Here is a 144179-nt window from a genome sequence, read left to right on the forward strand (position 1 = left end):
CCCCAGCTATCACATATAGAAGAGCTACCTCTATAAAAGATACTTTAGTACAAAGTGAGTATAAAGGCCCTAATAGAGGGGATCCATGTCAACAAAAAGGCACATTTCCTTGTGGTAAATGTGATCAATGCAAAGTGATAGTCAGATGCAAAACAACCACACTCCCCAATGGTGAAATCTTTCAACCCAGACATTTTGTGAATTGTAAAACTAGGGGGGTTGTGTATTTGATGCGTTGCGAATGTAAGGCCTTCTATGTCGGGAAGACCAAGCAAGAACTAGGAAAACGCATCAATAAGCATATGCAGAGTCTCAATATTGGAGACCTTTATCTACCACTTGGTAGGCACATGGCAATTGCGCACAAATACAGGACCCCCAAGGTAACCTTTTATGCCCTTGAAAGGGTACATATACCGGCCAGGGGGGGTGATTGGAACAAGCAGCTACTCCAGCGGGAAATGCGCTGGATTGCTAAGCTTGCGGCAACCACCCCCCCTGGCCTAAATGAGGCGGAAAGCTACAGGCCTTTTTTAGAGGGATTTTCCTCGGGGAAAACAGACTGAGGGTCCCCATTCTCTATGTCCCCCTTTTCTTGTGGAGTATACTCCACCTCTCATAGAAATCTGGGTAACTTTCTCATTTATATCTCAGATACCTTCTCCTTTTTCAAACTAGGACCATTACAACATTGTATACCCTCCCCCTCTTCTCCCTCCCCCCATCGTGATTATGTGACAGTATAAAGATACTAAACTTTATGAGATATCATATCTCTGAGTGGGTCATAAAATTATCAACACTATAATATACCAATATATCCCAAATAGGATATACATTTAAATTGTCTAAATTAAACATGTGATGCATTCTGCGATTAACATTTTTTCCCTTCTGTCACAGGCCAACTGTGGGTGGGTCTACAACTACAGACCCGGTCTGGGTCTCTTCTGTGCAAAATCCCCCATACTGGGGAATTTTTGCCCTTCTTGCCCCCCTTCTCCTGTGCACCAGGGGTTTCCCTTTTCCCTCCTGATGAACCTCCCCCTTCTAGATTCTGCTATCTCTTTTTCTTCCCACTGTGTAGGCATACCAGCTAACTTGTATCCCTGTCCATGTAATTGACACCAACATGGCTTTTGTATCATTCTTTTTCTCTTTCCCCTCGGGGGGCTCCCCTGCAAATGAGAGCCCGGCACGGGTGAGACATCTCCTATGGGGACCATCAATAGGCCCCTAACATCTGGAGAAACGAGCGTTCTCGGGATGTTAACAGTTGGTTGCAATGCTCCATATGTTTCATCCTGAAACCCCTGGATAATTTTCTCCAGGGGATATACGCATTACCCGTGCCTGGGGCGTTATCTTTTACAGATTTCCCCTTTTCAAAACAAGTGTCCATTAGCAGTCTCCATATACAATATAAAGAGGCATTATTTATCCTAATTACAAACTTTACTTTAATTTTATTTAAAAATCAAATTCAACTAAAATTATCCCCCCTTTATGTATCCACTGCATGACTATACCGCTATAATTTAGGCAGACATGCAGTGGAGTCTATTAGAGAGAAGGGCGGATATTACGTCACCGCCTGTCCAGCGGAATTATCTCCGGGCACTTCAGGCGGAAATGACACACATCGGAGCCCCTGATCTGGGCGGATGTGATGTCACCGCCAGTCCGAGGAACTTCCGGTGGCAAAAGACGGATATGACGTAACCACCTACAGAGTTCCCGCGGGAATCACCACGAGACTCTCGGACACTTGGGTATTTAAGGGGACGCCGAGAGCCAGAACGGAGAGCTATCTCTCCGATGCAACACAGGACGTCTATCGCTCTGATATCCATACAGAACAGTGAGTACTCTGGAGGAGACCTGTATAACTTTTTTCTTAACCACTATGGCAACTTACTAAAAGAGGGTTTTATTTTCTCCTTATGTTACTATCAGGATCCATAGGACGAGTAACTTTAGATTACATCCTACATCTCATGGGATGATACGCCGCTGTCTCCATTGGATACGGTGACGACAGGCTTCAATCTGAACGGTATAATCTTTATAGGTGGAATACCTATTTATAACTAATATTAAGATATGTAAAATGTATACCTATATAGGCATATTATCCCTGTCCTATACCTTTCAGGCAAGGATCTATATTCCCATTGGGAAGATACAGGTTTCCCCAAAACCCTTGCCTCAACTTACCCTTGGAGACTGATGGGATACCCCACACCCTCCAATAAATTAGTGAGGTAAGAGTTACTACATTCGAATTACTAAATATACTATATACGTTATCTTGATTCACCAAAGCTGAAAAGACACATCTTCTTCTCCCCTAATAGGATCCTATTGTAATAAATCTGAGAGATATATACATCGGAAAATAATAATATTTCTTTGGGAAAAATCTGTTTTCTCCTTTTTCCCTATTTTTCCTGGTTTCGTTTTCTTTTTCTTTTCCCCTTTTTTATATGTCTACACGAAAATCATCATAACAGGTGAATTTACATGAATATTTTCTGTAACAATGTTTATATATATACTTACATCAATCCAGGATCTCTGACAGTTATAAATATACTCGCTGTTTCAGATACAGAATAAATCTTTATACCTGACAGAGTTTTTACCCCCCGAAGGGGAACCCTATTGGGCTCTACTGTTTTGCAGGTATGTTCTTTAACACAAGGGGTCTCTTTATCTTCCCCCTCCCCCTCCCCTTCCCCTTCCCCCTTTCCTTTCCCCTCCCTCTTTTTTCTTTTTTCTTTTTTCCTTTTTTCCCCCCTTAATCTTTGGGAGTAGGTTTCCTCTCTAGGAGTATCCTGGATTAGCAACAGGCTTTCCAGGGCTTTTTTAGGGCAACATGTGGTCGCAGATGCAAATAATACTTTTTTCATGTACAAAAAACCTTTCATTGTAAAATGCCTATGTATATTCTGTTTCTTGGAATTTATATTCAATTATGTATTTCAGGAACATATGCAGATTCCCTGAGGAAGATTTATGTACTAAACAAACAGTTTGAAACGCGTTGGACTCTGCTATGTACCTATAACTGTATTGTATCATTCATGCTTTTTTCGAGTCTATGATTACAAATATGTACAGTTTATGATGATTATTTGTTACAACTACACCTTTACAAAATAAATTTTATATTTATTACACGTAAAAAATTTCTCTTAAGAGAGCCTTTACTGTTACCCTTAAAGTCCCACAAACCTAAGGGGGTTTCTTTTTCAATTTATGACGGGATTATGGTAACCATTTACCTGGTAGCTATCTACATTATTCTATAGCCTTATTATAGGCTTACCTGTAGGTAAAAGTGTCAAAAAGCGGGATACTACCGCTTTAATGGGTTGGGGTCCTTTCACATGGGCTTTCCACCCGACAGACTTCATTTTGCTCAGCGTGGATCGATCTGCCGATCCCGACTGAGCAGGCGAATGACAGCTCCATCTCCGCTTAATTTGCAGAGACGAAGCTGTCAGATCCCCGCTGTCCTCTATGGGAGATCGGATGAAAACGGACCGCCTTTCCGTTTTCATCCGATCCTCCAGATGGATGGAAAATAGGGTTTCCATCGGTCTGGATTTAATGGACAGGATCGGATCAGAGAGGAGTGGGTGTAAGCGGAGATGTCACCGCTGACATCTGCCGCTCCATAGGGGTGCATGGAGCATCCGATGAGGTCCGCCTGAAAAATTGGCAGGGACCGGATCGGAAAGCCCGTGTGAAAGGCGCGTTAATCTAGGTGGGTTAGGCTATTGGGAATTCATCTGTGTGGCTACACTAGGGATGGACCAAACACCCCCCCCCTCCCCCGTTTCGGTTCTCACCACAACATCTCGCACAGGGAAAAAGTTCTAGCGAACATGCGAACTCTATTAAAGTCTATGGGACATAAACATGAAAAATCAAAAGTCCTCATTTTAAAGGCTTTTATGCAAGTTATGGCCATTAAAAGTGTATGGGGACCTGGGTACTGCCTTGAGGGATATGAATCAATGCAAAAAAGTTTTTTTTTTAAATTATCGTTTTTAAAGAAGCAGCGATTTTAATAATGCTTAAAGTGAAACAAAAAAAAAATGAAAAATTAACTTAAATATTGCGCCTGAGGGGTCCTCTTAATGTGCCTGTAAAGTGGTGCATCTGTACAATGTATGGAGCCTGCTGCAGCAATACTGACATTTCGAAAGGAAAAAATTTCATTTAAACTTGCTTGCTGCTGTAATGTATTTTTGGCTCCCGACAAAACAGGAAAAAAAAAGAAGAAAAAATTATAAAAAAAAAAAAAAAAAGGCATGGGGTCCCCCCCAAAATCCATACCAGACCCTTAGCCAACCATGCAGCCTGGCAGGTCAAGAAAGGGGAGTAGAGTGAGCGCCCCCCCCCCCCAACCATACCAGGCCACATGCCCTAAACATGGGTGGGGGGTGAGTGCTTTAGGGCAGGGGGGCTCTGCCCCCCCCCCCCCACCCCAAGGCACCTTGTCCCCATGTTAATGGGTCTGAGGGTAGGGGGCTTGTCGGACTCTGGAAGCCCCAGAAGCTAGCCCCCCCCATGTGAAATGGGTATCCGGTACATGTACATCGTACCCCTACCCATTCACCAAAAAAAAGTGTAATAAAGTAAAAGCCACAGAACACAGTTTTTGACAAGTCCTTTTTTTAAAAAGAAAAAAAAAAAGATAGTATTCCTTGATGTAAATCCATCGTCAATTACAACGCTCGCCAGACCCGAAAAATATCAAAAAAATTCAAAAACACTTCGCTGAGAGGCCTGGTATAGATTGTAGGGGGGATCCCACACCTTTTTTTTAAAGATATTCTGTCATAGGGTTCCCCTTATTAAATTAAAAACAGAGCACACCCTCCCCCCCCCCCTCCACTCCTGCCCAGATTAATTTTCAGCTTTCAGTGTTCATTGGCGTCTATGGGAAATATTGGTCAGCTTGACATGGCACTGCTCCCGAACTGTAAGTGACAGGAACACCAAATTTGGGGAGCACTGAGAGGGGACCCAGGACTACAACCTATCTATACATTTTAAAAGTGGGGTATGCCTGAACACTACACTGACTGCAGTGGCGTAACTAGAACCTTCAGGGCCCCGATGCAAGAAACCATAAAGGGCCCCCCGGACGGGGCCCTTCCCTCTCAGCCTGGTGGCGGAATGCCAGGGCCGGTCGCAAGTGCAATGTTTGTGTGGTAGTTCTGCCATTGGTGTCAGTCGTTTTTTATTTTAATTAAATTTTTCTAGAATTTGCTTAAGGGCTCTTTCACACGGTCCGCCTCTGTAGGTGGATCCGTGCTGCTCAGCGGGGATCGATCCGCTGATCCCCGCTGAGCCGGCGGATGACAGCTCAGTCTCCGCTTGCAGTGCAGAGAGGGAGGTGTCACAGCTCCCGCTGCTCTCTATGGGGGATCGGATGAGAGCGGACCGCCTGTCCGCTCTCATCCGATCCGATCCCTGAACGGATGGAAAAATAGGGTTTCCATCCGTCCAGATTTCACGGACAGGATCGGATACGGATGGCAGCGGGTGTCAGCGGAGGTGTCTCCCCTGACATCCGCTGCCCCATAGAGCTGGATGGAGGATCCGATCAGATCCGCCTAAAAAACTGACAGGCGGATCTGATCGGATCGCCCGTGTGAAAGAGCCCTTATTCTTTTTTTTTTTTACAATATGGATGGTAGGAAGATGACAGGGGGATGAAGATGACAGGGGGTGGGATGGTGGGAAGGTGACAGTGGGGATGAAGATGACAGGGGTGGGATGGTAGGAAGATGACAGTGGGGATGAAGATGACGGGGTGGGATGGTAAGAAGATGACAGTGGGTGGGATGGTAGGAAGATGACAGGGGGTGGGATGGTAGGAAGATGACAGTGGGTGGGATGGTAGGAAGATGACAGGGGGTGGGATGGTAGGAAGATGACAGTGGGGATGAAGATGACAGGGGGTGGGATGGTAGGAAGATGACAGGGGTGGGATGGTAGGAAGATGATAGGGGGTGGGATGGTAGGAAGATGACAGGGGGTGGGATGGTAGGAAGATGACAGTGAGGATGAAGATGACAGGGGGTGGGATGGTAGGAAGATGACAGGGGGTGGGATGGTAGGAAGATGACAGGGGTGGGATGGTAGGAAGATGACAGTGGGTGGGATGGTAGGAAGATGACAGTGGGGATGAAGATGACAGGAGTGGGATGGTAGGAAGATGACAGTGGGTGGGATGGTAGGAAGATGACAGTGGGTGGGATGGTAGGAAGATGACAGTGGGGATGAAGATGACAGGAGTGGGATGGTAGGAAGATGACAGTGGGTGGGATGGTAGATGACAGGGGTGGGATGGTAGGAATTTTACATACACCCCCCCCCCCAGCTTTACACACCTCTCCATCTCCATACACCCCCCCCCCAGCTTCACACACCCCTCCATCTCCATACAACCCCCCCCCTGCTTCACACACCCCTCCATCTCCATACACACCCCCCCTAGCACCATACACCCCCCCCCCTGCAAGTTAGTACAGTATTATATATTAGTTATAATCATCACAGACCTCAGATCAGAGCGATGTTGCAAAGTGGAGAGAGCTGGTCCCGCCTCCTCTCCTCCGTGTACTGTACAGGAAACACACAGGAAGGGGGAGGGGCGGGTTCAGTGCTCGCTCTGCTCTCAGCACTTACACACAGGCAGCTGGGGAGAGAGATCAGCTGCCGTGTGTGTTTGTGTAACTCCCTGAGGAATGGGGAGCTCCGGTCTCAGCTGCGCTTGCCACTCGCCTCTCTATACATACAGGGGGCCCTCTCAGGCCCCCTGCAGCATGGGGCCCGGTCGCCATGGCGACCCCTGCGACCCCTGTACGTCCGCCCCTGACTGACTTCACTAAACTAACTCAACTCACTATCCACTAACTACCTGCCTAACCTCTATTTTCACACGCTATACACGGCTGTTATGTAAGCAGCAGCTTTATATAGTTTGGGGGGTTGACTTTGCCCCTGAGCCATGACTGGCTGAAGGCACCCTGCCTTTGGCCAATCTTGGCTCTGACAGGAAATTGTGCTGTGACTGGCCAAACCATACAGGTTAGGTGCATGCTTTGGCCAATCACAAAGACTTGATGCACTGCAATCACAAATTGCAAATGCAATTCAGTGAACACGTAAACACCCGATGTTCGAGTTGAACGTACGTTCGACTCAAACATAAAACCCATCCTTAGGCTTCACCTGTTCCTGTTGGTATTTAGGTAACAGTGTGTTCATTGCATACTTACATACAGCTTGAGGAAGAGCAGGGATGCTTGAAACTGTACAATCGCTTTGTTCACTATATTTTGTATGACAACTTGATATGAAGTAAAAAACATTTGCATTTGGAGTTCATGTCCCTTTGTTCTTCAACCCCTGAAAAACAACTCCACACCATAACCCCCCTCCACCAAATGATTTAGACCAGTACACAAAGCAAGGACCATAAAGACATGGATGAGCGAGTTTGGGGTGAAGGAACTGCACAGAATCCTGACCTCAGCCCGATAGAACACCTTTGGGATAAATTAGAGCAGAGCAGAGGCGTAACTAGAACCTTCAGGGCCCTGGTGCAAGAAACCATGAAGGGCCCCTCTGACCACCGGGGCAACCCAGCCCCATGCGTCACCCCTGTACACCTGGATAGGAGGGATGGCATATAGAGAAACTCCTGCAGCGGAGAGGGGTTGGGATCCTCTATATGCTGCCCCTACTATCCAGGTGTACAGGGGTGAGGCATGGACCCCCTGGAGCATGGGATTGAAATGAGTCACAGGGGTGGTGGTAGTGATGGGGGGATGGAATGGGATCAGTGGCAGCGGTGGTGGGGGGATGAGATCAGTGGCAGCGGTGGTGGGGGGGGGTGAGATCAGTGGCAGCAGTGGTGGGGGGGATGAGATCAGTGGCAGCGGTGGTGGGGGGGATGAGATCAGTGGCAGCGGTGGTGGGGGGGATGAGATCAGTGGCAGCGATGGTGGGGGGGATGAGATCAGTGGCAGCGGTGGTGGGATGAGTGGCAGCAGTGGTGGGATGGGATGAGTGGCAGCGGTGGTAGGATGGAATGAGTGGCAAAGGTGGTGGGATGGAATGAGTGGCAAAGGTGGTGGGATGGAATGAGTAGCAGCGGTGGTGGGGGGGATGAGATCAGTGGCAGCGGTGGCGGGGGGGATGAAATCAGTGGCAGCGGTGATGGGATGAGTGGCAGCAGTGGTGGGATGGGATGAGTGGCAGCGGTGGTGTGATGGAATAAGTGGCAAAGGTGGTGTGATGGAATGAGTGGCAGCGGTGGTGGGATGGAATGAGTGTCAGCGGTGGTGGGATGGAATGAGTGGCAGCGGTGATGGGATGGGATAAGTGGCAGCGGTGGTGGGATGGGATAAGTGTTAGCGATAGTGCGATGGGATGAGTGGCAGCAGTGATAGGATGGGATGAGTGGCAGCGGTGGTGGGATGGGATGGGATAAGTGGCAGCATAGTGGGATGGGATGGGATTTGATACAATATATACTTCTGATATGTCTTGGTCAGACTGGTATTATTTATGCTTGTCATTATGTGTTTTTTACATGAATCAATATTGTAACCATCTGTTGTATTTTAATAAATTGATATTTTTTATACTCCTATGTTTTGCAATCAGATCTATTCTCATGCCTCATTCAAAGTCCCAACCTTTCTCTTTTGATTCTATATACAGGGATGGAGATACAACAGGTCGTTGTAACCTCATTTAAAGTCCCAAACCCCCCCCCCCCATGATACATGTTTTAGGGATAGAGGCATTTGACTTATTCTGTTTGCACCCTGTTACTCTTTTGATGTCCTATGACATCCAGGGCGCTGCCCCTATTGTACTTTTGGGTCAGCAATCAGTATCTTCATTTTTATTAAGTTTAATCATGTATCATAACACATTATTTCTCTGTCAGTTATGGCAAACAATCTCTGTCACTTTATTTTGTTTTTGGCCCTCCTGACCATGTAGGGATGGATGGTCGGCCCCTTGCCTCTTCCCGGGAACTGCGATGCTCTCCGTCGGCTCTCAGCTCATCTCTCCCTCCTTCCTCTCTGTGACGGATGGGGCAGATCTGGGCGGGGAGCGGCCGCAGCGCATCGGCGCCACGGCCCACACGTGCCGGACATGACGTCACCGCAGTGGTGACGCATCACCGGCACGCTGATTTTTTCATCTGCATTCATATATGGGGGAGTTTGGCGCCATATGCCTGTTGCCTTTTGACAGGATCGGTGCACACTCCCTTCTTTGAATTGCCTCGTGACGCTGGGAGAAGCTTTTGTGCTTGTTTGAGGGGGTATACATGTTGCTCTCCATCTGGTGATCGCCACTTGCCATTTTTTGGTTACACACAGGCTTTTAACTCTACTCCTATTTCCATTCATTTACCTAAGGTAATTTTTCAGTACAATAATCTTTTACTCACCTTATGGTTATTATTTTTTATGCTTCTTCATTCTTTTCACTTTTCACCGCAGTGAGATATTTGGGTTGTTGCTCACCCTCTTGTTCACTACCACTTTATTCCTTTTCACTCTTTCCTTCAAACTTTGTCCTCCTTGATACACCTGTAGTCACCTCGGGGTTCTTTCTTTCCCCCTCACCATTGTTTCACATTCCTGTCCACTCAGCCTGGCATCACTATATACTTATCTTTCTGGGCAATTCTGGTACCAAGTCCTTACCTTACTATGCATGGCACCCAGCTACTATATCAATTTCCATGATATTTATACTCTTTACTATATGAACATACTTATTATATCATCATATATATTCATAGGAACCATATTGGACTTCTAGCTGAGGCTGTGGCTTTTCCTCTTTGAGATGCTTTCCCTTTTACACCTCTGCCCTCTCACTCCACATGCACATGGCAATGCTCCCTCAGTTCCCGGGCTAGACGGTCTCCAAGGCCCTCCTCCACAAGTCCCCTTTTGGCTACCATTTGTACCATCCTGTAAGTTTATTTATCCATCATGACAGACATCGCCCTGTTAGGGCTATGACATTTTTAGACACTTGTCACATTTTTTGACATTCATATTTATTATTATTTTTCTTGCTAGACAAATCGATTGCTTCTGCTCCTGAAGAGTGTAGAAACACGAAACGCGTAGAGCATAACAGGATGCAATCCTTATGTAACCATTTTATATGTGTCTGTCTATAATATGACTGTACTTCATTTTTTGATACAATATATACTTCTGATATGTCTTGGTCAGACTGGTATTATTTATGCTTGTCATTATGTGTTTTTTACATGAATCAATATTGTAACCATCTGTTGTATTTTAATAAATTTATATTTTTTATACTCCTATGTTTTGCAATCAGATCTATTCTCATGCCTCATTCAAAGTCCCAACCTTTCTCTTGGGATGGGATGAGTGGCAGCATAGTGGGATGGGATGGGATGAGTGGCAGCAGTGGTGGTGGGATAGGATGGGATGGGATGGGTGGAAGCAGTGGTGGTGGTGGTAGGATGGGGTGAGTAGTAGTGGTGGTGGTGGGGGTAGGATGAGTGGAAGTGGTGGTGGTGAAGGGGGTGGGATCAGTGGCAGTGGTGGTGGTGAAGAGGGTGGGATCAGTGGCGGTGGTGGTGGTGAAGAGGGTGGGATCAGTGGCAGCGGTAGTGGTGGTAAGGGGGGTGGAATTAGTGGCAGCTGAGGTGGGATGGGATGAATAGCAGTGGTGGTGGTGAAGGGGATGGGAGGAGTGGATGCAGTGGTGGTGAAGAGGGTGGGATCCGTGGCAGTGGTGGTGGTGAGGGGGGATGATCAGTGGCAGCGGTGGTGGTGAGGGGAGTGGGATCAATGGCAGCAGTGGTGGTGAAGGGAGTGGGATCAGTGGCAGTGGTTGTGGTGGTGAGGGGGGTGGGATCAGTGACAGCGGTGGTGGTGAAGGGAGTGGGATCAGTGGCAGTGGTGTTGGTGGTGAGCGGGGTGGGATCAGTGGCAGCGGTGGTGGTGAAGGGAGTGGGAGCAGTGGCAGTGGTGGTGGTAAAGGGAGTGGGATCAGTGGCAGTGTTGGTGAGGAGTTGGGATCAGTGGCAGCAATGGTGATGAAGGGAGTGGGATCAGTGGCAGTGGTGGTGGTGAAGGGAGAGGGATCAGTGGCAGCGGTGTTGGTGGTCAGGGGGGTGGGATTAGTGACAGTAGTGGCGGTGAAGAGAGGGGGTGGGTTAAGTGGCAGCGGTGGTGGTGAGGGGGGTGGGATTAGTGGCAGTGGTGGTGGTGAGGGGAGTGATTAGTGACAGTAGTGGCGGTGAAGAGACGGGGTGGGATCAGTGGCAGCGGTGGTGATGAGGGGGGTGGGATTAGTGGCAGCGGTGGTGGTTAGGGGGTTGGTGGCAGTGGGGGGTGGGATTAGTGGCAGCGGTGGTGGTGAGGGGGGTGATTGGCAGCAGTAGTGGTGGTGTTGAGGGGGGTGGGATCAGTGGCAGTGAGGGGGGGTGGGATTAATGGCAGCAGTGGTGGTGAGGGGGGTGGCACCAGTGGCAGTGGATTAGATCTGAGTTGGGGGGGGGGGTGATTAGTAAGAGGCAGAGGTGGTGGAGGATGGGATCCGTTGCACTGACATTTGATCATCGATTCCCCTTCAGTGCTCATGTACCGGATCCAGAGATGCCTGTGTGTCATGGGTCTCTTGCAGAGGGGAGAGCTCCTTACATAGTTTGTGAGGTTAAAAAAAAGACATCAGTGCATCCAGTTCAACCTATGATGTGTGTGTGTGTTTGCTGTTAACTTAACATTGTATACCCCTGTATGTTGTACATTGTATACCCCTGTATGTTGTACATTGTATACCCCTGTATGTTGTACATTGTATACCCCTGTATGTTGTACATTGTATACCCCTGTATGTTGTGGTCTTTAAGGTGCCCATCTAATAGTTTTTTGAAACTATCGATGCTCCCTGCTGATACGACTGCTTGTGGAAGCGTATTCCACATCCTTACTGCTCTGACAGTGAAGAACCCCTTACATATTTTAAGGTTAAACCCTTTTTTCTCTAGTTTTAGTGAGTGGCCACGTGTCTTATTGTATTCCCTTTCTCTAAAAAGTTTGTTCCTTATGCTAGGGTCATCACTAGTACAGTATTTGTACATTGGTATCATTTCCCCCTCAAGCGTCTCTTCTCCAGAGAGAATTTCAGTGCTTGTAGTCTTTCCTCATAGCTGATGTCCTCCATTTCCCTAATTATTTTTGTTGCCCTTCTCTGGACTCTCTCCGGTTCCAGCACATCCTTCCTGAGGACCGGTGCCCAGAACTGGACAGCATACTCCAGATGTGGCCGGACCAGAGTCTTGTAGAGTGGGAGAATAATCTCTTTATTTCTGGAGTAAATCCCCTTTTTTTTATACATGCCACAATTTTGTTGGTTTTGCTTGCAGCAGCTTGGCATTGCATGCCACTGCCAAGCCTGTTGTCTACCAGTACCCCCAGGTCCTTTTCCATCTTAGATTTGTGTGTCTGACGCCGAAGTGCATTACTTTACATTTTTCAACATTAAACCTCATCTGCCATGTAGTTGCCCACCCCATTATTTTGTTCAGGTCCGCTTGTAAGGTTTCCACATCCTGCATAGAAGATATTGGCATGCTGAGTTTAGTATCCTCCACAAATACCGAGATTGTGCTGGAAATCCCCTCCTATAGATCATTTATGAATAAATTAAACAGGGTTGGTCCCAGGACAGAACCTTGGGGGACCCCACTATCCACACCCGCCCAATCCGAGTACTCCCCATTAATCACCACCCTCTGGACTCTCCCCTGGAGCCAGTTCTCTATCCAGGTACTCACCCTATGGTCCATACCTACATTCCTTAGTTTGTACAGTAAGCGTTTGTGGGGAACGGTGTCAAAGGCCTTTGCAAAGTCCAGATACACCACATCCACAGGCTTTCCTTTATCTAGGTGGCAGCTCACTTCATCGTAGAAGGGTAATAGATTGGTCTGGCAAGAACAATTTTTCATGAATCCATGCAGATTACTACTTATAATACCATTTTCATTACTAAAGTCTTGTAACATCCCCTCCAAAATCTTGCAGACTACTGATGTTAGGCTGACTGGCCTATAGTCACCCGGGATATATCTCGCCCCTTTTTTAAATATTGGTACCACGTTGGCTTTTTTCCCATCAGCTGGCACCATACCCGTCTGTAGACTATCCTTAAAGATCAAGAATAATGGTCTGGCAATCACCTGGCTGAGCTCTTTTAGAACCCTCGGGTGCAAGCCATCCGGTCCCGGTGATTTATTTATGTTAAGTTTCTCTAGTTTAGTTTTAAGTCTATCTTCTGTTAGCCATGGTGGTATTTCCTGAGGTGTGTTATTTAGTTCGGCCTTACAAGCTAGGTTCGTGTAGCCCCCCGATTCTTTTGTGAAGACTGAAGAGAAGAAATTATTTAACACATTCGTCTTCTCTCTGTCCTCTGTGGCCGGATTTCCTTTGTCGTCTTTTAGGGGGCCAATGTGTTCTGGCCTCGCTTTCTTACTATTTATATACTTAAAGAATTTCATGGGGTTTTTCTTACTCTCTTCCGCTATATGTTTCTTGTGTTCTATTTTAACCGCCTTGATTTCACCCTTACATATCTTATTACACTCTTTGTAATGCTTGAATGCTGCCAATGACTCCTCAGCCTTGTATTTTTTGAAGGCCTTTTCTTTAGTATTGATATGCATTTTATATTGGGAGTTTAGCCACCCAGGGTTTAGTTTTGCTCTTTTAAATGTATTTCCTTTTGGAATGCACTGGCCAATCCCTTTGTTTAGTATGCTCTTGAAGTACTCCCATTTTTCCTCCGTGTTCCTTGTTCCCAGGGTTCTATCCCATTTGATATTTTCTTGCAAAGAGCACAGTTTTGGGAAATTGTCTCTTTTGAAATACAGTGTCCTTATATTACCCTTGTGTTTCCTATTACTATAATTAATACTGAAACGAATTGACCTATGGTCACTGTTTCCTAAGTTGCCCCGTATTTCTATACCTATGAGTAGGTCTGTATTGTTGGTAATCAGTAGGTCTAGTACCGCATTGTTTCTTGTCAGTGCATTCACCTTCTGACCCATAAAATTGTCCTGCAAAACATTTAGGAACTGCCAAGCCTTGGCTGAATGCGCGGTTCCTTCTGCCCAATCTATATCTAAATAATTAAAGACCCCCATTATAATGACATTTCCCATCCTTGCTGCCAATCCAATCTGTGAAAGGAGGTCCGCCCCCCCTTCCTCCCTCTGTTTGGGGGGCCTATAGCATACGCCCAATATTACTTTCCCCATAGTGCCTTCCCTTTGAAGTTCTACCCATAGGGATTCTGCCTCGTCCATAGCTCCATTATTAATATCATCCCTCATATTTACCTGTACACTGTTCTTAATATACCCCTCCCCCTGTTTTACCTTCTCTATCTCTGCGATTAAGGGAATACCCCTAAATGGTCGCCAGCCAATCATGAGAGCTGTCGAACCAAGTCTCAGTAATCCTCACAAAATCTAAGTACTCCTCATACATCAGCAGCTCCAGCTCTCCCATCTTGATGACCAGGCTTCGGGCATTGGTATACAAACCTCTTAACTTTGACCGGATGCGTATATCCTCATTTGATGTTCTTTATATGCTGTTCTTGTGATTTTCCCCCATACCCAACTTGGATTTAGGAACTCTGAACACCCTTCCGCTAATGTCCCCATTTGTGCCCTCTGAATCTTGCTCCCCGCTGGCTAATTCTACATCTGTACCCCCCCCCCCCCACTACCTAGTATAAAAGCCCCTCTAACTTTTTGGCCATACTCTCACCCAGTACGTTGGCACGGTGCAATCCGTCCCTACTAAAGAGCCGGTGGCCGACTGAGAAGTCGGCCCAGTTCTCCAGGAACCCGAAACCCTCCTTACTACACCAGCTCCTCAGCCACTTGTTAACTTCCCTAATCTCCCGATGCCTCTCTAGTGTGGCTCGAGGTACAGGTACTACCTTGGAGGTCCTAGTACTCAACTTAGCCCCTAAGTCCCTGAAATCGTTTAGGACTCTCCATCTCCCTCTGCCTATGTCATTGGTACCCACGTGTACCATGACAGCTGGGTCTTCCCCAGCCCCACCCAGTAATCTTTCCACCCGATCCGTGATGTGCTGAACCCGAGCGCCCGGTAAACAACAGACTGTTCGGCACTCACAGTCTTTGTGACAGATTGCACTGTCTGTCCTTCTAATGATTGAGTCCCCTACCACCAGCACCTGTCTTTACTTTCCCTTTCTCCTGCCCTCACTGGAGGAGTTCTTCCCCTGGCAGCTAGGGGCGTTGTTCTGCTCCAGCAATGCTGGTCCCTCACTGGTTTCCCCTACACCACGCAACAGGGCGTATTTATTGGGGTGCTCAAGCCCAGGATCAGCCTCCTTGTCTTGTTCCCTTCTACCCCTCCTAACTGTCACCCATCTACTCTGCTCTGGTGCTTGCACCCCTATATCTCTACCCTCCTCTGTGCAGGCCCCCGGCCTGCACCTGTCGGGTACGATCCCAGCTCTCCTTCAGTATGGAGAGTCTTCTCAGTGCTGCCAGTTGCTTCCCTAGATTCAAGACCTGAGCTTCCAGGGAAGCAATGTGCTTACATTTTGTGCAGCTGTATTCGCCCTCAATCACATGATAGAAGAATGTATACATGCTACAAGATGTACACCGAATCGCATCTCCCCACCCGCCGGGCATTGTACCGACTAATCTAATCTAATGGGGATTCAGTAATTTAAGTCTGTCTTGTGTGGCTGTTTTCTAGCTTCCCAACTCTACTTTCTTACCCTCAAGTACTCCGCGACCCTCACAGATACTCCCAGACACTCAGGTACACTCAGGTACTCCCAGACACTCAGGTACTCCCAGGTACTCCCAGACACTCAGTTACTCACAGGTACTCACAGGCACTCAGGTGCTAATAGGTACTCCCAGACACTCAGGTACTAATAGGTACTCCCAGACACTCAGGTACTAATAGGTACTCACAGATACTCCGGTACTAATAGGTACTCACAGATACTCAGATACTAATAGGTACTCACAGACACTCAGGTACTAATAGGTACTCACAGACACTCCGGTACTAATAGGTACTCACAGATACTCCGGTACTAATAGGTACTCACAGATACTCTGATACTAATAGGTACTCACAGACACTCAGGTACTAATAGGTACTCACAGATACTCAGGTACTCCCAGACACTCAGATACTAATAGGTACTCACAGATACTCAGGTACTAATAGGTACTCACAGATACTCAGATACTAATAGGTACTCACAGACACTCAGGTACTAATAGGTACTCACAGACCCTCAGGTACTAATAGGTACTCACGTACTACTCTACTACTCTACATCCTCAGTCAGTGTTCAATCACAGTCACCAGTCTTACTTACCAAGTGTGTGTCCCTTTAAGCCTGACACTTGCAGTGCCTGACAGCAAATCCTCCCTCAGACATCAGTCAGTCTTCTTTTCTGCTCCCGCCTCTGTCACTTCCTGATCAGCCTCCCCTCAGCTCCTCTTCGCTGCTCTCTCTCTCTGTCCGGGGGGGGGGGTTTACTCGCCTCGCACCGACCGCTCCTGCAAGGGGGGGGGCTACCACAACGCTCGCCACCCGCACGCCACCCTCTCTTTCTTCTGGGGGGGGTTCTCGCACCGCTTGCCGCTGCTCTTCTCTTGAGGGGGGGTTTTACTCGCACACACTCACACCTTCGCTCCTCACACATGCACGCCATGTCAGCCTCTGATCCCCCGCTCAGTTCCCGCGCTCTGCTCCGGTCCACAGCACCACCTGCCGACAGCACAGCACCTCCCACTTTCAGCTGATTGGTGTCAGCTGGTCAGCTGACTCTGTCAGTGTCCACCTCCGCACATAGTTTGACTTCTCTCTCTCTTCAGAGAGCATGGGCGGGGCGGTCTCCCCCCCATGGCTGCAGCATGGTGGCCAAGACATACAGCAGTTTTACAGGACAGGTTCCACTCAGAACAGGCCTCGCCATGGTCGACCAAAGAAGTTGAGTGCATGGGCTCAGAGTCATATCCAGAGGTTGTCTTTGGGAAATAGACGTATGAGTGCTGCCAGCATTGCTGCAGAGGTTGAGGGGGTGGGGGATCAGCTTGTCAACACTCAGACCATACGCCGCACACTACATTGAATTGTTCTGCATGGCTGTCATCCCAGAAGGAAGCCTCTTCTAAAGATGATGCACAAGAAAGCCCTCAAACAGTTTGCTGAAGACAAGCAGACTAAGGACATGGATTACTGGAACCATGTCCTGTGGTCTGATGAGACCAAGATAAACATATTTGGTTCAGATGGTGTCAAGCGTGTGTTGTGGCAACCAGGTGAGGAGTACAAAGACAAGTGTGTCTTCCTACAGTCAAGCATGGTGGTGGGAGTGTCATGGTTGGTCTGGGGCTGCATGAGTGCTGCCGGCACTGGGGAGCTACAGTTCATTGAGGGAACCATGAATGACAACATGTACTGTGACATACTGAAGCAGAGCATGATCCCCTCCCTTCAGAGACTGGGCTGCAGGGCAGTATTCCAACATGATAATGACCCCAAACACCTCCAAGACAACCACTGCCTTGCTAAAGAAGCTGAGGGTAAAGGTGATGGACTGGCCAAGCATGTCTCCAGACCTAAACTCTATTGAGCATCTGTGGGGCATCCTCAAACGAAAGGTGGAGGAGCACAAGGTCTCTAACATCCACCAGCTCTGTGATGTCATCATGGAGGAGTGGAAGAGGACTCCAGTGGCAAACTGTGAAGCTCTGGTGAACTCCATGCACAAAAGGGTTAAGCCAGTGCAGGAAAATAATGGTGGCCACACTAAATTTTGACACTTTGTGCCCAATTTGGACTTTTTAACTTAAGGGTGTATTTACTTTTGTTGATAGTAGTTTAGACATTAATGGCTGTGTGTTGAGTTATTTTGAGGGGACAGCAAATTTACACTGTTATACAAGCTGTACACTCACTACTTTACATTGTAGCAAAGTGTCATTTCTTCAGATAAAATAAAATATTTACAAAAATGTGAGGGGTGTACTTACTTTTGTGAGATACTGTATATAATGTTTGGGGTTCTAGGTCATTTTCTAGCAACAAATCACAGATGTTTCCATATATTAGAAGGTAAGTGTAATATAAGTGAAATATACCGATCCATGCCCCTAGGGACAGAGTATGGAGACTGAATGCCTCCCTGCTGACAGATAGCGTTAGAGCTGCGGACATTCAGTCCACTTTGACGGAATACTTTACACTTAACTCTACCCCTGATACCTCAGCCCTCACCCAATGGGCAGTGCATAAGTGCGTCATCAGGGGCAAATTTATGGCACTCTCTTCTGCACTCAGAAAACAAAAGGAAGCCCTCATTTCCGATCTCCTGACACAACTACGAGCCCTTGAAATTGCTCATAAACAAACACTGGGGAAAAACACACTGACCAAACTCACCGAAACCCGTGAAAAACTTAAAGAAGAACTAGACAAAAGAACCAAACATAGCTTCCTGCTGTCGCAAAAACTATTTTATGAACACGCTAACAAAAGCGGTCGCAGCTTTCCTCGCAGCCTCAGTCAATGGTTTTGGGATGGGATTGACTGAGGCTGCGAGGAAAGCTGGCTGCAGGCTGACTGGCTCCTGTTCTGTAACAAAGGAGGAGAAGTGGAAGTGGATGCGCAAGCGGACCCATATTTACAGTGAAAGGCGTACAGAGGAAATTATCCTGGTGTCAAGGCTTATTTGCAATACTGTTGAGGCTCTTAAATATTGGCGTTGCGGTGAGTAGCGAACCAAGAGGGGCACTTTTTCACCTTGGAGCACTTTATTGTATAACCGGCACCGGAGCACCTTATTTTTGATCACCTAAGGGTTATCATTTCATATTTTTTATGGACTTTAGCACGATTTCACAGCTCTTTATAATCATATATGTATTTTAGCACCGAAATATTGCTATTTTCACAATATCTAATATATAGTTGTTTTCAAAAAATTGTTTAACAAAATTTAATATTCACATATTTTACTTTAGAGTGTCACATATTTTACCTAGGAGAAACCTAGTGTTATTTATTTATTTATACAATTTTAAGGGCTAGCGCTGCTTTAAATTTGTGTAGTATATCATTCCTAAGATTTTCTTAGTGTCGCAGCAGCTGCTCATTTATAGTCATACTATTTCTTTGCACTGAATTTATACACCATTTGGTCACTTGGAGATTTATAATTTAGGTATTTTTATTCCATAAGCGCGGGTATAAATTAGTTTTTTCACATTTGGCACATATTCCTCCTTATCCAACTTAAAAATTAATTTTTCAAAATCCTTTGCCCTAAATGTCACCCTACCGCCGAACGAAGTGAAACACTGCCAAGAGAACTTTTGGTTCACTTGGAAGTCGGATTCGATCACGTATCTAGGAATCAAAATTCCATCCAATCTACAACAGTTATACGACTGCAACTTCCCCCCAATCCTCACTAACATAAAGAAAGACCTACAAGCTTGGACCAAATTGACATTTTCATGGTTTGGTAGGGCAATCCTGAAAATGAGCATTCTGCCACGCCTACTTTATGCTTTACAAACGATACCCATTTCACTCCCCCTGACCTTCTTTCAGTCTTATAAACAACTAAGCACCGCGTTCCTATGGAATGGCAAACAGCCACGCATAACTTTCGATCATCTAACACTGCCTAAAAATAAGGGCGGGATTGGACTCCCAGACTTACATACCTATTATACTGCTTGCCACCTTTCCCGAGTAGTTGACTGGAATGTGCACGGACCCCACAAGGACTGGGTGATCATTGAGGGGGGATACACCACGCTAGACTTACACTCCTTACCCTGGCTATTGGACACTCACGTTCCCCAAACATTGAAAAGCCACCCTCTCATTGGTTCAACTATTCAGATCTTTAAACATGCCTGCAAAACATGGGACATTTCCGCAGTGCCGGGGCCAATGACCCCGGTCCGGTTGAACCCTGATTTCCCTCCGGGTATGCACCGCCAATATCTAGCACACTATGCCCTTGACCAAAATGCGCATCCTTCACTTCTATGAGGGAGATTCCATAATCCCTGCCCCTTCCATCGCTACACGCATGGAAAAACCTCCCATACCCAAATGGCCTTGTCTTCTACTCCACCGATACTTGGGCTATGCAACCCGTAAACACCCCTGTACGACACCCCCCACTCCTTTTGATAACCTCTGTTTGCAGGAAGGCCCACTCCGTAGAATTATATCCGCAACTCACTCCCTCTTGCTCGAGAAACTCGGCCAGCAAAAGGACAAACGCTGTGAGCTGTGGGAAAAAGACCTCTCTCTATCGCTCTCAGAACGAATGGGAACAAATTTTTACGATCAATCACAAATGCTCTTTAAATGTGTATACTCAAGAAAGCAGTTACAAAATTGTCTCCCGCTGGTACCGCACCCCGCAGCTCTTGCACAAGCTTTTTCCCTCGACTCCACAGACTTGCTGGAGATGTTTATCGGAAACTGGGACACTACTCCACATCCTGTGGTCCTGCCCAAACCAATCTTCTTTCTGGCAGGAAGTTCATAGGATCATTAAACAGGTGACTACGGATGATTTGGCCTTTACTCCGGCCCAATTTTTTCTCCAGCACTCCCCTGTCTCATGTAACACGTATACCAAATCTCTCACGGTGCACATGATAAACGCGGCCAGGCAATGCATTCCAGTACTCTGGAATTCCACGCAGTCCCCCTCAATTAAGCAGTGGCTTAAACGCCTCAAGGGAATAGCCGAAATTGAAGAACTTATTCACGTTGCGAAGGATTCCCCTACTAAATTTTACAAAACGTGGGCATGCTGGATTCACTACACGTCTACAGCGGAATACGCTCGCTTATGCCAATAAGAGTCTTTCAACTTGGATCAATCCTGAAGTCTGTCTCAATTATGTGACAAGATCTCCCTTGTGGGGGATTACTTCTGCTTTTGGCCAGGCTACCTCCACCCCCCCCCCTTTTTTTTTTTCTCTTCTTTTTTATTTTCCCTCCTTTTTCCTTTCCTCCCCCTCTTACCCCCCTCTCCCTAGTGCCTCCTTGCCCCACCCATTTATGCACGGTGCCTAAGGGCCGTCTGGCGGGTCCGGACGATGTGCACCCTCAGCCCAAACTTCATACCCGAACTGTGTTTACCAATATGCAGACAATTCCCTCTCTCCCGTTCTTGGATGCTACGCATACGGGATATCGGAATACTTTAGGACCTGTTCTGTTATACCACAATCAACCTGTCTGCATTTTCCCGGACCTACATGGAGCCTTTTCACTACTAAATCGCTCCTCTGTTCAGACATAATATAGTTTGTCTGTTACAGGTTCTTTTCCCCGCACTGGGGGTTAAGGCTCCGAGGGTCTTTGGCTGGTTGAGGTTTTATAGCTAATGCCCGTCTATATCTCAGGTCAATACTGTATAATACTTTTCTATTGCTGGTTAGTTGTCAATTGTTGGATCCTTTCCTAAGCTTGTACTTTGTACTTACCTAATGTTGCTGACTTATTTGTCTGTTATGCACTTAAAATTCAATAAAAACTGTTTAAAAAAATAAATAAAAAAATAAGTGAAATATAAGTGTAAGATTTGGTCGGTAAGCAGTAAGAGGATACATTGTAACGCATTTCTAGCTCCAATCTAACAGTTATTGGAAAATAAACCGACCCATTGCAGAAATTTTCGGTTCTCCTTTTCATATATTAATAAAAATTTTGCCTCCGGATAGAACACGGGACTAAGAATCTGAGATTGCGTCTGGCAAGGAGGTAAAGGATGTTGCAGGATTGGAAAGGTTGTGCAAGGAATTGAATTTGGCAGGTTTTAGATCTGTTGCAATTCCTGGCAGGCTGAGGATGTGGAAATCTCAGCTGGCATCTTATAATAATGTAGTCACATCTTCCAGGAAGGGGAAGAGACGGGGACACTATAAAGGGGAGATCACAGGGACATTCACCATACACCATCCTCCCAGGGAAGATGAAGATCTGGCAGTGTGTGCTATGGCTCTGTGCAATCACATTGGAGGTGGCTCACTCTCAGGATCATAAAGAACGGATCAGAGAAGCCCTGGATCTCTACAACCAGAGAGAGGATGGAGAGTTCCTCTTTAAACTCCTGGTAGAGCTCCCTGAACCCCTCCTGGAGGTAAAGTATGGATGGTTTATAATAGACCCGAATATTTCATAGACAGACCAGAGCAGGCTGAGACAAAGCAGAAATCAGCCAATTACCGGAGCATCTCATAAAATTAGAATATCATCAAAAAATGAATTTATTTCAGTAATTCAATTCAAAAAGTGAAACTCCTATATTTTATATAGATGCGTTACACACAGAGTGATAGATTTCATGCATTTCTTTCTTTTAACTTTGATGATTATGGCTTCCAGCGAGTGACACCCCAAAATTCAGGATCTCAGAAAATTAGAATATTACATAAGACCAATAAAAAAAAATGTTGGCTTAGTGAAAAGTCTGTCCATGTACAGTATAGGGGGAGAAGTCTGTCCATGTACAGTATAGGGGGAGAAGTCTGTCCATGTACAGTATAGGAGGAGAAGTCTGTCCATGTACAGTATAGGGGGAGAAGTCTGTCCATGTACAGTATAGGAGGAGAAGTCTGTCCATGTACAGTATAGGAGAAGTCTGTCCATGTACAGTATAGGATGAGAAGTCTGTCCATGTACAGTATAGGAGGAGAAGTCTGTCCATGTACAGTATAGGGGGAGAAGTCTGTCCATGAACAGTATAGGAGGAGAAGTCTGTCCATGTACAGTATAGGATGAGAAGTCTGTCCATGTACAGTATAGGGGGAGAAGTCTGTCCATGTACAGTATAGGATGAGAAGTCTGTCCATGTACAGTATAGGATGAGAAGTCTGTCCATGTACAGTATAGGGGGAGAAGTCTGTCCATGTACAGTATAGGAGAAGTCTGTCCATGTACAGTATAGGGTGAGAAGTCTGTCCATGTACAGTATAGGGGGAGAAGTCTGTCCATGTACAGTATAGGATGAGAAGTCTGTCCATGTACAGTATAGGGGGAGAAGTCTGTCCATGTACAGTATAGGATGGGAAGTCTGTCCATGTACAGTATAGGGGGAGAAGTCTGTCCATGTACAGTATAGGAGGAGAAGTCTGTCCATGTACAGTATAGGATGAGAAGTCTGTCCATGTACAGTATAGGGGGAGAAGTCTGTCCATGTACAGTATAGGATGGGAAGTCTGTCCATGTACAGTATAGGGGGAGAAGTCTGTCCATGTACAGTATAGGATGAGAAGTCTGTCCATGTACAGTATAGGGGGAGAAGTCTGTCCATGTACAGTATAGGATGAGAAGTCTGTCCATGTACAGTATAGGGGGAGAAGTCTGTCCATGTACAGTATAGGATGAGAAGTCTGTCCATGTACAGTATAGGATGAGAAGTCTGTCCATGAACAGTATAGGGGGAGAAGTCTGTCCATGTACAGTATAGGATGGGAAGTCTGTCCATGTACAGTATAGGATGAGAAGTCTGTCCATGTACAGTATAGGGGGAGAAGTCTGTCCATGTACAGTATAGGGGGAGAAGTCTGTCCATGTACAGTATAGGATGAGAAGTCTGTCCGTGTACAGTATAGGGGGAGAAGTCTGTCCATGTACAGTATAGGGGGAGAAGTCTGTCCATGTACAGTATAGGGGGAGAAGTCTGTCCATGTACAGTATAGGATGAGAAGTCTGTCCGTGTACAGTATAGGGGGAGAAGTCTGTCCATGTACAGTATAGGGGGAGAAGTCTGTCCATGTACAGTATAGGATGAGAAGTCTGTCCATGTACAGTATAGGATGAGAAGTCTGTCCATGTACAGTATAGGGGGAGAAGTCTGTCCATGTACAGTATAGGAGGAGAAGTCTGTCCATGTACAGTATAGGGGGAGAAGTCTGTCCATGTACAGTATAGGAGAAGTCTGTCCATGTACAGTATAGGAGGAGAAGTCTGTCCATGTACAGTATAGGATGAGAAGTCTGTCCATGTACAGTATAGGATGAGAAGTCTGTCCATGTACAGTATAGGGGGAGAAGTCTGTCCATGTACAGTATAGGAGGAGAAGTCTGTCCATGTACAGTATAGGAGGAGAAGTCTGTCCATGTACAGTATAGGGGGAGAAGTCTGTCCATGTACAGTATAGGGGGAGAAGTCTGTCCATGTACAGTATAGGATGAGAAGTCTGTCCATGTACAGTATAGGGGGAGAAGTCTGTCCATGTACAGTATAGGAGGAGAAGTCTGTCCATGTACAGTATAGGATGAGAAGTCTGTCCATGTACAGTATAGGATGAGAAGTCTGTCCATGTACAGTATAGGGGGAGAAGTCTGTCCATGTACAGTATAGGATGAGAAGTCTGTCCGTGTACAGTATAGGAGGAGAAGTCTGTCCATGTACAGTATAGGGGGAGAAGTCTGTCCATGTACAGTATAGGATGAGAAGTCTGTCCATGTACAGTATAGGGGGAGAAGTCTGTCCATGTACAGTATAGGGGGAGAAGTCTGTCCATGTACAGTATAGGGGGAGAAGTCTGTCCATGTACAGTATAGGAGGAGAAGTCTGTCCATGTACAGTATAGGGGGAGAAGTCTGTCCATGTACAGTATAGGAGGAGAAGTCTGTCCATGTACAGTATAGGAGAAGTCTGTCCATGTACAGTATAGGATGAGAAGTCTGTCCATGTACAGTATAGGAGGAGAAGTCTGTCCATGTACAGTATAGGAGAAGTCTGTCCATGTACAGTATAGGAGGAGAAGTCTGTCCATGTACAGTATAGGAGGAGAAGTCTGTCCATGTACAGTATAGGGGGAGAAGTCTGTCCATGAACAGTATAGGAGGAGAAGTCTGTCCATGTACAGTATAGGATGAGAAGTCTGTCCATGTACAGTATAGGGGGAGAAGTCTGTCCATGTACAGTATAGGATGAGAAGTCTGTCCATGTACAGTATAGGATGAGAAGTCTGTCCATGTACAGTATAGGGGGAGAAGTCTGTCCATGTACAGTATAGGGGGAGAAGTCTGTCCATGTACAGTATAGGGGGAGAAGTCTGTCCATGTACAGTATAGGATGAGAAGTCTGTCCATGTACAGTATAGGGGGAGAAGTCTGTCCATGTACAGTATAGGATGGGAAGTCTGTCCATGTACAGTATAGGGGGAGAAGTCTGTCCATGTACAGTATAGGAGGAGAAGTCTGTCCATGTACAGTATAGGATGAGAAGTCTGTCCATGTACAGTATAGGGGGAGAAGTCTGTCCATGTACAGTATAGGATGGGAAGTCTGTCCATGTACAGTATAGGGGGAGAAGTCTGTCCATGTACAGTATAGGATGAGAAGTCTGTCCATGTACAGTATAGGGGGAGAAGTCTGTCCATGTACAGTATAGGATGAGAAGTCTGTCCATGTACAGTATAGGGGGAGAAGTCTGTCCATGTACAGTATAGGATGAGAAGTCTGTCCATGTACAGTATAGGATGAGAAGTCTGTCCATGAACAGTATAGGGGGAGAAGTCTGTCCATGTACAGTATAGGATGGGAAGTCTGTCCATGTACAGTATAGGATGAGAAGTCTGTCCATGTACAGTATAGGGGGAGAAGTCTGTCCATGTACAGTATAGGGGGAGAAGTCTGTCCATGTACAGTATAGGATGAGAAGTCTGTCCGTGTACAGTATAGGGGGAGAAGTCTGTCCATGTACAGTATAGGGGGAGAAGTCTGTCCATGTACAGTATAGGGGGAGAAGTCTGTCCATGTACAGTATAGGATGAGAAGTCTGTCCATGTACAGTATAGGGGGAGAAGTCTGTCCATGTACAGTATAGGGGGAGAAGTCTGTCCATGTACAGTATAGGATGAGAAGTCTGTCCGTGTACAGTATAGGGGGAGAAGTCTGTCCATGTACAGTATAGGGGGAGAAGTCTGTCCATGTACAGTATAGGATGAGAAGTCTGTCCATGTACAGTATAGGATGAGAAGTCTGTCCATGTACAGTATAGGGGGAGAAGTCTGTCCATGTACAGTATAGGAGGAGAAGTCTGTCCATGTACAGTATAGGGGGAGAAGTCTGTCCATGTACAGTATAGGAGAAGTCTGTCCATGTACAGTATAGGAGGAGAAGTCTGTCCATGTACAGTATAGGATGAGAAGTCTGTCCATGTACAGTATAGGATGAGAAGTCTGTCCATGTACAGTATAGGGGGAGAAGTCTGTCCATGTACAGTATAGGAGGAGAAGTCTGTCCATGTACAGTATAGGAGGAGAAGTCTGTCCATGTACAGTATAGGGGGAGAAGTCTGTCCATGTACAGTATAGGGGGAGAAGTCTGTCCATGTACAGTATAGGATGAGAAGTCTGTCCATGTACAGTATAGGGGGAGAAGTCTGTCCATGTACAGTATAGGAGGAGAAGTCTGTCCATGTACAGTATAGGATGAGAAGTCTGTCCATGTACAGTATAGGATGAGAAGTCTGTCCATGTACAGTATAGGGGGAGAAGTCTGTCCATGTACAGTATAGGATGAGAAGTCTGTCCGTGTACAGTATAGGAGGAGAAGTCTGTCCATGTACAGTATAGGGGGAGAAGTCTGTCCATGTACAGTATAGGATGAGAAGTCTGTCCATGTACAGTATAGGGGGAGAAGTCTGTCCATGTACAGTATAGGAGGAGAAGTCTGTCCATGTACAGTATAGGATGAGAAGTCTGTCCATGTACAGTATAGGGGGAGAAGTCTGTCCATGTACAGTATAGGAGGAGAAGTCTGTCCATGTACAGTATAGAGGGAGAAGTCTGTCCATGTACAGTATAGGAGAAGTCTGTCCATGTACAGTATAGGAGGAGAAGTCTGTCCATGTACAGTATAGGAGAAGTCTGTCCATGTACAGTATAGGGGGAGAAGTCTGTCCATGTACAGTATAGGGGGAGAAGTCTGTCCGTGTACAGTATAGGGGGAGAAGTCTGTCCATGTACAGTATAGGGGGAGAAGTCTGTCCATGTACAGTATAGGATGAGAAGTCTGTCCATGTACAGTATAGGGGGAGAAGTCTGTCCATGTACAGTATAGGATGAGAAGTCTGTCCATGTACAGTATAGGATGAGAAGTCTGTCCATGTACAGTATAGGGGGAGAAGTCTGTCCATGTACAGTATAGGAGGAGAAGTCTGTCCATGTACAGTATAGGGGGAGAAGTCTGTCCATGTACAGTATAGGATGAGAAGTCTGTCCATGTACAGTATAGGGGGAGAAGTCTGTCCATGTACAGTATAGGAGGAGAAGTCTGTCCATGTACAGTATAGAGGGAGAAGTCTGTCCATGTACAGTATAGGAGAAGTCTGTCCATGTACAGTATAGGGGGAGAAGTCTGTCCATGTACAGTATAGGAGGAGAAGTCTGTCCATGTACAGTATAGGGGGAGAAGTCTGTCCATGTACAGTATAGGATGAGAAGTCTGTCCATGTACAGTATAGGGGGAGAAGTCTGTCCATGTACAGTATAGGAGGAGAAGTCTGTCCATGTACAGTATAGGAGGAGAAGTCTGTCCATGTACAGTATAGGGGGAGAAGTCTGTCCATGTACAGTATAGGGGGAGAAGTCTGTCCATGTACAGTATAGGATGAGAAGTCTGTCCATGTACAGTATAGGGGGAGAAGTCTGTCCATGTACAGTATAGGAGGAGAAGTCTGTCCATGTACAGTATAGGGGGAGAAGTCTGTCCATGTACAGTATAAGGGGAGAAGTCTGTCCATGTACAGTATAGGATGAGAAGTCTGTCCATGTACAGTATAGGGGGAGAAGTCTGTCCATGTACAGTATAGGGGGAGAAGTCTGTCCATGTACAGTATAGGGGGAGAAGTCTGTCCATGTACAGTATAGGATGAGAAGTCTGTCCATGTACAGTATAGGAGGAGAAGTCTGTCCATGTACAGTATAGGGGGAGAAGTCTGTCCATGTACAGTATAGGATGAGAAGTCTGTCCATGTACAGTATAGGGGGAGAAGTCTGTCCATGTACAGTATAGGATGGGAAGTCTGTCCATGTACAGTATAGGGGGAGAAGTCTGTCCATGTACAGTATAGGAGGAGAAGTCTGTCCATGTACAGTATAGGGGGAGAAGTCTGTCCATGTACAGTATAGGGGGAGAAGTCTGTCCATGTACAGTATAGGATGCACTCAATACTTGGTCGGGGCTCCTTTGCATGAATTACTGCAATAATGTGGCGTGGCATGGAGGCGATCAGCCTGTGGCACTGCTGAGGTGTTATGGAAGCCCAGGTTGCTTTGATAGCTCCTCTGCATTGTTGGGTCTGGTGTCTCTCATCTTCCTCTTGACAATACCCCACAGATTCTCTATGGGGTTTAGGTCAGGCAAGTTTGCTGACCAATAAAGCACAATGATCCCGTGATCATGTGACCAGGTATTGGTAGTTTTGGCAGTGTGGGCGGTGCCAAGTCCTTCTGGAAAATGAAATCAGCATCTCCATAAAGCTGGTCAGCAGAGGGAAGCATGAAGCAGTGTTAACCACTTAAGGACCAAGCCCATTTCTGATACATGTTAAAATCAGTATTTTTTCCTAGAAAACTACTTAGAACCCCAAACATTATATATATATATTTTTAGCAAAGACTCGAAATAAGAATAAAACGGCAAACGTTGTAATATTTTTTTGTCATGCAGTATTTGCGCAGCAGTCTTCCAAACGCCATTTTTTGGGAAAAATTACATTTCACTGCATTTAAAAAACTAAACAGTAAAGTTAGCCCATTTTTTTGTATATTGTGAAAGATGATGTCACGCCGAGTGAATAGATACCCAACATGTTACGGTTTAAAATTTTGCACACCTGCAGAATGGCGACAAACTACGGCCAATAAAAATCTACATAGACGACGCTTTAAAAAAGTTTAACGGTTACCAGTTTAGAGTTACAGAATATTTTTATTGCTCACGCTCTGGCGATCGCGGCGATACCTCACATGTGTGGTTTGAACTAAGTCGACAAAAATACGACTTAAGCTGGCCATACATGGGTCGAATTCTTTCCAAAATCTGAAATTTTGTGCTTTTTGTGATTCGATGGTGCCACCATTGATTTCAAAATTCGACCAACCAAGCCTTCAATTTCACCTCATACTGCTACAGAAATGGATTTTCATGGCTGGAAATCTTCTTTTCTTTGCAGGAATTTTATTTTCTTGCACTCATGCTTCATTTCTTTTTCAGTTATATTTTGCGCACGATTCTCTCATCATTGATTAGAAAATCGTTTGTTTTTTAGAAAAATTTACAACATTCCCGGACACACAAAAACGATGACTGCACAAAAATCGGCCGTTGTTGCGGCCCACTAATGGTGCGAAATTCGAACGAAAATTCTTAGATAAGATTTGCGAAACAAAATTATTTTGAAATTCGACCCATGTATGGCCAGCCTAAGGCCCCTTTAACACTTGTGCGACTTGTCCTGCGACTTGGGGCTGCAAAGTCGCATGACAAGTCATACTCCATCATTTCCAATGAGTACCATTTATATCTGTGCAACTTCAAGTCGTAACGACTTCAAAATAGTCCCTGCACTACTTTGAGCTGATTGTAATGCGTTTTGAGGTCCAAAGATATAGGCATTGCTTTAAGTCCTGTCAAAATTATGGCAAAATTGTAGTAAAATCACGGCAATAAAACTGGGGAAAAATCGCATGACTTTTAGGTCCCATAAGAGTGAAAGGGCCCTTAAACTAAAATAATTCAGATGACTAAAATAGGACTAAGGCCCCTTTCAAACTTGTGCGACCTAAAAGTCTTGTGATTTTGAAGCAATTTTTTTACCGCGATTTTGACTGGACTTGAAGCAATGCCTATGTCTATGGACCTCAAAATGTATCAAAATCAGACCAAAGTAGTGCAGCGACCACTTTGAAGTCTTTGCAGCTTGGTTACACAGATATGAATGGTACTCATTGGAAATCATGGAGCACGACTTGTCATGCGACTTTGCAGCCCGAAAATCACAGGACAAGTCTCACAAGTGTGAAAGGGGCCTAAAACCAAAATTACATTTTGGTCAAAAGACTGACTAAAACTAAATCGAAAATTTACATCAAAATGAACGCTCCTCTGTTGGCCATTTCTAAATCAGCAACATAATTCCATCCAGAGCCGGTAATAATAGCACCAGGGGCGTAACTACAGGGGTTGCAGGGGTTTCAATTGTAACCAGGCCCCATGCTCCAGGCCCTGTGCGGCTCCCCTGTACACCTGGATAGGAGGGGCGGCGGGGGCAGCATGTAGAGAAATCACTGTCCTCCTTTTTCCTCCTGTAGCTGCAGGAGGAAAATGGAGGAGATTGGTTCCTCTGTATGCTGCCCCCTCCGCCCCTCCTATCCAGTTCACTTGTGTTCTGCTGTCTCTGGGCCCCTGTGTGCTCCCCTGGTCCCCCCCCCCCCCCAAACACACACACTGTGCTCCCTTCCCTCTCCTGCCGGCTGCTGCAGGGGATGTGTCACAATAGAGAACCAGGAAGGGGTCAGTAAATATGTAATTTACCATCTCCTTCCTTTTCTGAATGGACAGAGTGATAGTCAGTGACATTGTAAAAAAATAAAATCATAACATGTTATTTGATTTTTACTCTAGGAGTATATAATTAGCTTGAAAATTCTGGAGAAATGTTTAAATAATGCGTTACAATTTACCTAAACCCATTTGATTTGTAGTTGACTAAAATGTACTGGAGATTTTAGTAGACAAAAATACGACTACAACTAAAACAATTCAGATGACTAAAATATGACTAAAACTAAAATAGCATTTTAGTCACAAGATTATGACTAAAGCCCCGTACACACGTACCGAATGTCGGCCGAACGATCGGCCGTCTTTTGTCCGGTGCTGTCCTGTCGGTTGAAAAGTCCTAAAGACTGCACACTAATTTTTTCGGCCAACAACAGCCGACGGCAGAAGTGATGTCATGTGCTGGTTTACTTTCCATGTGTTTTTTCTTCTCTGAGCATGCCCAGTCTTGCTCATCTGCTGTTAGTCGGCCGAATTCTGTACTGACTGGCGAACAATCGGCCGTTCTGGTGACGGCCAACAAAAAATTTATAGCCTGCACACCCGATTCTGTTCGGCCGAAAAGTCGCAGTCGGTTGTCGGAAGCATCACACTAACAAGCCGACAATCGGCCGATCGTTCGGCGGCCGAATATTTACGGCCAACAATCTTTACGTGTGTACGGGGCTTAAAACTAAATCGAATTTTGCTACCAAAATTAACACTGGCATGAAGTGCTGTAGAATTTCCTGGTAGAGGGCTGCGCTGGCTTTGGACTTGATAAGACACAGTGGACCAACACCAGCAGATGACACGACTCCTTAAATCATCACTGACTGTGGAAAATGTAGCATTTCATTTGGAAATCAAGGTCCCAGAGTCTGGAGGAGGAGTGGAGAGGCACAGAATCCAAGTTGCATGAGGTCCAGTGGGAAGTTTCTACAGTCAGTGATGATTTGGGGAGCCGTGTCATCTGCTGGTGTTGGTCCACTTATGGAGATGCTGATTTTCCAGCAGGACTTGGCACCGCCCACACTGCCTAAACTACCAATACCTGGTCACATGATCATGGGATCACTGTGCTTGATTGGCCAGCAAACTCGCCTGACCTAAACCCCATAGAGAATCTGTGGGGTATTGTCAAGAGGAAGATGAGAGACACCGGAACCCAACAATGCAGATGATCTGAAAACCGCTATCAAAGCAACCTGAGCTTCCATAACACCTCAGTAGAGATGGGCTTGATGTTCAAGTTGAACTTAAGTTCGACTCAAACATCGGGGGTTCATGTGTTCGCCCGCCGATGCCTGTCCCATAATGCACTGCGCGATTGCAGTGCATTAAGTGCTTGTGATTGGCCAAAGCATGCACCTGACCTTTATGCTTTGGCCAATCACAGCACAGTGTCCGGTCAGAGCAATGATTGGCCAAAGGCTGGGTGCATGAACGGTCCCCCCATGCATCTCCGCTGACACCCGATCCGATCCATCAAATCTGGACGGATGGAAACCCTATTTTCCATCCGTCCAGCGGATCGGATCGGATGGGATCGGATGAGAGCGGCCCATCTGATTCTCCCATAGAGATCTATGGGGCTGTGACAGCTGTGTCTCCGCACACAGTGCAGAGAACAGCTGTCATTCTCCTGCTCAGCGAGGGATCGGCGGATCGATCCCCCGCTGAGAAAAGCGGAGTCCGTTTGACGGACTTACTGTGTGAAAGGAGCCTTAAGGTGCAATGTGTAATCAATAAATATTCACAATCATAAATTAATAAACTCATACGCTAATTATGCTAGTATAAACACATTTTTGACATGTGCTAAAAATACAATAAAGTGCAACGTGAATAAACGTATAAATCAAGTAGTTCCACCAGGATCTCTTCCACAGAAATCCAAAGTGCTCGGTGCCCAGTGATTCTGTGGTATATACTGTATTACTGACAGTCCCACCAAAAATTTGCCACAATTACTTAATCAATAGTCTCATACAATTGTCCTCATTCAGAAGTACAAAGTGCTCAGTGCCCAGTGATTCCGTGGTATATATAACTGACAGTTCCACCAAAAATTTGACACAATAACTAAAATCAAAGAGGGGAGCACACAAAGAAGACACTGAGCACTTTTACATCTGTGTGTGGAGCTGTCAGCAATATATGTCACGATAACACTGAGCACTTTGTACTTCTGAATGAGGACAATTGTATGAGACTATTGATTAAGTAATTGTGGCAAATTTTTGTGGGACTGTCAGTAATACAGTATATACCACAGAATCACTGGGCACCGAGCACTTTGGATTTCTGTGGAAGAGATCCTGGTGGAACTACTTGATTTATACGTTTATTCACGTTGCACTTTGTTATATTTTTAGCACATGTCAAATATTTGTTTATACTAGCATAATTAGCGTATGAGTTTATTAATTTATGACTGTGAATATTTATTGATTACACATTGCACCTTAATTGTTTTGCACTTTGGACACATTAATAATTAATTAGCAGCGCTCATACCTTCACACTCATCACCTGTCCCTTATAGTTTGTGAGCAGTGCCATGCCAAGCTGACCAATATTTCCCATAGATGCCAATGTTAAAGACAAGGAGCAGTGACATGTCAAGCTGACCAATATTTCCCATAGACCCCAATGTTAAAGACAAGGAGCAGTGCCATGCCAAGCTGTTCAATATTTTCTATAGATGCCCATCTTAAAGACAGGGAGCAGTGCCATGCCAAGCAGACCAATATTTCCCATAGATGCCAATGTTAAAGACAAGGAGCAGTGCCATGCCAAGCTGACCAATATTTCCCATAGACGCCAATGTTAAAGACAAGGAGCATTGACATGCCAAGCTGACCAATATTTCCCATAGATGCCAATGTTAAAGACAAGGAGCATTGACATGCCAAGCTGACCAATATTTCCCATAGACGCCAATGTTAAAGACAAGGAGCATTGACATGCCAAGCTGACCAATATTTCCCATAGATGCCAATGTTAAAGACAAGGAGCAGTGACATGCCAAGCTGACCAATATTTCCCATAGATGCCAATGTTAAAGACAAGGAGCAGTGACATGCCAAGCTGACCAATATTTCCCATAGATGCCAATGTTAAAGACAAGGAGCAGTGACATGCCAAGCTGACCAATATTTACAATAGACGCCAATGTTAAAGACAAGGAGCAGTGACATGCCAAGCTGACCAATATTTCCCATAGACACCAATGTTAAAGACAAGGAGCAGTGCCATGCCAAGCTGTTCAATATTTTCTATAGATGCCCATCTTAAAGACAGGGAGCAGTGCCATGCCAAACTGACCAATTTTCCCATAGATGCCAATGTTAAAGACAAGGAGCAGTGCCATGCTAAACTGATCAATATTTCCCATGAGCACTGAAAGCTGAAAATTGGTCTAAGCAGGAAGGGGGTGAAAGAACCCTGTATTTAAGTGGTTAAGGGGGACCCTGTGACAGAATTAAAAAAATAAATCTATAAGAGGCCCTTCAGGTCTGGTACAGATTTTAAGGGGAACCACATGCCAAAATTAAGCAAAAAAAATGGTGTGAGGTTCCCCCCAAAACCCATACCAGACCCTTATCCGAGAATGCAGCCTGTCAGCCCAGGATGGGGGGGCGAACACACCATACCTGAACCATACCTGGTCACTTGCCCCAGGATGGGGAGGGTGCTTGCCAGTGGCGGAGCTAGACTTTTAAAACAGGGGTGGCAAAGGGGTGGCTAGGTATTATTTTGGGGGGTCAATATACAAAGTGTAATTTAGTGTCAGATTCGTCCACCGCAATGTCGCAGTCCCTCTAATGATCGCTGCCATTACTAGTAAAGACAGGATACAGGTGGTGGTGATCAGAGGATACAGACAGGATACAGGTTTGCCCCGAATGATTATTGCAGAGTGCCACAGCAATGCCCCTAATGATTATTGCAGAGTGCCACAGCCTTGCCCCCAATGATTATTGCAGAGTGCCACAGTAATGCCCCCAATGATTATTGCAGAGTGCGACAGCAATGCCCCCAATGATTATTGCAGAGTGAGACAGCAATGCCCCCAATGATTATTGCAGTGAGACAGCCTTGCCCCCAATGATTATTGCAGTGAGACAGCAATGCCCCCAATGATTATTGCAGTGAGACAGCCTTGCCCCCAATGATTATTGCAGAGTGAGACAGCCTTGCCCCCAATGATTATTGCAGAGTGAGACAGCCTTGCCCCCAATGATTATTGCAGTGAGACAGCAATGCCCCCAATGATTATTGCAGAGTGAGACAGCCTTGCCCCCAATGATTATTGCAGTGAGACAGCAATGCCCCCAATGATTATTGCAGTGAGACAGCAATGCCCCCAATTATTATTGCAGTGAGACAGCCTTGCCCCCAATGATTATTGCAGAGTGAGACAGCCTTGCCCCCAATGATTATTGCAGAGTGAGACAGCCTTGCCCCCAATGATTATTGCAGTGAGACAGCCTTGCCCCCAATGATTATTGCAGTGAGACAGCAATGCCCCCAATGATTATTGCAGTGAGACAGCAATGCCCCCAATGATTATTGCAGAGTGAGACAGCCTTGCCCCCAATGATTATTGCAGTGAGACAGCAATGCCCCCAATGATTATTGCAGAGTGAGACAGCAATGCCCCCAATGATTATTGCAGAATGCCACAGCCACAGCATTTGCCCGCAATCATTGCAGAGTGCCAGCGTCCCCCCCCCCCCCCCATGAGACCGGCTTACTTACCTCACGGACGGACGGTCAACACAGCAGCTTCTCATCGGTCCGCGGCTCCCTGCATCTTCTCAGTCCTCCCGCCGGCGCCTCCTCGACCAATGGCACGGCGTTTGCCATTCGGCCAATCAGGAAGCGGGAGGACCCGCTCCCTGATTGGCCGGAGGAGGATCCATGTGACAATAGCGAATTTTCATTCGCTGTTGTCACAGAATGGGTGGGCTCGGCTTCGGGACGCACTGCTCTGCTGCTCCCTGACCCTGGCCGCCAGCTTAGAGGGATCAGCCGGTTCTGCGAACCGGCTGATCCCATCCCACCACTGCCTGTGATTCCTCCGCTGCCAGCCTGGATCGGGGTGGCAACAGGGGTGGCAGGGACTTTTTCTGGGGTGTCAATTGACACCCCAGCTAACCCTCTGGCTCCGCCACTGGTGCTTGCATGTGGGGGGACAAGAACCTCTTCCCGACAACCCTGGGCTGTGGTTGTGGGGGTCTGCAGGTGGGAGGCTTATCGGAATCTGGAAGCTCCCTTTAACAGGAGGGCCCCCAGATCCCGACCCCCCCCCCATGTGAATGGGCATCAAGTACATCGTACCCCTACCTATTCACCAAAAAAATGTATAAAAGGAAAAACGACAGAACAGTTTCTGACAAGTCCTTTATTAAATAAGAAAAAAAAATGGTGTCCCTCGATGTAAATCCATCGTCAATCACGACCGCCGCCGACCCAAAAAATGGAGAAAAAATGTCAAAAACGCTTTGCCTCTTCTGAGACGTCCTGAAGTGCAAAACCTATGTTGCAACCCTAGGTTAGGACTACAGAACACTTCTCCCTCTCCTCATCCCCATACAATAGGGAAGTTGTTCTGTAGTCCTGTCCTTGAGTGACAACGCTGCTCCTCCATACACACTGTACAAAATCAATGTTGTCACCCTAGGTTAGGACTACAGAACACCTCTCCCTCGCCTCATCCCCATAAGATGGGGAAGGTGTTCTGTAGTCCTGTTCTTGGGTGACAATGCTGCTCCTTCATAGATACGGTGCAAAATCTATGATGCAACCCTGGGTTAGGACTAGAGAACACCTCCCCCTCTCCCCATCCCCATAACATAAGAAAGGTGTTCTGTAGTCCTGTTCTTGGGTGACAACACTGCTCCCCCATAGAAAAAGTGTAAAACCTATGTTGCAACCCAAGCTTACAGAATACCTCCCCCTTGCCCCATACCCATAACATAGGGAAGGTGTTCTGTAGTCCCATCCTTGGGTGACAATGTTGCTCCTTCATACCTAGGTTAAGACTACAGAACACCTCTCCCTCTCCTCATTCCCATAACATAGGGAAGGTGTTGTGTAGTCCTGTCCCTGGGTGACAACGCTGCTCCTCCATACATACAGTACAAAAACTATGTTGTCACACTAGGTTAGGACTACAGAACACTCTCCCTATCCCCATAATAATGGGGAAGGTGTTCTGTTGTCCTGTCTTTGGGTGACAACGCTGCTCCTTTATAGACAAAGTGCAAAATCTATGTTGCCACCCCCAGGTTAGGACTACAGAACACCTCTCCCTCCCTTCGACCCCATAAGATGGGGAAGGTGTTCTGTAGTCCTGTTCTTGAGTGACAACGCTGCTCCTTATAGTACTAAATGGATGTTGTCATCCTAGGTTAGGATGACAGAACACCTTTCTGTATCCCCATAATGATGGGGAAGGTGTTCTGTTGTCCTGTCTTTGGGTGGCAACGCTGCTCCTTTATAGATAAAGTGCAAAAACTATGTTGCAGTCCTAGATTAGGACTACAGAACACGTCTCCCTCTCCTTATCCCCATAACATAGGGAAGGTATTCTGTAGTCCTATCCTTGGGTGACAACACTGCTCCTCCATACATACTGTACAAAATCAATGTTGTCATCCTAGATTAGGACTACAGAACACCTCTCCCTCTCCCCATCCCCATACAATAGGGAAGTTGTTCTGTAGTCCTGTCCTTGAGTGACAACGCTGCTCCTCCATACACACTGTACAAAATCAATGTTGTCACCCTAGGTTAGGACTACAGAACACCTCTCCCTCGCCTCATCCCCATAAGATGGGGAAGGTGTTCTGTAGTCCTGTTCTTGGGTGACAATGCTGCTCCTTCATAGATACGGTGCAAAATCTATGATGCAACCCTGGGTTAGGACTAGAGAACACCTCCCCCTCTCCCCATCCCCATAACATAAGAAAGGTGTTCTGTAGTCCTGTTCTTGGGTGACAACACTGCTCCCCCATAGAAAAAGTGTAAAACCTATGTTGCAACCCAAGCTTACAGAATACCTCCCCCTTGCCCCATACCCATAACATAGGGAAGGTGTTCTGTAGTCCCATCCTTGGGTGACAATGTTGCTCCTTCATACCTAGGTTAAGACTACAGAACACCTCTCCCTCTCCTCATTCCCATAACATAGGGAAGGTGTTGTGTAGTCCTGTCCCTGGGTGACAACGCTGCTCCTCCATACATACAGTACAAAAACTATGTTGTCACACTAGGTTAGGACTACAGAACACTCTCCCTATCCCCATAATGATGGGGAAGGTGTTCTGTTGTCCTGTCTTTGGGTGACAACGCTGCTCCTTTATAGACAAAGTGCAAAATCTATGTTGCCACCCCCAGGTTAGGACTACAGAACACCTCTCCCTCCCTTCGACCCCATAAGATGGGGAAGGTGTTCTGTAGTCCTGTTCTTGGGTGACAACGCTGCTCCTTATAGTACTAAATGGATGTTGTCATCCTAGGTTAGGATGACAGAACACCTTTCTGTATCCCCATAATGATGGGGAAGGTGTTCTGTTGTCCTGTCTTTGGGTGGCAACGCTGCTCCTTTATAGATAAAGTGCAAAAACTATGTTGCAGTCCTAGATTAGGACTACAGAACACGTCTCCCTCTCCTTATCCCCATAACATAGGGAAGGTATTCTGTAGTCCTATCCTTGGGTGACAACACTGCTCCTCCATACATACTGTACAAAATCAATGTTGTCATCCTAGATTAGGACTATAGAACACCTCTCCCTCTCCCCATCCCCGTAACATAGGGAAGGTGTTCTGTAGTCCAATTCTTGGGTGACAATGCTGCTATTCCATAGATACAGTACAGTAAGTGAGTGTTGCCACCCTAGGACAGGAAGTGTGTTACTGGCAGGATCACCGGGTACAGGGAAAAAACAGAATTTTTGTAAAATCTTACCGTAAAATTCCTTTCTCTGAGTCCTCCGACAGTCGCTGCCACCTCTAAGTCATCACTAATGGGTATTGACTTCCGCTCCGCAGGAGTAGCTAGGCATAAGACTTAGTCAAAAGAGCAAAGCATTTAGCATAGACACACCCATGGGGGCTGTCCCACTGGTCAATACCCCCCTGCATTGATCCCTCCCAACTCAGTTTGGTAGAATAGCAGTAGGTGTACAAGAAAAAACCCCAAAAGAGGGGTGGGGGCGGCGACTGTCGGAGGACTCAGAGAAAGGAATTTTACGGTAAGATTTTACAAAAATTCAGTTTTCTCTTACGTCCTCCGACAGTCGCCGCCACCTCTAAGTCATCACTAGTGGGATGTCCCAAAGCAGTGTAGATATGAGAGGTGGGAGACACAACCGTAGACAAGGCAACGCAGTACCCACATCAGAGAAAGGAACCTTACACGCACCGTAAGGGAACCTTCTGGGCAACAGAAAAGTGTAAGAGACGCTCAGTGCGCATGCCCAGGCACACGGGAAGGAATGTGCAAATGCGCATGCGCCAATGCGCACACGCGCCAACGTGCGTACGCAACGTGCGCACGCAATTGGCGCCAAACGGCCTATTTATACCAAGCGGTGACAGGAGCACATTGCTGAGTGGTCTTTCAGCTTGTTCCTGTTTACCTGTGCCCTGACCTGCTCCTGGATTTCCCGTTATACCGACCCGGCTTGCCTTTGACTCTTCTTGGATTCCTGCCTGCCTACCTGTGACCTCAGCTTGTGTCTGACCCTGCCTTGGCCTTATGCCTTTGTACCTTGCTGCCAGACTGTGTACCGACTTCGGCTTGTATCCTGACTCCGCTTCTGTCTCACGTTCCTGTACCCATGCTGTCCGGCTGTTGACAACTCCTTGGCTTGTGTTTTCCGACTTCGCTCCTGCCTTCTCATCCAGCATCACGAGTTCCAGTTCCAGGTGTTCATCCGGTGATCCACAGCCATCAGTCTTCTGCCAAGACATCACCTGCTATACCGGCCCTCGTGCCACTCTGTGTCCTACACCGCCTGTCATCTCTATCAGGGGTGTTGGACAGGAGGTGCAAGAGAAGCCCCCTCTACAGCTTGGTCTCCACCAGGTACGTGATAAAAAGGCTCAACAGGAGCAAAAGCCCAGGAAAGCAAAAAACCCAGGGTATAAACAACCCCAACAGCCAGGGACCCACAAAAAAACAAGGGTCCCCTTTGGCACTGCCGCACAGAGAACTTTGCGGCCAAAGGAGGCATCAGCTGATGCCAGAACATCCACCTTATAGAATTTGGAAAAGGTGTGCACCGACGACCAAGTCGCAGCCTTGCACACCTGGGCCACCGACGCCTGATGTCGGAAGGCCCAGGTCGTACTCAATGATCTGGTAGAGTGCGCCTTAACAGGGAACAGAGAACCCCCTGGACTCACACCAGGCGAAATAAGCTTTCCAGGTACGGTAATAGATTTTACCAGATGAGGCTTTCCTAGCCTTGATAAGAGTAGGAATGACCTCTGAGGAGAGACCCCTGTCTCTCAGGACCTGGCTTTCAACAGCCAGGCCGTTAAAGCCAGCGACTAAGCAGGATGGAAGATCGGTCCCTAAGACAGTAGATCTTCCCGCATTGGCAGCTGCCAAGGAGGCTCGACCGCCAGGTGAACAACGTCGGCGTACCAGGACCGACGTAGCCAGTCCGGCGCCAGTAGAATCACCAAGTTCGGTTCCGAGGCTAACCTGCGAAGGAACCTGGACAACAACTGAATCAGAGGAAAGGCATACATCAGACGATACTGATGCCAAGGGGCCACCAACGAATCCGAGGCATCCGCCCACGGATCGCGCGTTCTTACCACGAATCTTACCACCTTGTGATTTAGCCGTGACGCGAACAGATCCACGTCCGGGGATCCCCACTTTGCACACAGCATTTGAAAGACCTCCGGGTGTAGGGAGCATTCCCCCTGATCCAGGGTATGGCGGCTCAGATAGTGGGCCTGCCAATTCTCCACACCCGGAATATGAACTGCTGAAATTGCCGGGACATGAGTCTCGGCCCAAGACAGAATGTCGGTCACCTCCTGAGCCGCCTGGGCACTCCTGGTGCCCCCTTGGTGGTTGATGTAAGGCACCGCGGTAGCATTGTCCGTCTGTACCCAAACAGGACGGCCCCGAAGGCGATCCGACCACTGGAAGAGACAGAGTTTTATCGCTCTCAATTCCAACATGTTGATCGGAAGGGAGGATTCCTCCTCCGACCAAGTGCCCTGGGCAGACAGGTTGCCCAGGACTCCACCCCAGCCCGACAGGCTGGCATCCGTGGTAATCACCGTCCACAGCAACGGACGGAAGGATTTTCCTGAAGCCTCCACAGAAGATCCATTCTGGTCCGGCGACTCAATGAGACACTCAGATCCAAGGACTGAGGTATCCTGTCCCACATGGCCAGGATCTCCGCTTGAAGAGACCGTGTGTGAAACTGAGCAAAGGGTATCGCCTCGAAGGCCGATACCATCAACCCTAGGGACCGCATGCAGGTCCTGAGTGACGAGGATGGCTTGTCCCTGAGGGACCTGATCTCTTCCTGTAAGGTCCGGAGCTTGTCCTCCGGCAAGAACACTTTTGCTTGAGCAGAGTCCAGAATCATTCCCAGATAGGGAAGACGAACCGAAGGAGACAAGGTCGACTTCTGTACGTTGATGGTCCATCCGAACTCCTGGAGTGTCTGTACCGTAGTGGACAGATCGCACAGTAGGTCTTGGTTGGCACTCGATCTTAACAGGAGATTGTCCAGATATCCCAAGACCGCAATGCCTTGTGCCAGCAACAGGCCCAGAACAGGTGCCAGCACTTTGGTAAAGACCCTTGGGGCCGAAGCGAGACCGAAAGGTAACGCCACAAACTGATAGTGGTCCTCCGCTAATGCGAACCAAAGGTACCTCTGGTGACCCTCGAAAATGGGGATGTGTAGGTACGCATCCTTCAGGTCTATAGAGGCCAGGAATTCCCCTGGACTCAGGGAGGCCACCACCGAACGGAGAGATTCCATACGGAACTTTCGAACGTGCACAAAGTGGTTCGGCGCTTTCAAGTCCAGAGTAGGACGCACCTTGCCCTCCTTTCTGGGCACAGTGAACAGATTGGAATAAAATCCCCAAAACCTGTCCCGATGAGGCACCGGGACAATCACCCCCTGGGCAAGGAGGTCCTGCACTGCTTGACGCAGGTCCTGCAGACGCCCTGGGGTCAAATGAAGATTTGAGGGAAAGAACCTGTCCGCCCGGCCGGGAAAGGAATTCGATCTTGAACCCTGATCGAATGATTTCCTGAACCCAACTGTCTGGAATTCGGAGCAGTCAAGGTTGGAGGAAACCGCGCAAACGTCCCCCCACACCTGAAATGGGTGAGGGCGTCCCTTCAGGCAGAGGCAGATTGACCAGCCGCACCGGCATTGCCGGACTTCTGCTTGCCCCCTCAGGGCTTCTTCTGGCTACCTTGGCCCTTGAAGGGCTTGCCCTTGGTTTGATTCCTAAAGGCACGAAAGGACCCTTGATTGGGTCGAGAGGCGGAACCCCGCTTGCCACGAAAGGACTTGTGCTTCGGGTTCTGGGGCAGCATCGTGCTCTTGCTGACGCCTTTTACCAAAGTATCCAACGCCTCGCCAAAAAGGCGAGAACCAGCATAGGGAAAATCAGCAACTGTTTTCCGTGATGTCTGGTCAGCCGACCAGCTCTTCAGCCAGATCATTCGACGGTTAAGCACCGCAACACTAGATAGGCGTGCAATCAAAGGGGTCTCATTTAAGGCCTCATCGCACAAATACATGACTCCTTGGTGAATTTGGTCCACCATAGCCAGCGTGGCAGGCGGGGCAGAATCAGACGAGAGGTTGCGTCTAAGCACCTTAGTCCAATCAGCCACCGCCTGAGCCGCCAGAATGGACGCGAAAACAGGTTTGAGCAAGGAACCCGCCACCGTGTAGGAATGGCGGGCTAGAGACTCCAACCTTCTGTCCGTGGGATCCCGAAAAACCGGGGTCTCCTCAGTAGGAATCAAGGTAGCCTTGTTTAACACGACCACAGTGTGATCCACCTGTGGAGGCACACACCATCCATCGTGATTCCGTAGCCGGCGCAAAGGGATAAAGTAGTTTAAACCGACTAGGGACCGTGAATGGACGTTTTAAAGTGCGCCACAGTTCATTCACAATGTGATGAAACTCAGCGGGGCAGGGAAAAACCTGCGCCGACTTGCAGGTCCTGTGTGTACCAAAAGAGGACACAACGCCCGGAGGACTGGGCTCATCCTCCAAGTGTAGTGTTTCTTTCACAGAAGAAATCAACTCATCCATGGTCACGCGTTCTTCAGGCGACCCCGGGGGAGAATCATCAACCCCCTCCACCCCCACCTCCCCCCAGAGGGTCCAGGGATGAGCCTGAAAAGGGCACCCCCGCCGCAGCAGCCACATCACCATCTGAATCAGAGGAGATAGATAATCTGGGCCTTTTCCTAGCAGCACGTTCAGCCATCATCACCTCCATTTTGGACACTAAAGACGCCACTATGGCGGCCAAATCAGGTATAAAAGGGGCCACAGCAGGACTGGGGTCCCCTACCAGGGCTGGAGGGAATTTTCTGTCCTGAGATTCCATTGCCCAAGTCAGAAAACAACAGTGCAATAAAAGGTACTGGCCCTTTAAAATCGCTGCGTAGTGCGCAGCCCACCGCTATATGTACAGTGACCAAAGACCCGCAAAAGGAGAAGAAATTGAGCCAGGAAGGACAAAACAGAGAGTTATGGAAGAGACAGTCTGAACGCCAAAGTACAGGGAAGCCTGACTACTCCTGACGCTAGGCAGAGACAAACTGAGTTGGGAGGGATCAATGCAGGGGGGTATTGACCAGTGGGACAGCCCCCATGGGTGTGTCTATGCTAAATGCTTTGCTCTTTTGACTAAGTCTTATGCCTAGCTACTCCTGCGGAGCGGAAGTCAATACCCAATAGTAATGACTTAGAGGTGGCGGCGACTGTCGGAGGACGTAAGAGAAAAAGAGGCTGTAAAAAAGAAAACTAATGCAGCCCCCACATCTAAGGATGGATGAGCTGCACAATGTTACAGTTTTGCTCTTGGGTTTAGATACACTTTGTCTCTTTTTTTTCCGCAGGAGGAGGGAGACTCTCCAGCAATCGGATTCTTGATAAAGGAGACGGACTGTCCCAGATCTGAGGACACCAACTTGGAGCAATGTGACTACAAGGAGGACGGGGTGAGGAAATAAACAAATTATTGATAACTAGGGATATACCAATACCATTTTTTTTTTTACGCCCCCGGTGTTAACCCCTTCCCTGCCAGTGTCATTATTACAGTAACAGTGCATATTTTTAGCACTGATTACTGTAGTGATGTCACTGGTCCCCCCCCCCCCCCCCAAAAGTGTCAAAAATGTCAGTCAAGGGTCCGATCTGTCCGCCGCAATGTCGCAGTCCCGCAAAAAAAATCGCAGATCACTGCCATTACTAGTAAAAATAAATAAATAAATAAATACAAATGACATAAATCTTTCCTGTAGTTTGTAAGTGAGATAACTTTTACGCAAACCAATCAATATACACTTGATAGGATTTTTTTTTACCAAAAATACGTAGCAGAAAACAAATTGGTCTAAAATGATGAAAATTTTTTTTTTTTATTTATTTTTTCTTTTTTTTTATTGGGAATGTTATATAGCAGAATGTGAAAAATATTGTTTTTTTTTTCAGACTTGTCCCCCTTTTTTTGTTTATAGCACAAAAAATAAAAATCGCACAGGGGATCAAATACCACCAAAAGAAAGCTCTGTTTGTGAGAAGAAAAGGACATTAATTTTATGTGGGTACAGCGTCACACGACCGCGCAATTGTCAGTTAAAGTAACGCAGTGTCGAATCGCAAAATATAGCCTGGTCATTAAGGGGGGGTAAAACCTTCTGGGGCTAAGAAGGTTAAACTGATTTTTTCCGCAGATGGAAGTTCATCCCTTTGATCTGTAGATTAATAAACAGAAAGATACAAAAAGAAACAATGTTTCTTTTTATCCTTACTTTCTTGTGCTGTTGATATACTTAGCCGGCTTCTTTTTTTTTGCCAGCTCCAATTGCTGGGACTTTATTTGCACTTCAGCTCTCAACAGGGGAACTCCGCTGACAGCTGAATGAGTCATCGGTTGTTAAAGGGGCTGTAAAGTCAGAAGGTGCATTCTATGTATTAAGATTAAAAGCCTTTTGTGTGTAGCGCCCCCCCCCCCCTAATACTTACCTGAGCCCCCAGTCTATCCAGCGATGTCCACGAGTGCTTCAGCTGTCCGGGGCTCTCTCTCCTGACTGGCTGAGACACATGAGTGGCACCATTGGCTCCTGCTGCTGTCAATCAAACTCAGTAAGCCAATCAGGTAAAAGAGAGGGGTGGGGCCGAAAGGCAGCTCTGTGTCTGAATGGATACAGGGATCTGCAGCTTGGCTCAGGTGCCCCCATAGCAAGCTGCTTGCTGTGGGGGCACTCAACAGGAGGGAGGGGCCAGGAGCTCCAGCCAGGGACCCGAGAAGAGGAGGATCTGGGCTGTGCAAAACCAACTGCCCAGAGGAGGGAAGTATAAGAGATTTATTATTTTAATAGAAAAAAAAACACAACATTTTACAATCACTTTAAGGACGTGGGGGCCCCGCTCCTTAACCACTTCTGGACAGGAAGGATTTACCCCCTTAATGACCAGGCCATTTTTTTTGCAATTTGGCACTGTGTTACTTTAACTGGCAATTGCGCAGTCATGCGACGCTGTACCCAAATAAAATTATTGTACTTTTTTTCCCCACAAATAGAGATTTCTTTTGGTGGTATTTGAACACCTGTGCGATTTTTATTTTTTGCGCTATAAACAGAAAAAGAGCGAAAATTCTGGAAAAAAAAACAATATTTTTCACATTCTGCTATATAATATTCCCAAAAAAAAACAATTTTAAAATGAAATTTTTTTCATCATTTTAGGCCAATTTGTATCCTGTTTTTTCGGTAAAAAAAAAAAAAAAATCCCAAAAAGCGTATTTTGATTGGTTTATACAAAAGTTATTGTGTCTACAAACTAGGGGAAAGATTTATGTCATTTTTATTTCTTTATTTATTTTTTACTAGTAATGGCAGGGATCTGCGATTTTTAGCGGGACTGCGACATTGCGGCGGACAGATCGGACTCCTAACTGACATTTTTGACACTTTTGGGGGGACCAGTGACATTACTACAGTAATCAGTGATAAAAATATGCATTGGTACTGTAATAATGATACTGGCAGGGAAGGGGCGATCAAAGTATGTCCTTAGGGGGTGCTACCTAACTGTGTGGGGGTTGTATTTACTGGATGAACACAGAGACCTGTGTCCATCACTGACAGAACAGCGGTGTGCTGTGTTTACAATGGCACACTGTTATTCTGTCTCTATGTGGAGCGATCCCAGGTGCCCGGCAGACATCGCGTCCGCCGGACCAGCTGATTGGCTCCCCCTATGGCGAACGGGCGTACGCGCTTCCGATGACGTGCTCGCTCCCTTTCTAGCAGTCCCCCGTAGTGAGATGCAGGTACGTCGTTTTGCGGGACAGAGCCGACCTGCCGCCGTATAACTACGGTGGCTGGTCGGCAAGCGGGTAAGAGCGTGGCTGCTTAACCACTTACGGACCGCCCACCGAGTATTTACATCGGTACTTTGTAACGATAAATACTGGGGTTATGGCAGCAGATAGCAGATAGCCGCCATAACCCCGGTAGTTTTTTAAACGACGGGCGGTCCGCTTTAACATAAGGGTGGTCCCAGCAGCGAATTTGCAGCAGGATCACTTTATGGGCAGTGGGAGAGGTGCCCCCCCCCCCTGCGCAAATACAGTGTGACATAAAGTATTGCAATGATCTCCATTTTATTCTCTAGGGTCTCTGCTAAAAAATATATATATAATGTTTTGGGGTTCCAAGTCATTTTCTAGCAAAAAAGAAAAACGGATTTTAACTTGTGTCAGAAATAGGCCCAGTCCTTAAGCCCCGGTTCACACTAGGCCGACCTGTGAGGCGACCTGGTCGCCTCACAGGTCGCCGCAGGTCGCCTCCCATAGGGAAGCTACGGACCCGTTCTAATAGGAGCGACACAAGTCGCTCCGACCTAGAAAAAGGGTCTGGAGCTTCTTTGGGGCGACCAGGAGGCGACCGCCATAGACTTCAATGTTATGAAGTCCGTGGCGGCCGCTCCGAGGTCGCGGCGCGCTGCTCGCACCGCGATCTCGGAGGTCGCCCCTGAAAGTAGCGTCGCGCCAGTGTGAACCGGCGCTAAAGGGTAACTTTACTTTCGTGGGGAAAAAAAATAGCAAATAAAGAAAACACAAAATAGCGTATACAATTGTGACACAAATCATATTGTAATTGACTGTTATTAAAAATTCCCTTTCCTTTTCAATCTGCATCTGTTGTAATTTTCTGAAAACGCAATGCAATATGGCCGCCTGGAGCTGTTCTGTACACAGAATGTATACTGACCACACCCCCAGAAACATCATTTCCTACTTCTCACCAATTTTCCCAGAAGTCTGCACTAAGAAACAAGTCAGATTTCTGGCATCCCCTGTAACACAAATGTCATTTTTGGTGAGACACTCCCAGTAGGAACACGTCTAAAGGGACGCAGGCCCAGCAGATTTCCTCATTAGAGCCCTGCAGCTGCCACAGCTGATTGGTAATTTTGAAACCACTCCCATTACACTCACTCAGCACAGAGGAACAAACAATGATTCCTTCAGAATAACAAAAGGAAGGAATCTGCAACAAAGTTTGTTACAATCCCTGCAATGTACAGAGATCACCCAGAGGGGAATATTTTTTTCTCAACAAAAGTGGAGTTACGCTTTAAGTGGTTAAAGGAGTTGTAAAGTCTCAGGCCCTGATCACACCTGAGCGTATTTCAGCTCGTAAAACGCTCATCTCTGAAGTCTCAAATGAGCGTTTTGTTGCCTGAAGCAAAACGCTTGAAGCTCAAAAAAGTACACAAGATTATTTTTTGGCAGATTACAAGTGTTTTTGTAAGATGTCAATTAGTGATCAACTGATATCGTTTTTTAATTGCCGATACTGATACCGATAATTTTGCCATCGCGTATTGGTATCGGCCAATATGGGCCGAAATTTTGGTACATTTAAAACATTTTTTTTTTTTTACTTTACAGGTACTCTTCTGGAGGGATCTGGGGGTCTAAAAGACCCCAAACCCCTCCTCTGCACTTAAAAGCATTCAAAACGCCAATTTTTTTTAACCACTTGCCTTCTGTGCACTTAAACGCCCTTCCCATCCAGGCCAATTTTCAGCTTTCAGCGCTGTCACACTTTGAATGACAATTGCGCGGTCATGCTACACTGTACTCATATGAAATTTTTATCATTTTTTTCACACAAATAGAGCTTTCTTTTGGTGGTATTTAATCACCTCTGGGTTTTTTATTTTTTACAAAAAAAAAGAAAAAAGGCAGAAAATTTTGAAAAAAAAAAAAAAGTTTTTCTTATTTTCTGCAAGTAAATTTTGAAAATAAATTTTTCTCCTTCACTGATGTGCGTTGATGAGGCGGCACTGATAGGCACTGATAGGCTGCACTGATGGGCACTGATGAGGTGGCACTTATGGGCACTGATGAGGTGGCACTTATGGGCACTGATGAGGAGGTACTAATATGCCGCACTGATGAGCACTGATAGGCGGCACTGAGAGGCGGCACTGAGAGGCGGCACTGATGAGCACTAATAGGCGGCACTGATGAGCACTGATAGGCGGCACTGCTGGGCACTGAGAGGTGGCACTGCTGGGCACTGAGAGGTGGCACTGCTGGGCACTGAGAGGCGGCACTGAGAGGTGGCACTGACGGGCGGCACTGATGGGCACTGATAGGTGGCACTGATGGGCACTGGCGGATGGCACTGGACACTGACGGGTGGCACTGATGTGCGGCACTGATGGGCAGCACCATCAGTGCCCACACTCAGTGCCCATAGTGCTGCCAGTCAGTGCTCATCAGTGCTTAGATGAGCAGGCACTGATGGGCACTGACTAGCAGCACTATGGGCACTGATTGTGGGCATTGATGGGGGGCACTGATGGCGGGCACTGTGGGCACTGATGGGGGGGCACTGTGTGTGTGTTTTTACCTTTAGTAATCAGGGCACTGGTGATCAGTGCCCTGTTTACATTCTCCTGCGTCCCCGGCGCTGTGAGGCACCCCCTCCTTCCTCACACTGCAGGCTCCGTGTGAGGAAGGAGCGCCGGCGATGAGAGATGATCTCATATGTTTACATATGAGATCATCGCTCATTGGACGGCCCGATCACGTGGTGAATGGCCGCTGTGATTGGCCATTCACCACGATCTGTGATCGGCCGTGTCCAAGGGACACGGCCGACACAGATTTCCCCCGCAGCGCGCTTGCGGGAGCGCGCGGGGGGTGTGTCACTGGGGGGCCGTTTAAAAACGGCCTCCCGAAAATTCGAGTCCGCGCTTCAGCCGTATATAGGCTATAGCGCGGATGGGGGAAGGTTAATTTGCCGCTCACTTCCGGGTTTTTACATGGAGACCCGATCAGAGCTGAATGCAGCTCTGATCGGGGCTTCGGCGGCCGTGCAGGCTGGTTGGCCGGGTCTCCCGGTGGGATGGGGGGGAAATGTCCCCTCCCACTCCTTGTAATGACAGCCGAGCGGCTTCTCAGCCACATCGGTTGTCATTACAAGACAGCCGAACGTCAGCTATGGACGCCGGTACCGGGGTGATGCCTCTAGCTGCAGGGATCACTCCAGTACAAGCACTTTCCCGAAATATCGGGAATATCGATCACCCCATGGAAAGCAGCTCTCCGTGGGGGCACCCAACGAAGAGGAGGAGCCAGGGGCGTCGCCGGAGCACCCATGGAAAGCGGCTCTCCGTGGGGGCACCCAACGAAGAGGAGGAGCCAGGAGCGTCGCCGGAGCACCCATGGAAAGCGGCTCTCCATGGGGGCACCCGATGAAGAGGAGGAGCCAGGAGCATCGCCAGGTGCCCCCATGGAAAGAGGCTCTCCGTGGGGGCAACCGATAGCGAGGAGGAGCCAGGAGCGTCGCCGGGGGCACCCCATGGAAAGCAGCTCTCCGTGGGGGAACCTGATGAAAAGGAGGAGCCAGGAGCGCCGCCGGGGGTACCCCAGAAGAGGAGGATCAGGACTGCTCTGTGCAAATCCCTTACAGAGCAGGTAAGTATAACATATTGTTAGTTAAAAAAAAAAAAAAAACCTTTACAATCACTTTAACAACTGATAATTGGCGGTTTTTTTTACATTTTAACTGTCAGTGGGCGGATCCTCATTGTATCGCAAGCGATTTACTACGTGTTACCTTCGTGCAAGGCTTTATGGTACCCCAACCACCCACCTGAACAAGGGCATGCAGATGCAAAAATTAAACGGCAAGACCCATTCAAGCGAAGCAGGCCATGCCGCAGTGGCCTTGCAACCACCAGTTGTGGCGCTCGGGGTGCAAAATTTTAACAATCAATGCCCTCTGATATGCGATCCACCTTGGATTGCTTTTCAGAGAAGCAGCTATGCTAGCCACATGTGTGAATGAGCTCTTAGGGATTTATAATAAATCAGAGCTGACAGATCGAACCGACAGGCTCCAGCTGCCATCTAAACATGCAGGGGTTTGATTTTCTGGTTCTGTGTGCATCCGCTCTCCTTCTCAGCATTTTATAGTTGAACGATTGGCTGAAGCAGGGATGATCTTCCTCTGATATTCTGTCTGTCTGATCTGCTCACTGATCATTCTTCCTGAACATTCATGTCATGGCATTGATAATAAGAGACGATCTGTGTGTCTGACTTTGCAGGAGGTGAAGGTCTGCGCTCTGCAGCAGGAGGAGGAGGATGTGGAGTGTGCCAGCCTGTCCCAGGTAAAGAATAAAACTGCCATGCAAATCATTAATTTATAATAGCAGGAAAGATACACACGGGACAAATCACAGCGAGTCCACCACTCGTCTGCCGGACAATTTTCAGCTTTCATCGCTGTCGCACTTTGAATGACAATTGCACGGTCATTCAACACTCTACCCATGTGACATTTTTATAATTTTTTTTCACACAGATAGACCTTTCTTTTGGTGATATTAAAATCCCCTCTGGGGTATATTTTGCTAAATAAACAAATAAAAACCGAAAATTGTGGGGAAAAAAACAAAACTTTTTCATTGTTTGCAAGATTTTATAACAAACAGGTAATTTTTCTCCTTCTTGATGTGCGCTGATGAGGCTACACTGACGGGCACTGATAGGCTGCACTGATAAGCATTGAGCAATGATAGGCTGCACTGATGTGCTCTGATGAGGAGGCACAGATGAGGCTGCACAGATGAGGCAGCAATGGTGGGCACTAATGAGGCGGCACTGATAGGCGTCACTGATGGGCACTAATAGGCTGCACTGATGGGCACTGATAAGCATTGAGCAATGATAGGCTGCACTGATGTGCTCTGATGTGGAGGCACAGATGAGACTGCACTGATGAGGCAGCAATGGTGGGCACTAATGAGGCGACACTGATGGGCACTGATGAGGCGGCACTGATGGGCACTGATAGCAGCACTAATAGGTGGCACTGATGGAAATTAGTGAGTGGCACTGATGGGCACTGTTAGGCTGCGCTGATGAGCCTGCACTGATGGGCACTGATAGGCTGCACTGATAAGTATTGAGCAATGATAGGCTGCACTGATGTGATCTGATGAGGAGGCACTGATGAGGCAGCAATGGTGGGCATTAATGAGGCGGCACTGATGAGGCTGCACTGATGGGCATTGATAGCAGCACTGATAGGTGGCACTGATGGGAATTAGTGGGTGGCACTGATGGGCACTGAAAGGCTGCACTGATGTGTGCTGATGAGGCTGCACTGACAGGCACTGATAGGCTGCACTGATGAGCAATGATAGGCTGCACTGATGTGATCTGATGAGGAGGCACAGATGAGGCTGCACTGATGAGGTGGCAATGGTGGGCACTAATGAGGCAGCACTGATAGGTGGCACTGATGGGAATTAGTGGGTGGCACTGATGGGCACTGATGAGGCTGTACTGATAGGCAGCAATGATGGACACTGACAGGCAGCACAGGTAGGTGGCACTGATGTGTACTGATGGGTGGCACTAATGAGCACTGATGGGCATTGATTGGCACTGATGAGGAGGCACTGATGAGGCAGCGCTGATGGGCACTTATTGGTGGCACTGATGGTCACTGGTAGACGGCACTGATAAGTGACACTAATGAGGAGGCACTGATGGGTTCTGATTGGCAGCACTGATTATCAGTGTAGACGTCCCTTTTAGAGAAGCTGGTTATCGGCTCTCCTCTCATCGTGCGGTCAGTGTGAGGAAAGGAGTGCCGATAACCGGCATCTGTTTACCTCCCTGATCAGCTGTGATTGTCCGGACACTGCAATCACAGAGCGCCCCGCCCACACCCCAACAGCAGGTGCGATCGCGGGCCGCCGTCATACGACAGCCTCCCAGAACTAGACAGTCGAGCTGTAGCTGTCATTCAGCTATGGCGCGGTCGAAATGGGGTTAAAGATGAAGTTTAATCACATTTTTTTTCATAAATAGTTATATATATTTTTTTATATTTATATATATATATATATTATCTACTTAAGGACCCCCGTATAGCAGATATGGTGCTATAGGGCAGCCCTCCTGTGCAGAATCAAGTATACAGTCAGGTCCATAAATATTGGGACATGGACACAATTCTAATCTTTTTGGCTCTATACACCACCACAATGGATTTGAAATGAAACAAACAAGATGTGCTTTACCTGCAGACTTTCAGCTTTAATTTGAGGTATTTACATCCAAATCAGGTGAACGGTGTAGGAATTACAGCAGGTTGTATATGTGCCTCCCACTTTTTAAGGGACCAAAAGTAATGGGACAGATTAACAATCATAAATCAAACTTCACTTTTTAATACTTGGTTGCAAATCCTTTGCAGTCAATTACAGCCTGAAGTCTGGGTTTCATCCCTGGTGATGCTCTGCCAGGCTTCTACTGCAACTATCTTCAGTTCCTGCTTGTTCCTGGGGCATTTTCCCTTCAGTTTTGTCTTCAGCAAGTGAAATGCATGCTCAATCAGATTCAGGTCAGGTGATTGACTTGGCCATTGCATAACATTCCACTTCTTTCCCTTAAAAACTCTTTGGTTGCTTTCGCAGTATGCTTCGGGTCATTGTCCATCTGCTCTGTGAAGCGCCGTCCAATGAGTTCTGAAGCATTTGGCTGAATATGAGCAGATAATATTGCCCGAAACACTTCAGAATTCATCCTGCTGCTTTTGTCAGCAGTCACATCATCAATAAATACAAGAGAACCAGTTCCATTGGCAGCCATACATGCCCACGCCATGACACTACCACCACCATGCTTCACTGATGAGGTGGTATGCTTTGGATCATGAGCAGTTCCTTTCCTTCTCCATACTCTTCTCTTCCCATCACTCTGGTACAAGTTGATCTTGGTCTCCTCTGTCCATAGGATGTTGTTCCAGAACTGTGAAGGCTTTTTTAGGTGTTGTTTGGCAAACTCTAATCTGGCCTTCCTGTTTTTGAGGCTCACCAATGGTTTACATCTTGTGGTGAATCCTCTGTATTCACTCTGGTGAAGTCTTCTCTTGATTGTTGACTTTGACACACATACACCTATCTCCTGGAGAGTGTTCTTGATCTGGCCAACTGTTGTGAAGGTGACACACATACACCTACCTCCTGGAGAGTGATCTTGATCTGGCCAACTGTTGTGAAGGGTGTTTTCTTCACCAGGGAAAGAATTCTTCGGTCATCCACCACATGTGTTTTCCGTGGTCTTCCAGGTCTTTTGGTGTTGCTGAGCTCACCTGTGCGTTCTTTCTTTTTAAGGATGTTCCAAACAGTTGATTTGGCCCCACCTAATATTTTTTCTATCTCTCTGATTGGTTTGTTTTGTTTTTTCAGCCTAATGATGGCTTTCATTACTGATAGTGACAGCTCTTTGGATCTCATATTGAGAGTTGACAGCAACAGATTCCAAATGCAAATAGCACACTTGAAATGAACTCTGGACCTTTTATCTGCTCCTTGTAAATGGGATAATGAAGGAATAACACACACCTGGCCATGGAACAGCTGAGCAGCCAATTGTCCCATTACTTTTGGTCCCTTAAAAAGTGTGAGGCACATATACAAACTGTTGTAATTTCTACACCTTTCACCTGATTTGGATGTAAATACCCTCAAATTAAAGCTGAAATTCTGCATTTAAAGCACATCTTGTTTGTTTAATTTCAAATACATTGTGGTGGTGTATAGAGCCAAAAATATTATAATTGTGTCGATGTCCCAATATTTATGGATCTGACTGTATATATATATATACGGGATTTTACACCTCCGTCTGGGAGCGTGTGCGAGCCGCCAGCGGGCCACCTTTGCTGTGATTAGTCACGGCAGAAGCCGATCTGTGGGTGCCGGGCACTGGATGTCCACCAGTTCCCCTGCCGATCGTTGGGCAGAGACTTATGTAAACCATGCAGAGCTCTGTCCTGACAGCGGGGATGTGCTGGATTTTAAAATCCATAACTTTCCATAGTCTTCGCTCACACTTAAAGCGGAGTTCCACCCAAAAGTGGAACTTCCGCTTTAAATAGTCCTAACCCCCTGACATGCCACATTTGGCATGTCATTTTTTTGGGGGGGGGGAGCGGGTACCTAGTTTTGACATGTACCCGCTCCCACTTCCGCTCGGAGCGCCGCGGCGCCCTGAGCGGAAGTTCTCCTCTCTCCCTCCCTCCCTGCAATCTTCTGGGACATGTCAGAGGTCCCAGAAGATTGCCGGCCAATCACGACGCATAGCGCAACTCGCGCATGCGCAGTGCGTACCCGGCTGTGAAGCCGCAAACTGTCACAGCCGGGTGCCCACATCAGTGATGCCGGCACCGCGGAGCAGAGAGGGAGAAGACGGCGCATCACTGGACCGTGGGACAGGTGAGTGGACGGTTAGGCTGGAACTCCGCCTTAATCCGACTTTGAAATCGTGCGACTTTACTTGAAGTCACGATCTTCTTTAGTGGGGTCTGCAGAAGAAGTTTGTTTGAGAAGGCAACACTTCTGGAGGCTGGAGCTGACATTCGGCTATACCCATGACCTTTAACGATTTTTACAGCTGAAAGCCAGTGGATGTATACTGGGAGCAGATTACAGCTGGCACAGCTTTTAGTGCGACATTATGTGAGTGCGATCTTTTTATTTGTGTGATAATAAAAGTTTTTACAGAGAGCGCTACATATATTGTTTGGTTCCCTATGGTGGGCCATTATATATGAGGAAAAACTGGGATCCAGATCCATCCATCCAGAGTTTGACTATCCCTAATGGGGAACAGCGTTCTGCGACTCTCTGGTGAAACAGGAGTCAAAGCTGGAGGTGAGCCGCTAGGAATCGCTGGTGGTGGAGTCTTTTTCGAGCACCTGTTCTTGAGTTGATTATCTCACACAGAGATGGAAGGATTATCCTCTGATCTTTTGGACTGACCCCCTTTCACACAGGATTTCCGATCCGGTCCCTGTCAGTTTTCTGATGCTCCATGCACCCCTACGGAGCGGTGGATGTCATTGGTGACACCCGCTGCTATCCGATCCGATCCTGTCTGTGAAATCCAGATGGATGGAAACCCTATTTTCCATCCGTCTGGAGGATCGGATGAAAAGGGACAGGCGGTCTGTTTTCATTGGATCTCCCATAGAGGAGAGCGGGGATCTGACAGCTCCATCTTTACAAAGTAAGTGGAGACAGAGCTGTCATCCTCCTGCTCAGCGGGGATCAACGGATCGATCCCAGCTGAGCAAAATGGAGTCCGTCAGGTGCACCGCCCGTGTGAAAGGGGGCAAAGTTTATTATCCTTCACAGAGGTGTTAGGATTCATTGGTTTATTTATTTTTTGGATCGATTGAATATCACTGGAGACTTTTTTCCTTTGAACATGCTGTAATAGATACATTGTATATTTATTTCACTTGGAGATTTTTGTATTTAGTCACTTTGTATCGATCCTTACGATACTTAACCACTTGCTACCCGCCTGCCGTCATCCGATCTCGGTAAAGAGTCAATGACATGACTCTTTACCCATGTGATCGGCTGTGTCCAATCACAGCCGGTCACATGTAAATGAGGAAGTGCAGTTATTCGGCTCTCCTCGCCTCACATGATCAGCAGCTCCTCCTCATAGGGGAGACAAATACAAGTATTTAGGGCACTGATCATCAGTGCCCTGATTACACAAAATGTAAATAAAGTGCCAATTACTGCCCACCATCAGTGCCCACAGTGCCCACAATCAGTGCTCACAATCAGTTCCCATAGTACTGCCAGTCAGTGCCCATCAGTGCCTGCTCCTCTAGGCACTGATGGGCACTGACTGGCAGCATTATGGGCGCCGATTGTGGGCACTGATGGTGCTGCCCATCAGTGCTGCCCATCAGTGCTCATCAGTGCCACCTATCAGTGCCCATCAGTGCCTGCTTATCTAGGCACTGACAGGCAGCATTATGGGCACTGATTGTGGGCACTAATAGTGCTGCCTATCCGTGCTCCTCAGTGCCGCCTATCAGTGCCACCTAACAGTGCCCATCAGTGCAGCATATTAGTATCTCCTCATCAGTGCCCATAAGTGCCATCTCATCAGTGCCCACCAGTGCAGCCTCATCAGCGCACATCAGTGAAGGAGAAAAATTTATTTATTTTCAAAATTTACTCACAGAAAATAAGAAAAACTTTTTTTTTTTTCAAAATTTTCTGTCTTTTTTCTTTTTTTTTTTTTTGTAAGAAATAAAAAATCCAGTGGTGATTAAATACCACCAAAAGAAAGCTCTATTTGTGTGAAAAAAAAAATGATAAAAATTTCACATGGGTACAGTGTAGCATGACCGCGCAATTGTCATTCAAAATATGAGAACGCAGAAAGGTGAAAATTGGCCTTGGCAGGAAGGGGGTGAAAGTGCCCGGTAGGCAAGTGGTTAAAGATCTTTTTATATAGAAACAATGTTGGTTATTCACAGAGGAGTTGAGATTGCGCTGTATTTTCATTACAGTTAAATTTATTGGAATGAAGTGAAAGCACTTTTTCATATGGGCAGCAATTTATTATTAATAATAATTTTTGCACTTGTGCACTAATATTGGGGTAGGGGATATTGTGTGGTTATTATTTTTTAGATACGGTATTGCGCTGATTACTACATATTATAATATGTGCAGTTATTTGCTGTGTTCACAAGTGTCTAACACAGATCAGCCCCTGCTGCAGCCTGTCACTTTGTGACATTATATGGAGGGAAGTCATATGCTGTTCCGGTGTGTGGAAATTATTGACGCTTTTTTTTTTTTGTTGTTGTTGTTCAGAATTCACGTAGCAAGAGATCCAGTAAAAAAAAGAAGTGCAAATTCATGTGCAAAGCGAAGAAGAAGCTCAAATCTTTCTCCAAGAACCTTATCGGGTCAGTGAATTATCATAGAAGTTTTTAACTATAAATGATACGTCGTTGCAACATGAGCGCAGCTCGGACCGCCAACGCTCCCCCGTATACACCGCGCAACCTCTGCTTCATCGGAAATATTCTCTATCAATGATACATTGTATACTGTGTGTGTGATTGTATTCAATGATCTGCAGGTGTCAGTTTTTATTTGCTTCCAACATTTCTGCCAATTAATCCAAATAAAATTATATTCCAAAATCTGAGCCATGCTTGTTCAGTTTCTGTACCAGAGGAGCTTACACTCTAATGTCCCCCCACAGTCACACACTATTATTATTATCATACATATATATAGCTCTGACATATACCGCAGTGCTGTACAGAGATCAATGAGCCAGTCACATCAGTCTCTGTACCAGAGGAGCTTACACTCTAATGTCCCTACCACAGTCACATCAGTCTCTGTACCAGAGGAGCTTACACTCTAATGTCCCCCACAGTCACACACTATTATTATTATATATTTATATAGCTCTGACATATACCGCAGTGCTGTACAGAGAACACTGAGTCGGTCACATCAGTCTCTGTACCAGAGGAGCTTACACTCTAATGTCCCCTCACAGTCACATCCGTCTCTGTACCAGAGGAGCTTACACTCTAATGTCCCCCCACAGTCACATCCGTCTCTGTACCAGAGGAGCTTACACTCTAATGTCCCCCCACAGTCACATCAGTCTCTGTACCAGAGGAGCTTACACTCTAATGTCCCCCCACAGTCACATCAGTCTCTGTACCAGAGTGGCTGTGTGTGCTGCAGCTCTCCCTCTCCAGACACCAGGGGGGTCAGGTGAGTTACCTGGCCCCAGTAAGGATGGGAGATTCTGGGGATGACCCGGGCGATGATCCCCCTGAGGGATCCAACTTGCATTCTCATGCTTCTTCTTAACCTGAAGACCTCGGCTATGGCCCTAAAAAAGGGGAATCGACCCCCACTTTCAAAGGGGGGGGGGGGGTTGCTGATCGTCTGCTGAGAATTACAAAGGAGGAGGAAAAGCTGATGACCCTGAAAGCTTACTATAGAAAGAAGACGGCCTGATGATATGGCATGATGAAGGCATGATAAAGCATGCAGTGGCGGAACTATCAGGGTCGCAGCAGTCGCACTGGCGACCGGGCCCTGGAGTTCTGCCACTGTGGGGGGGCCCGCTGGCCTCCGTTCTCCTACCGCGGGGGGCCAGTCGGCGCGTGCCAGTTTTGGATGTGCTACTGCCGTGAGCTCCTCACTCACTCCTGTCCGAGTCAGTCAGAATCAGATCGTTGCGCCACGGGGGTGTTGTTGTGGCCGGCTGCTAAGATGAATGAGAGTGCCAGCCAGCCAATCCATGTAGAGAGCAGGGAGTAGAGAGGCGGAGTTTGACAGACGCTGAAGGAGAGTCAGCTGACCAGAAGGGGATGGAGCTCTCACCTCTGCGAGGAGACTGGTATGTGACTCACAGGCATCCCTGGGCTGGAATAGGTCCTCTTCATGACCACTGAGGGTAATCGGCTGACAGGGAGCTATGTAAATGTCAGTGACAAATTGCCAAACTCCACCACTGATCCCAACCCACCATTGCTGCCTCTTACTTATCCAACACCACAGGTTTCATCCCTATCCCCCCTATCACTTCTACAACAGAGATCCTTGGTGGTGAGGGGGGGGGGGGGTGTGATGGGATCAATAAGAGGCAGAGGTGGGGGAGGATGGCACCACCACTAATCCCACCCCTCCTCACCCACTGCTTCCCCCTCACTGATCCCCCCCCCTCACTACCATCACTGATTCCCCCCCCCCCACCACTATCACTTATCCCACCCCCATCGCCACCACTTATCCCACCCCCCCAACACCATCGCCGCCACAGATTCCACCCCCCAACCCCGATCGCCGGATCTTATCCCACCCCCATTGCCGCCACTGATCCCACCCCCCCACCACCATCGCCGTCACTGATCCCAGCCCCTCCTTACCATCGCTGCCACTGATCCCACCCCCATTGCCTTTACTGATCCCACCACCATCCCTGCCACTGATCCCACCCCCATTACCCACCTCTGATCCCCACCCCCCTTTTCACCATTGCCCCACTGATCCCAGCCCCTCCCCACCATCGCCGTCACTAATCCCTCCCTACCATCGCCCCTACTGATCCCACCCCCCTCCCATCACCCCTACTGATCCAACCCCCCTCCCTACCATTGCCCCTACTGATCCCACCCCCTCTCCCTACCATCACCCCTACTGATCCCACCCCCTCTCCCTACCATCGCCTCTACTGATCCCACCCCCCCTCCCTACCATCGCCCCTACTGATCCCACCTTCCCTCCCTACCATCGCCCCTACTGATCCAACCCCCCCTCCCTACCATCGTGCCTACTGATCCCACCCCCCCCCCCCTACTGTGTCAAAATCATGCTTGTTTTTTTTTTGGGGGGGGGGGGGGGGCCTTCATGATTTCTTGCACCTGGGCCCTGAATGTTCTAGTTACGCCTCTGAAAGCATGGAGCAGCAAGTAGCAAAGTTTGAAGCCAGAGTTGAAAATTTTTGAGGACGCCATCAAGAAGCAGCAGAGTCTGGTAAAGTCTTTAAAGGAAGAGTAAAGCTTTTAAAGAAAAGTTCCAGAATGAGGAGCGTTTCCGAAAAATGAGGAATGTCGCACGTCACGAAAAAGTTTCAGCATCGGCGATGGCAGTACGGGTGGAGAGTGAGGAGGGGGTCCCAGATGCTGCCCCTGATACCCCATCCACCTCAGGATCTGCTTCACCCGAGGAAATGGCGGCCTCTGCCTCTCTCCCTCCCCAGCAAGCTGGAGGAACAGCACAGGAGGTAGAGGAAAATGGTGGAGGACAGCTAAACTTTATTCAGGAGATTGAGTCTCCCTTGAGTGGAAGAACCTTTCATTTTTCAGAGGATTCTGCTGATGAGGACAATGGCAATGACTCTGTGCCTGGACCTGTAAAGGTAAAACTTACTGAGAAGGCATACTTTGCTAAAACTGACAGCATGAACTCCAGAATGCAGAGCAGCATGGAGGGAATCCCTGCTGTGTTTGTACAAAGCCCTGCAGACAAGATGGCTGTGACTGTGAACTCTGCTGGGGGGAAGGGAAAGGGATCTGCCATTGTCTTTGCAAAGTCCCCGCTGGATGCTGCTGGTATTACAGATAATGTTGGGAAAGGAAATGACAGCTGCACTGTGAAATGTGTTTCTGAAACCCAGGGTATAGTAACAAGGAGTGGAAGGCTTTTACCTAAAAGGAGTATGATAGGAGAGGAGGAGGAGGTGAAGATAGCAGCATCTGGTGTGAGTGGGTCTGCTGGGAGCAGTAGTGCTATGGATGGGAAAATGAATGTGAACGATAAAGCTGTTTGTAATGCTGGAAAGGGGAATGTATGTGTGTTGGTGGATGGAGTGACAGCTGCTGCTGCCTCTGGTGGTGATTTGCAGAGTGGGGGTTCTGATACTCTTGCAGCTTTAAGATCTGGGGTGTCTAATCCTGCTAATAAAACTTATGCTGGGGCTCTGGCTGGGATGAGGGGGTCACATCAGGCGGGCAGCTCAAGAGGGAGGTCTGCTGCAGGTCTGCCATCTGCACCCCTGTCTTTCAGCTGCAGGAATGTAGTGCTGCTTAGGTGGGAAGGTGGGGGTGCCCCCCCTATCAGGAGGTTGGTTGTGGACAAGATTTTAGCGATGGGATTCAAGGCGGATGACATCTTTGCTCTGATTAGTCCGGTAGGCTCCTATGAGTATGATCTCTCCTTTGTTCGCCCCCAGTCGCTCAATGTTTTTTGGTAGAAGTATGAACATGTGTATAGGGGTCTACCAGAGTGGGAGGGACTCGTCCCAAAACTTGTCTCACGCCAACCTTTTGTGAAGAATGTCACCATCCTGGTCAGGAATGAATCCATTCCCTCTGCTGACTTGTCTGTCTGGCTGAGGAGATTTGGGGAGCTTCTGACCCCTCTGAAGAAGATTGTGGATGAGAGAGGCATATGGACAGGTGGGTGGTCGGTGCAGATGAGGTTGCATGTGTGGAAATGTGGTCCAACATCTTCCCTCCTCAGCCTTTATTGAGAAGGATAGGATTGTTGTGTTTTACCCTGGCCAGCCCAAGCTCTGTAATAAGTGGAATTCTCTGGGTCATTTTGCCTCCTCATGTCCAGAGACGAAGTGCTCTCTGTGTCAGGGCCTGGGGCATCTGGCTAAGGATTGCAATAAGATTAAATGCAATCTTTGTGATGAGTTTGGGCATGCGTACAGCCAATGCCCTGAGGCCTTGCATAATCAGTCTGCTATAGTGGAAGAGTTTTTTCACCTGGACATGGAGGAGGCAGAGGAGAGGGGGCTGTGTCAGGGGTCCTCAATGTCTCGGTCCCTGCTGTCTCAGTACAATCAGTGTCTGATGGTCAGTCCAATGTTGTGTCATCCCCTTGTGTCGTGCCCCCCGAGTCAGTGTCAGTGGATGTTGTGTCTGATCCTCCTGTGTCAGTCTCCCCAGTAGTAGTAGGGACTGTGGAGGGAGCTGAACCAGTGTGCAAGGTTGCACCGACCCCCCCCCCCTCCTCGGCGTCTGAGAACTGGAGGGCATGAGGTGCCGGGGGATGGAGTGAATGATGGTGGGGGTGCTGGGGTGAAGGGTGGGGGACTGTTGTGGTGAGTGGAGTGAGTGGGTTGGATGGTGTTGTGGGTGATGGTGGATTGGAGGGGGAGGGGGCTTTACAGTCAGAGTTGTCTCATGAAGATATGGTGTGGTTGGAGGCAAAAAGAAAGTCTGGGAAGAAGAAGAAGAAGAAGAAGAAAAAGGATGTGCCTGTGCCTGAACCTGGGAAGGAGGAGGTGTCCAATATGTTTGAGGTGTTTTCTGATGTGGAGGATGAAGGTTCTTCGGGTGATGAGTCTGTGATTTAAATGGAGGAGGAATCACAGAGGACACTAAAGCGTGCAGGGTCTCCAAGTAGGGAAGGGGGTAAGCAGGCTAAAAAACAGTAGTAGGCGTGGGCCCTCCTTCTGGTCTCTTGCGGCCGAGCCTTACACTGGAGTTGCGGTACTTTTTTTCGGCATGGTAACCTGATTATTGAGGTAGAAATGGGGAGATGCATGGTCTTAGACCTCTCCATGGGGGGGGGGGGGGGCAGGACCTGTGCCTAATTAACATCTATGGGCCCCAGACAAAGTGGGACAGGAAATGCCTCTTCATGAAGGTCAAGCCTTTTCTTTTTACAGTCCAGCAAGTTGTCTTCTGTAGTGATTTCAACACCGTCACTAGGACTAAGGACAGGAAAGGTACCGGAGCCAGGCCGGACTGTGATGGGTTTTTTTTAAACAAAATAGCTAGAGAGGCAGGTCTGGTTGATGTGCACATTCACTGCTGCCCAGACGTCACCAGTGTGTCAGGCGGTGGAGTTTTCCGATCACTGTATTCTGTCTGTGACTCTAAATAGCCCCGATACACCACCTAGAGGGAGGGGTACCTGGAAGCTGAATTCGGCACTCCTGGACGATGAGAAGGGGAGTCAACCCTTTGAGGATTTTTTTCAGGCATAGGTATCGATCATGGACTTTTGCAGCAGTAAGTCGGAGTGGTGGGAGCTTACAAAACGAAGGATTGTTGGGTTTTTCAAGGCTATAGGAAGAAATAAACAGCTTGATAAGTATGTCACCTACCAGCGTTTGCGGAGGAAGCTTGATAGGCTTGTCTCGAACAACGGAAATCCAGTGATGATCTCTGAGGTTAAACTCTTGCTCAGGAAGTGTCAATATGACAGGCATGCCTCTTTGGTTCTGCAAAGGGATTATGGGAAATATCACTCGCCCGACCCTTTACCAGAATTGCCAACAAGGTAGAGCAGTTAAGTCAGTTTTAGGCCTGGTTGACAGTATGTATGGGTTCCTTGATCCCTAGTCCAAGTCGGAGATCCTGGAAATCGCCAGGTCATATTATGCTGACCTCCTGGGCAGGAGGGACCTTGATCGGGCAGGCATGTCAGGTTTTTTGGATTCTATTCCAGGACTGGGAAATGGCAGTTCTCTGGTGAGTTTGGCAGAGGACATCACTGCAGATGAGGTGGTTAAGGCTATTGATAAGCTTTCTATTAAGAAGTCGCCTGGGCCAGATGGATTGACAGCTGAGTCTTACAAGCATTTTAAGGTTACTCTGGCCCCATTTTTGGTGGAGGTTTTTAATGGCTGTCTGAGAGAGGGTTCACTCTCTCCCTCCATGCGACAATCTGCAGTTATTCTTCTGTCAAACGGTAAAGATTCTTTGAGAATCGAGAATTGGCGGCCCATTAGCCTTCTCAATATTGATGGGAAGATACTATTTTCTGGCGTTTATCGTCTGTAGCAGGCAATCTACTTTCTCACCACCAGCATTGTTCGATTCAGGGTAGAAGCACTTTTTCAGCAGTGTTAGCTGTCCGGGAGGCCCTGGAACGATGCAGGGCTGCAGGCTGGGGAAAGTACCTGCTGGCATTGGATCAGGCAAAAGCTTTTGATAGGGTCAATCATGAGTACCTATGGTTGCTTCTTGGCAAGTATGGCCTGGAGGGGGACTTTATCGATTGGCTGAAGACTTTGTACAGAGGAGCTGAAAGCTTCATACTTGTGAATGGTTGGATTGGACGGCCCTTTGAGGTTGGCTCGGGTGTACATCAGGGGTGTCCTTTGAGTCCTCTGTTATACGCAATCGCAATCGATCCCTTCATCTGGAGATTAGAGTGTGGACCGTTGGGGGGGGGGGGGTGCCTTTGGGCATTCCTGGTGAGCCCCCTTTGAGGGTTGTGGCCTATGCCGATGACGTGTCTGTTTTCATCTCTGGGACAGAGGAGGCGTAGGAGGTGGTCTCAGTGATGAAGCAGTATGCTGAGGCATCTGGCTCAAAGATCAATCAGTATAAGAGTGAAGTTTTTTGGATGGGAGAAGAAAGCGATAGCTTTGAGCTTCCGAACACCTTCCCAGACTCCAGACAGGAAATTAAAGTTTTAGGCATCAAATTTGGTCCCGGCAATTACGGCCTTGCAAATTGGGAAAGCAGGCTACAAGATGCCGATGCCAAGGTTGCCAACCGGAAGGAATGGAAACTCTCTTACAGGGAAAGGATTGACCTGATTAAAACTTACCTGATCCCGGTATTTCTGTATGTCAGCTTTGTCTGCGTTTTGCCAGTGTCTCTCTATGCAAGGATCTACAGCTGTTTTTTCCAGCTGTTATGGGGGAACAAACTGAATCTCATTAAGAGGTCTGTAACCTACCTTCCCAGGCGGATGGGTGGCTTAGGTATGGTCAACCCGGTGGTATTTTTTTCTCTGATATTTTTAAAACATAATTTTGGTAACATGCTGGCAGAGGAACCTCCTGGGTGGGTTGGTATTTTTCAGTCCTGGTTTAGGCCTTTTCTGCGAAGTTGGGAGAATGGTGGGCCAGTGAAAAGCTTGAGGGTACGACATGGTAAGCTCCCGGCTTACGTTGCTCCATGCCTGAAGATGCTTCGGCAGTGGCGAGTGACGGCGGAGGAAATTAAAGCGGAGTTCCAGCCAATTTTTTTTTTTTTAAACCCAGAGATATTCTTTTTAATCCATGAAATCTATTTTATATTAGCTAAATGTATTATTGTGTGCGGTCTTAATAATTATTTTTAACAAACTAACTTTATATTTCTCCTGCTGCGGGATCCCATCTTAGATGTGGGCATGTGAGGCCCACACGTACCTTCTTCCGGGATTCGGTGCTGCTGGTTTATCAGAGTCAGAAGACCTACTTGATGTTCGAGGAAAATTTTAATACAGAGCGGACAGCTGACTGAGAGGAGGCGGGGCTGAGGTGGGACGGAGGGGCGGCCGTGCCAGTAATGCACGGCTTCTAGCTTTTAATGGCTAGAAGCCCTGCATTACTGACACGGCCGCACCGCCATCCCATCTCCTCTCAGTCAGATCTCCGCTCTTACAATTTTCCTCCACTTCCGTCCCGCCTCCTCTCTGCTCTCCCATCCGCCCAGCCGTGCCCCCTGTAAGGACACGAAGACGCACCTCCTCTCAGCTGTCGGCTCTGTCTGTATTAAAATTTTCCTCCACCTCCGTCCCGCCTCCTCTCAGCTCTTCCATCCGCCACGCCCCCTGTAAGAACCCGATGATGGGGTGTAACGCTGCTGCAACTCCGTTCTGCCTCAGCCCCGCCTCCTGTTAGTAAGCTGTCCGCTCTGTAATAAAATTGATGACGCACATCTCCCAGGAGCCTGTGCGCCGCAGGAAGTGACGTAGCTTGCCGCGGCGACGAAGGAGGAAGAAAATTGCTTACCCCCTAGCAACAAGGTAAGCCAATTAAGGAGAAAAAAAAAGTCGGCAATACTGTTTTTAATTGAGGAATGCCAGCAATTTCTAAAAAGTTGAAAACATGGGTGGAACTCCACTTTAAGTCTCTTCCTAGGATGGCCCTGGAGAGGAGGGTTCTTGAATCTGCCTTAAACGAGCCACTGGCCTTTAGGGATTGCCCAGGCCCTGTTATGAGGGAGGGTCTGCGTTTGATTAATCTGGAGAGAATCCCTTTGAAGTTTCGGGATTTGGCCTGGCTCTCATTCCATGGCAGACTCTATGTGAAGGGCAACTTGAAGCATCGCTCGCTGGAGAACCGTGGTTGTCCAAGAGTGGAGTGTGGAGGTGTGGAGGAGACTATGAACCATTTCTTGCTTCAGTGCCCCTTCAATATAGAAGTCTATAAGGGGGTGGGTGGGGCTCTGGGTATCCCTTTCCTTTCCCGCTTAAGTTATGCGGAGTGGTCGTACGGGTGTTTTGAGACACATCGGGATTTTGATTTCGAGACACTTTTTCTAGTTAGCTTAGTAGTCCGTTACTTCACATGGAATGCACGGTGTTAGGTTTCCACTCGGAAAAAAAGTCCTTCCTGTCGAGGTGGTGGTGCAAAACATTCTGGGGGAGGTTGGGAAGATTCAGGTTCTTGAGAAGGACAGGTGGCAGCCGGGAGCCTGGGCAAAGGCGTGGAGGAATGTCAGGTCCCCGTAGCTGCTGTCTGTCAGTCTCTGGGTGTGCGGCTTTTCATTCTGTCCTTTCACGTCCCCTAGATTTTTATAAGATTGAATTTTTGAAAAAAGGCTGCATGCATGGGATAAATGTGTAGTCGTTTCTTAGCCTGAGGGTGTGTTTAGGTGGAGGTTAGGGCTTTGTTGAGTTTAGTCATGCTAGTAACAATTTTCTGTTTCTATGCTGATGTAAGCTATTTTTGTTTATATATTTATTTGATTTTGTATATATATGTAAATATGTTTTTATTATGCTTGTGAGATTTTGAATAAACAAAAATTTACAATCTAATGTTCCCTCCCCCACAGTCACACTCTACTATTAGGGGAAAATGTTGAGACACTAGCACATGAGTATAACCAAACGTAAATATTGATCACAATAAATGGCAAACTCAATACAGAACGTAATAAAAATATATCACCTCAGTGTGATGTGTTTCAGTGCCAAACAAACCAAGTAAGAAAATAAAAATATAAACATAAAAATAAAACGGCAACCTGGATCAATTCTCACCAGCAGTGGTGACTAGTGCTCCATGGGGGGGGGGGGGGGGGGGCGTCTCCCCGCGTCTCCTCGAGTCATCCCTCCTCCTCTTCCATGGCCATTGGCATGGGTTCGCCTTTCGGCCAATCGGGAAACCGGTCTCGGACCCTCTTCCTGATTGGACAGGAGGAGGATCCATGTGGCAATAGCGAATGTTCATTCGCTATTGTCACACAAATGCCCCTGCGCCCCCAACGCACCAGCCGCCACTGCTTACCAGTGCATAAAACAGATATAGAAAAATATGATGATATAGATGGTATAAAACTTGTGTAATAATTACTTCCAAGCTCAATACTACTACTGGTACCGTGAGTGAGTGTACCAATAAAAAGTTTTATATTAGTGATGGGGTGCTACATGCAATAAACTGTGTCAGGCAGTCTCCAGGATAAAGCAAGCATAAAATAAAATTTGAATTAGATATATCTGAGTGGGTGCTGAACACAGATCAATACATATGGCGGTGACAATAATCAAATGAATTAGTAAAAAAGTCCATATCCAAATAAACGATTCTAAAAGTAATTGATTAACCACTTTCAGACCGGAGGATTTGGCTGCTCAAAGACCAGGCCCTATTTTGCGATTCGGCACTGCGTGATTTTAACGGACAATTGCGCGGTCCTGCGATGCTGTACCCAAACTAAATAGACATCATTTTTTTTCCCACAAATAGAGCTTTCTTTTGTGGTATTTGATCACCTGTGTGATTTTTATTTTTTGTGCTATAAACAAAAAAAGCAACAATTCTGGAAAAATAACAATATTTTTCAAATTTTTTTATATGAAATTCTCAAAACAAAATGTAAAAATCAAAATTTTTTAACATTGTAGGCCAATTTGTTTTCTGCTACATATTTTTGGTAAAAAAAATCACAATAAGCGCATTTTGATTGGTTTGCGCAAAAGATATTGCATTTACTAACTGCGGAAAGATTTATGTCACTTTTATTGTTTTTTTTTTTTTTACTAGTAATGGCGGGACTGCGACCTTGCAGCAGACAGATCGGACCCCTAACTGACATTTTTTACACTTTTGGGGGTACCAGTGACATTACTACAGTAATCAGTGCTAAAAATATGCACTGTTACTGTCAAAATGACACTGGCAGGGAAGAGGTTAATTCTGTCAGGGGGCGTGGCTTGTGAAGTAATCACAGAGACACGCGATCCTATATGCCGCCTGTCTTTCTCCCTCAGCTGCGGGAGATCGCGAGTGGCCGACGGCCATCTGAGCCGCCGGTCACACGCGCTGGCTCCCCGGCTGATGAGCGGGGGGCGGGAACGCGCTGTGGGCGGCGTGCGCTCGCCCCCCAGAGTCTCCTAAATGAGCGACGTAGTACTACGTCGCTTTGCCCAGGAACGGCTGCCTGCCGCAGTAAGACTGCAGCGGGCGGTCGTTAAGTGGTTAATTAGCAACAAAGTCCATGTAAGGGAGAAAAATTCAAAGTGGAGTGGTGACAAATCTTGTGCTTTTACTCTGCGTTTCTTTTCTTTGTGAGATATAGGTGTGACGAAAAAATGTCTGATCCTTCACCCAGTGAGCTGAGGTCACTTGCTAGAAGCACTAAGGCCTCTGAGGTAGAACTTTGTATCTTGCAGCGACACTCTCCTCCCAGGTGAAGATTCAGGGGTGTCTTTAAACCTGTATTCCCCTATATGGGTGGCTCAGATCCCAGATGGCTCACAAAATACATGGAGAGGTACTCATGGTGCAGTAATTGTATTTAAACAGTAAAATCAAAAAGCAGAAAGAAACTCACATTTAAAGCGTCATCAGGAAGTGATAGTGAAGGATACTTCCTGATGACGCTTTAACGGCAAAATGCATTGAGGGTCCAGTACGTAATTTCCGTTCATCACTTCCGGGTTGCAGGAGTCTGTACATCCTGCTTAGCGGTTCCCATTGACCTTTATCCACTCACTGCTGCAAAGTGTCTTAAGAGACACCTTTACTGTGATTTTCTTCCACCATGTGAGTTTCTTTCCACCATGTGAGTTTCTTTCCGCTTTTTGATTTTACTGTTTAACCACAGATATACTGCGGCAGACAGCCGCTGCTGGGCAAAGTGACGTAGGGGGTACGTCACTAGCTCAGCCGCCCCCCGCTCATTCTCTGGGGAGCTAGCACGAGTTACCTAGCTCCGATATCCGCTGGTCACTCACCATCTCCCGCTGCAGAGGGAGAAAGACAGACGGCTGATGTAAACACAGCCGTCTGTCATTCTCACTGATGTAAGCACAAAGGCTATGCGATCCTGCTATGTAGGATTGTATGTCTCTGTGATTAATCACAAGCCACGCCCCCCCACAGTTAGAATAACGCCCCTAAGGACACACTTAACCCCTTGATCGCCAATAAAGTTATCCCCTTCCCTGCCAGTGTCATTTTGACAGTGACAGTGCATATTTATAGCTCTGATTACTGTAGTAATGTCACTGGTACTCCCAAAAGTGTCAAAAATGTCAGTCAGGGGTCCAATCTATCTGCCGCAATGTTGCAGTCCCGCAAAAAGAAAAATCGCAGATCGCCGCCATTACTAGTTAAAAAAAAAAACAATAAAAATGACATAAATCTTTCCCGTAGTTAGTAAACGCAATAACTTTTGCACAAACCAATCAAAATACGCTTATTGTAATTTTTTTCCAGAAATATGTAGCAGAAAACAAATTGGCCTAAAATGTTAAAAAATTTAGATTTTTACATTTTTTTTTTTTCGAGAATTTCATATAAAAAAATTTGAAAAATATTGTTATTTTTTCAAAGTTGTTGCTCTTTTTTTGTTTATAGCGCAAAAAATAAAAAATTTTTGGTGATCAAATACCACCAAAAGAAAGCCCTTTGACAGTTGCTGCCCAATGGTATTAGCCTTCACTAATGGGTAATGGCGCACTCTGCAGGAGCAGGCTAGGCGGATAATTGATATATCAGGTAAATACAAAAAAACTGTTGTACCTGAGCACGCCACTAGGGGGCCATCCCTCAGCCATTATCCAGAACCCAATGTGAAATGACCTCAGTTTGTAGCAAGCAGTACCAGAAGGCAAAAAAAAACCCAGATCCAAAAACCAGAGGGGTGGGGGCGGCGACTGTCAGAGGACTCAGAGAAAAGAATTTTACTGTAAGATCTTACAAAAATTATATTTTCTCTTACGTCCTCTGACTAATGGGACATCCCAAAGCAGTGCAGGTATGAGGGGTGGGAAAGCAACGCAACCATTTAGAAGGTAACGCAAATAACAACCTGAGCCCACAGGAAAAAAACTGGAACAAACCCAGAACAAACACCCCATAAGGAGGGACAGAAAAATAACGTTCCCTTAAACAACTGCCACACTCAAAACTTTGCAGCCAAAGGAAGCACCCGAAGATGCCAAAACATCAAGTATGTAAAACTTAGTGAAAGTGTGCACGGACGACCAGGTCACCGCCTTGCACACCCGAGCCACAGACGCCTGATGGCGAAAAGCCCAAGAGACACTAATGGCTCAAGTAGAATGAGTCTTTACCGTGAAAGGAGGAACCTGACCCATGATGCAATAGGCCTGAACAATCGCCTGTCTGATCCACTTAGAAATGGTTGCTGCGGAGGCGGCTGATACCTTCCGAGGTACCTCAGGAAGAACAAATAGAGAATCAGACTGCCGAATCGACTCCGTGGTGGACAGGTAGACCTTGACCGCCCAGACCACATCAAGAGAATGCAAGGCAAACTCCTTAGGATGCTTGGGTTGTGTACACAGCGAAGGCAACAAAATATCCTCATTGAGGTGGAATGAAGAAACCACCTTGGGAAGAAAAGATTGACTCGGTCGCAGAACCACCTTATCTCTATGAAGTACCAGATAAGGAGAACGACAGGACAAGGCCGCCAATTCAGACACTCTGTGAGCCGACATGATGGCCACCAGAAAAGCAATTTTCTGTGACAACACAGACAGAGACATCTCCCTGATGTTCTCGAAGAGAGGTTTAATGTAACACTGACAAAAACCAAATTCAGGTCCCATGGAAGCAAGAGAGCTCCCCTCAGGGTGAGCCAAATGCCACACCTCTTGAATGAAGGTGCAGACTAAAGAAAGCGATGCCAAAGGTCGTTGAAACAAGATGGCCAAGGCCGACAACTGACCCCTGACCATAGTCAGCACCAGATGGTGATCCACGCCTTTCTGCAGGAAGGCCAAGACCTTTGCCACCGAGAGGGATCAAGGTTAAAAACCATGCACTTCGCACCAAGTGATATACGCTTTCCAGGTGTGGTGAAAAAAACTTCCTTGAAGTGGCTTTGCGAGCCTTTAACAAGGTAAGGATGACCGCCTGAGGAAAACCTCTATCCCTCAAGAGCAGGCTTTCAACAGCCATGCCGACAAAGCCAGAAACTGTAAAGCAGAATGGAAGATCGGTCCTTGAGACAGAAGATCGTCTCGCAGCGGAAGCCACCATCGAGCTTTCGACGACCATCTGAACGACGTCCGTGTACCAGGACCGTTGAGGCCCATCCGGGACCACCAGAATGACTGACATCTGTTCCGACGCCAACCTGCGGAGGAACCTGGATAACAGTTGAATCGGAGGAAAGGCATACAGTAGCCGAGGTGTCAAGGCACCACCAATCCGTCCGCGGCATCTGCCAGATGATCGCGAGCCCTGGCCATGAACCTTACCACCTCTTTGTGGAGATGGGATGCGAACAAATCCACGCCAGGAGTCCCCTACAGGAGGTGAACCACCTCGGGATGTAGGGACCATTCCCCCTGGTCCAAAGTCTGGCAACGTAGATAGTCCGCCTGCCAGAGTTCCACACCCAGAATGAGAACGGCCCAGAACGCAGGTACCTGCGATCCGGCCTTGGACAGAATCTCGGCCACTTCCCTGGCCGCCCGGGCACTCCTCGTGCCCCCTTGGTGATTGATATAAGCCACAGCCGTGGCATTGTCCGTCTGTACCCGCACCGGACACACCTGAAGCTGAGATGACCATCGGAACAGACAAAGCTTGATCGCTCGGAGCTCCAAGACGTTGATCGGTAGCGAAGTCTCCCCAGCTGACCACGTCCCCTGGGCGCAAAGCGTGCCCAGAACTCCTCCCCAGTCCGACAATCGCCCATAATAGTGGTCGGAAGGACTGACCCTGTGTCAAGGACTGCGGCCAGAACCACCACAGGAGATCCGACCGCACCGGATGACTCAAGGAAATACTCCTTTCCAAAGACTGAGGTGTCCTGTCCTACCTGTCCAGGATCTCCGCTGACAGAGACCAGGTGTGAAATTGAACAAACGGAACTGCTTCGAAGGCCGAGACCATCAGGCCCAGAACCCGCATGCAGGTCCGCAAAGAGGAGAGATCGTCGTTCCTGAGAGCTCTGATCTCCTCCCGCAGAGTCCCGACTTTGTCCTTCGGAAGGAAGACCCGAGATTGAGCAGAGTCCAGGACCATCCCTAGGTACTGCAGATGAGTAGAGGGAGTCAGTGCCAACTTCTGAAAATTGATGGTCCACCCAAACTCCTGTAGTGTCTGAACCGTCACTGCCAGATCTTTCGCCAAGGTTACACATAAGTTCGACCTTAACAAGAGGTCATCCAGTAACCGAAGACCGCAATGCCCCTTAAACACAGTAAAGCTAGAACCGGAGTTAATACCTTGGTGAAAACCCTGGGAGCCGAAGCAAAACCGAAAGGCAACGCCACAAACTGGTGATGCTCCCCAGCCACCGCAAAGCAGAGATATCTATGATGACCCTCGAAAACAGGGATGTGGAGATACGCATCCTGCAAGGCGATGGATGCCAGTAAGTCCCCAGGCCTCAACGAGGCCATCACTGACCGGATGGATCCCATCCTGAACTTCCCGCACAAAGCGGTTCAGGGACTACAAGTCCAGAATCGGACGCACCGTGCCCTCTTTTCTGGGCACTGTGAACAGGTTGGAGTAAAAACCGCAAAACCTTTCCCGGAAAGGAACGGGTACAATGACTCCGTGTGCAAGCAAATCGTGCACAGCCCCCATGAGATCTCTGGGGCGAGCAGGGACAGCTGGAGAATGGACGGGAGGAGCCTGTCCACGGGGCAAGATCGAAACACGATCTAGTACCCTGAACATATCAGTTCATGAATCCACCTGTCCTGAATGCCGGACAACCAGGGTTCCTGAAAGGAAAGCAGATGTCCCCCACCCCGACAATGGGGAGGGCTTCCCTTTAGGGAGAGGTGGACTGGGCCGCCGAACCAGACTGACCACGGCTCATCGTGGCCACCGTGAAGTCGGAAGGGTTTCCACTTCTGTGTCCCAAATGCACGAAGGCAATTTTGTTTTGAGTCTTGAAGGAAGGCCCCCTTCGCGTGCGGGGGGGTTCTCCCTTGGTGACCTGGGGCAGACGAGTACTCTTACCTCCTGTGAGCCCCTTAATCAACTCATCTAGAGTTACCCCAAAAAGATGACCCCCCTCATAGGAGACCTCAGAAACCGTCTTTTTGGACGAGTGTTCAACCGACCAGCGCTTTAACCAGGTAATGCGGTGGGTCTCAATCCCCCCTGCCGACAACCGGGCGACCAACGGAGCTACGTCCAAGGTCGCGTCGCACAGGAACATTGCAGTGTGGATGAGCCGATCCTGCTGTGAATCCCCTTGCACCATGTCGTGAGCGCCCGAGAGGCCAACACTGAGGCAAAACACAGGTTTCAACAGGGAACCCGCCACTAGATAAAAGTGGCGGGAAAGCGCTTCCACACGCCTATCAGCCGGATCCCTGAATACCGGGAATCCTCTACTGGCAGCAAGGTGGACTTATTCAGCCTAGACGCAGTGTGATCCCCTGCTTGGGGACACCGTCCAACTTTCGTCTACTCTCCCCAAAAAACGGAGAGCGGATAGAAAAAAATGCTTAGGCACCACCAACATGTGCTAAATGCGCCACCACTGGCCATTCACAATCTCGTGAAAATCCACCGGGCAGGAAAAAACCTGACCCAACTGTCTGGGGTCTGCGGAACCCGAACAATACGGACCGCTCACCTGACTGAGCTGGCTCATCGTTAAGATAGAGAGTTTTTGTTATGACGCCCATTAGAGCATCCATCATAGCGCGTTCCTGCGCTACCGAGGAGGAAGATCCCCCCCCCCCTCCTCCCTCTCAACATGGAGGACCGGGACCCCTCAGGGGGACCATCGTCCATGGTAACCAATTCGGGCTCAGAGTAAGAGGACTGGGAGGGCACAGGCCGTTTTTATGGAGGAGCGTGTCAACACCAGCAGATTCACCTGGGACGCCAAAGTCGCCAGATGCAGCAGATATGGGGGCCATGGGAGAGGATTCAGGTGTACCCGAAGCCCCCACCAGGTCTGCGGGGGATTTATTATCCTGGGAGTCCATTTGTCCATTTTTTGCCTTAAAATGATGTTGCCCACATCCAAGATGGCGCCCGACCGGGAGCCTGAGCAGAATTCTCACATGGCTGCTGTTTCACACAGAGCTTAGAATCTGCATACCACAAAAACGTGGCGGCCTCTTCAAACGGCTGCAAAATAAGTGCACAAAACACATTTCTGGCTATTAGCAGGGACCCCAGGGAGACCCCCACATGCATCCCCATACAGCACCCCCAGCGGGGGCAGGGAGGGAGGGAGAACCACAACTCAGCCAGAAGAGGGATCCTACAGAGACCACCAGCCCTGCTATCCCCTAAGAGTGGGCCCACAACCCCCAAACGTCCCCAGGGACAAGGGGGTTCAGTGCTCACCAGTCGAGCAGCGGGCACCGCTCAGATACGGGAGACCTCCCACCCTAAGTGTGGGTGCCGTCAGCCATGGAGAGATGCTGGCAACACACGGCGATCCAAGTTGAGACATCCTCAGCGAAGCGCAGCTCCACAGGCTCATCCCCATATGGGGGGGCACTGTCATTGCGAGGCCTGGGCGTACCAGTACCCTACGACGCTCATTGGCAGGCTGAGACTCCATAAGGATCTATGATACCCAGTCCGAGGCCCAGCTCTGCAGTCACTTGTAGTCCTCCAGGAAAGGAATCCCTGACTAACTAGTGATAGTGAGAAGAAATAAAAATCTAGTGTGTAAAGAGAAAACACTGAAATTCAGAAAAAAAAAAATATAAGAAAGCCAAGACGCTAGGTCTCAGCAGAGAAAGACCTAAAGCTCTGCTCCTGAAGCTAGGCAGCATGACACTGAAGTAATATCAGATTGGGTTTCTGGTAATGGCTGTGGGATAGCCCCCTAGTGGCGTGCTGAGGTACAAAAGTTTGTTTGTATTAACCGCTTGCCGACCGCCGCACGACGATTTACGTCGGCAGTCAGCCCCTCACAGGCAAAGCAACGTAGGGCTACGTCGCTAGCCTGTGAGGGTCTAGGGAGCGAGCGCGCGCCGCCGGAGGCGCGCTCCCACGCGGTCACGGACCCCCCCCCACGTGTGTGCCCGGTGGACCCGATGTCCGCGGGGCACTTGCGATCTTCCGTTACACTGGAAGAAAGGCATGCGGCTAATGTAAACAAAGCCGCCTGTCATTCTTCCCTGTGTAAGAATGGAGATCAAACGGTTCTGCTATGTAGGACCGTTGATCTCTGTTCTTACACTAGTAGCCACAGACAATCACAGTTAGAAACACGCCCCTAGGGACACACTTAACCCCTCCCTCACCAATAAAGTTAATTCCTTCACTGCCAGTGTAATTTTACAGTAACAGTGCATATGTATAGCACTGATTACTGTAGTAATGTCACTGGTACCCCCAAAAGTGTAAAAAATGTCAGTCAAGGGTCCGATCTGTCCGCCGCAATGTCGCAGTCCCGCAAAAAAAATTGCAGATCGCCGCCATTACTCGTTAAAAAAAAAACAACAAAAATGACAAAAATCTTTCCCTTAGTAAACGCAATAACTTTTGCGCAAACCAATCAAAATACGCTTTTTGCGATTCTTTTTACCAAACATATGTAGCATAAAACAAATTGCCCTAAAATGTTAAAAAATTTTGATTTTTACATTTTTTTGGGGAATTTCATATAAAAAAATTTGGAAAATATTGTTATTTTTGCAAAATTGATGCTCTTTTTTTGTTTATAGCGCATGATCAAAAAATCGCACAGGTGATCAAATACCACCAAAAGAAAGCTCTGTTTGTGGGAAAAAAAGGACATCAAATTCGTTTAGGTACAATGTCGCACGAGCGCGCAATTGTCCGTTAAAGTCACGCAGTGCCGAATCTCAAAATAGGCCCTGGTCAGGAAGGGGGTAAAATCTTCCGGGGCTTAAGTAGTTAACCTGATAATTAATTATCTGCCTAGCCTGCTCCTGCAGAGTGCGCCATTACCCATTAGTGAAGGCTAATACCATCGGGCGGCGACTGTCAGAGGACGTAAGAGAAATAAGCAGCGCCACACCCACTTTCCCAAAATCCATTTTTCTCTCCTGACTCTGCTTGCAGTAGTCTCAGTGGGGGCAGCAGCTCAGTATTTTTGTTAACCTCCATACATTGGTCTGTAGTGCAGAATATATTTTGTTATTTTTATACACATGATGTTAATGGGCCTACATTTTTAGCTGCTACATGTGAGTTGCCAATTATCTTTTACCACAATAAATATTTATTGTACTACACTCAGACTGCACCCTCCCGGTCTCCTTACCTGTTCACTCAGTCTACTAAGAGGTGCTACATCAAGTGTTTGAGGCCAGCAGAGGGTTGCCCTAGATCAGTGGTTCTCAACCTGGGTTTCCGTGGAACCCTAGGGTTCCTCCAGAGTTTTCTAGGGGTTCCTTGAGCAATTTCTGCCTCTCAGATATGTTTCCCTGACGCCATCGCTCCGTTGGAAATTCTGAAGAATCATTTGATATTCTTCACAAATTCCACAAGCGATGTGCTAGAAAGAGACATCAGAATTGTCGCTGTCCTCACTTTCCGTACCTGATGACCAATTTTCCCACGAATCGCTATCGCTCAGTTCTTCAAGTAACTCCGTTTCGCTGTCGCTGTTTTCCAGTTCGTCCATAATGGCTTTTGCACAAAAAGAACGCTGTTTGGACGCCATGGTCGTTCTCTGTTTTCCAGGCACAAAGAACTGGAAAAGCACAGGCAGGGCACTGGAGTCACCAGGTGAAATCCTGTGGTGAGATGGCATGATACAGTGTAATCCGTTAGGATCACCGCTTTCTATCATCTCATTTGGTGTTTTTACACTTTTGAATTTGCCGCCGGTTCCACCCCCTGCGTCGCAACGCTTGCAGGAGGGAACCGGAAGGCAAGTACTGGCAATCGGCCGTGCACAGAGCGGGGAGAGACTGTGAGGACGACAGGGAGGATGGCAAGGAGGATGGCAGGGGATCGCAGGGAAGGTGAGTAACATTCTGGGGTAATTCCGAGTGTGGCTATGGGTTACCGCTTTTGGTACTGAAAGTTAACCCCGAGCCACACTCAGGGAGGTTAATGACCAGGCCATTTTTTGCGATTCGGCACTGCGTTACTTTAACAGACAATTGCGCGGTTGTGTGACACTGTATCTAAATAAAATTGATGTCCTTTTTTCCCACAAATAGAGATTTCTTTTGGTGGTATTTGATCATCTGTGCAATTTTTATTTTTTGCGCTATAAACAAAAAAAAAAAAAACTATAATTTTCACATTCTGCTATACTGTATAACATTCCCAAAAATGTTTTTAAAAATAAAAAATAAGCGTATTTTGATTGGTTTGTGCAAAAGTTATCGCGTCTACTAACTACGGGAAAGATTTATGTCATTTTTATTGTTTTTGTTTTTTTTTTACTAGTAATGGCGGCGATCTGCGATTTTTTGCGGGACTGCGACATTGCGGCGGACAGATCGGACACCTAACTGACATTTTTGACACTTTTGGGGGGACCAGTGACATTACTACAGTAATCAGTGCTATAAATATGCACTGTCACTGTAATAATGCCATTGGCAGGGAAGGGGTTAACCCAGGGCTGATCAAAGGGTTAAATGTGTACCTAGGGGAGTGTTTCTAACTGTATGGGGGCGTGGCTTGTGAAATGATCATAGAGACCTGTGTTCCTATGTAGAAGGATCCCAGGCGCTCTGTGATCATGTCAGGGAGAAGAACGGTCAGCTGTTTTTACTGCTCTTCTCTCGCATCGGGGAGCGATCGCAGGTGGGAGTCGGCAATCAGAGCCGCCTGCCCCGCGCATCGTAGTCCCCACTGCGCTCGCCCCCTAGCTGCAGGCGCACGACCAACTTATTCCTACAGCGGTTTGCGCAGGAGGGCCAGCCTTCCGCAGTATAACTGCAGTGGGTGGTCCTTACGTGGTTAAAAAACACTTTTGAATAAAAGGGATGTTTTACACCAGCCCTCAAATTTTCCACTCGCCTACTCGCATTTTGCGAGTGGAAAATTACTTAGGGCGAGCGTGGGGCTGCTCCGGGAAGAGAGTGGAAGAGGAAAGCCGATGGACAGGATTACCATAGAGCGGGGATCGTTCTGCTGTAACAGCATTCATTGTAATTGCCGGGCACTCACCGACACACACAGTCCCGCCTCCTAGCCCGACTCCTTTGATAGACAGAACACCTGGCCAACCGGGACGTGTGACGTCTATCAAAGGAGTCGGGCTAGGAGGCGGGACTGTGTGTGTCGGTGAGTGCCCGGCAATTACAATGAATGCTGTTACAGCGGAACGATCCCTACTCTATGGTAATCCCGTCCATCGGCTTTCCTCTTCCACTCTCTTCCCCTGAGCGACACCTGGAGCAGTGCCCGGCCATTCAAATTAAAGCTGTTACAGCGGGACGATCCCGCTTTGTGATTATCCAGACAGATATCCTCTTCCTCTCCTCTCTCTTTTCTGCACTGGTCAGTGCATTGATGGCCCAGGTAAAGCTGCATTGATGGCCCAGGTAAAGCTGCATTGATGGACCATGTAAAGCTGCATTGATGGCACAGGTGAAGCTGCATTGATGGCTCATGTAAACCTGCATTGATGGCACAGGTGAAGCTGCATTGAAGGGCACAGGTGATGCTGCATTGAAGGGCACAGGTGATGCTGCATTGATGGGCACAGGGGAGGCTGCATTGATTGGCACAGGGGAGGCTGCATTGATGGGCACAGGGGAGGCTGCATTGATTGGCACAGGGGAGGCTGCATTGATTGGCACAGGGGAGGCTGCATGGATGGGCACAGGGGAGGCTGCATTGATGGGCACAGGGTAGGCAGCATTGATGGGCGCTTGTGAGGCTGCATTGATGGGCACTGATCAGGCTGCACTGATAGGCACTGATCAGACCGCACTGATAAGCTTCATTGATGCTGCTGCACTGATGGGCACTGGTAGGCTGCATTGATGGGCACTGATAATGTTGTTATTAATATTTATTTTTATAACTTCTACATTAATGCAAAAACATTTAACAGTATCATTCTATGAGATAATTTATCAAGGTGTGTTTAGGGGCGTAATTAGGGGCAGGGTAGGAGTTGGGTGGGGCAACTGGTGGCGAGTAACACTTAAGGCCTGGCTAGTAGCTCAGGACTTAAAATTTTGAGCCCTGTATTACACTATGTTGGATCCTCTCTTTTCTGTTTATGAGCCATGACCATGTAAGGATACATAGGCAGTGATCCAGTCTCCACTTACCAGAACAAGCTTGAGAGACACACATGCAATACAGCTAAGGGGTCCACATTATCTGGTAAGTGCATGTTCTTTTGGGGAGTGGAGCACCAAGCACTGCATGAGAAATATAAGAATTTTTTCAACACTTGAACACTCTTGCCAAGAAGCACCTTTATATTTGAATATTTAATGGACTTTCACTGGCTACTTGCTTGTCATGTAATATTGGACTAAATTTTGCACATTGGAATCACATATTTTTTGCACTTTATATTGATGAATTTATTGTTATTGTGTGGATTATAGTTTTGATAGTCAATGCACTTTAGCACTTTTGGTTACTAATAAGCATCGGCACGCTAATGGCACAACCTATAATACAAACGTTTTTTTTTTTTTTTTAATGACATTGTGGCTGCGCTGTGGTTATAAGATTTTTTGACCCTCTACATTCAGTAGATCAAAGCAATACCCATTCCAACAAACATGGAGGAAAAACCTGGTCATTCAGGCTGATAAAGATGTGTGAAAGTCAATAAGAAGAAGGTATATAGGTGTAGAAACAACGTGGGTATATAAAGTCACATTCCCAAATCCTCAATGCTTGAATCGTCAATGCGTTTCGCAAGATTTACTTGCTTCCTCAGGACTAATTGGCTGGGTGCTGATCGACCTTGAAGGTAGATGTAACGGAACCATGACCCACACTGTATTTGTGGGCTTCTGTCAAAATACCGCTTCCTCCAGTCTGAACATAGATATCAGATATTCTAGCCGCCCCCCATACAAAACGAGCTGAGAATAACTTGTATAAGATCTGGAACATTCATTGAACAAACTCTGAATATATACCCCACCAGGTCAGGTGCCTGATTACATTATCATATGCAGATGAAATTGTGTACAGAAATATAATGAACATATCTAAGGAACAACCAACACAAACAGTATTTTACTTTCCCACTAGCAACTAATAGATGACAGTTATTTAATTAACTTGAGATAATTAACTAGCAGACTTGCCGTCATTGAGCTCATGTACAATACACATTATTATAAGTGTAAACACATCCCCACCGTAGACAATAGGTGAGTTAATCAGCACAATCAACAATGTGTGGAAGACAGGTGGTTGAGCTGATGACATTAGCATCTGCCATGAGTCTGACTGTGCAGAGCAGTCCCGTATTGGCAGTAGGCAGATAGGCCTTTGTAATGTTCTGGTACCTTTGGGTACCCTAATTACTCTTTCATAAGTGTATGCGCCCCACCATTCTCTTTTGGTAAGGTGCGCATACACCTTTAAGACTGATGCTGTCATCACTGAGCGCCGGACTGGATGGCTATTTAGATCGCCGGCTCTCACTCACATGTGTTCGTTCAACCTGCTTTAAACCTGTCTTGAAGCTCTCATGCTTGCAAGCATACCTCGCTGTCGGAACCACGCTGCGCTGATCCCTGTATCCCGCTACCGGATCATCTGCTCTTGCCGAACCTCTTCTCTGCTACATTGCTATTAGTGATAAGTACCCCACAGGGGAAACCTCTATAACCTTCATACTAAAGCTTACACTATCTAGCTCTGCATACTAAGGACTATTACTACATCTGCATTATCTAAGATTGCTAGCTCTTGAGCCTACTACCACCTGTTCTTGCACTGGGTTGATCTCTCTTGTATGTCCACCTGCTACTCTGTCATCTGCTACCATACATGATTGCTAAACCTATCTGCATCCCATCTGCTACTATCTTACTTTCAAGAACATTTCTGTAAGAGACGCTCAGTGCGCGTGCCCAGGCACACGGGAAGCAATGTGCGAATGCGCATGCGCCAATGCGCGTACGCGCGAACGTGCGTACGCAACGTGCGCACGCAATTGGCGCCAAACGGCCTATTTATACCAGGCGATGACAGGAGCACATTGCTGAGTGGTCTTTCAGCTTGTGTTCCTGTTTACCTGTGCCCTGACCTGCTTGTGGATTTCCCGTTATACTGACCCGGCTCGCCTTTGACTCTCCTTGGATTCCTGCCTGCCTACCTGTGACCTCAGCTTGTGTTTGACCCTGCCTTGCCTTATGCCTTTGTACCTTGCTGCCAGACTGTGTACCGACTTCGGCCTGTATCCTGACTCCGCTTTTGTCTCACGTTCCTGTACCCGTGCTGTCCGGCTGTTGACAACTCCTTGGCTAGTGTTCCGACGTCGCTCCTGCCTTCTCATCCAGCATCACCGGGTTCCAGTTCCAGGTGTTCATCCGGTGATCCACAGCCATCAGTCTTCTGCCAAGACATCACCCGCTAGACCGGCCCTCGTGCCACTCTGTGTCCTACACCGCCTGTCATCTCTATCAGGGGTGTTGGACAGGAGGTGCAAGAGAAGCCCCCTCTACAGCTTGGTCTCCACCAGGTACGTGATAGTACCACTCAGCCAGATGTCAGAGACCGAGAGAGGGGCTTCACCTCTAGAGACATTATGCCAGCAACTTGCCTCGCTTACCCAAGCAGTCAAATCCTTGCAAGAGGGCTACTTCCAATTAGAGGGTCGCATCCAATCCATGGCTTCTATCCCGGCAGCCCCGGCACCTGGGTCCTCTGTGCCCGAACGGGCTCTATCTACACCTGCAGTGGTTTTGCCACCACCAGAACCTCGGGTACCTGCTCCAGAACGATTTTCGGGTGACCGACACAAATTCCGGGCTTTCAGGAATTCTTGTGAGCTATACTTTGCCCTGCAGCCACGGACTTTCTCACTTGAATCCACCAAGGTGGGGTTCGTAATCTCTCTACTGCTCGGAGAGCCGCAATCCTGGGCCCACCGTCTGCTGGAACAAAATAGTATAGCCCTGAACACCGTCTCATCATTTTTCGAAGCGATGGCGCAGCTTTATGATGACCCCCAGCGATCTGTTACAGCCGAAGCAACCCTACATGCATTACAGCAAGGCCGCCGCCCTGCTGAGGACTATGTTGCCGAATTCCGCAGATGGGCTTCCGATACAGGCTGGAATGATGCAGCCTTACGGCATCAATTCCGTCTCGGCCTATCAGAGGGCCTTAAGGAGGAACTTGCCAGAGTGGGTACGCCTGATTCTCTTGATGACCTTATTAGTCTTGCGATCCAGCTTGACCGCAGGCTCAGGGAACGGAGAGTGGAAAGAGCTGGAAGTTCCAGACCTACCTGGATGTTGCCTCAAGTGCCGTCACCTCCGGCTTTTCATCCACCTGTCTCTTTCCCCACAACCTCCAGTGTAGAGCCCATGCAACTCGGACTTTTACGCTCTCCACTAACCACTGAGGAGAGATTGCGAAGACGCCGGAACAACTTATGCCTCTATTGTGGGGAAGCCGGACATTACCTTCAGACCTGCCCGGTGCGGCCTAGTAAGTCTCAGTTTGCCTTCCCTTCTTACCTTGCAAACAGTTATAGGAGGGATCTGTCCACTCACATTACTCTACCTCTCTCACTACAGATTCTCGGAAAAACCATCCAAGTCCCAGTCATTATTGACTCCGGCGCTTGCAGCTGCTTCATGGACAGTGACTTTGCTCAGCGTCATCAAATCCCTCTGCAAGCAAAGACTCGCCAGCTATCTATCCATTTAGCTGACGGATCCCATCTCAAGTCCGGGCCTATAACCCAGGAAACCTGTCCATTACTGGCTATCTCTAATAAAGGCCACCGAGAATACTTATGTTTGGACATTATCCCTTCTCCTCTGTTCCCTATCATTCTCGGTATTCCATGGCTACAAGCACACAATCCTCAGATAAACTGGAAGTCAGGAGAAGTGGCATTTCCATCCACCTACTGTCAACAAAACTGTTTCCAGCCCAGTCCTGGGAGACCTGCATCACTTTTGGGCCTGCAACCTGATCCCTCTGCATCCCAACTTGTGCCCGCGGCTTACCATGAGTTCTTGGAAGTCTTTGATAAACAGAAAGCAGACATCCTACCACCTCACCGGCCGTATGACTGCCCAATTGAACTTTTACCAGGTGCTGAGATTCCGTTTGGGCGTATCTTCCCCCTCTCTGAACTGGAACTGTCATGGTCTTACCTTCTTGCTGTTCTCCTTCGTTTGACATGTGCTGGCGGCCATCTTGGTTTCTGGGTTTCTTGTAGCCTCCCACCCTGCGGCTCCTCCTTCCCACTGGGAGGAGCTGGATGCCTAGCTCATATATATAGGAGGTCTGTGGCTTAAGTTCCTTGCTTGGTCCTCCTGTGTTCACATGCTTCTAAGACTGCTGCTGCTTCTGGTTCCTGATCCTGGCTTCGTCTGACTACCCTGCTGGTTCCTGATCCTGGGTTCGTCTGACTACCCTGCTGGTTCCTGATCCTGGCTTCGTCTGACTACCCTGCTGGTTCCTGATCCCGGCTTCGTCTGACTACCCTCCTGGTTCCTGACCTCTGGCTTCGCAAGGACTCTGCCTCGGTTTCGCCATCCGTTTGGACTTTTGCTTTACAGCTTGATTTTCAATAAAGCCTTCTTATTTTCACTTATCTGTTGTTGTACGTCTGGTTCATGGTTCCGTGACATTAGGACCAAGCCATGAATTCTGATGGTACAGGGCCATCCTCGCTACCCACGCTGGTTGCCAGACTTGATCAGCAGGATCACCTGTTGGGTCGGTTCGCCGTGGCGTTGCAAACCCTGCTTGAACGCACGGCTCATTTCGCTCCCGTTGCCGATGGGTCAGTTGTCCCTCCTGGGCCCGCTCCTACTGCCGCTCCGGTTGTTGCGCCAGAGTCTACCCCGACACCTGTTGTTGCGCCTGCGGTGTTTCGGGGTATGATCGGTTCTGCCCCCCTTCCACAGCGCTTTGGGGGAGAGCCAACTCAGTGCCGAGGTTTCCTTAACCAGGTGGGCATTTATTTCGAGTTGCTGCCACATGCCTTTCCTACTGAGAGATCAAAGGTGGGCTTCTTAATTTCGCTGCTCTCGGACAAGGCCTTGGCCTGGGCCAGCCCTTTATGGGAGAACAACAATCCGGTGGTTGCCGAGTTTTCCGGTTTTGTTGCTTCTCTTCGGAGGGTATTCGATGTGCCGGCTCGTGCTGCCTCTGCTGCGAAGCTCCTTATGTCCATCAGACAGGGTTCACGATCCGTAGCTGAATACGCCATTGAGTTTCGTACCCTGGCAGCAGAGGTGGGCTGGAATAATGAGGCTCTGGTCGCTGCTTTCTCTCATGGTCTCTTGGATGCCTTGAAGGATGAGGTTGCAGCTAAGGACCTACCAGTGGAGCTTGAGTCTCTTATTTCTTTCTTGATTTTGATTGACACCAGACTCAGAGAGATACCTTCCTTTAAGGAGAGCCTGCGGAGGCCTCCTAACAGATTGGCGCCTACCTTTGCTGTCCCACCCGTGCCTCCCTCTCCTCCCACGCCTCCTGGGGATGACTTGGCTGGGGGTGAACCCATGCAGCTGGGCTTTGCTCGCCTGTCCGAGGGGGAGAGAGTACTCCGAAGACGCGAGGGTCGATGCATGTACTGTGGTCTCGGTGGGCATTTTCGGTTGGCATGTCCGAACCGTCCGGGAAACGCTCGCACCTGAGATCCTGTCGGGGGCAGATCTTGGGTGGAGTCTCCTCGTCCCCGGTTTCCCGTGTTGACAAACCACTGATCACTGTTGTCCTCTCCTGGGTCGGGGGCTCAGTGACGACCCAGGCGTTGGTGGACTCTGGTGCTGGTGGTTTGTTCATTGATAGTGTGTTCGCTGCCGCCAATTCTATTCCTCAGCAGGCCCGAGGTTCTCCACTGGCTCTTAAGGCGATAGACGGCAGACCCCTTCTGCCGCCACACGTGACTCATGAGACCCTTCCAGTGGGGATAGCCATTGGTGCCGTTCACAGAGAGTCGGTCTGCTTCCAGGTTATTTCGTCTCCACACTACTCGGTGGTCTTGGGGTACCCCTGGCTCCAGAAGCATAATCCGACTTTCGATTGGAGATCGGCCGAGATCCTCTCGTGGTCACCGCAGTGTGGGGCTAGTTGCATCCATGGGCCTGTCAAGTTGCTGTGTACTTCCTCGGACTCTCTGTTGCCTCCTGAATACGAGGAGTACCGGGATGTATTCGATAAGGTGCGCGCGGTTGCCCTACCTCCGCACCGTCCATACGATTGTGCCATTGAGTTACAACCTGGTGCCGTTCCTCCTCGTGGCAAGGTCTATCCACTGTCGGTAGCGGAGAATGAGGCCATGGAGGAGTACGTGAAGGAGGCGCTTTCACGCGGACACATTCGCAAATCCTCGTCCCCGGCAGGGGCTGGATTTTTCTTTGTGAAAAAGAAGGGCGGTGAGTTGAGGCCTTGCATCGATTACAGGGGTCTCAATCGCATCACGATCAAGAACGCTTACCCGATACCCTTGATTTCCGAGCTGTTCGATCACCTTAAAGGGGCCACGGTCTTTACCAAACTCGACCTGAGGACGGCATATAACCTCGTAAGGATCAAGGCGGGTGATGAGTGGAAGACCGCGTTTAACACCAGGACCGGTCATTATGAATCCTTGGTTATGCCCTTTGGGTTGTGCAATGCGCCCGCAGTCTTTCAGGAATTCATTAACGATGTTTTCCGTGACCTGTTGCAGCAGTGTGTGGTGGTCTATTTGGATGACATCTTGGTATATTCTGAATCCATGGAGACCCACATTCTGGATGTCAGACGAGTGTTGCAACGGTTACGAGAGAACAAGCTGTTCGGTAAGCTTGAGAAATGCGAATTTCACCGATCCCAGGTAACCTTCTTAGGTTACATCATTTCCGCTGAGGGGTTCTCCATGGATCCTGAGAAGGTTTCGGCTGTCTTACAGTGGCCCCAGCCCAGTGGTCTTCGCTCTCTGCAGCGCTTTTTGGGCTTCGCCAATTATTATCGGAAGTTCATCAGGGACTTTTCCATGCTAGCCAGCCAAGCCTCTCACGGATCTGACCAGGAAGGGCAGTAATTCCCAGGTCTGGCCGCTCGAGGCCATCCGAGCTTTTGAGGCTCTAAAGTCCGCCTTTGTGTCGGCTCCGATTCTGTCGCATCCCAACCCTGGGTTGCCCTTTGTCCTCGAGGTGGACGCGTCTGAGACGGGAGTAGGCGCCCTTCTGTCTCAGCGTAGAACACCAGAGGGTCCTCTGCTTCCTTGTGGGTTTTACTCCCGGAAACTGTCTTCCGCGGAGTGCAACTATCAGATTGGTGACAGGGAGTTATTGGCCATCGTGCAGGCCCTTAAAGAATGGAGGCACTTGCTCGAGGGTTCGGTGGTTCCGGTCCTCATCCTGACGGACCACAAGAATCTGACCTACCTTTCGGAGGCCAAGAGATTGACACCACGTCAGGCCAGATGGGCTCTGTTCTTGTCACGTTTTAATTACGTGGTCTCCTACCTACCCGGTTCCAAGAACATCAGGGCGGATGCCTTATCACGGCAGTACTCCGACCTGTCCAGGGAGGAGTCGATTCCGACTTCGGTCATACCTCCGAATCAGATCCTGGCCGCCATTCGCACCAGCCTGACCTCTCCCCTGGGTGAGCAGATTTTGGCGGCTCAATCTGGTGCTCCCTCTGAGAGACCCAACGGCAGATGTTTTGTGCCTGAGGAGTTGCGCACTCGGTTGTTGCGAACCTACCATAACTCCAAGACCGCGGGGCATCCTGGAAAGAATCAGCTGTCCTAGGCGGTTTCACGTCTGTTCTGGTGGCCTTCCCTACGTTCCGACATCGCCGCATATGTAGCGGCATGCTCCGTTTGTGCCCAGAGTAAGTCCCCTCGGCACCTTCCGTTGGGCCTTCTGCAACCCATAGCCACCGGGGAGCGCCCATGGTCACACCTGGAGATGGATTTCATTGTGGACCTCCCTGCATCCCGAGGCCATACGGTCATTCTCATGATTGTGGATCGATTTTCCAAAATGTGCCACTGTGTTCCTCTCAAGAAGTTACCCTCTGCACAGGAGTTGGCCACGATTTTTGCCAGGGAGGTCTTCCGGTTGCACGGTTTGCCCAAGGAGATTGTGTCGGATCGGGGGAGTCAGTTTGTGTCCAGGTTCTGGCGCGCCTTTTGCTCCCAGTTGGGGATTCATCTCTCCTTCTCCTCGGCCTACCACCCTCAGTCCAATGGGGCCGCAGAACGATCCAATCAGGCCTTGGAACAATTCCTTCGTTGCTATGTCTCCGATCACCAAGACAATTGGGTTGACCTCCTGCCTTGGGCTGAGTTTGCCAGGAACACGGCGGTGAACTCTTCCTCTGGGACGTCTCCCTTCATGGCCAATTATGGGTTCCAACCTGCCGTGTTACCGGAGGTATTCTCTCCCCAGGATATTCCGGCTGTGGAGGATCACCTTTCCGTCCTACGTGCTTCTTGGGTACAGATCCAGAAGTCCCTTGAGGTCTCTGCGCAGCGCCAGAGACTCCAGGCTGATCGCAGACGAGCGCCTGCTCCTTCCTACCAGGCAGGAGACCGTGTATGGTTGTCCACCCGCAACCTCAACCTTCGAGTGCCCACTCCCAAGCTGGCGCCTCGCTTTGTTGGTCCCTTCCGAGTGCTTCGCAGGGTAAACCCGGTAGCCTATGCCCTTGCGCTTCCTCCTGGCATGCGGATCTCCAACGTGTTTCATGTCTCCCTGTTGAAGCCACTGGTGTGTAATCGTTTCACTTCCTCGGTTCCTCGGCCCCGTCCGGTCCAAGTGGGCAATCGTGAGGAGTATGAGGTGAGCAATATCCTGGACTCACGCCTGGTCCGCGGTCGGGTGCAGTTTTTGGTTCATTGGCGTGGTTATGGTCCAGAGGAGCGTTCCTGGGTTCCCTCCGCAGATGTCCATGCTCCTGCCTTGCTCCGAGCCTTCCACGCACGCTTCCCTCAGAAACCGTTCTTTAGTCCGCGGAGGAGGGGCCCTTGAGGGGGAGGTACTGTCATGGTCTTACCTTCTTGCTGTTCTCCTTCGTTTGACATGTGCTGGCGGCCATCTTGGTTTCTGGGTTTCTTGTAGCTTCCCACCCTGCGGCTCCTCCTTCCCACTGGGAGGAGCTGGATGCCTAGCTCATATATATAGGAGGTCTGTGGCTTCAGTTCCTTGCTTGGTCCTCCTGTGTTCACATGCTTCTAAGACTGCTGCTGCTTCTGGTTCCTGATCCTGGCTTCGTCTGACTACCCTGCTGGTTCCTGATCCTGGCTTCGTCTGACTACCCTGCTGGTTCCTGATCCTGGCTTCGTCTGACTACCCTGCTGGTTCCTGATCCCGGCTTCGTCTGACTACCCTCCTGGTTCCTGACCTCTGGCTTCGCAAGGACTCTGCCTCGGTTTCGCCATCCGTTTGGACTTTTGCTTTACAGCTTGATTTTCAATAAAGCCTTCTTATTTTCACTTATCTGTTGTTGTACGTCTGGTTCATGGTTCCGTGACAGGAACTCGAGGCATTACGCCTTTACATTGACGATAACCTGAAAAAAGGCTTCATCCGACCCTCTACGTCCCCCGCGGGGGCTGGTATTTTCTTCGTTGAAAAGAAAGACCATTCTCTACGCCCCTGTGTGGATTATCGGGAGTTGAACAAGGTTACTGTCAAGAACAGATACCCCCTGCCCTTAGTTCCTGAACTTTTCCAACGCTTCAGGGCAGCCACGGTATTCACAAAACTTGATCTACGAGGAGCATACAACCTAGTGCGGATCCGTGACGGCGACGAGTGGAAAACCGCCTTTCGCACAAGATTTGGCCACTTTGAGTACCTCGTCATGCCCTTTGGTTTATGCAATGCTCCAGCCACTTTTCAGCATTTTGTAAACAATATTTTCAGAGACTTCCTTGATTTGTTTATGATTATCTATCTTGATGACATTCTTATCTTTTCAGACTCCATTCAATTACACCGTGAACATGTCAAGAAGGTTCTTGGCCGCCTAAGAGACCATGGATTATACGCAAAGGCTGAAAAATGAGAGTTCGAAAAGGAATCAATCCAATTCTTGGGACTCGTCATCTCCACTTCTGGGATCTCCATGGACCCCCAAAAGGTCAAATCAATCCTCGAATGGCCCACTCCCACAGACAGGAAGAGCACACAAAGGTTCATTGGCTTCGCCAATTTTTACCGCAAGTTCATCAAGAACTTCTCCGCCATTATCCTTCCAGTCACCCAGCTAACAAGGCAAGGCACTCGTTTCCAGCAGCGCAAGCTGCGTTTGATCAGTTGAAGATCTGATTCACTTCTGCACCTATTTTACGACACCCAAATCCCGCTCTGCCCTATGTTCTCGAGGTGGATGCTTCAGAAAATGCCATAGGTGCCATCCTGTCACAGCGTTCAGGTACGAGATCTCTTCTTCATCCTGTTGCCTTCTTTTCCAGGAAACTCAGCCCAGCAGAAAGGAACCACGATGTTGGAGACCAGGAATTACTGGCCATCAAGGCGGCCTTGGAGGAATGGCGCTACCTATTAGAAGGAGCATCTCACCCTATCCTGATCTTTACCGACCACAAAAATCTGGAGTACCTCCGAACAGCTAAGAGACTGAAACCACGTCAAGCCAGGTGGGCACTGTTCTTTTCTCGTTTTACCTTCCATATCACCTACAGGCCAGGTTCCAAGAATGGCAAACCTGATGCACTTTCCCGCATGTACCCAGAGGACGAAGAGTGTCACCCAGTAGACACAATCCTGCCATCCCAAAGTTTTCTACTTTTGCAAGCGGATCTGTTAACGCAGCTGAAGCAGGCGTCCACAAGGGATGTTTTACCATCAGGTATGTGCCTTCAGGAACAAGAAGGTCTGTTTTTCTATAACCGAAAAGTGTTTGTACCTCCAGGTCTACGTGCCAAGGTCCTCGGCCTGTGCCATGATCACCCCTTGGCAGGGCACTTTGGGATATCTAAAACGGTTGACCTGGTACAACGGTCCTTTTGGTGGCCTGGTCTGAGGTCCGACTGCCGTAATTATGTTAGCACCTGTACAATCTGCATCCGGAACAAGAATGACAAGGCCAAAGCCTGGGGTTTACTAAGACCCTTGCCCATTCCCAAGAGGCCTTGGGAAATGATAAACATGGACTTTATCGTTGAGCTCCCTCCTTCTGAAGGATTCACGACCATCTTTGTGGTGGTCGACAGACTAACAAAGATGGCCCACTTTATCCCTATGTTGGGAACTCCCTCAGCAATGGAAACTGCCCAAACCTTCATCAAGGAAGTGGTTCGGCTCCACGGGGTTCCTAGTAATATCACTTCAGACCGAGGGGTGCAATTTACTTCGAGATTCTGGAGAGGCCTTTGCAAAACATTAAAAATTGACACGTACTTTTCCTCAGCTTATCACCCGCAAACAAACGGGCAAACGGAGCGTACAAACCAGACCCTGGAGCAGTACCTCCGGTGTTTTTCATCTTTCTCACAAGACGACTGGGCATCACTTTTACCCCTAGCAGAGTTTGCATATAATAACGCAGTGCATTCAGCCACGGGTCAAGCCCCGTTTTTTGCAAACTATGGGTACTTCCCAGCATTTATGCCTGACGTAATACCTGATTCCTTGGTTCCCGCAGTCCAGGAAAAAGCTACATTTTTGCAAACCAACAACAAATTATTGCAAGATGCCATTGTCAAAGCACAGCAAGACAACAAAAAATTTTTTGATAGGAAGAGAAGGGGAGATCTAAACCTCAGACCGGGAGACAAGGTTTGGTTATCCTCTATCAATCTAAAACTGTCATGTCCGTCTAAGAAACTGGGGCCTAGATATATCGGTCCATTCTCTATTAAGAGACAAATCAATCCTGCTGCCTATGAACTTTCACTCCCGGAAACATACAAAATTCACCCTGTTTTCCATGTATCCCTACTGAAGCCTACCAGACCCAATCCATTTCCTGACCGAGAGTCGGATCCACCTCCGCCTGAAACTATTGATGGCAACGAAGAATACGAGGTTGAAGCAATATTAGACTGTAGGAAAAGAGGAGGTACTGTCCAGTACCTAATTAAATGGAAGGGCTATGGCCCGGAAGAAAATTCTTGGGAACCAGAAGCCAACCTCCATGCTATGGATCTAATTCAAACCTTTTTTCAGCTCCATCCTGAGAAGATGTTGCAGATGGGCATCCGGAGGCCGCCCATTGGGGGGGGGCAATGTAAGAGACGCTCAGTGCGCGTGCCCAGGCACACGGGAAGCAATGTGCGAATGCGAATGCGCCAATGCGCGGACGCGCGAACGTGCGTACGCAACGTGCGAAAGCAATTGGCGCCAAACGGCCTATTTATACCAGGCGATGACAGGAGCACATTGCTGAGTGGTCTTTCAGCTTGTGTTCCTGTTTACCTGTGCCCTGACCTGCTTGTGGATTTCCCGTTATACTGACCCGGCTCGCCTTTGACTCTCCTTGGATTCCTGCCTGCCTACCTGTGACCTCAGCTTGTGTTTGACCCTGCCTTGCCTTATGCCTTTGTACCTTGTTGCCAGACTGTGTACCGACTTCGGCCTGTATCCTGACTCCGCTTTTGTCTCACGTTCCTGTACCCGTGCTGTCCGGCTGTTGACAACTCCTTGGCTAGTGTTCCGACGTCGCTCCTGCCTTCTCATCCAGCATCACCGGGTTCCAGTTCCAGGTGTTCATCCGGTGATCCACAGCCATCAGTCTTCTGCCAAGACATCACCCGCTACACCGGCCCTCGTGCCACTCTGTGTCCTACACCGCCTGTCATCTCTATCAGGGGTGTTGGACAGGAGGTGCAAGAGAAGCCCCCTCTACAGCTTGGTCTCCACCAGGTACGTGATAATTTCCTTTCAAGTGTCTGTCATCTACCATCTCTACCCAACCTGTCTCTTCAGCTTATCATCACTGTGTTACTATATACATAAGTCACTCTAGGAAACATCTTATTGAGTGTGTGTATTTACTTGCTGAATTGAGATCATCCACACATGATGAGTCATTGGGAGTTGGGATTGGTGTCTCAGCGTTTCTCTACATGACTACTGAAGTGGAATATTTCTGCAGCTGAAAATCCACATCATACATAAAACGCAGGAGCGTTACAGATTGAACGAACCACAAATGGATTCAGCAGAAATAACCACTCAGATGACACAATTAAAACAGCAAGTAACTGCGTTAATACACGCACTTGCTGAATTAAAAGAAGACAATCAGGCTCTGTCGCAGCAGGTAATTAGACTTACACAACTTACCACTGCTCAGTCCCCTGAACCCAAAATAAATCCTCCTTTGGTATTTACAGGCGATCGCAAAAAATTTCGCGAATTTAAAAACGCATGTGAGTTACTTTTCTTGCTAAAACCCCGTACCTACCTTACTGATCACATTAAGGTTTGTACTATTATTTCTTACCTAACAGGCGATCCTCGGGCCTGGGCAGACTCTCTTTTTGAGAAAAGTGATCAGCTTCTCAACTCTTATGCCTTGTTCCTAGCAGAACTCACTAGCCTATATGATGATCCAATAGGCAGAGTACTGCCGATCTTCAATTAAGATCCTTGAAACAAGGTAGGAGACCTGTGGAAGACTTTGTCGCAGAATTCAAGAGATGGACCCTTGATTCAGAATGGAATGATGCATCTCTGAAAACCCAATTTAGGCTTGGCCTATCAGAGGCCGTTAAAGACGAGCTCGCCCGAGCGGATCTGCCAAAAACCCTGGATGCATTGATACAACTCAGTATCACCATAGATAGAAGACTACGAGAAAGAAAGGCTGAGAAAATGGGAATGCCATTATCCAGTTCTTCTCGGATTTCGGCCATTGACCCCTTTCCTATGGAGGTAGGAACCATACGCCCACCTCTATCAACTATGGAAAGAGCCAGAAGACGATCTGGTAATCTCTGCTTATACTGTGCATCCCCGGATCACAAGATAAACGTCTGTCCCCTAGTCTACAAAAAGAAGGGTGAGTGTTCACATGTCCTCCTAGGGGGATTGACAACTTCAATCACTAACCCTTACCTTTCTGTTTGCTTAACATTACAGTGGGACCAGAACAGGATTACTACTAAGGCCATGATTGACACAGGATCTTGTGGAAATTATATTGACATACGTTTTGCTGCTTTAAATAAAGTTCCTATTATTTCTAAACTTAAACCTGTCTCAGTGAGTCTTATTAACGGTGTTCCTTTATCCTCTGGTCCGATCACTGATCAGACACAGGCACTCCTAGTCACTACTAACGGGTCTCATATGGAGACCACTACCTTCGATCTAATACCTTCACCCCACTTTCCTATTGTTTTGGGACTTCCCTGGTTGCACACACATCAACCAACCATAGATTGGAAGGAACGGACCCTGGCCTTCCTCTCTTGCTATTGCGAGAGTACGTGTAACCTCCCGTCCTTCGGGAAGATCCTGTCTGTGGTGACAGATGAGATTGCACCACTATGTTATCAGGATCTCTCTGAGGTTTTTCTTGAGAAAAATGCTCAAGCACTACCTCCCCATCGAGACTATGATTGTAGCATTGATCTACTCCCAAATAGCAAATTGCCGTTCGGTCATGTTTATCCTCTTTCACAGGATGAACTTTCCCATCTCAAAGACTATTTGGATGAGAATTTGAAGAAAGGTTTTATTAGACCTTCCACTTCTTCCACAGCAGCAGGACTCTTTTTTGTCCGCAATAAGGACTCAAGTCTCAGGCCTATCATCGACTATAGGCAATTGAATGCTATTACAATAAAAGATCGCTATCCTCTACCGCTTATCCCTGAGCTCATTGAGCAGGTGCGTGGAGCTACCTATTTTTCAAAATTGGACCTGAAAGGAGCATACAATCTCATTCGAATCCGTGATGGAGACGAGTGGAAGACTGCATTCAGAACCAGATACGGATTGTTCGAATATCTTGTAATGCCATTCGGGCTATGCAACGCCCCTGCAGTTTTTCAACGATTTATAAACGATATTTTCAGAGACTTACTAGATGTCTGTGTTGTGGTATATCTGGACGATATACTTATATATTCACGATCCCTGTCTGAACACATAAGACGTGTAAGACTAGTATTATCGAGATTGCTTGCACATAACCTTTATGTGAAACTGAAAAAATGCTTGTTTCATAAAGAAGAGGTACTGTTTCTAGGCTACATCATATCCAAAACAGGAATCGAGATGGACATGAGTAAGATATCCTGCATTCAGGATTGGCCTACACCAACCACACGCAAGGCGCTACAGCGATTCCTTGGATTTTCGAATTTCTACAGGAAGTTCATCAGAAACTTCTCTGCAATTGTGAGACCCCTCACACAGCTCACTAGCATTAAAAAAACATTCAAATGGTCAGATGAAGCAAATAAAGATTTTCACCTGTTAAAGACAAGGTTTACTTCTGCTCCCATACTACGCCATCCAGACCCATTCCTCCAATACATTCTGGAAGTAGATGCGTCAAACATGGCAGTAGGAGCAATACTCTCCCAACGACCAACTCACACTTTACCACTTCATCCAGTCGCCTTTTTTTCTAAATCCCTAAGCAGTCCAGAGATAAATTACCCCGTGGGTGAAAAGGAACTGCTTGCTATAAAATTGGCTCTGGAGAATTGGCGACATCTACTCGAAGGCACCCAATTACCAATACTTATATACACGGACCATAAAAATCTCCAATATCTTCAGACTAACAAAACTCTCTCTCACCGACAGGTACGATGGTCACTATTCTTTCTAAGGTTTAACTTCCTAGTGACCTACACACCTGCAGATAAGAACAAAAAGGCGGATGCACTATCACGACTAACTGAAGAAAACTACTTCGAAATCCCTTCCGTTCCTATAATACCTCACAAACGCATTATTGGAGTTGTCCGTTCCTTGAAGGAAGAGGTTTTGCATGGTATAAGTTTGGATTCACCCCCACCACAACTAAATACTGATGCAGAAGGCTTCCTCTACTACAACGACAAACTTTACATACCACCTACCATGCGCACCAAGATCTTGGAATTATCGCATGATGTGCCTATGGCAGGACATATGGGTATGACAAAGACTCTTAATCTGATTACCAGGCAATTCTGGTGGCCTGACATGAAAACATCTATACAAAAATTCGTCTCTTCATGCAATGTCTGTGCCAGGTCCAAAATTGACACTACGAGACCATCCGGTCTACTATGCAGTCTACCAATACCCCAAACTCCATGGGAAGTTGTGTCCTTGGACTTTATAGTGGAATTGCCTCCTTCCAAAGGATTTAATACCATCTTAGTGTCAGTGGACCATCTGACAAAAATGGCACATTTCATTGCTATTCGCAGACTACCTTCGTCCAAACAAACGGCAGAACTCCTGATGAAACATGTCTTTAAGTTACATGGTATCTTAAAAACTCTTCTGTCTGACCGTGGATCACAATTTATTTCCAAGTTCTGGCAAGAACTATGTCACATACTACGGATCGAGCGGAAGCTCACTTCTCCTTACCATCCGCAGACCAACGGACAGACTGAAAGAGTCAACCAATGCATCGAGCAATATTTACGTTGTTACACTTCTTACCAACAGGATGATTGGGTGGATCTTCTCCCTCTGGCAGAATTTGCCTACAACAACGCAACCCACAGTACAACCAAGCAGAGTCCGTTCTACTTGAACTATGGGTTTCATCCCTCTATTCTTCCACCACGCATCCTTCCTTCAAATAACCCAGTAGCCTCAGACTATCTTACCCAAATAAAGGACTCTCTGGGTTTGCTTAATACTACCATTGCACACGCTCATAGTCAACAAAAGAAGTACTATGATCTTCGCAGAAGACCTTCTCCTCAGTACGCTATCGGGGACCTCGTTTGGCTCTCAACAAAAAATTTAAGACTGAAAATCCCTAGCAAAAAGCTTGGACCTCTGTTCTTGGGACCTTTCCCAATCAAGAAACTTATTGGAAAAGCTGCAGTACAGCTTACATTGCCAATAGACCTCAAAATACATCCCATTTTCCATGTGTCGCTACTGAAGCCCCATGTTCCTGACCAAGGAATAAGGCCTACTATCCCACCTCCTCCTCCTCCTGTACAAGTTGAAGGTGGAGAAGAATATGAGATAAAAGAGATTCTGGATTCTCGTATCCACAGAGGAAGACTTCAGTACTTGGTTCGATGGAAGAACTATGGGCCCCAAGACGACACCTGGCTAAACACCTCTGACATACATGCCTCTAGATTAATCCGCAATTTTCATGCGAAGTACCCAGACAAACCAGCTCCAGAGGCCTTCAGGAGCCGGCCTTAAGGGGGGGTACTGTAATGTTCTGGTACCTTTGGGTACCCTAATTACTCTTTCATAAGTGTATGCGCCCCACCATTCTCTTTTGGTAAGGTGCGCATACACCTTTAAGACTGATGCTGTCATCACTGAGCGCCAGACTGGATGGCTATTTAGATCGCCGGCTCTCACTCACATGTGTTTGTTCAACCTGCTTTAAACCTGTCTTGAAGCTCTCATGCTTGCAAGCATACCTCGCTGTCGGAACCACGCTGCGCTGATCCCTGTATCCCGCTACCGGATCATCCGCTCTTGCCGAACCTCTTCTCTGCTACTATTAGTGATAAGTACCCCACAGGGAAAACCTCTATAACCTTCATACTAAAGCTTACACTATCTAGCTCTGCATACTAAGGACTATTACTACATCTGCATTATCTAAGATTGCTAGCTCTTGAGCCTACTACCACCTGTTCTTGCACTGGGTTGATCTCTCTTGTATGTCCACCTGCTACTCTGTCATCTGCTACCATACATGATTGCTAAACCTATCTGCATCCCATCTGCTACTATCTTACTTTCAAGAACATTTCCTTTCAAGTGTCTGTCATCTACCATCTCTACCCAACCTGTCTCTTCAGCTTATCATCACTGTGTTACTATATACATAAGTCACTCTAGGAAACATCTTATTGAGTGTGTGTATTTACTTGCTGAATTGAGATCATCCACACATGATGAGTCATTGGGAGTTGGGATTGGTGTCTCAGCGTTTCTCTACATGACTACTGAAGTGGAATATTTCTGCAGCTGAAAATCCACATCATACATAAAACGCAGGAGCGTTACAGCCTTTAACATGGATCCTAGGCCTAGAGTCCCAGAGTCTGTGTGTCTTGGGGAGATGTGGACCTGAATTCAAAGTAACATTTCTCCAAGGGTCCCCCCCAGCATACACCCCACAAAGAGCAGTGTTCCCTCAACAGCAACAGTGGGTATATAGAATCACATTCCCAAATCCTCAATGCTTGAATCTTCAACGCGTTTCACAAGATTTACTTGCTTCCTCAGGACTAATTGGCTGGGTGCTAATCGACCTCGAAGGTAGGTGTAACGGAACTGCGACCCACATTGTGTTTGTGGTCTTCCAACAGAAAACCGCTTCCTCCAGTCTGAACATAGATATCAGATATTCTAGCTGCCCTACATACAAAACTAGCCGAGAATAACTTGTATAAGATCTCAAACCTTTATTGAACAAACTGGCACTGAATATATACCTCACAGAAGGACATCCCCCTCCTGATCAGATTACCCCACCAGTCAGGTGCCTGATTACATTATGCTATGCAGATGAAATTGTGTACAGAAATATAATTAACCTGAACTAATTACGTAGCCATCTGGACAGAAACAATAGGTGAATGGGAATCCAGACCCAGACAATGTTATCATTAACATGTTAATTAACTCAGCACTGCAACAGGGCTAAAACAAAATGCATTGCACATTATCCTATGTATAAACACAGAACCCACAGTAGACAATAGATGAGTAAATCAGCATAATCAACAATGTGTGGAAGACAGGTGGTTGAGCTGATGATATTAGCATAACTTCCACATACTATCTCTCTACAACTTCAGGTATGTTATTCACCAACTTTTCTTCTTATCATTTAAACATTTTTTCCGTCTTTTAAATTACTAAATCTGCTTAGGGGTATCCGCAACAACAATGCCAGTATTAATATCAATTTCAGACTGTATCATTTTTTTTTTACATACAGTCATATCGTATGTGTCCCCACGTCTTCCCCATTCAGGGCCTACCTGACCCATTTGTTGCCTAGCCTAATTTTTTTGGTAGCCCAATATACTTTGTGGTACTACTAAGGTTTATGGTTTTACACTATAAAGGAGGAGGGAAGAGCGCCACTTGAGTGCAAGATTATGATTTATTATGACATAAATACGTAGTAACTTACATTAAAGTAAGGATAAAAGCGTCTGTCAGGTACAAGACGGTTCCACGATGATGAGAGGGGTCCGCACAATCCAGGGTGCCTCAGGTACAGAACGCCAGACCAGCTGGCTGTGTGCGTCTGGGCAATCGGGGAGATCAGAAAGATGCAGCCGTGGAGGGAACCGGAAGGCGTCTGACATCAGGGCAGGGAACTGCCAAGATGGCTGAGGGAGCTTCAAGACGCGAAGTGAGCCATCAACTGAAGAAGGAGTGCGCATGCCCTGCCCGGGCCCTCACGCAGACTCTGAAACGCGTCTTGAAGCTCCCTCAGCCATCTTGCCAGTTTCCTGCCGCTGACATCAGACGCCTTCCGGTGACCTCCGGGGCGTCTAAATACTACGTATTTATGTCATAATAACTCATAATCTTGCACTCAAGTGGCGCTCTTCCCTCCTCCTTTATCCGTTTAGAGTTGACTTCACTCTGTTTGAATGAGCTGACCCTGAGCTGCGGACCACCCTTGCATTGCTTCCAAGAACTGTCAGAAATTTGCACATGGACTCTTAATCCCCCCCTGTGCAAACTGTTTTTGCCCCACCTGTGTACATCAACACTTTTATCTGCCATTGTTTCAGCTTATAGCTATATGAACTCTTTGACCTTTGACCTCTGAGCGCCTAAACCAGTCTATGATTTTACACTATGTTCATGTGACCATTCATGATTTAATTTCTTTTAAAAAAATATATGTCTTTTTTGTAGTAATAGATTTTAAAAAAAATTTCTAAATACGTGCCTATAAAATCCATATTTTATAGTTCCAGCATCTGCTATGAGTCTGACTGTGTGAAGCAGTCTCTTTTTGGCAATAGGCAGCTAGGCCTAGAGTCCCAGAGTCTTCATATATTCATTTAGATATATTGTTGACAAATATTACTGTCCCATTTGAGTAATCCAAAAAATATTCTCAGTGTCCATTAAGTCCATCATTTTCTTGGTCACTCTGTGTCCCTAATAGACACAAGGTGACTTACACATAAGAGGGGCTGGAGGAGCTGGAAAATGGGTTTCCAGGGCTCTCAAAGGTAAGCTGGGTTCCACGGGCCCCCCCAACCAAAGTGACTCCTGTCACAGTAGGTACATGGGCAGTAAAAATAAAAATCATTGGGTGGACACAGGGGCCACCTCAAACAAAGGGCAGAATGACACTGGGACAGAAACCACAAATGTCCCTGTGACGGGAGTCACTTTGGTTTTGGGGCCCATGGAACTCAGCTTACCTTAGAGACGTTCATAAATCTCTGTCTCAGCCCCCTAGGCCCCTCTTATGTGTAAGTCACCCTGTATCAATTAGGGACACAGGATGACCAAGGAAATTATGAACTTCATGGACACTGAGAATATGGTTTGGATGACTTCAAACGGGACGGTAATATTTATCAACAATATCTCTCAGGAAATATGAAGATTTAATCCCACTTTACATTGTGAGACCTATAGCCTGTTGCCATGAAGTCTGTAACTCCTAAATAATCAAAGCAATGCTTAGATGCATATTCCATGTACTTGAATGTAGGAGACGAACAGACTGCTACTGGGGTCTCTTCTATTGTCTGTATAATAAGGTGTTCTGTGTTTATACTTATAATAATGTGTAATTTTGTATTTTGTTTTAGCCTTGTTGCCAGCAGTCTGGTCTTCCACTCTGGTTTCAGTGCCCTGAGTTAATTAGAATGTTAATGATAACATTGTCTAGATGGGATTAGTCATGAGTCAGCTGTACCTCGTTATCTAACCATTGTATGATGTTTTGAGTAAATATTCGGGTCATTGTTCATGTAGTGACTGACATACTTCTCAAGTGTATAAAAAGTCTGTTTCTTGTTCAATAAAGGAGTTAGTTGTTTTCAGATACATACAAGCTAAGTTGTCGGCAAGTTTTGTATGTAGGGCAACTGGAATATATATCTATGCTCAAGACTGTAGGAAGCCGTATACTGACGGAAGCCCACAAACACAGTGTGGGTCACGGTCCCGTTACAGTGCCCTTTCCCAAAACCAGATCACTATGACGTGTAAGAATAAGGTGACTGAATGGGTCACAATGTTCCAAAAAGTAGTAGTAGAAAAATAATAATAAGGGGGAAATCTCTATGGAGGGGCTGAATGTATATATAGCCTACGGTTAAGGCCAAAAATAGACAGGATAGGCAGCACTTGAATAAAGGTATCCCAGAGGCACAGTATACTCAGAATATAAAGGTGGGATCTTTATTAACCCGAGCAGAGACAAACCCGCACCTCCTCCACAGGAAGTATCTCAGTTTTGTAGAAAGCCATACATCCCAAAAGAAGGGAGGGATCTCTGTGTCTCATGATGTACTCCAAGAAAGGAGGTAAGGTAAGTACAGGTAAGTATAAAAATCCTATTTTCTTTATTGTACATCAAGGAACATAAAGCAGCCATATTGATTCTTTTTCATAGGCCTAAAGCAATGCTGATGAGGCAATGCACCAAGCAGGATCCTCAGCAGCTCTTACATCCGCCTGATAAAAACCTAATAAAGGTGTGAACCTAAAACCAGATGGCTGACTTGCAGATCAGAGCCAATGAAGCCTGATGACCAACAGCCCTGGAGGCACCAACGCTCCTGCTAGAATGAGCTGTCACCAGCAATGGTGGAGCCTTCCGTTTCAAGCCATAGGCCTAAGAAATAAGCTGACGAATCAATCAGTAATTGGATGAATTAGTAGCCACCTGACTCTTCCTCAGTCCCAGGGTTGGGACAAGAGGTGGGAAGAAGAGGTCGCTGCCCTGGGCGCAGCATGTATTGTAGGGATGGTGGCACCTTCTACTATAAGGCTGACAGGAGTAGTGACAGCGGCATCACTACTTCTGTCAGCCCAGCGCTGGAAGTGGCAAGGAGAGAAGAAGAGAGCTGGGAGGAGGTGCGGGCTGTGCTCTCTCTCCCCCCCCCCCTCCTAAGCTTGCACATAATGAAGGAGGGGGCATTTTGGCATCTTCTCCCTGGGCCCTGGATGATCATGTCCAGGCACTGCTCATTCCTACAGGAAGGATAAACATTGAATCTGACTGCAGAAATCAACCTCAAACACTCAACAGTCCGAACCACATCTAATGTGTGAAGGGCCTATTTTCCAGGGACTGAAGCCTTGGTAAAATAAAGGTAAACAATGCCATGCTTTAGATGGAAAGATGAACCAGCAAAAAGATGGTGATGTCGAAAAAACACCTTCTCATTGTGGAGAACCTGAAACAGCTCCTTGCAGGAAAGAGCGGCCAATTATGATATTCTTCTTCCTAAAGGAATAATAACCAAGAACACAACTTTCTAAATCGTTACTGACAGAAGGCCACATTCAGATTTAAAAAGGTTGCCTCTGACAGCACCAGTTTGCTTGATCTCTTACACAAAGGCAAACCCTAATGGGCCATTCACACTATAAGATTTTCTGAAGACTTTTTCCTTTAGATTTACCAAAACCATATAATATGAGGTCAAACCTAAACACTTTCAATTTGTATGCAATCTGGCAGGCCCTTGCACTACATACAAAAGGTAAATCTGAAGGAAAAAGTCTTCAGAAAATCTTATAGAAGTAATTAGTCTTTGAAAAATCATTGTAAAGACTGAAATCTGCACCCTTGTTCATACTCAAGGGCAGTCTTGTATCTATTCAAAACTGGAGAAAACCTAGGATCTGGCCTACAAAATATTTGCGAGAAACATCTTCCTAGCCTCCCACCATGCCACGTAGGGATTTCCTGGTTCTGTGGTAATCTTCCTTGAAGCAACCTTCGCGGCTCTCAAAAGTCTGGGGATGAATGCATCAGACACCTCCCCCCTCAAGACTCTGGCTTCAATTGCCATGCCGTCAAAACCAGAAATCATTGGGAAAAGATGAAAGATCTGAAATTAACTTTCTCCTGCTCCAGCTGGGGGGATTAATATCACCAGCAAAGCAGACATGGAAGAAGGTGTAATGGACTAAAACAATACAGGGGGAACTGCTACTAGAGATGGCCTTGCGGTTCGCCCGGTGGTTGGTTCGCGGCAAATTTTGCTTGTTCGCAAATTCGCAAAAAGTCGGACTTTTGCCGATGTTTGCGAATATGTCCGCACCGCCATTTTCTTTTTCATTCAGAAGAACTTTGACCCATGACACAGCCGTCAGGTGGAACGGGACAGCCAATTGAAACATTCCAGCACATGGACAGTCCCCCTACCCTATAAATAGACCCGATCTGGCGGCCATTTCACATTCCGCTTTCTGCCAGTGTAGGGAGAGGTCTGCTGTGCTCATAAGGGAGAGTTTGCTAGACACATATAGTGCTGTTAAGATCCACAAAAGTCCTTTTCAGGGCTGGTATTTCGGTATAGGCCTTCTACAGTCTCTTTTTAGGTTAGGGACAGGTATCCAGTGGTTGCTTTAGGGGCAGTTAGAGATCGGCTGCAGTCACAAATTGCTCTGTCAATGTCCACAAAAGTCCTTTCCAGGGCTGGTATTTCGGTATAGGTCTAGTATCTTTTGAGCTTAGGGAGAGGTATCCTGTGGTTGCTTTAGGGGCAGTTAGAGATCGGCTGCAGTCACAAATCGCTCTGTCAATGTCCACAAAAGTCCTTTCCAGGGCTGGTATTTCGGTATAGGTCCAGTGGTGGGATTCAGCCGGTTCGCACCGGTTCCATAGAACCGGTTGCTAACTTTCTGCAAGTTCGCAGAACCGGCTGAATCCCTCTGCGCGTCTACGCAGGACAATTGAATGTCCCGCGCTCGGGCAGATGTGGCAGCCGGGGGGCGGAGCAGTGCGGCCCGACCCGCCCATTCTGTGCCAATAGCGAATGAGAATTCGCTATTGTCACATGATCCTCCTCCTGGCCAATCAGGGAGCGGGTCCTCCCGCTTCCTGATTGGCCGAAAGGCAAACACCGTGCCATTGGACGAGGAGGAGGCGCCGCCGAAGGACTTGGAGACGCGGGGAGCCGACTGCGAGACCGTCCGTGAGGTAAGTGCATGGGTCTCGCGGGGGTGGGGGGGGGATCGCTGGCGCTCTGCAATTGGGGGCAATGCTGTGGCTGGCGCTCTGCAATTGGGGGCAATGCTGTGGCTGGCGCTCTGCAATTGGGGGCAATGTTGTGGCTGGCGCTCTGCAATTGGGGGCAATGCTGTGGCTGGCACTCTGCAATTGGGGGCAATGCTGTGGCTGGCGCTCTGCAATTGGGGGCAATGTTGTGGCTGGCGTTCTGCAATTGGGGGCAATGCTGTGGCTGGCGCTCTGCAATTGGGGGCAATGTTGTGGCTGGCGCTCTGCAATTGGGGGCAATGTTGTGGCTGGCGCTCTGCAATTGGGGGCAATGCTGTGGCTGGCGCTCTGCAATTGGGGGCAATGTTGTGGCTGGCGCTCTGCAATTGGGGGCAATGTTGTGGCTGGCGCTCTGCAATTGGGGGCAATGCTGTAGCTGGCACTCTGCAATTGGGGGCAATGCTGTGGCTGGCACTCTGCAATTGGGGGCAATGCTGAGGCTGGCGCTCTGCAATTGGGGGTAATTTTGTGGCTGGCACTCTGCAATAGGGGGCAATGCTGTGGCTGGCACTCTGCAATAGGGGGCAATGCTGTGGCTGGCACTCTGCAATCATTGGGCAATGCTGTGGCTGGCACTCTGCAATTGGGGGCAATGCTGTGGCTGGCGCTCTGCAATTGGGGGCAATGTTGTGGCTGGCGCTCTGCAATTTGGGGCAATGCTGTGGCTGGCGCTCTGCAATCATTGGGGGCAATGCTGTGGCTGGCACTCTGCAATCATTAGGGGCAATGCTGTGGCTGGCACTCTGCAATCATTGGGCAATGCTGTGGCTGGCGCTCTGCAATTGGGGGCAATGCTGTGGCTGGCACTCTGCAATTGGGGGCAATGCTGTGGCTGGCACTCTGCAATCATTGGGGGCAATGCTGTGGCTGGCACTCTGCAATCATTGGGGGCAATGCTGTGGCTGGCACTCTGCAATCATTGGGGGCAATGCTGTGGCTGGCACGCTGCAATCATTAGGGCAATGCTGTGGCTGGCACGCTGCAATCATTAGGGGCAATCCTGTGGCTGGCACTCTGCAATCATTAGGGGCAATCCTGTGGCTGGTACTCTGCAATCATTAGGGGCAATGCTGTGGCTGGCACTCTGCAATCATTGGGGGCAATGCTGTGGCTGGCACTCTGCAATCATTGGGGGCAATGCTGTGGCTGGCACTCTGCAATCATTGGGGGCAATGCTGTGGTCACTGTGCATTGAAAGGGGGCACGCTGGTCTCTCTGCATTGAAAGGGGGGCACGCTGGTCTCTCTGCATTGAAAGGGGGGCATGCTGGTCTCTCTGCATTGAAAGGGGGGCATGCTGGTCACTGTGCATTGAAGGGGGCATGTACACTGGTCACTGCATTGAAAGGGGGGCACGCTGGTCTCTCTGCATTGAAAGGGGGCACGCTGGTCACTGTGCATTAAAAGGGGGCACGCTGGTCATTCTGCTGGGAAAGTCGGAACTGGTTACTAAAATTTTTGAATCCCACCACTGTATAGGTCTAGTATCTTTTGAGCTTAGGGAGAGGTATCCTGTGGTTGCTGTAGGGGCAGTTAGAGATCGGCTGCAGTCGCACAGAAATCACTTTGTCAATGTCCACAAAAGTCATTTAAGGTGCTCCAATGTCGTTTTAGGGTCTATTACAGTCTTTTTACTATAGGGGCAGGTATCCAGTGGTTGTCACAGATGTGTGAATGGACCCTATAGGTATTAGACAATGTATTTACCGGCTGATGTCAGTTCTGGCTGATTTATGAAAAATATATATATATTTTTTGCTGTAAAAAAAATAAATAAAACATTTAGGGCAACTTTTTCAATTGCAATACTTCTGTTATGACATTGTCCATGTGCTGGGACTATTTGTGCACAGTTAGTACGTCTTTTGTGGCTGCAAATATGACCTAAAGGTTTTTAAAGTTCGCCTCCCATTAAAGTCAATGGGGCCCGCCACGAAACTCGCGGTTCGCGGACTTTTGAGAAAATTTGCGGCTGGCGTTCTCAAACCGCCCCAGCCGATGTTCGTCCATCACTAACTGCTACCTCTGCATTATCAGGGCATCTATTGGACATGCCTGAGGATTGCTGGATCTGGCAATTAATCTCTTCAGTTTACAGTGATCATGGATGTCAACAGGTCCATTTCTGGTATGCCAAAGAACCTAGAATACCTCCAGTAACTGTTTATGGCTGAGGAAATGGCTAGACAATAGTTCACCCCTGGAATATTTACTGCAGAGTGGGGGACATGGAACTCTGCTCAAGACAGGATGAGGTCCACGTCTTCGTGGGCTACCCGGCTTCTTGTGCCTCTCTGATATATGCCACGTTTTTGCAGCCTGGTTGGAGTTCCACTTTAAATGAATGGCAAGATGTTTTTTTTGTTCAATTTTCAGGAACGAAGTGTTGTGAAAGATGTTTGTTATGTTATTAATGGAGCAATAAATGTGTAAAAAGATTCTGCAACACTTTGAAAGAAAGAGGAAGACGGAGGTGAAGACAATAAAAAGAATCAGACATATTAATCACCATTACGGAGGACACAAGATGGAGATCTGGCAGTGTGTGCTATGGCTCTGCGCAGTCACATTGGAGGTGGCTCGCTCTCAGTCTCCGGATCAGGAAGAACGGATCAAAGAGGCCCTGGATCTCTACAACCAGAAGGAGGATGTCCTCTATTTCTATAAACTTCTGGAGTACTTTCCAGCCATACCTGTGCAGGTGCAGTACAGGGCAATACATGGGGGATAGGGGTTATAAGGGAATTTGTATTCTTTTAAAGATTTTCCAATATTTCTATAAATGTAAAAATGTGTTATGTTCAAAATATACAGCCATTTATCCAACTGTCCATCCAGAGCCTCTGGTTTATAGACCAGATACATCCTAAATATAGAGCCATTTATCCAACTCTCCATCCAGAACCTCTGGTTTGTAGACCAGATACATCCTAAATATAGAACCATTTATCTAACTGTCCATCCAGAGCCTCTGGTTTATAGACCAGATACATCCTAAATATAGAACCATTTATCTAACTGTCCATCCAAAACCTCTGGTTTATAAAACAGATACATCCTAAATATAGAATCATTTACCTAACTTAACATCCAAAGGCTCTGGTTCATATACCGGATACATCCTAAATATAGAGCCATTTATCCAACTGTCCATCCAGAGCCTCTGGTTTATAGACCAGATACATCCTAAATATAGAACCATTATCTAACTGTCCATCCAGAGCCTCTGGTTTGTAGACCAGATACATCCTAAATATAGAACCATTTATCTAACTGTCCATCCAGAGCCTCTGGTTTATAGACCAGATACATCCTAAATATAGAACCATTTATCTAACTATCCATCTAGAACCTCTGGTTTGTAGACCAGATACATCCTAAATATAGAACCATTTATCTAACTGTCCATCCAGAGCCTCTGGTTTATAGACCAGATACATCCTAAATATAGAACCATTTATCTAACTGTCCATCCAGAACCTCTGGTTTGTAGACCAGATAAATCCTAAATATAGAATCATTTACCTAACTTAACATCTGGAGCCTCTGTTTTTTTATATACCGGATACATCCTAAATATAGAGCCATTTATCCAACTGTCCATCCAGAGCCTCTAGTTTATAGACCAGACACATCCTCAATAAAGAGCTATTTATCCAACTGTCCATCCAGAGCCTCTGGTATGTAGACCAGATACATTCTAAATATAGAATAATTTATCCAACTGTCCATCCAGAGTCTCTGGTTTGTAGACCAGATACATTTTAAATATAGATCCATATACCTAACTGCCCATCGGGAGCCTCTGGGTTATAGACCGGATACATCCTAAATATAGAACCATTTACCCAACTGTCCATCATTTAATGAAGACTTCCCAGGCTGGAAGACGTTTAATAATGATAATAAATAATAATATGATTTGGTAATGGGGGAGATGTGATGACTGATTAATGACAGGTCCACTTTAACATCACCTGAGAAATCAGGAATAGTTACATTTATATTACAAGTCACATCTAAAGACTTATTTTTCTTTTTTATTGATTAAAAATGGAAAAAAATTGCCAATTTCATTTTAATCAATATTCCCGGATCACTTAGAGGTGACATCATTTTAAAAGCCTATTTGGATCCTTCCATCTTCCAAATGTTCTTCCAGGAGGAAACAGAGGATGAAATCCTGAGATTTGGAATAATGGAGACGAGGTGTCTGAAGTCGGAGGGAGGTGACGCAGCGCAGTGTGATTTTAAACCGGATGGGGTGAGTTTTATCTGAGAGTATTTCATGAGAAATGTGAAGTCTTTGTTTATGACTGAGAGCCACATGCAGATGAAAGGTCACTCATAAAGTTATACAATGGGGTCAATTCACTAAGAGTTCAATAACGGCAAATAAAATGCGGTAGAATAGCTCTTGTGTTTAATCCGTTTTGAAAGTGCAATTCACTAAATAACGAATGTGGTGTTTGTTAGATTGAGCGGTAATTACCAAATTTTTTCATGCAGTAATTTATTGCATTAAGCTGGTTGCTAGGGAGCAGGGTGGGAAGTATCCTTAACAACAGAGGACTCTTCAGCTGTCAGTAGGTTTCGCACTCACAGCTGAATCTAATAAAACATGCCGGAAATTAAAAATGATGAAAAGAAAAACCAGTCCCCCTCCCCCCAAAAGCTCACCAGGCCCTTGGGTCTGGTATGGATTTTAAAGAGGGACCTCATGGCAAAATTTCTGAAAAATGGTCCCCCCAAATTCCATACCAGACCCGGCATGGGTACAAGTGCCTCTTCCCCACAACCCTGTGCTGTGGTTGTGGGAGTCTGCGGGTGGGAGACTTATCAGAGTCTGGAAGCCCCCTGTAACAATGGGGACCCCAGATCCCGCCCCTCCCCCATGTGAATGAGTATAGGGTACATTGTACCCCTACTCATTCACCAGGAACAAGTTTAAAAAAGAAATAAAAACACACGCACAGTTTTTGACAATTCCTTTATTAAAAATAAAAAAACAAAGTCCCCCCCCCCCATGTAGATCCATCGTCAATCACATCAATCCACCCGTGATGAAGGCTACCATTGTCTGTCTGCTCCGCTTTAACACAGTTTTTAAATAAGGGGCGGGGCCATCTCGTGATGTCACCTAGTGGCACCACCCTCTTGTGACATTACTGACCCAGCATGCACCAGTCTGTGATGTCATAAGGGGGCGGTGTCACCAGGTGACACTTCTGGGTGACCCTGCCCCTTACCTATTTAAGAACTGTCACACGGCGGAGCAGGCAGATGGTGGCCAGCCTTCTTTTTGTTTTGTTTTTTGGGCCCAGGGGGTACCGCAGGCGTTGTGATGGACGATGGATCTACATCAGGGGGCATTGTTTTTTATTTTTAATATAGGTGTTGTGTGTGTGTGTTTTTATTTTTAGTTTTTTTACTCATTTTTGTTGTTTGTTTGTCATTCGAATAGGGGGAAACCAGGATCTTGCGGCCCCCTTAATAAAGGGGGCTGACATATTCCGATAAGCCCCCTGCCCACAGACCCCCACAACCACAGCCCAGGGCTGTAGAGAAGAGGCCCTTGTCCCCATCAACCCTAAGAGCACCCCCCCACCCTAAAGCACCCTCCATTTTGAGGGCCTGTGGCATGGTATGGTTCAGGAAGGGGGGTGCACCCCCTTTTTCTGACCTGCGGGGCTGCATGCTCTGATAAGCATGGATTTTGGGGGGGACCCCACACCGTTTTTTTAAAAATGTTAGCGTGGGGTTTCCCTTAAAAATTCATACCAGACCCAAAGGGCCTGGTATGCATTAGGGGTAGTGATGTCGCGAACATAAAATTCGCCGTTCGCGAACGGCGAACGCGAACATCGGCGAATGTTCGCGAACCGGCGAACATTGCGAACCGCCATAGACTTTAATAGGCAGGCGAATTTTAAAACCCACAGGGACTCTTTCTGGCCACAATAGTAATGGAAAAGTTGTTTCAAGGGGACAAACACCTGGACTGTGGCATGCCGGAGTGGGATCCATGGCAAAACTCCTATGGAAAATTACGTAGTTGACGCAGAATCTGGTTTTATTCCATAAAGGGCATAAATCACCTAACATTCCTAAATTGTTTGGAATAACGTGCTTTAAAACATTCAGTGTGTGTATACGATCAGGTATGATGTTGTATCGATCAGGTAGTGTAAGGGTTACGCCCGCTTCACAGTGACAGACCAAACTCCCCGTTTAACGCACCGCAAACATCCGCAAACAGACCAGAACCGACCAAAATGGGACAGGAACTGGGCTTTAAAGGTTAGGGTTAGGTTTAGTGTTAGGGGCTAGGGTTAGGGTTACGGTGAGATACTTAGGGTTAGAGTTAGTAACCCTACCCCTACACCCCTAGCCCTAACCCTAACCCTAATTCTAATTTTTTTTCTGGTTCTGGACATGCTACAGAGCTGAAACTTCACAGGTACACTTTTTAGACCCCCAGACACTGAATCACACAAAAAAAAGTTCTTAAAAATTGTATTTTTTTGTTAGAATTATTGTAAAAATTTTATTGGAAAAATTTAAAAAAAATAAAAATAAAAAAATTCTTTGGATTTAGCATCTGGGGGGGTCTAAAAAGTGTACCTGTGAAGTTTCAGCTCTGTAGCATGTCCAGAACCCCTCTAACTCTAACCCTCTAACCCTAAGCACTAAAAATAACCCTAACTTTAGCCCTGACCCTAACCCTAGCCCTAACCCTAGCCCTAACCCTAATTCTATTTTTTTTCTGGTTCTGGACATGCTCCAGAGCTGAAACTTCACAGGTACACTTTTTAGACCCCCCCAGACACTAAATCACACAAAAAAAAAGTTATTAAAAATTGTCCTTTTTGATAGGGAGACAATGATTGGAAAAATGATTGGGGGGTCTAAAAAGTGTACCTGTGAAGTTTCAGCTCTGTAGCATGTCCAGAACCAGAAAAAATTACGAATTAGGGTTAGGGCTAGGGTTAGGCCTAGGGCTAGGGTTAGGGTTAGGGTTAGGGTTAGGGCTAGGGTTAGGGTTAGGGTTATTTTTATGGCTAGGCTTAGAGGGTTAGGGTTAAGGTTAAAGGGTTAGGGTTATGGTTAGAGGGTTAGGGTTAGGTTTAGTGTTAGGGGCTAGGGTTAGGGTTATGGTGAGATACTTAGGGTTAGAGTTAGTAGCCCTACCCCTACCCCTCTAACTCTAACCCTCTAACCCTAAGCACTAAAAATAACCCTAACCTTAGCCCTGACCCTAACCCTAGCCCTAACCCTAACCCTAGCCCTAACCCTGATTCTATTTTTTTTCTGGTTCTGGACATGCTACAGAGCTGAAACTTCACAGGTACACTTTTTAGACCCCCAGGCAATAAATCCAAAGAATTTTTTTTTTTTCAGTTTTTTTTTTTTTTTAAGTTTTCCAATAATTGGCTCTCTATCAAAAATGACAAATTTTAAGAACTTTTTTGTGTGATTTAGTGTCTAGGGGGTCTAAAAAGTGTTCCTGTGAAGTTTCAGCTCTGTAGCATGTCCAGAACCAGAAAAAAAGATCATTTTTCAGTAGAGCAGGGATGGTGGGAACCCCTTTTACACCTATATGATCTTTTTTTCTGGTTCTGGACATGCTACAGAGCTGAAACTTCACAGGTACGCTTTTTAGACCCCCCAGACACTAAATCCAAAGAAATTTTTTTTTTTTAAGTTTTTTTTTTTTTTTTTAATTTTTCCAATAATTGGCTCTCTATCAAAAATGACAATTTTTAAGAACGTTTTTGTGTGATTTAGTGTCTAGGGGGTCTAAAAAGTGTACCTGTGAATTTTCAGCTCTGTAGCATGTCCAGAACCAGAAAAAAAGATAATTTTCAGTAGAGCAGGCATGGTTGGTTGAACCCCTTTTACACCTATATGATCTTTTTTTTCTGGTTCTGGACATGCTACAGAGCTGAAACTTCACAGGTACGCTTTTTAGACCCCCCCAGACACTAATCCAAAAAAAGTCATGCCTGCCACCGTATATATCAGTGGTTGGTGGGCAGTGGCACTGCAGTGGGCACAGTACACTCTGTGGACCTGACAGTCACTGGCAGCCCAGGCAACTGCAATAATAAAAAATATTTTTTTTTTCAATTTGCAACAAGATGCTGTGCCACCGTATATATATCAGTGGTGGGCAGTGCACTGCAGTGGGTACAGTACACTCTGTGGACCTGACACAGCACTCACTGCAATTATGACAGAGGAAAAAAAAAATATTTTTTAAAATGCAAGGTACTGTGCCTGTGCCACCCGAAATGAGTGTGGTGTGCACACAGTACAGTCTGTGGTGGGTCTGTGGCCTCTCACACACAGCGGGCAGGCAACTGCAGTGTACAATAGATATATATATATATATATATATATATATATATATATATAAAAAGAAAAAACTCAATTACCAGCCCTGAAAAGGGCTTTTGGGGACACTAGATATATATATATATATAATATATATATATATATATATATATATATATATATATATAAATAAAAAAAATCCTCAAGGGCTTTTGGGGACACTAGATATATATATATATATATATATATATATATATATATATATATATATATATATATATATATATATATATAAAGAAAAAACTCAATTACCAGCCCTTAAAAGGGCTTTTGGGGACACTATATATATATATATATATATATATATATATAAATAAAAAAATCCTCAATTACCAGCCCTTAAAAGGGCTTTTGGGGACACTAGATATAGATATATATATATATATATATATATATATATATATATATAAAATTACACAAATACCAGCCCTTAGAAGGGCTTTTTGGGGTGCTGTCAGGATGCTGTCCTTACAGCAGTAGTGGACCAAGAACACTGACTAGCAAGACCAGGAACACTGACTAACAACTGTCCCTAGCTATTAACAGCAGCAGCAGCAGCAGCAGCTCTCCCTGCTCTCACTAACACACACTGCTTCAGAATGATCTAAGATGGATGCTGCCCTTGCTTATTTATAGGAGGTGGGAGGGTGTGGGAGGGAGGTATGCTGATTGGCTGGAAATGTGCCTGCTGACTGTGAAGTTCAGGGTCAAAGTTTGCCTCAATGATGTATTATAGGGGGCGGACCGAACATCGCATATGTTCGCCCGCAGCGGCGAACGCGAACATGCTAAGTTCACCGGGAACTGTCCGCCGGCGAACAGTTCGGTACACCTCTAATTAGGGGAGACCCTAAGCCATTGTTTTTAAATAATTTTTAATTGCCGGCATGTTTTTTTTTTTTAGATTCCTTTGTCAGCAGACAACCTGCTGATCAGTCATCCATTGTTAAGGATGGGGCGGTTGGCTGGCTTCCCAGCACACTCTTTAGTAACCAGCTTTTGGAGAGGACCCCCACACTGTTTCTAACAAATACCGCATGTGATACCGCCAGCAAAACCCTGGTGATAAATACTGCATGTGAATTTGACTTTTTTACTGCATGCAATATTTGCAAATGAGTCCAAAGTGCAGCCTCATAATATCTAACAAGGAAATAGAATGCGACCGGACAAAATTACGAGGATGTATACCAATGCTAGAAGTCTGGCTAACAAGATTGGAGAACTAGAGCTGCTATGCTAATGTATGAGGAGGATTTTGATTTTGTGGGAATTTCAGAGACTTGGTTGGACAGCTCTCATGATTGGCTGGCAAACATTTAGGGGTATTCCCTTTTTCGCAGAGATAGGGAGGGTAAAAAAGTGGGAGGGGGTATGCCTGCATATCGAAAACGATGTGCAAGTAAATATGAGGGACAATATCACTAATGGAGCTAGGGAGGAGGTGGATCCCTATGGGTAAAGCTTCAAAGGGAAGATACTAAGGGGAAAATAATATTGGGAGTATGTTATAGGCCCCCCAACCAGAGGGAGGAGGGAGAGGCGGACCTCCTATCGCAGCTTGGAATGGCGGCAAGGATGGGAAATGTCATTATAATGTGGATTTTAATTATCCAGATATAGACAGGGCAGAAGGAACCATCCATTCGTCTACGGCTCACCATTTCCTTTAATGGATCAGATGGTGAACGCATCAACAAGAAACAATTCTTTACTAGACCTGCTGATTACGAATAATACAGACCTGATCGAAGAAGTAAAAATACGAGGCAACTTAGGAAACAGTGACTACAGGTCAATTTGTTTCAGTATAAATCACAGAAATAGGAAACATAAGGGTAATACACAGACACTGAACTTCAAAATATCCAACTTCCCTAAACTGCGTTTTTTTGCTAGACGATATTAAATGGGATAGAATCCTAGGAACAAACAACACGGAGGGAAAATTGGAGTGCTTCAAGAACATACTAAATAAAGGTATTGGCCAGTGCATTCCAACAAAGGAATACATTTAAAAGGACTAAAATAAACCCTGGGTGATTAAACATCTATGTAAAAAATAATATAAAACCAAACGTAAAGGCCTTCAAAAAATACAAGGCTGAGGGGTCATTGTCAGAATTCCAACATTACAAAGAATGCAATAATAAATGTAAGAGCGCAATCAAGGCGGCTAAGATAGAACACGAAAGGCACATAGCGAAAGAAAGTAAAAAATAACCCAAAGAAATTCTTTAAGTATATAAATAGTAAAAAAGTGAGGTCAGAACATATTTGCCCCATAAAGGATGATGAAGGGAATTTGTCTATAAAGGACAAAGAGAAGGCAAAGGTTCCGAATAAATTCTTCTCCTCAGTCTTAAAAAAAGAATTGGGGGGGATACAGTAACCTAGACTGTAATATTAATGTTAATAAAACAACACATGAAGCAACCTCATGGTTATCAGAAGACAGATTCAAAATTAGACTTGGAAGACTTAACATAAATAAGTCCCTGGGACAAGATGGCTTACACCCGAGAATCCTTAAGGAACTCAGCCAGGTGATAGTCAGACCGTTGTTCCTAATTTTTATGGACAGTCTACTGACGGGAATGGTACCAGCTGATTGGAGAAAAGCCAACGTGGTACTAATATTTAAAAAAGGGCAGAGATATATCCCTGGGAACTACAGACCAGTTAGTCTGACATCAGTAGACTGGAAGCTATTGGAGGGGATGATAAGGGACTATATATATATATGATTTTGGTAATAAAAACTGTTTTATTAGTAGTAATCAGCTTGATTCATGAAGGATCGATCTTGCCAGACCAATCTATTAATCTTCTATGAAGAAGTGAGCTGCCATCAGGATAAAGGAAGGCCTGTGGATGTGGTGTATCTGGACTTTGCAAAGGCATTTAATACAGTTCCCCCGCAAATGTTTTTTACAAACTAAGGTTTGTAGGTATGGACCATAGGGTGAGTACCTGGACTGAAAACTGGCTTCAGGGGCGAGTCCAGAGGGTGGTGATAAGTGGCAAATACTCTGGTGTGGAAAGTGGGGTACAGGGCAGCCATCAGAAATTTTGGGGCCCTTTACACAGCTTTAGGCCTGAGCCCCCTCCCACACGTCTGACCACCATCATTCCCCAGGGCACACCCGCTGGCCTTCTCACTGAATCCGCCCACTGGCCAACCCAGTCCTTCAGTGCACCCGATTTTATTTTACCACTATTACAACTTACTATATGAAAATTAAAAGTGTATTCAAAGTCATAGGTGCTTTCAAGATTTAACAATAAGGAATTATATTTTGGCCAAAGAGCAGAAAAGAGACAGCCCAATATATTCAGCGAAGAGATGACCCAATCCAGCAAAGAGAAACCCCTACATATTCAGCAAAGAAATGGCCCAATCCAGCAAAGATACAGCCCCATAAATTCAGCAAACTAGACATCCCTGTATATACGAAAGAGGTATTCCGATCCAGCAAAGAGACAAAGAGAATACAGTACAGGGAGGGGCAGGAGAATACAGTACAGAGGGGGCAGAAGAATACAGTACACAGGGGACTGGAGGGTACAGTACAGGGCAGCAGTAGGGTACAGTACAGAGTGGGCAGGAGGGTACAGTACAGAGGGGCAGAAGAATACAATACAGGGGGGGCAGGAGAGTACAGTACGAAGGGGGCAGGAGGGTACAGTATAGGGGGGCAGAAGGGTACAGTATAGGGGGGCAGAAGGGTACAGTATAGGGGGGCAGGAGAATACAGTACAGGGAGGGGCAGAAGAATACAGTACAGAGGGGGCAGAAAAATACAGCACAGAGGGGGTTGGAGGGTACAGAACAGAGGGGCAGGAGGGTACAGTATAGGGGGGGCAGGAGAATATAGTGCAAGGGGGGCAGGAGAATACAATACAAGGCGGGCAGGAAGCACTGCTCTAACAAGAGAGAGGAGGTAAAGGGGAGAAAGCACAGAAGAGCCTGCACCCCCACAGCTCTCTTCTCTTTGCTGCTGTTACTTCTGTTCCAACTTTACTGTTCACTGTCAGAGATCACCTCCCCCCCCCCCCCCCCCCCCCCTGTCATGGACTGGAGTATTCTCCTCTGCTCAGGCACTGTCTGTGTCTCTCAGCTGACCTTAGGAATACAGCGCTCTGTGACCTGGAATATATTCAGGAGTGTCAGGCCAGGGGGCAGGGGGGCAATTGCCCCCCCCCCCCCGGGCCACTCTGATGCTCCATAAAAAGGCTGCACCACTTCTCCCACAGACATGCCTAAAGGATTCCTGGTGAAGAGAAGCAAAATGTCCCACTGCTGACATACTGATGAAGACAAGGACAGAGCGGGATGAAGACAAGGACAGAGTGCAGACCTACCCGCCAGCATTGATGGTGTAAGCTTTGTCTGAGCAGGGGCCAGTTCCATGCCCCACTGCAGACTCTCTGCCCCAAGGCAGCCCCGACCCAGCTCTCCCAGCATACCCCAAATGCCCCCTGCTGACCAGGTGGGGAACTGGATTTGGCCGGTGAGTAAAGAGTACCTGTAGCGGAGCTTCAGTCTGGAATCGGGGTCAAGAGTAGGCTGGGAAGAGGGAGAGTGGGAGGGGGGCTGAGTCGCTGCACCATGGGCCTCTGGTTTGTATTTGCCCCCTGGGCCGAAAGTTGCCAGTCAGCGCCTGGTCAGGCTTACCAGAAGAGCAAAAGTATCCACAAATCCTGTTCTTCTGCTTTCATGTTTTTCAGTAAGGGGGTAAGAGATAATACACATGCCCCTGCATCTTCTGATCTGTATTTTATACACTCAGCCTGGCCGATATGTTCTATGCAGTCAGTGTGGGGAGTGAACCTCTCTCAGCTGCACATTGTAAGCTGCATGCAGCCAGGGTGGAATACCAGGCTCCTGAGATGTGCACAGGGTGTCCACCGGGGGGAGGGTGACACCACTCTGCCTCTCTTTCTCATCTATGCGGCCGGCATCGCATTGCCGCTGCGCCGCATAGTACTGAGTGTCTGCTGACTAGGCTGCACTTCTCTTACTTGCTTTTCCTCTCAGCCGCCCTGAGCCTCCCCTCCCTCACTCCCTGCCCTCACGTTCACACGGGCGGGGGCGGAGCCAGTCACAGTGATGGCAACGCTAGGGAGAGGTGAGTAGTGAGGTGCGTGCGGGTGATATTGCAAATAAATATGCAGATAGATTATGTGCTTCATTATGTCGGTCAGTATGTTTTTTTTAGCAAATCATCATGCAGCAGTGCTTGTGTTGTCTCACTCTCAGTAAGTTTCATCCTTAGACAGTGTCAGTGTGAAGTATCCCTCCTCCTCTGTGTGCAAGACAGGGCCACTCCCCAGACAGATTTGGGCCTGCAAGGACCCCCTGTGTTTTGAGTACAATACAGATGTCCTTCTAGTGGGTCTCCCCTGTTTCATCTTTCATGCACTGGGGAGAGAAATATAAAAAATCGCATCCAGACCATCTCTCTGCGTTATTCCCAGCCAGTGGCGGCCAGTGCGTTGGGGGTGCAGGGGCACTGCCCCCCTATCCATGCATAAGGCCCCCTAATCTACATGCGGGGCGCCGGACGCATGGAGTTCAATGGGGCTTTTTTTTTTTTTTAATCACCTGATTACAGCCAGAGCCAGAGGCTCTAATAGGATTCAGCTAAGGGTGGACCCGGGCGCAAAGCAGTGCGCCCCAGAGCCCACCCATTGTGTGACAATAGTGAAGATTCGCTATTGTCACACGGATCCTCCTCCTGGCCAATCAGGAAGTGGGTCTGAGACCCGCTTCCTGATTGGCCAAAAGGCAAACCCCATGCCATTGGCCGAGGAGGAGGCTGGAGGACTGAGGACTCGAGGAGACGCAGGGATTGAAGAGAAGCCGCCGCTACAGGTAAGTGCACTGGTCTTGGGCAGGGGGGGGCTTGGCATGCTGTTCACTCTGCATTGAAAGGGGGCACGCTGGTCTCTGCATTGAAAGGGGGCACGCTGGTCTCTGCATTGAAAGGGGGCACGATGATCTCTGCATTGAAGGGAGCACAATGATCTCTGCATTGAAAGGGGGCATGCTGGTCTCTGCATTGAAAGGGGCACGATGATCTCTGCATTGAAAGGGGGCACGCTGGTCTCTGCATTGAAAGGGGGGCATGCTGGTCACTGTGCAGTGAAAGGGGGCACTCTGGTCACTGTGCATTGAAAGGGGGCACGCTGGTCTCTGCATTGAAAGGGGGCACGCTGGCCTCTGCATTGAAATGGGGCACGCTGGTCTCTGCATTGAAAGAGGGGCACGCTGGTCACTGTGCATTGAAAGGGGGCACGCTGGTCCCTCTGCATTGAAAGGGGGCATGCTGTGGTCACTCTGCATTGAAGGGGGCACACTATACCTTGATTACTGAAGGCCCCTTTCACACTTTTGTGACCTCAAAGTCACGCAATTTTTTACAGCGTTTTTTGCCGCAAAGCAATGCCTATTACATTTTTCTGTTTGCACCCCCCCCCCCCCCCCCAAAATTTTTGAGCACCAGCCACCACTGTTCCCAGCTCCTCTTTTGGGTATGTTTCTTTATGTCTGGATGCGATTTTTTATATTTCTCTCCCCATTGCATGAAGGATGAAACAGGGAAGACCCACTAGAAGGACATCTGTACTGTACTCAAAACACAGGGGGCCCTTGCAGGCCAAAATCTGTCTGGGGAGTGTCCCTTGCACACCGAGGAGGAGGAATAAGCAAATTCACACTGACACTAAGGGCTCTTACACACTGTCCGTCCATCGGACATGCTCCGTTTATCTCAGCAGGGGGTCGATCTGCCAATCCCCCGCTGAGCAGAAGGATGACAGACAGCTGTTCTCCACACTGTGTGAGGAGACACAGCTGTCAGGTCCCCATGCATCTCTACGGGGGAATCGGATGGGAACAGAGCGTCGGTCCGTTCTCATCCAATCCGATCCGCTGGACGGATGGAAAATAGGGTTTCCATCCGTCCAGATTTGATGGATCGGATCGGATGTCAGCAGACATGTCTCCACTGACATCCGATGCCCCATAGAGATGCATGGGGTGACCGTTCAGATCCGCCAAAAAAATGGATAGGCGGATCTGAACGGTCCGCCTGTGTGAAAGAGCCCTAAGGGTGAATAAACTGATTACTGAGAGGGAGACAAGCATTGCATCTGATAAGTAAAACATACTGAAGTTACGGACTATTCAACAGCACAAATCAAAAACAAGCTCCTTATATCTGTCTGGGCACCTTAAGTTTAACCGCTTGCCGACCGCCGCAAGTACATATACTGCGGCGGTCAGCCCCTCACAGGCAAAGTGACGTACCGGTCACGGACCCCCCCGCGCATGTGAGCGGCGGACCCGATGTACGCCGCTCACTCACGATCGTCCGTGACAGCGGGAGAAAGGCAGGCGGCTAGTGTAAACAAGCCGCCTGTCATTCTCCCCTGTGTAGGAATGGTGATCAAACGGTTCTACTATGTAGGACCGTTGATCATTGTTCCTACACCTCAAGCCATAGCCAATCACAGTTAGAATCACGCCCCTAGGGACACACACAGCCCCTCCCTCTCAAATAAAGTTAACCCCTTTACTACCAGTGTCATTTTGCAGTAACAGTGCATATGTATAGCACTGATTACTGCAGTAATGTCACTGGTAACCCCAAAAGTGTCAAAAATGTCAGTCAAGGGTCCGATCTGTCTGCCCCAATGTCGCAGTCCTGCAAAAAAAATCACAGATCGCCGCCATTACGCGTTAAAAAAAAAAAGACAAAAATCTTTCCCTTTGTTAGTAAACGCGATAACTTTGGGCAAACCAATCAAAATACGTTTTTTGCGATTTTTTTTTACCAAACATATGTAGCATAAAACAAATTGGCCCGAAAATGTTAAAAAATTTAGATTTTTACATATTTTTTTGGGGGAATTTCATATAAAAAAATGTGAAAAATATTGTTATTTTTGCAAAATTGACGCTCTTTTTTTTGTTTATAGCGCATGATCAAAAAATCGCACAGGTGATCAAATACCACCAAAAGAAAGCTCTGTTTGTGGGAAAAAAAGGTACGCGCAATTGTCCGTTAAAGTCACGCAGTGCCGAATCGCAAAATACCCCCTGGTCAGGGGGCTTAAGTGGTTAATTGCACTATTTTCCACATTGGCACTTTTTTATGAGTAAATGTAATTGCACTTTTTTTGAATAATACAAATATTATGTATGAATATTGCATATGTGTTTTGAATAGAGTAGTGTATACGAATTTGCACTAAGGAAATGCACTTTGGTCTTTATATGTATGGACTCTTTCACACAGGCGGACCGTTCAGATCCGCCTGTCAGTTTTTTTGGCGGATCTGAACGGTCACCCCATGCATCTCTATGTCCGCTGACATCCAATACATTAAATCTGGATGGATGGAAACCCTATTTTCCATCCGTCCAGTGGATCGGATCGGATGGGATCGGATGAGAACAGACAGATGGTCCGTTCCCATCCGATTCCCCCATAGAGATGCATGGGGACCTGACAGCTGTGTTTTATTATTTTCATATGATATTGTAATTTAACCGGTTGCCGACCGCCGCACGACTATATACGGCGGCGGTCAGCCCCGGCCGTCACTTGCCTGTCACTTCCTTGTGAGCCAATAGCGGGCGGGCCCGCGCCCGTGGAGGCGCGCGCCCGCCCCGTCTCGTTCCCTGGGAAGTCAGTGCGTGTGACCGGCGGACCCGATGTCCGCCGGTCACTCGCGATCGTCCTCCGTGAAGGAAGAAAGGCAGGCGGCTAATGTAAACAAGTCGCCTGTCATTCTCCCCTGTGTAGGAATGGTGATCATACGGTTCTAATATGTAGGACCGTTGATCACTGTTCCTACACTAGTAGCCATGTCCAATCACAGTAAAAAGCACGCCCCTAGGGACACACTTAACCCCTCCTTCCCCAATAAAGTTAACCCCTTCCCTGCCAGCATCATTTTTTACAGTAACAGTGCATATGTATAGCACTGATTACTGTAGTAATGTCACTGGTACCCCCAAAAGTGTCAAAAATGTCAGTCAAGGGTCCGATCTGTCCGCCGCAATGTCGCAGTACCGCAAAAAAAATCGCAGATCGCCGCCATTAAGCGTTAAAAAAAAAAACACCAAAAATGACAGAAATCTTTCCCTTTGTTAGTAAACGCAATAACTTTTGCGCAAACCAATCAAAATACGCTTTTTGCGATTTTTTTTTACCAAACATATGTAGCAGAAAACAAATTGGCCAAAAATGTTAAAAAATTTAGATTTTTAAATTTTTTTTGGGGAATTTCATATAAAAAAATGTGAAAAATATTGTTATTTTTGCAAAATTTACGCTCTTTTTTTGTTTATAGCACAAAAATTAATAATCGCACAGGTGATCAAATACCACCAAAAGAAAGCTCTGTTTGTGGGGAAAAAAGGACTTCAAATTTGTTTAGGTACAGTGTCGCACGACCGCGCAATTGTCCGTTAAAATCACGCAGTGCCGAATCGCAAAAAAAGCCCTGGTCAGGAAGGGGGTAAAATCTTCCGGGGCTTAAGTGGTTAAAGGTCATTTTAATTCTCCTAGTTATTAATGTCACTGTTGCCATTACATTTAGTGCTATAATTTACAAGTTACATTGATAAAAAAAAAAAAACATTATTGAAAGGGGTTGGGGTGACACTGTGAGTTACCGCACCGGGTGACACAAACCCTAGTGACTCCACTGGATGTGCACACGCAGTTTATATCTACTGGCAGAGCTGTCATTATTACTGACAGCTCCCCCATATTCACAGAGTGCTGCAAACTGCCTGAATGAATCTGCAGGGGGGCTGCCCTATGCACCTGGGGCGGTGTCCATCTGGAAAGACAGCCCTTGGTCCTGCTGGCCAGGCCCATCATAATGCCTGGGCCCCATACATGTGTATGGGCTGTCCCCTCCCGATGGCGGCTCTGGTGGGGTCCCTCAAGGATCGGTCCTGGGACAATGCTTCCTGTATCTCATCTCTTACAGGCGGAGTACATTTGGTATCACTCCGCCTGTGACAGGAGCCGGAACTATACAGGAAGCATTGGCTCTGCTTCCACCAATGCTTGCTCCGTTCTTCACAGTAATGCTCGAGGGTGGCGGGTCTGGAACCCGCAATCTGGGCTTACCGACACACCATACCAGAGTAGGGGTGGCACATGGTGGGACACAGCATAATGTTGGGGGGGTCATGTCCCCCTCTGGCCCCCCCCTAGTGACGCCACTGGAAAACACACACACACTCATCATAGGTTAAACTACATGGACTGGTGTCCTTTTTCAACCTCACCAACTATCACGTGCAATAAATGTTAGTGAATTGACTCCAATGTAACAATAATATCACTTTGCATCTCTGATGTGATGTGTGTGAGAGCTCCATCACTGTGCTGGGAGCACATATGTGCAGCGTGTGGGAGTGAGGGACATACATGTTTTACATGCTCAGCAGGAGGTCATACTTCGCTCACAGTATGCAGCTGGTCGCAACTGAATTATTTAAAGTGACATTATCCTGTGAATTCTACTTCTCAGGATTTTAGATAACCTAAATTCAGATTCTTGCCTCCTTTTCCTCTGGAGATATGGTGACAGTACAGTCATTTCAACTCAGTGCTGAGTATGAGGGTTGGCCTGCTTTGCTCACATGATCAGTCCCAGTGTAACACAATTGTACCCTCCCCCCACTGATTTCCAATGATCTCAGAGAGGGGCGGGCACAGACAGCAGATTATTTGGAGTGTCGGTCTTAGGAGATCAGTGCATTGGTATAGGTGAGAGACATTCAGCTCTTATTTTATCTGAATACGCAGGAAGTTAAAATCTGTGATCTGAACCTGACTGCACCCGGCAAAGAGAAACTGCAGTGTGACATCATAACCAAGGTAAGAGACCGACACAAAATCCATCCTCACCCCCTGCTGGAGGACTCTGCTCCTTCCTCTATAACTCTCCTCTCCTGAAATACTCTGCTCTGCTGGAGGACTTTGCTCTTTCCTCTATAACTCTCCTCTCCTGAAATACTCTGCACTGCTGGAGGACTCTGCTCCTTCCTCTATAACTCTCCTCTCCCGAAATACTCTGCACTGCTGGAGGACTCTGCTCCTTCCTCTATAACTCTCCTCTCCTGAAATACTCTGCACTGCTGGCTGACTCTGCTCCTTCCTCTATAACTCTCCTCTCCTGAAATACTCTGCTGGAAGACTCTGCTCTTTCCTCTATAACTCTCCTCTCCTGAAATACTCTGCACTGCTGGAGGACTCTGCTCCTTCCTCTATAACTCTCCTCTCCTGAAATACTCTGCTCTGCTGGAGGACTCTGCTCCTTCCTCTATAACTCTGCTCTCCTGAAATACTCTGCTCTGCTGGAGGACTCTGCTCCTTCCTCTATAACTCTCCTCTCCTAAAATACTCTGCTCTGCTGGAAGACTCTGCTCTTTCCTCTATAACTCTCCTCTCCTGAAATACTCTGCTGGAAGACTCTGCTCTTTCCTCTATAACTCTCCTCTCCTGAAATACTCTGCTCTGCTGGAGGACTCTGCTCCTTCCTCTGTAACTCTCCTCTCCTTAAATACCCTGCACTGCTTGAGGACTCTGCTCCTTCCTCTTTAACTCTCCTCTCCTGAAATAATCTGCACTGCTGGAGGACTCTGCTCCTTCCTCTATAACTCTCCTCTCTTGAAATACTCTGCTCTTCTGGAGGACTCTGCTCCTTCCTCTATAACTCTTCTCTCCTGAAATACTCTGCACTGCTGGCTGACTCTGCTCCTTCCTCTATAACTCTCCTCTCCTGAAATACTCTGCTGGAAGACTCTGCTCTTTCCTCTATAACTCTCCTCTCCTGAAATACTCTGCACTGCTGGAGGACTTTGCTCTTTCCTCTATAACTCTCCTCTCCTGAAATACTCTGCACTGCTGGAGGACTCTGCTCCTTCCTCTATAACTCTCCTCTCCTGAAATACTCTGCTCTGCTGGAGGACTTTGCTCTTTCCTCTATAACTCTCCTCTCCTGAAATACTCTGCACTGCTGGAGGACTCTGCTCCTTCCTCTATAACTCTCCTCTCCCGAAATACTCTGCACTGCTGGAGGACTCTGCTCCTTCCTCTATAACTCTCCTCTCCTGAAATACTCTGCACTGCTGGAGGACTCTGCTCCTTCGTCTATAACTCCCCTCTCCTGAAATACTCTGCTCTGCTGGAAGACTCTGCTCTTTCCTCTATAACTCTCCTCTCCTGAAATACTCTGCTCTGCTGGAGGACTCTGCTCCTTCCTCTGTAACTCTCCTCTCCTTAAATACTCTGCACTGCTTGAGGACTCTGCTCCTTCCTCTTTAACTCTCCTCTCCTGAAATAATCTGCACTGCTGGAGGACTCTGCTCCTTCCTCTATAACTCTCCTCTCTTGAAATACTCTGCTCTTCTGGAGGACTCTGCTCCTTCCTCTATAACTCTTCTCTCCTGAAATACTCTGCACTGCTGGCTGACTCTGCTCCTTCCTCTATAACTCTCCTCTCCTGAAATACTCTGCTGGAAGACTCTGCTCTTTCCTCTATAACTCTCCTCTCCTGAAATACTCTGCACTGCTGGAGGACTCTGCTCCTTCCTCTATAACTCTTCTCTCCCAAAAATACTCTGCACTGCTGGAGGACTCTGTTCCTTCCTCTATAACTCCCCTCTCCTGAAATACTCTGCTCTGCTGGAAGACTCTGCTCTTTCCTCTATAACTCTCCTCTCCTTAAATACTCTGCTGGAAGACTCTGCTCTTTCCTCTATAACTCTCCTCTCCTGAAATACTCTGCTCTGCTGGAGGACTCTGCTCCTTCCTCTGTAACTCTCCTCTCCTTAAATACTCTGCACTGCTTGAGGACTCTGCTCCTTCCTCTTTAACTCTCCTCTCCTGAAATAATCTGCACTGCTGGAGGACTCTGCTCCTTCCTCTATGTAGCCGGGATCGGACTACTACAATATATGTACTTACACATTTATCGTTATTGTTCGAATTGCCTGTGTGCTCTTTAAGACTGCGGTGATCGGCCTCTCACAGGAAGTGGAAGAATTGGATTGTGGGAGATATTGTTCTGTAGTGAGAGCAGACTATTATCTGAATAGCTGAAGGAACTGTACTCCCAGGGGGCAATGGGAAAGTGAAGGACCATGGGAGAGACTATAAACCTATTAGCTCCACAGTGTGCACACTCTCTTGCTTCCGGGACCCAGTGAGTGCGGATCAGTCTGTTGAGTGCTCACAGATCTGTCGGTGGCTGAGGCCTAGTACACGAGGCTTAACCCGAGTGCAGAGCTCATCCTTAGCGGAGCGGATGCTGAAAGCTACACTGTGGATGCTGACACAGTATAGCTGAAAAGGAAGCGAGTGAAGGCCAGACAGACTGACTGAAGCAGCAGAGTATCACTCACTCCCAGACGCGGGAGCGTGGGAGAGCGCATCGCCTGTATTACAGGATCCTCACGTATGAACATCAGAGAAAGAAAGGCTGCCTGTGTGGAATCCTAACCGTAAGTATAACCTTTTTCCATCAACACACTGACCGCAGACAGTATTGCACATATCACTTCTTTTGGGATTAAAAATATCACAATGGACAGTGATAATAAGTGCTCCAACTGCCGGTGAAGACTTAGCAAGGCCTTGCTAGGACAGGGGGTTTGATACCTGTTACAACTTAAAGGGGACACACTTAATTTACTTTATTGCACTATAAGCTAGAATAGTCACAGCACTGGTATAGTTTAAAGTTCTTTCCTCTAAGCAACAGTTATAGTAGTGCTATAAAGGTTAACAGTCATTGTTCACAACCTTAGAATATTGTGTTACTATTGTTCATTGATATCCTTTATTTGCTATTTATATATATATATATATATACAGTGCATTGCGAAAGTATTCGCCCCCCTTGAACTTTTCAACCTTTTGCCACATTTCAGGCTTCAAACATAAAGATATAAAACTGTAATTTTTTGTGAAGAATCAACAACAAGTGGGACACAATCATGAAGTGGAACGAAATTTATTGGATATTTCAAACCTTTTTAACAAATAAAAAACTGAAAGATTGGGCGTGCAAAATTATTCAGCCCCCTTAAGTTAATACTTTGTAGCGCCACCTTTTGCTGCGATTACAGCTGTAAGTCGCTTGGGGTATGTCTCTATCGGTTTTGCACATCGAGAGACTGAAATTTTTGCCCATTCCTCCTTGCAAAACAGCTCGAGCTCAGTGAGGTTGGATGGAGAGCGTTTGTGAACAGCAGATTTCAGTTCTTTCCACAGATTCTCGATTGGATTCAGGTCTGGACTTTGTATGACAATAAAACCTCGCACTTGTGGTAAGAAAGAGTAAATAAATTAATAAAGTACTGGAATACGTGCTACACCAAATGAGGAATAAATAATGGTGTCTGTGCATACATAAGCTGCTTGCTGCAAATAAAGTGCTAGTGCTCTTTAAATCATGTAGGTCAGTGGTTGCAGCGCTGCTTCAACTAAAAAAACTAACATATAATGTGCAAATTCCCATATAAATGATGAGCAGTGATGCATCAAAATTCATAAAAATATATAAAAATTCATACAAATAAGTGAAAAAATTGATGAAGAAAAATTACATATCGTCCATACTCTAGTCCATCAAAGAAATGAAAATAAAGTGCTTCTGTGCTTAATCCATGCTTGGAAGGGGGTTTCCCCCGCGTGGTTTTCTACTTACCACAATGTGCTTTTAAACAGGCATATATTGCTGATCACACTCTTTGCATGAAAATCTCTGATGCTGATGGTAAGATCCTTGATGGTGCTTGTTAATCCAGAGTTACCTCATGTAAGAAAGAACCATCCATAGTGAAGATCGTTTTAACAAGGTTTATTCAAGCAAACAAGAATTATACTCACAAACATAATGAAAAATCAAGCATATAGGACAACACACGGTGGTTCGCTGCTCCCTCAGCGTGCGCTCCACCGGCCGGATGTGACGTGGCAGTCCGCTCGGCGAATTGCTCAGCTGTAGATCTCTGCAGTTCATCCAGAGTGATCATGGGCCTCTTGGCTGCATCTCTGATCAGTCTTCTCCTTGTATGAGCTGAAAGTTTAGAGGGACGGCCAGGTCTTCGTAGATTTGCAGTGGTCTGATACTCCTTCCATTTCAATATTATCGCTTGCACAGTGCTCCTTGGGATGTTTAAAGCTTGGGAAATCTTTTTGTATCCAAATCCGGCTTTAAACTTCTCCACAACAGTATCTCGGACCTGCCTGGTGTGTTCCTTGTTCTTCATGATGCTCTCTGCGCTTTAAACGGACCTCTGAGACTATCACAGTGCAGGTGCATTTATACGGAGACTTGATTACACACAGGTGGATTCTATTTATCATCATTAGTAGGGTTGAGCGGACACCTAGATGTCCGTGTTCGACGGGTTCGGCCGAACTTTAAAAAAAAGTCCGGGTCCGTGTCCCGGACTTTTACCGAACTTTTCCCGGACACCGAACCCCATTGAAGTCAATGGGGACCCGAACTTTAAGGCACTAAAATGGCTCTAAAACACCAAAGGAAAGGGCTAGAGTGCTGCAAATGGCAGCAAAATGTAATTAAGAGCATGGCAAGTGCTCTGCAAACAAATGTGGATAGGGAAATAACTTAAAACAACAAAAAAAACCAGAAAAATAAAACAATGTTCTTCTTCATCTCTGAAGGACGAGGCCCATATGGAGTAGGAGGGAGGTTGAGGTGGTGGTGGATGTGGCGGTGACATAGGCGTGCGCACAGGGTGTGCTGGGTGTGCCTGGGCACACCCTAATCACCTAGGGCACATAGCATTGCCAGTGAGGAGATGGGAAAGATCTCCCTGGGACCTGCTCTGCTCTATTTCTCCTTGCCTACAGGTACATGGCCCCGATACATTACTCTCCCTGCTGGCAAACACATGCATGTGTATTTCAACTTTGGGGTGCACACCTTAATGCAATAGGCTGCGCACACCTATGGGCGGTGTAGGTGGAAGCGGCGGTGGAGGAGGACCAGGGCCGGATTAACAGCATCATGGGCTTGGTGCTGAGGATTTTGAAGGGCCTTAAGGGCCGTGCCTTGCCATGCACCCAGAGGAGGAAGGGTGCAGCCATGCATGCCTAATTCAACATGGGATGCTGTCTCTGAAGCCCATAAACACATCCATGCATCGCCAACTGTCCCTCCTTGTCCGGCCTTCACGCTGTGTGGGGAGGTTCTGAGGGTGCTGCCTGGGGAAGCGAGCATAGAAGCCAGACTTCTGTGTTTACAAGTGACAGAAGAGCGGTAACAGTGAATATGGCCAACCCGGGGCCTATATAAAAGGTAGGGGCCTGGAGCTGCAGCTCCAATAGCCCCTACATTAATCTGGCCCTGAGGAGGAGGACGAGGTAGCCAACACTGCTTCTTTTCAAAAATTTTAAATGAGGGTACACCCCAAAAGAGTGAGAAAGAGCAAAAATGGAACAATGGGTGGGTAAGGTCGGTATCCATTGCTATTCTGCATAAGGTACGGAAAAGTCCCGTGGGATCCATGCCTGGTTCATTTTAATGAACGTGAGCTTGTCCACATTGTCTCTGGACAGGCGGCTGCGCTTGTCTGTTATAACGCCCCCAGCCGTGCTAAATACCCGTTCAGATAATACACTGGCTGCAGGGCACGCCAGCACCTCCAAGGCGTAAAGGGCAAGCTCAGGCCATGTGCCCAATTTGGAGACCCAGAAGTTGAAGGGGGCAGCAGACCCGTCATTCACTACATGTAGGCGTGTGCACACATACTGCTCCACCATGTTGGTAAAATGCTGCCTCCTGCTAAGACGTTACATCTGAGCTGCTGGTGCTGCTGTTTGTTGTGGCGTGCTGACAAAGCTTTTCCACATTTCGGCCATGCTAACCCTGCCTTCTGAGGTGCTGGCGGTGCCCTGGTTGCGTTGGCGACCTCCTCCTCCTCCTCCTCTGCCTTGTGCTTCCACTGTGGCCCCGCTGTCAGATGGGAATGCCAGCAGCATGGCGTCTACCAGCGTGCGCTTGTACTCGCGCATCTTGCGATCGCGCTCCAGTGAGTGAATTAAGGACGGTACGTTGTCCTTGTAACGGGGATCCAGCAGCGTGGCCACCCAGTAATCAGCACAAGTTAGAATGTGGGCAACTCGGCGGTCGTTGTGGAGACACTGCAGCATGTAATCGCTCATGTGTGCCAGGCTGCCCAGAGGCGACGAAAGGCTGTCCTCTGTGGGAGGTGTATCGTCCGTGTCCTCTGTATCCCCCCAGCCACGCACCAGTGATGGCCATGAGCTGGCCTGGGTGCCACCCTGCTGTGAACATGGTTCCATCTCCTCCTCCAGCTCCTCCTCCTCCTCATCCTCCTCATCCTCCAGAACTGTGCCCCTGCTGGACAATTGTGTCCCTGGCGTTTGTGTGTGCAGGAACCCACCCTCAGAGCCCCTTGCGAATGACTGCCCTGAAAGCCTTTGAAATGTTACCTCTTCATCCTCCTCCTCCTCCTCATCCTGTGCCACATCCTCTTCCATCATCGCCCAAATTGTTTTTTCAAGGAGGCATAGAAGTGGGATAGTTAAGCTGAGAATGGCGTCATTGCCACTGGCCATGTTGGTGGAGTACTCAAAACAGCGCAACAAGGCACAATATATGCAAATGTCAAATATGCAAACTATGCCGCAATTTAATGTTTTTTACACCAAAAGGGTGTGTATTGAATAGCGGAATAGGATAAAAAAACTGTGTATCTCACACGTACAAACACAGACTAGGCCCGATTAAATTTTTTCCTACCCTAAAGGGAGGATGAGGAAGAGGAGTATGGAACATGCAGCACCCTCAAATCTTCAGAAGTATGAGATGAACCCCAAAAACTTGGAAAGGTGGATCTCTCTCACACGTACCAACACAGACTATCCCCCAATTTAACTGATCCCCAAAGGTTTTTGATTAAATAGCGGAATAGAAAATATGATCCAAAAAAAGTGTATGTATATCACACGTACACAACCACACTAGGCCCCAATTACTATTGTTTGTACCCCTAAAAGGCTAGATGAGGAGTAGGGGGGGTATGGAACAGGCAGCACCCTCAAACCTTCAGAAGTATGAGATGAACCCCAACAACTTGGAAAGGTGGATCTCTCTCACACGTACCGACACAGACTATCCCGCAATTCAATTGATCCTCAAAGGTTTTTATTGAATAGCGGAGTAGGAAATATGATCCAAAAAAAGTGTATGTATATCACACGTACACAACCACACTGGGCCCCAATTACTATTGTTTGTACCCCTAAAAGGCTAGATGAGGAGTAGGGGGGGTATGGAACAGGCAGCACCCTCAAACCTTCAGAAGTATGAGATGAACCCCAACAACTTGGAAAGGTGGATCTCTCTCACACGTACCAACACAGACTATCCCCCAATTTAACTGATCCCCAAAGGTTTTTGATTAAATAGCGGAATAGAAAATATGATCCAAAAAAAGTGTATGTATATCACACGTACACAACCACACTGGGCCCCAATTACTATTGTTTGTACCCCTAAAAGGCTAGATGAGGAGTAGGGGGAGTATGGAACAGGCAGCACCCTCAAACCTTCAGAAGTATGAGATGAACCCCAACAACTTGGAAAGGTGGATCTCTCTCACACGTACCAACACAGACTATCCCCCAATTTAACTGATCCCCAAAGGTTTTTGATTAAATAGCGGAATAGAAAATATGATCCAAAAAAAGTGTATGTATATCACACGTACACAACCACACTAGGCCCCAATTACTATTGTTTGTACCCCTAAAAGGCTAGATGAGGAGTAGGGGGAGTATGGAACAGGCAGCACCCTCAAATCTTCAGAAGTATGAGATTGTGTTCACTGTACCCCACAAAGATTGAGTTCACTGCACCCCACAATGATTGTGTTCACTGCACCCCACAAAGATTGTGTTCACTGCACCTCACAAAGATTGTGTTCACTGTACCCCCCAAAGATTGTGTTCACTGCACCCCACAAAGATTCTGTTCACTGTACCCCACAAAGATTGTGTTCACTGCACCCTAAAAGGATGTTGTTCACTGCACCCCACAAAGATTGTGTTCACTGCACCCTAAAAGGATGTTGTTCACTGCACCCCAAAAAGATTGTGTTCACTGTACCCCCCCAAAGATTGTGTTCACTGCACCCCACAAAGATTGTGTTCACTGCACCCCAAAAAGATTGTGTTCACTGTACCCCCCAAAGATTGTGTTCACTGCACCCCAAAAAGATTGTGTTCACTGTACCCCCCAAAGATTGTGTTCACTGCACCCCACAAAGATTCTGTTCACTGTACCCCACAAAGATTGTGTTCACTGCACCCCAAAAAGATTGTGTTCACTGTACCCCCCCCAAAGATTGTGTTCACTGCACCCCACAAAGATTCTGTTCACTGCACCCCACAAAGGATTTTGTTCACTGCACCCCAAAAAGATTGTGTTCACTGCACCCCAAAAAGGATTTTGATCACTGCACCCCAAAAAGGATGTTGTTCACTGCACCCCAAAAATGATTTTGTTCACTCCACCCCAAAAAGATTGTGTTCACTGCACCCCACAAAGATTGTGTTCACTGCACCCCAAAAAGATTGTGTTCACTGTACCCCCCAAAGATTGTGTTCACTGCACCCCACAAAGATTCTGTTCACTGTACCCCACAAAGATTGTGTTCACTGCACCCCAAAAAGATTGTGTTCACTGCACCCCAAAAAGGATGTTGTTCACTGCACCCCAAAAAGGATGTTGTTCACTCCACCCCAAAAAGATTGTGTTCACTGCACCCCACAAAGATTGTGTTCACTGCACCCCAAAAATATTGTGTTCACTGCACCCCAAAAATGATTTTGTTCACTGCACCCCAAAAAGGATTTTGTTCACTGCACCCCAAAAAGGATGTTGTTCACTCCACCCCAAAAAGATTGTGTTCACTGCACCCCAAAAAGATTGTGTTCACTGCACCCCACAAAGGATTTTGTTCACTGCACCCCAAAAAGATTGTGTTCACTGCACCCCAAAAAGGATGTTGTTCACTGCACCCCAAAAAGGATTTTGTTCACTGCACCCCAAAAAGATTGTGTTCACTGCACCCCACAAAGGATTTTGTTCACTGCACCCCACAAAGATTGTGTTCACTGCACACCAAAAAGGATTGTGTTCACTGCACCCCAAAAAGATTTTGTTCACTGCACCCCAAAAAGATTGTGTTCACTGCAGCCCAAAAAGATTGTGTTCACTGCAGCCCAAAAAGATTGTGTTCACTGCAGCCCAAAAAGATTGTGTTCACTGCAGCTCACACACAGAAAAATGGATGTGGATCACTGACACCTGCCTATCTCCAATCCCACACCACACAGCAATATCGATTGTAGTTTGTAGAACACAGTTTCCCTAAAATTCAGCAGACTCTGTCCCTAACAGGATTGAGAAGAGATCGTAGATCAGGATTGAGTGCAGATTCACCCCACCCCCCACACAGCAATATCGATTGTAGTTTGTAGAAGACACTGACCCTATAATTCAGCAGACTCTATCCCTAAAATGCCTACAACTCGCCCTGCCTAAACACTCCGACCTGTCCCTCAATTCTATCCGGACACAAATGGTTTTTTCCTGCCTATCTTTCCCTAATCAGCAGCCAGCACGTTGATGTGTGCTCTGTCCCTTAGCTAAGCAGCAGAATGACGCTGCTGCGGCGGCTGCCTCGAACTTATAAAGACTTGGTCACATGCTTCAGACGGCCAATCACAGCTACTAAGACATTTGCAGGCATGGCTGGGATGGCTTAAGGCACACCAGTTAAACGATTGTTGATTGGCTGTTGAAAGCCCGCCATGAAAAGAGCGCCAAAGCATGCAAAACCCGGAAATAAAACGACCGAACACGGATTTTTACCCGAACATACAGTAAAGTGTCCGTGTCCGTGTTCGGGTAAAAAAAATCCAATTATTCGGTACGAACACGAATAATACAGTCCGTGTTCGCTCAACACTAATCATTAGTCATTTAGGTCAACATTGGATCATTCAGAGATCCTCACTGAACTTCTGGAGAGAGTTTGCTGCACTGAAAGTAAAGGGGCTGAATAATTTTGCACGCCAAATTTTTCAGTTTTTTATTTGTTAACAAAATTTGAAATATCCAATAAATTTCGTTCCACTTCATTATTGTGTCCCACTTGTTGTTGATTCTTCACAAAAAATTTGTTTTATATCTTTATGTTTGTAGCCTGAAATATGGCAAAAGGTCGAAAAGTTCAAGGGGGCCGAATACTTTCGCAATGCACTGATATATACAGTGGGTACGGAAAGTATTCAGACCCCCTTTTCACTCTTTGCAGCCATTTGCTAAAATCATTTAAGTTCATTCTTCTTCCTCATGAATGTACACATAGCACCCCATACTGACAGAAAAACACAGAATTGTTGACATTGTTGCAGATTTATTAAAAAAGAAAAACTGAAATATCACATGGTCCTAAGTATTCAGACCCTTTGCTCAGTATTTAGTAGAAGCCCCCTTTTGATCTAATACAGCCAGGAGTCTTTTTGGGAAAGATGCAACAAGTCTTTCACACCTGGATTTGGGGATCCTCTGCCATTCCTCCTTGCAGATCCTCTCCAGTTCTGTCAGGTTGGATGGTAAACGTTGGTGGACAGCCATTTTTAGGTCTCTCCAGAGATGCTCAATTGGGTTTAAGTCAGGGCTCTGGCTGGGCCATTCAAGAACAGTCACGGAGTTGTTGTGAAGCCACTCCTTTGTTATTTTAGCTGTGTGCTTAGGGTCATTGTCTTGTTGGAAGGTAAACCTTCGGCCCAGTCTGAGGTCCAGAGCACTCTGGAGAAGGTTTTTGTCCAGGATATCCCTGTACTTGGCCGCATTCATCTTTCCCTCGATTGCAACCAGTCGTCCTGTCCCTGCAGCTGAAAAACACCCCCACAGCATGATGCTGCCACCACCATGCTTCACTGTTGGGACTGTATTGGACAGGTGATGAGCAGTGCCTGGTTTTCTCCACACATACCGCTTAGAATTAAGGCCAAAAAGTTCTATTTTGGTCTCATCAGACCAGAGAATCTTATTTCTCACCATCTTGGAGTCCTTCAGGTGTTTTTTAGCAAACTCCATGCGGGCTTTCATGTGTCTTACACTGAGGAGAGGCTTCCGTCGGGCCACTCTGCCATAAAGCCCCGACTGGTGGAGGGCTGCAGTGATGGTTGACTTTCTACAACTTTCTCCCATCTCCTGACTGCATCTCTGGAGCTCAGCCACAGTGATCTTTGGGTTCTTCTTTACCTCTCTCACCAAGGCTCTTCTCCCCCGATAGCTCAGTTTGGCCGGACGGCCAGCTCTAGGAAGGGTTCTGGTCGTCCCAAATGTCTTCCATTTGAGGATTATGGAGGCCACTGTGCTCTTAGGAACCTTAAGTGCAGCAGAAATCTTTTTGTAACCTTGGCCAAATCTGTGCCTTGCCACAATTCTGTCTCTGAGCTCTTCAGGCAGTTCCTTTGACCTCATGATTCTCATTTGCTCTGACATGCATTGTGATCTGGAAGTAGAGATGTATAGAACTGTTCGCCGGCGAACAGTTCCCGGCGAACTTAGCATGTTCGCGTTCGCCGCTGCCGGCGAACATATGCGATGTTCGGTCCGCCCCCCATAAGACATCATTGAGGCAAACTTTGACCCTGAACTTTACAGTCAGCAGACACATTTCCAGCCAATCAGCGTACCTCCCTCCCACACCCTCCCACCTCCTATAAATAAGCAAGGGCAGCATCCATCTTAGATCATTCTGAAGCAGTGTGTGTAGTGAGAGTAGGGAGAGCTGCTGCTGCTGCTGCTGCTGTTAAGCTAGGGACAGTTAGTCAGTGTTCCTGGTCTTGCAGTGTTCTTGGTCCACTACTGCTGTAATATCAGCACCCCAAAAAGCCCTTCTAAGGGCTGGTATTTGTGTTTTTTTTTTTTTTATATATATATATATATATATATACCTAGCGTCCCCAAAAGCCCTTTTAAGGGCTGGTAATTGAGTTGTTTCTTCATATATATATATATCTATATCTATCTAGTGTCCCCAAAAGCCCTTTTAAGGGCTGGTAATTGAGGATTTTTTTATTTTTATATATATACATATATATATATATATAGTGTCCCCAAAAGCCCTTTCAAGGGCTGGTAAGGTAATAGATTTTTTTCTTTATATATATATATATATATATATATCTATTGTACACTGCAGTTGCCTGCCCGCTGTGTGTGAGAGGCCACAGACCTACCACAGACTGTACTGTGTGCACACCACACTCATTTCGGGTGGCACAGGCACAGTACCTGGCATTTTAAAAAATATTTTTTTTTTCTCTGTCATAATTGCAGTGAGTGCTGTGTCAGGTCCACAGAGTGCACTGTACCCACTGCAGTGCACTGCCCACCACTGATATATATACGTTGGCACAGCATCTTGTTGCAATAAATTGAAAAAAAAAATATTTTTTATTATTGCAGTTGCCTGGGCTGCCAGTGACTGTCAGGTCCACAGAGTGTACTGTGCCCACTGCAGTGCCACTGTGTGCCCACCCACCACTGATATATAAGGTGGCACAGCAGCTTGCAAAGTAAAAAAAATATATATATTTTTTTAAATTGCAGTTGCCTGGGTGCCAGTGACTGCTGTCAGGTCCACAGAGAGTGTACTGTGCCACTGCCCACCCACCACTGATATATAAGGTGGCACAGCAGCTTGCAAAGTAAAAAAAATATATATATTTTTTTAAATTGCAGTTGCCTGGGTGCCAGTGACTGCTGTCAGGTCCACAGAGAGTGTACTGTGCCACTGCCCACCCACCCACCACTGATATATAAGGTGGCACAGCAGCTTGCAAAGTAAAAAATATATATATATTTTTTTAAATTGCAGTTGCCTGGGTGCCAGTGACTGCTGTCAGGTCCACAGAGAGTGTACTGTGCCACTGCCCACCCACCACTGATATATAAGGTGGCACAGCAGCTTGCAAAGTAAAAAAATATATATATATTTTTTAAATTGCAGTTGTCTGGGTGCCAGTGACTGCTGTCAGGTCCACAGAGAGTGTACTGTGCCACTGCCCACCCACCACTGATATATAAGGTGGCACAGCAGCTTGCAAAGTAAAAAAAAATATATATATTTTTTAAATTGCAGTTGCCTGGGTGCCAGTGACTGCTGTCAGGTCCACAGAGAGTGTACTGTGCCACTGCCCACCCACCACTGATATATAAGGTGGCACAGCAGCTTGCACTCATAGTACAACAGTAACAACACATTAAAATAAAAATGACAGGCAGAGGCAGGCCACCCCGCAAGGGCCGTCGTGGTCGTGGTGCTGTGATTTCCTTAGGCTCTAGAATAATGCCCAGTGTTCAGAGGCCACCACAGCCCCTGAACTCAAAAAATTCTGAGGCCATAGTTGACTGGCTTACACAGGACACCCAATCGTCTACAGCTTCCGCTCGGAACCTTAATGCACCATCCTCCTCCAGCTCAGCTTCGGGCACCTCTCAATTTACCACTCGCCAGCCCGCCGGCACCACCACCAACACTAGCACCACAGCCGCTTCACTTGATCCGTCAGAGGAGTTATTTTCACATCAGTTTGAAGAAATAAGTGATGCGCAACTATTAGTGCCAGAGGATGTAGATAACGGGGATATGTCTCAGTCAGGCAGCATTATACACATGGACGTACATTGTGATGATGATGATGTTGTACCTGCTGCTGCTGCCTTTGCTGAGTTGTCAAGTGAAGCGGCTGATGATGACGATGTGTCTGTGGATGTCACCTGGGTGCCTGCTCGAAGAGCAGAAGAAGAGGGGGAAAGTTCAGATGGGGAGACAGAGAGGAGGAGGAGACGAGTTGGAAGCAGGGGGAGGAAGTCATCGCAAGGAGCTAGTGGCGCAGTCAGACAGCATGTAGATTCGGCACCCGGGGTCAGCCAGACAGCACGCCAATCAACGCAAGCTGTTGCCACCACCAGAATGCCGTCCTTGCAAAGCTCAGCAGTGTGGCATTTTTTTTGTGTGTCTGCCTCTGATATCAGCGATGCCATTTGTAACCTGTGCCAAAAGAAACTGAGTCGTGGGAAGTCCAACACCCACCTAGGTACAACTGCTTTGCGAAGGCACATGATCTCACATCACAAACGCCTATGGGATCAACACATGAGTAAAAGCAGCACACAAACTGAAAGCCACCATCCTCCTCCTGGTCCAGCATCTTCAGCCACGTCAACCACTGCTGTCCTCCATGCCCCCTATCAACAACCCGCCCCTCCGCCTCTCACCTTCAGCAGTTCCTGCTCGTCACCTGCCCACAGTCAGGTGTCTGTGAAGGAAATGTTTGAGCGCAAAAAGCCAATCTCGCAGAGTCACCCCCTTGCCCGGCGTCTGACAGCTGGCTTGTCGGAACTCTTAGCCCGCCAGCTTTTACCATACAAGCTGGTGGAGTCTGAGGCCTTCAAAAAATTTGTCGCTATTGGGACACCGCAGTGGAAGGTCCCTGGCCGAAATTATTTTTCACAAAAGGCAATCCCCAACCTGTACTCTATTGTGGAAAAAGAAATCATGTCACGTCTGGCACACAGTGTTGGGGCAAGGGTCCATCTGACCACTGATAGCTGGTCTGCAAAGCACGGTCAGGGCAGGTATATAACGTACACTGCGCATTGGGTAAACCTGCTGGCGGCTGCCAAGCATGGAATGCGTGGCTCTGCTGCAGAGGAGTTGGTGACACCGCCACGACTTGCAGGCAGGCCTGCTGCCACCTCCTCTACTCCTCCTACTCCATCCTCTTTGCTAACCTCCTCGGCTGAGTCCTCTTCTGCTGTTGCGTCTTGCTCCACACCAACTGCACCCCCCCAGCTCCCCAGGGGCTATTCCACATGCCGGATACGACAGTGTCACGCTGTCTTGGGGTTGACTTGCCTGAAAGCAGAGAGTCACACCGGACCAGCACTACTGTCCGCCCTGAATGCACAGGTGGATCAGTGGCTGACCCCGCACCAACTGGAGATCGGCAAAGTGGTGTGTGACAACGGGAGCAATTTGTTGGCGGCATTGAATTTGGGCAAGTTGACACATGTGCCGTGCATGGCACATGTGTTGAATCTGATTGTGCAACGTTTTGTGCAGAAGTACCCAGGCTTACAGGACGTCCTCAAGCAGGCCAGGAAGGTGTGTGGCCATTTCAGGCGTTCCTACACGGCCATGGCGCACTTTGCAGATATTCAGCGGCGAAACAACATGCCAGTGAGGCGCTTGATTTGCGACAGCCCGACACGTTGGAATTCAACACTGCTAATGTTCGACCGCCTGCTCCAACAAGAAAAAGCGGTCAACGAGTATTTGTATGACCGGGGTGCTAGGACAGCCTCTGCGGAGCTGGGTATTTTTTTGCCACGCTACTGGACGCTCATGCGCAATGCCTGTAGGCTCATGCGTCCTTTTGAGGAGGTGACAAACCTAGTGAGTCGCACTGAAGGCACCATCAGCGACATCATCCCATATGTTTTTTTCCTGGAGCGTGCCCTGCGAAGAGTGCTGGATCAGGCCGTAGATGAGCGTGAAGAGGAAGAGGAAGAGTTGTGGTCACCATCACCACCACCAGAAACAGCCTTACCATCGATTGCTGGACCTGCGGCAACACTGGAAGAGGAGTGTGAGGAAGAGGAGTCAGAGGAGGAATGTGGCTTTGAGGAGGAGGAACACCAACCACAGCAGGCATCCCAGGGTGCTCGTTGTCACCTATCTGGTACCCGTGGTGTTGTACGTGGCTGGGGGGAAGAACACACCTTCAATGACATCAGTGAGGACGAGGAATTGGACATGAGTAGCTCGGCATCCAACCTTGTCCAAATGGGGTCTTTCATGCTGTCATGCCTGTTGAGAGACCCTCGTATAAAAAGGCTGAAGGAGAACGACCTGTACTGGGTGGCCACGCTACTAGACCCCCGGTATAAGCAGAAAGTCTGTGACATGTTACCCAATTACCGGCAGTCGCAAAGGATGCAGCAGCTACAAAATAAGTTAAAAACTATGCTCTACACAGCGTATAAGGGTGATGTCACAGCACAACGGGAATCCAACAGGGGAAGAGGTGAAAGTAATCCTCCTCCTACCACCACAACCACGCCGGCAAGGACAGGACGCTTTACAGACGTCTTGTTGATGGAGGACATGCGGAGCTTTTTTAGTCCTATGCATCGCCACAGCCCTTCGGGGTCCACCCTCAGAGAACGACTCGACCGACAGGTAGCAGACTACCTTGCCTTAACTGCAGATATCGACACTCTGAGGAGCGATGAACCCCTTGACTACTGGGTGTGCAGGCTTGACCTGTGGCCTGAGCTATCCCAGTTTGCCATTGAACTTCTGGCCTGCCCCGCTTCAAGTGTGCTGTCAGAAAGGACCTTCAGCGCAGCAGGAGGTATTGTCACTGAGAAGAGAAGTCGCCTAGGTCAAAAAAGTCTTGATTACCTCACGTTTATTAAGATGAATGAGGCATGGATCCCGAAGGGACTGACAGTGGGGGATGCATTTGACTAAAAAAGGCCTGGTGATGACTGAGATGCCTTGGCCTAAAAATGGTCCACACGCTGCTGTATATAATCATTCTCTGCATGCCGGATGACTTACGTGACGTCTCCGCCACCAACTACGGTTCAAGCAGCAATGTTTTAGTGCACTTTCTGCCTTAAAACCTCAATTTTTCAGGCCGCTGCTACAGCAGCGGCTGCAACAATACCTACTTTTTCATGCATGTGTACATGCCTAATTTTTCTGGCCTCTGGTGCTACACTGTGGCTGCAAAAAAACAAAAAACAAAAAAAAAGGCACATACATGTGTCAATTCCCCTTCGTGATCGTTACCTTGTCGTGGTGAAGGGGCTTGCGTATCACAATGAAGCGATCACCTCTAGGATTGTGTTGGCACACCCCAGATGATAAGGTCGTTGCTTCATTGTGTACAGACCAAAAGCGATCCGCAGGATAATTTTTCATAAAAAAAAACATTCATTTTCTTTCATTCTTTCTGCGGAGCTGGGTATTTTTTGGCCGCGTTACTGAATGCTCATGAACAATGGCTGTAGGCTCATGCGTCCTTTTGCGGAGATGACAACCCTGGTGGTCAGTCGAACCCAAGGCAACATCATCGACCTCATCCCATATGCGTTTTTTCTGGAGCGTGCCCTGCGAAGAGTACTGGATCAGGCTGTAGATGAGCATGAAGAGGAAGAGTTGTGGTCCTCATCACCACCAGAAGCAGCCTTGTCGTTGTCAATTGCTGGACCTGTGGCAACGCAGAGAGAGGAGTCTGAAGAAGAGAAGTCAGAGGAGGAAGGTGGCTTTGAGGAGGTGGAATACCAGCCACAGCAGGCGTCCCAGGGGGCTTGTTCTCACCTTTCGGGGACCCTTGGTGTTGTATGTGGCTGGGTGGAGGAAGAGACCTTCAATGATGTCAGTGAGGACAAGGAACGGGACATGGCTAGCTTGGTATCCAACCTTGTGCAAATTGGGAGTTTGCGGTTGTGCAAATGGACTGACTGACTGTTAAACGGGGAGTTTGGTCTGTCAGAGTTTGGTCTGTCACTGTGAAGCGGGCAACGGGCGTAACCCTTACACTACTTGACCGATAAAACATCATACCTGATCGTATTCACACACTGGATGTTTTAGTGCTGGTTTACACTGCCGCTACCACTAAAGTAGCGTCGCTTCCAGTGCGACTTTGGCGCGACTTAGCGCGACTTTGGCGCGACCTCATCGCGAGGTGACTTTTTATTTGGCCAATCACAATATCATGTTTTGTTACCGTCACCTAATTTCCTTTTCCTGTTTTTTGTTTTACATATTTCCCCATGTGTGCAGTGTTGTCTGTGTCATAGCTCAACTGATAGGCATGTTTGCCTTGGCATATCATATTTCAGCTTGCCAGAAAGAAAAAAAGACAGCTGGAAAGACACTGCATTAGTTTTCTACTAAAAATCATAAGAAAAATGCTGTTTTTTAGGGGTTCTGGACATGCTACAGATCTGAAACTTGACAGGTACACTTTTGTGACCCCCCAGACACTAAATACAAAAAATGACATGCCTGCCTAAAAAAATGCCCGATAAATGCCTGCAAGAGAAAAAGACAGCCGCAGAGAAGCCGTATTCCTGAAAATATAAGAAAAATGCTGTTTTTTAGGGGTTCTGGACATGCTACAGATCTGAAACTTGACAGGTACACTTTTGTGACCCCCCAGACACTAAATACAAAAAATGACATGCCTGCCTAAAAAAATGCCCGATAAATGCCTGCAAGAGAAAAAGACAGCCGCAGAGAAGCCGTATTCCTGAAAATATAAGAAAAATGCTGTTTTTTAGGGGTTCTGGACATGCTACAGATCTGAAACTTGACAGGTACACTTTTGTGACCCCCCAGACACTAAATACAAAAAATGACATGCCTGCCTAAAAAAATGCCCGATAAATGCCTGCAAGAGAAAAAGACAGCCGCAGAGAAGCCGTATTCCTGAAAATATAAGAAAAATGCTGTTTTTTAGGGGTTCTGGACATGCTACAGAGCTGAAACTTGACAGGTACACTTTTGTGACCCCCCAGACACTAAATACAAAAAATGACATGCCTGCCTAAAAAAATGCCCGATAAATGCCTGCAAGAGAAAAAGACAGCCGCAGAGAAGCCGTATTCCTGAAAATATAAGAAAAATGCTGTTTTTTAGGGGTTCTGGACATGCTACAGATCTGAAACTTGACAGGTACACTTTTGTGACCCCCCAGACACTAAATACAAAAAATGACATGCCTGCCTAAAAAAATGCCCGATAAATGCCTGCAAGAGAAAAAGACAGCCGCAGAGAAGCCGTATTCCTGAAAATATAAGAAAAATGCTGTTTTTTAGGGGTTCTGGACATGCTACAGATCTGAAACTTGACAGGTACACTTTTGTGACCCCCCAGACACTAAATACAAAAAATGACATGCCTGCCTAAAAAAATGCCCGATAAATGCCTGCAAGAGAAAAAGACAGCCGCAGAGAAGCCGTATTCCTGAAAATATAAGAAAAATGCTGTTTTTTAGGGGTTCTGGACATGCTACAGATCTGAAACTTGACAGGTACACTTTTGTGACCCCCCAGACACTAAATACAAAAAATGACATGCCTGCCTAAAAAAATGCCCGATAAATGCCTGCAAGAGAAAAAGACAGCCGCAGAGAAGCCTTATTCCTGAAAATATAAGAAAAATGCTGTTTTTTAGGGGTTCTGGACATGCTACAGAGCTGAAACTTGACAGGTACACTTTTGTGACCCCCCAGACACTAAATACAAAAAATGACATGCCTGCCTAAAAAAATGCCCGATAAATGCCTGCAAGAGAAAAAGACAGCCGCAGAGAAGCCGTATTCCTGAAAATATAAGAAAAATGCTGTTTTTTAGGGGTTCTGGACATGCTACAGATCTGAAACTTGACAGGTACACTTTTGTGACCCCCCAGACACTAAATACAAAAAATGACATGCCTGCCTAAAAAAATGCCCGATAAATGCCTGCAAGAGAAAAAGACAGCCGCAGAGAAGCCGTATTCCTGAAAATATAAGAAAAATGCTGTTTTTTAGGGGTTCTGGACATGCTACAGATCTGAAACTTGACAGGTACACTTTTGTGACCCCCCAGACACTAAATACAAAAAATGACATGCCTGCCTAAAAAAATGCCCGATAAATGCCTGCAAGAGAAAAAGCCAGCCGCAGAGAAGCCGTATTCCTGAAAATATAAGAAAAATGCTGTTTTTTAGGGGTTCTGGACATGCTACAGAGCTGAAACTTGACAGGTACACTTTTGTGACCCCCCAGACACTAAATACAAAAAATGACATGCCTGCCTAAAAAAATGCCCGATAAATGCCTGCAAGAGAAAAAGACAGCCGCAGAGAAGCCGTATTCCTGAAAATATAAGAAAAATGCTGTTTTTTAGGGGTTCTGGACATGCTACAGATCTGAAACTTGACAGGTACACTTTTGTGACCCCCCCCAGACACTAAATACAAAAAATGACATGCCTGCCTAAAAAAATGCCCGATAAATGCCTGCAAGAGAAAAAGACAGCCGCAGAGAAGCCGTATTCCTGAAAATATAAGAAAAATGCTGTTTTTTAGGGGTTCTGGACATGCTACAGATCTGAAACTTGACAGGTACACTTTTGTGACCCCCCAGACACTAAATACAAAAAATGACATGCCTGCCTAAAAAAAATGCCCGATAAATGCCTGCAAGAGAAAAAGACAGCCGCAGAGAAGCCGTATTCCTGAAAATATAAGAAAAATGCTGTTTTTTAGGGGTTCTGGACATGCTACAGATCTGAAACTTGACAGGTACACTTTTGTGACCCCCCAGACACTAAATACAAAAAATGACATGCCTGCCTAAAAAAATGCCCGATAAATGCCTGCAAGAGAAAAAGCCAGCCGCAGAGAAGCCGTATTCCTGAAAATATAAGAAAAATGCTGTTTTTTAGGGGTTCTGGACATGCTACAGATCTGAAACTTGACAGGTACACTTTTGTGACCCCCCAGACACTAAATACAAAAAATGACATGCCTGCCTAAAAAAATGCCCGCTAAATGCCTGCAAGAGAAAAAGCCAGCCGCAGAGAAGCCATATTCCTGAAAATATAAGAAAAATGCTGTTTGTTAGGGGTTCTGGACATGCTACAGAGCTGAAAATTGACAGGTACACTTTTTAGACCCCCCAGACACTAAATACAAAAAATGACATGCCTGCCTAAAAAAATGCCCGCTAAATGCCTGCAAGAGTAAAAGCCAGCCGCAGAGAAGCCATATTCCTGAAAATATAAGAAAAATGCT

The 144179-nt window shown here is 47.1% G+C and overlaps 1 protein-coding gene across 1 annotated transcript; it reads left to right on the forward strand.

Annotated features, from left to right (window-relative positions):
• Positions 1–22088: 22088 nt before the first annotated feature.
• Positions 22089–59898, forward strand: LOC309556596 (cathelicidin antimicrobial peptide-like; the record flags this gene model as incomplete). Its single annotated transcript, XM_082259035.1, has 5 exons — positions 22089–22306; positions 43885–43986; positions 50630–50692; positions 57230–57324; positions 59835–59898. The coding sequence occupies exons 1-5, from the start codon at positions 22139–22141 to the stop codon at positions 59896–59898; spliced, it is 492 nt and encodes a 163-aa protein (XP_082115161.1). The 5' UTR covers positions 22089–22138.
• Between the last annotated feature and the right edge of the window lie 84281 nt (positions 59899–144179).

The sequence above is a fragment of the Pelophylax lessonae genome, assembly GCF_965119305.1.
Source record: "Pelophylax lessonae genome assembly, chromosome: 5".
Lineage (NCBI taxonomy): Eukaryota > Metazoa > Chordata > Amphibia > Anura > Ranidae > Pelophylax > Pelophylax lessonae.